Source organism: Oryx dammah, unplaced genomic scaffold (assembly GCF_014754425.2).
Source record: "Oryx dammah isolate SB20612 unplaced genomic scaffold, SCBI_Odam_1.1 HiC_scaffold_21, whole genome shotgun sequence".
In the NCBI taxonomy this organism is placed as follows: domain Eukaryota; kingdom Metazoa; phylum Chordata; class Mammalia; order Artiodactyla; family Bovidae; genus Oryx; species Oryx dammah.
Genome location: NW_024070205.1, coordinates 16930305 through 17032457, shown reverse-complemented (window position 1 = coordinate 17032457; position 102153 = coordinate 16930305). Strand labels below are relative to the sequence as shown.

The following is a 102153-nucleotide window of genomic DNA, read 5'->3' as shown; positions in this document are numbered from 1 at the left end:
GGACCAATCTCCTATGGATACTAAGGGACAATTGCACTTGTATTTGTTATTTATTTCATGTAACAAGTCACCCCTAAATGTAACAGTTTAACATTGGAAATAATAACTCATGTAGTTTCTGAGGGTTAGGAATCTAGGAGCAGCTTAACTGGGTGATTCTGGTACAAAGTCTGAAAAAATTGCAGTCAAGCTATTGGCTAGAGCTTTATTCCTCTCAAGGTTGAACTGGAGCCGAAGAACCCACTTCTGCGTTCACTTACGTAGCTGGGCAGGCCTCTGTTCTTTGCTGGCTATTGGCCGGAGACTTCAGTTTCTCAGGACACTATGGCAGCTTTCTTACTCCAGAAAGATCTGAGAGAGTGATCTGAAAGATAGAGATGGCACACAAGTGAGCCAAAACTCAAAAGAGAAGCCACAGTCCTTTAAAGCAATCTCAGAAGTGGCTTACTATCCCATTCCATGTGCTTTTGTCAAAAAGACCAGTCCTAGTAACAGTGTAGGATGGGACTACACAGGGCTCATATGCCAGGAGGAAAGGATCGTTGTTGGCCATATTGAAGGCTGCCTACTCCAATAATAAAAGAATCAGGATTGAGATCTGAGACTTAGAAAGAAGCCTGGGGGACATTAAGGAGAGAGCTTCACTAAGCATTTACATATGATCTGAAGTTCAAAAGAAAGTTTGGATAGGAGATTGAGGTTTAGAGGGTATTCACACATAGATGGCAGTTGAAAGCATGTAAGATAGTCCAGGCAGAGTGTATACAGAGTGCTGAGAACAGAACCTGGGCATGATGCATTCAGTGTGCTTACAGAGGGAGCTCCATAGGAGTCTGAGATGGAGGGATTGGAGACATGGGAGCAGAGCTGTGCTCAGAGAAACTCCAAAAGCCTCAAATGTGAGGGGTGGTGATGTTCAGAGGAGATCTGCTTCAGAAGTCTCTTTCTCAGAGGAGAATGTTAAAGCTCAGAGGGAAATGGGCAGTTGGCAGATGTCACCAGTCCCCAAAGGACCAGGTTCTCTCAATTACCCCTGGAGTCATCTTGCAAGTGTGGAAAGCCCTGGAACCTCAGAAGCTGTGTACCACGTGAGGTTCCATTCCCAGTCACCTTGTCACTGAGCCCCAGGCTCAGGACACAGGCTCTCTAGGGCAGCTCAGAAGTAGTACAACTCACCATTGGCTGTCTAAGCTGCAGGGCAGGAGGCTGGAGCTGAAAGACCAGCATCTTATTCACCCCTGGTTCAAGGGAAGGGAAGATTAAACCCAGGGCAGCTGAAGGACTTGCCAGGGCCAAGGCCAGTGGTGAGCTGATAAACGGTTAACAATTGACTCTGGCAGAAGATTGGGTGGGGGGGGGGGGGGGGGGTTGGTGAGGAGGGTGGTTCGTGGCTCCGGGGAGGCCCAGACTTGTAGCATTTGCCTAATTCCATAAATATTCTCACCATGGGATGAGGATCAAGATGACAAACTAAGAAGATAACAGAGAATACTTCCCTCCACAAATGTTACCGAGTCCAAGCTCAGTCTGTTTCCTGCACAACAGGCCAATAATCAGGAGACAAGGTGTTGAGGCAAGGCGTAGCGATTTTACTCAGAAAACCAGGCATCCAAGAAGGTGGCAGACTAGAGTCCAAGACATCTTATGGGGTCTGGATGCTAGCTTCTTTTATAGAACAGAGGAGAGAAGGTAAGGAAGTAAAGTAAATAGGCGGTAAGTCTTGCAAAGTATCTCCTGGTTTGGCCAGCCTCCATTAGGGAAAGTGTTAATCCCTTTTTTTTCTGCAGCCATCCACAGCTGGACAGGGTCAGGATGTTTCCCTATGAGCTGAATAAAGGCACTTTAACATTCTGGTAGAGGGGCAGGTGTTCCCCGAGGCCACGATGTATGCTTATAGCTTCAGGCAGCATCTTCTTAGTGATTATAGAAACAAAAGCGATGGAAAACAAAGGTTAGAGTAAAAGAAACAGATCGAACAGGGAATCAGATTTTATTCTTCCCTGTTACTCAAATGAGTCAAAAATACATCTACACGTGGAACTACTGTTATGGAAAACTAACTGTAAAATGGCAGAAAAACTAAACAACTAAGGCTGCAAGAAAGACTCCCATATAATTGGGAAGAAAAGCATGGAGTGGAGACCTGTGACCTTGGGAGGGGAAGAGGGGAATCACACAGGTGGCCCTGGGGAGTGAGCAGGGGAAGCCGCAGACTGGACGCCCCAGTCCTGGGGTCCTGCCCGGAAGAGACAAGCCCCTTTGGCTGCTTGGAGGACCACTGCGACAAAGAAGCCGGGGAAGCCTAGATTCCATTCATGAGGAGTGTGCGGGTACTGGTCTGCCATCGGACAGGGTGGAGAGAGGTCTGCCCTAGTGGTTGCTTCTTTGCTGCTATCCCTAATCTGAGCTGGCTTCCCTGCTGTTTCAGGTGGTAAAGAATCCACCCGCCACTGCAAGAGACCAGGGTTTGATCCATGGGTCGGGAAGATCCCCTGGAGGAGGAAATGCAATTCACTCCAGTATTCTTGCCTGGAGAATTCCATGGACAGAGGAACCTGGCAGGCTACAGTTCATGGGGTTGCAAAGAGTTGGACATGACTGAGCAATTAACACTAGTCTGAGCTAAGAGAATACCCCAGCCCCACATACTCCACAGCACAGCTTGGCAATGAACCTAGTGCCCTGGGACCTTGGAAAGACTTGATCTAAAGATGCAGAGGCAAGCTGGGGGCCTGGGGTGTGGTCTGGGTGGGGCAAGAGTGGCTGTTGTTGGCACTCACTCAAATGGTGCCACTGAAGCCCAACCAGATTTCTGACAGCAGCATGGTCACGTAAACCACCATGACCCCTGGTCACGACCTGGTGAATGCTTTGGCCCCACTCACTCCATGCCACAGCTTTGCATTGATATGGGATGGCTGCAACACGGCATAAGACATGACTCTGGGTTGCTTCTGAGCAGAGCCACAGATGCCTACACAGGCAGCGCACACAAGCCTTTCTTACTTCACCACTCCCCTCCTTTGAGGCAAAGGCTCCAGTATGGGGAGAAGTAAAGATATACACACTTAGGGGCGGTAAAGAATCCATCTGCAATGCAGGAGACCCCGGTTCGATTCCTGGGTCGGGAAGATCCACTGGAGAAGGGAAAGGCTACCCACTCCAGTATTCTGGCCTGGAGAATTCCATGGACTGTAGAGGCCATGGGGTTGCAAAGAGTCGGATGTGACTGAGCGACTTCCACTTCACTTCAATAAAAAACTTCGAAGATATAAACTTAAAGGGAACAATGCCAGCCTGAGTCCAACCTCCAGGGCTTTGGCTCGAGCAACTCAGGAGACCACTGCCAGTGTGATGACAGCCATTGTGCAGAGCAAAAGTCCCACCTCACACCCTGCACAGGCTCTAGCTACTTCAGCACCAGCCATAACTCCCTTTATCAAGGTGATGGTGGCAAGCCCGCCCTGAGAAAAGATGTGGCTGCTGTCACATCAAATCCAGCGCTCACATCAAAGACACTGGGCACACAGTCTATATAGGGATGCTCCCACAAACACCTATTCAACACCACAAGATAACTGTTTCACCTAAATTTATAGACACAGAGAAATGTAAGTAAAATGAAAAGACAAGAACTACTCTCAATTGAAAGAACAAGAGACAGTCTCCAGGAAAATGATGAAACAGATATATGTAATCCATCTATCAGACTATGAGTTCAAAACATTGGTAATAAAAATGCTGTGTTCTTTATCTACAAGAAAACACCTGTAATCCATTTATGCTATTTGGGTTTCCCTTATCATAAAATGAACAAAACAAAACAAAACTCTGGTTTAAGTACTCTTGTAATGGAAGTTCATGTGCCTGACAGTGAGGCCAAACAAACTGAAAAAGAGTTTGCAGCAGAGAAAGGTTTATTGCAAGGCCATTCAAGGAGACAACAAGCTTATGCCTTAAAAGCCCTGAGCTCTGCAAAGCACTTTTTTTTTTTTTTTTTAAATCAGAACTTTAAAAAACCAGATGGGAGGGGGCGATCTGCGATCAGCTTGTCACAATTCTCTGATTGGCTGACGGTGAGGTGGTGTCACAGGGTTTAAAAAAATTGGTCCTTAGGCTCCAACTGACTCATGGTCATAATATCTTCCATTTGCTGGAGAGGGGAGGTTTCTTACATCTGCAAAATAACTCAGGAAATGTGCATCAAACAGTATTGTCTAGGTACTTCAGAGAGGAGCTTTGGGGGAACATTTGGGGGAAAGCCAGTCCCAGGAAGCTCCCATGGCATCCTGCTCGGTTACACCCTGAAAGGGACAAAGAAAAAGATTAAGGTGTTTTCCTGAATGGTTTTGTTTTTAGCTGAAGACAGCAAACCCATGAGGAAAATAAGATTGAGTAAGTGCTGTGTTATTCTAATCATAGGAGAAATACTAAAACAAGGGACAAACCACAGTGAGCTAGAAGAGTTAGGAGAAAAAACTTAGCGAAAGAGTGAAAAATAAGGATGGTAGGTATGATGGGGTCAAATAATTGATTAGTCTGGATTCTCTGGAACAATCCCAACTTGAAATATTCTGTACTATTGACTCTGTGGGAAACACTAGAGTTAAAAAATTTAAGTGACTACTACAATAGTTAACAATACAAATTATTTCAAAGACTGAAGACAAAAGGATATCCAATTTGAGCAAAAACAATCTTACAGTTTTTAATCTATTCATTTTAGTAAGCATGTGATATGTACCCCAGTTGTAGCAGGGAAAAACCAGTTCTGACTCCACTTTGGAACTGACTTGCTTTTAGTTTTTTGTTATTATAATCATACATAATGGTCTGCCTGAGAGAATCTTGCCCCTCTGCCTGTTAAAGTGTCTTTGTTCAGACCCCTGTCCATCTGTAGATAGCAGGAAGGAAGAAATGAACACATCTCTGTTTGAGGCTTCTCTTTCTAGGAGATAGTTGCAAGATTAATGGCCTTTCTATTTTCTTTCTTCACCTCCCCCAATCTTGAGTCATTTGCCATCTTCTTGGCCAGTCAGCTCTCTGAACATAAAGTCATATTCCTTGCTTCAACCCCTCCCCTCTGATTCATTGGCCTGTCCATGTAGCAGGCAGAGTATGCTTGGACTCCGTTAACACAGTGAGTGGCCTGAGCGAGCCAGGCAGAGTTCCTGCCTTCATTGAGATTATTTCTCTCAGGAGACATACCTGTTAAGAGTATTTGAATCACTACAACAGTATCTGTTGAACACCTACTGTGTGTCAGGAACACACAATAAGCCCACTTCACATGGTGTCTAGTTTAACTACCCTAACAAGCCTCTGAGGTCTTCCCTGGTGGCTCACCAGGTAAAGAACTCGCCTGGCAATGCAGGCGACACCGGTTCCATCCCTGGGTCGGGAGAAGGAAATGCAACCCACTCCAGTATTCCGGCCTGGGAAATCCCATGGACAGAGGAGCTTGGCGGGCGGACAAGACTTAGGAACTAAAACAAAAACCCTATAAAGTTAGCACCTAACATCTCAGTTCTGTCTTGGAAGGGCACCTCATCTACCACAGGTCCCCATGACAAAAGCGGGCCCCCCAAGTCCCCCAAACTTTCAAACAGGAGGCGGCTCTGCTACACAAGGAAGCCAGGCCGGGACCGCGGGCGCCATTGGCAGCCCCATCTCCCAGGCGACCAGAAACTAACGGCCGCTACGTAGCCGCAGCCCCGCCCTTCCCTCACGGCGGCCTGGGCCGCCCCCCCCCCACCGCCCCCAGCTCGCTTTCTGCGCGTGCGCAGAGCGCTGGCCCCGCCCCCTGGCGCCGCGATCGCAGCCATTTCGCAGCCGCTTTCTTGCAAGTTGCGGTTCGCTCTTCGGTGTCCGTCGCTAAAAGCCCGTGCTACGGACGGTCCTAAGAGGGCTGTGCTCTCGGGCACCAGGAAAGCAGAAGAGGGTAAGGAGAAAACGGCCTTGTGGTTTTTGTTGGGCCGGTGTGGGCCCCGCGGCTCTGCAGCGAGGCTTTGTTCGCTGGCGCGGGAGGTGGCGGGTTGGGGTGGGGGTGGGGAGCCGCCTCGCCGGGTTCCCGGATTGCGGGCTGCGTGCTGCCCGCCGCGCTGCGCTGCCCGTGGGGTCGGGGGAGCCCCGTTGTTGCCCTGCTTGTTCGCGCAGCCTTTCCCGGCCCGGTCTGCTTAACGGCCAGGCCGCACTTCCTCCTCCGGCCTAGCGCGGCGGCGCGGCTCTCGCCGCAGAGGGAAAGGTGTGTGGGGGCGGGGTGAGTCGTCCTGTGGGGGTGAGCCCGCCGAGGCCCCGCGCTCGCCTTAGGGCCCTTCGGTCGTTCAAGCCGCACAGAACGGGCTGTTGTCTCGGGGGCGCTGTTCTGCGGCCGCTGTAGACAGAGAGTAAAGGGCTGAGGCAGCGTCCCGGCCCTTCCTTTCCAGGGGTTGGGAGCGGGGGGCGGTGGGGAGGCAGTCGGAAAACAGGCGTCTGCAGGTTTCCATCAGGAGATGGCGAGGAATTAGTGTAAAGGGAGAGAGCCACTTGAGATCGGGTGGCGAGGGCAGGCGTCCCGGAGGAGGTAGTAGACCTTTGAACTGTCGGCCGCGGGGCGGAGGATGCGTCAGCGAGGGAGGAGGGGGCAGAACCGCAGAGGCCGAAGGGAGTAGTGAGTGTTAACGGGCAGGCAGGCGTTGGAAACTGAAAGAAGGCCATGTGACTGGAGTGTGGTGAGAATTTAAGGGAAGCAAGGATTCGGGGGTAGCTAGAGTGGAGGAAGTGGGAATCGTTGAGGACGTCATTCCCGCACTCCAGGTGTGCAGAGTGGTAGCAGGGAGATGGGACACCTGCCTTGGAGGCAGAAGTGGGCAGTGGATGAGCAGTGGCCTACCTGGCTGGAAATTCTGGGTCCCTCGGTTAGGAGCTCTGTCTCTTGGGGCAGGTTATTCTTGACTTAGTTTACTCACCTGTAAAAAGGGAATAATAATAATGCTTTTTGCACAGTGTTGTAAAGGTTAAGTAAAATAGTTCACATAGGTGCTCCTTTAAGGATACTGACGGGTACATAATCAGGGATGGCTGTAGAGGATCTTCAGGGACTGGGTAGATCCCACACCGTGAGTAACTTGGTGAATGGTGGTGCCATTTGGGGAGATGGGAAAACTGGGCTTGGGGGGAAGAAGAACAGGTTTGGGGAAGAAATTAAAAGTTCTGTTTGGACTGAGATGCCACGGTAGCATCCAAAAGGGGTCTGTTAGATGAACTTGGTTTTGGAGGTTAAAAAGACTATAAATGTTTAGTATATATTTGGTTATCGTTAGGATATCTAATGATATTATGGAGTTAGATGAGACTACCGAGGGAAGAAGGAATTTGATAGTGTAGTCCTTCATATTCCATGTTAACTAGTTCACCTTGAGGGCTTGTTTTTTAAATTAATTATTCATGGTTGGAATTTGTAGATAGATATCATTAGCTTTCCACAACTTTTCGTTAATAGCGTGTCTCCAGGGTTAACTTAGTTGGCAGACAAAGGTCCGCATCATCAAAGCTTGGTTTTTCCAATAGTCAGTTGCAGACATGAGAGTTGGATCATGAAGGGTGTGGGTGTGTTTGTGGGGTGTGGGTGTGTGTTAGTCACTCAGTCGTGTCCCAACTCTTTGTGACCCCATGGACTGTAGCCCACCAGGCTCCTCTGTCCATGGAATTATTCTCCAGGCAAGAATACTAGAGTGGGTTGCCATTTCCTTCTCCAGGGGATCTTGCCCACCCAGGGCTTGAACCTGGGTCTCCTGCATTACAGGCAGATTGTTTACTGTCAGAGCCCCAAGGAATTGATGCTTTCAGATTGTGGTGCTGGAGAAGACTCTTGAGAGTCCCTAGGAGTGCAAGGAGATTTGCATCCTAAAGGAAATCAAGTATAAATATTTATTGGAAGGGCTGAAGTTGAAGCTCCAGTAGTTTGGCCATCTAAGAGCTGACTCATTGGAAAAGACCCCGATCCTGGGAAAGATTGAAGGCAAAAGGAGAATGGGGCTGCAGAGGATGAGATGGTTAGATGGCATCACTGACTCGATGGATTTGAGTTTGAGCAAACTCCAGGAGATAGTGGAGGACTGTCTGCCTGGTGTGCTGCAGTCCATGGGGTCTAAAAGAGTCCGACATGACTTAGCAACTGAACAACAACAGGGTGACTGTGACTACAAAATAAACTTTATACTAAGTCCAGTTTGATGACACAAGACTTAGGTGCTAACAAAATACACTGAACATCATGAGAAAGACAGACTTAATGGGGTTTCCTCTCACATCACAGCAAATTGAATTTGTAGTATGTTTTCTCTGGTTATAAATTTAGTCTCAGATACTTAGCTAGTAATTTAAATTCAGATTTTAGACTTAGGCTAAATATCTTTTGCTGTCTTACAGAGGGAATAGAGGGAGAATGCTAACAAGTGCAATATGTTGTTCTTCAATTGTAGTATATGTTCTCTGGTTCTAAATTTAGTCTCAGATACTTAGCTAGTAATTTAAATTCAGATTTTAGACTTAGGCTAAATATCTTTTGCTATCTTACAGAGGGAGTAGAGGGAGAAATGCTAACAAGTGCAATATGTTGTTCTTCAAGAAGATGTAATATTTTCAAATTTTAATGAATATCAAGGCCTAAAGATTTGGTATAAAATATTTAGGTTCATTAATTATTTTAAGTACTGATTAATTTATGTATTTGGACTTACTAACAATATATTGCCTGCAGCTTTGAGGACAGTCTGCTAGGAGACAGTGCAAATGAGGGTAAACTATTGGGTTTATATACGAAATAATTGATGACCATTTCTTAATATAGTAGTTTGGGTTTGAACTTGGGCCTCCACGGTGGATAACTTGGAAGTTAACTATCTATGCCAAAGTTTCTTCCCCTGTAAAATGGTGACAATAGTAGGATCTATCGTGTGTATCTCCCACAGTTGTGAGGATTAGATAAAACACATAAAGTACCTCTTGAAAAAAGGAGATTACATAAAATCTCTTTTAAGAAAAGGTGAAAATCACATGTTACCTAAAGATAACCATTTGGGGGGGGGGGATAGTTCTTTTCCAGTATTGATTTAATTATGCATAGTTCTTGTGTAGTACAAATTATCCTTTAGTATTCTGCTTTTTTTCTTTTTAAACAAAATGTGATAGATGGTCCAGTTTCATCATTAACATTTCTTAATAGGCAATGTTAATAGCAGCATGATAGAATATCCTGTGCTTAACATAGATTTTCAGTAAATTTCAGCCATTGGATATTTCCAGATTGGTAATTTCCACTGTTTACTCTTATATAAATAATGCTGTTTTTAACTAACTTGTTTCTTAGGTCTGAAGAAGACACTTGAATCATGGGTGATGTTAAAAATTTTCTGTATGCCTGGTGTGGCAAAAGGAAGATGACCCCATCATATGAAATCAGAGCAGTGGGGAACAAAAACAGACAGAAATTCATGTGCGAGGTATTAAAAAAAAGTTTGCATTTATGTGACTTTAAGGCTTCTTTTATTACTAAAAGAATAATGTTTTCTGTTTGGAAATGTTAATGTGTTGTACATTGGGATATGTCCTTTATTGTGACTTGCCTGCTATTTCTATCTCATTATAAATCATTTTCAAGTGATAGGAAATCAATCATTTAAAAAAAACTTTTGGCTGCACCACACAGCTTTGGGGATCTTAATTCCCTGACCAGGGGTGGACCCAATGCCCCCTGCAGTGATAGCACTGAGTCCTAACCACTGGACAGCCAGGGAATTCCCTGAGTGTTACTTTTAAAACATCGTGGTAGGTAAATTATTCTAATTAGAACAATGTGTCTTTCACACTTTATGCACTACCAGTAATGCAGACTAGAAAAATTGGATTAACTTTGTCTGTAGTTACTAATTCCAGTAGAAAGTAGGTGCGTTCTTAACTGCTTCACGTCAGAGTGCTTTAAAATAAATATAGGTAGTTTATTCTTTGGTCTTGTAAAATCAGATTTTAATGTGGAACTTAATGTTTGTATTAGAAATTATATGAGCCACATAAGTTAACATTCTTGCTTTTGGATTAGTTTATCACTGGACAGTATGAATTAAGCATTTTTTTATAAGACAGCCTGTGAATTCTCTTAGGTATGTTATTTTCACTATGTTTATGAAGTATATCTCCAATAATTAATTGTAATCCCTTAATGGTCTAGTAAAGTATGAATTTTTTAAATCCAAAAATTACCCAGGTCACACTCTCTATTTTTTCTTGAAGGTTCGAGTGGAAGGATATAATTACACTGGCATGGGTAATTCCACCAATAAAAAAGATGCACAGAGCAATGCTGCCAGAGACTTTGTTAACTATTTGGTTCGAATAAATGAACTAAAGAGTGAAGAAGTCCCAGCTATTGGGGTAAGTATGGCCAAGCACTTGAGACATATATTAAATATAAGACTATGCTAATCCAGTATGTATGGAGGCTCAGTGTGATAGTTTTTCAGTGTTGTTTTCAAATAGTATGTTAATGTGTTCCTTAGTGAACCTTGGGGGTGATTTGTTTTCTCAGAGAACTGGGATGATTTCCTAAAGATTTGGATTTCATTTTCATTATGTACCTGACTTGGGGATTCCCTTTAGTATGTATGTCTTAGGGTTTTACATATTGTATTCATTCAAAACTGATTTTTCAGAGTCTGTTGTATTCTGTGTACTTCAAAAATAACATTTTAAACAGAATATAAAAATCAGTAACATTTTAAGATAAATTTGCTCCCATTGACATTTTCTTAGCAGAGTTAAAATAGTATTTGGTACAGTAGAATATCATTCTTGTGTTTTTTATACTATAATTATTTTTAATTATATTGTGTGTATGCAGCAAAAGTTTTGAAAAATAAACTTATTAACTAAAAAGTGAAAGTTTGAATTTTCACAAAAATAGTCGTTTTTAGAAAGTCATATTATGAAAAAAATCACATTATGATTTAAGCAGATGCCTTAGGTATTACATGAAAGATCCAGGTTTTATAAAACCTTTAGGAATAACATTAATTTCAGCACCTTTCAATGGGTTTTTGTATTCTGACTTGCTTATAATGGTAAAAATACATGTTTTTCACCTTTCCATTGCATTTACCCAGGAATTGAGTTCACTTTCTAGTATGGTGTACCACTGTATAATTACAAGATTTTTAAAGTAGTTTGGTTGAGCCATCTGTAAAATGAAAAGATTGGACAAGACGACCTTGATTCTTTTTCAAATATTTGACCCATTGGCCTTTGTTCCATGTGTTATGACCTATTCTAGTTGTGTGTTTTGGTTTTGTTTTTTAAGCCTCTTCCTAGGTCTGTTAGTGGCAAACTCTTTCTTTTATGTGAAAATGTTTTTATTTTACCTTGAACAGAAGATAACACAATTCTGAGGCGCCGGTTTTATTCTAGCACTTCAAAGATCATGTTGCACTGTTGTCTAACTTCCGTTGTTGTCTGACGAGAAGTGGGCAGTAATCAAATCATTTCCGCCTATATCTGTTTTCTTTGGTTGCTTTATTTTTTTCTTTGGTTTCCAGTAACTTGGCTATGATGTTTTCTTTGTACTCATCCTGCTTGGAGTTTGCTGAAATTCTTGAATCTGTAAATTTATATCTTTCATCAAATATGGGAAACTTTTGGCTATTGTGTTTGGTTTTTTCCAAATATTTCTTAATTTTTTCTTCTTTTTCTGGGACTTTCATGTTAACATATATAAGAAACCTTTTGGAACTATTTTGGAGGTTCTGGACTGTCTTTTTCTCCTCTTTTCTCTAATTTTCAGATTGGATGATTTCATACATATGTTAAGTATATGTTAAAGATAATCAGTATCTTCAAGTTCACTGATTGTTTTCTTTGTTGGTTCCGTCAGTTCCCCCCTTTCCCCCCAGATACTATCTTTTTTCCCCCTAAGTTTATTGCCTTGTTTTTTTTTTTTTTTTAAACAAATGCTGTTGTTTATTGACCCAATGGACTGTAGCCCAACAGGTTCCTCTGTCCATGGGGATTCCCCAGGCGCGAATACTGGAGTGGGTTGCCATACCCTCCTCCCGGGGATCTTCCCAACCCAGGGATCAAAATGGTGCCAATAGACTTATTCAACGTAAGCTTGCCACAAACCTTCAATTTATATAATGCACAGTAGCTGCAAAGAGCAATAAAGTGAAACACAATGAAATGGGTATGCTTATAAAGACTTTTTAGACAAACAAAAGCTCAGGCAGTTTATTGCCAGAAGACATGTACTACAAGAAATGATAAAGGAAATTCTTCAGGAAAAAGGAAAATGATACTAAGTGGAAATTTTGATCAACAGAAAAGAATGCAGTGCACCAACACTGTTAAATATGTGGGTAAATATAAAAGACTCTTTCATTTGGAATCTCTTTAGAAAATAATTAATAGTTTAAGTAAAAACTAATAATAATGCACTTTGGAGTTTATAGTACATGTGCAAATAAAATTTATGAAAACAACAAAAAGGACAGGAGGGGAAATACTGTTCTAGGTTCTTATACTATGTGAAATGTACAATATTGCCTGAAGTTTGACTTTAAGAAGTTAAAAATGTCTATATAAATTTTATATCAAGCATTTTAAAAATATAACAAAGAGACATAGCAAATAAGCCAATACTGAGGATTAAACGGAATCATTTTTAAAATTCATTTATAATAAGAGCAAAGAAAGAGGGGGAAATAGCAAAGAACATATGGGCAAATAGAAAAGAAATAGCAAAATGATAGATTTAAACCCAACTATATCAACAATTTTAATTAAATTTAGTGGTCTAAGCAACACAATTAAAAGGCATAGAGTGCCAGATAGGACCCTTCTGTATGCTATCTACAAAAGACCCTCTTTAAATATAAGGACACACATAGGCTGAAAGTTAAAGGATGTTTATAAAATTATGCCATACTAACACTGCTGTTACTGCTGCTAAGTCACATCAGTCGTGTCCGACTCTGTGCGACCCCAGAGACGGCAGCCCACCAGGCTCCCCCGCCCCTGGGATTCTCCAGGCAAGAACACTGGAGTGGGTTGCCATTTCCTTCTCCAGCCTTTTTTTTTTAAAACAGGTTTTGTTTTTCTGGTGGTATTTCATTTCATCCAGTATAAGCATATATTCATAATATGACTGAATTTCTTGTATATCATTGAGCATAGTTACAATAGTTGCGGAAGAAACAAAATCCTGGTCATTTGCAGTGTCTATCAGCTTTCAATTTTGGCTCTCCTGTCCAGAAGTGTTTCATGCAAGAATCCATCTTTCCAGCCCTTTTTCAGAATTTTACTGTCTTCTTTACTTATTTTAAGCTTGTGGTCTTGGAAGCTCTGGAATTTTTTTTACATAATTGATTTCACACTGTTTGACATTTCCTTTGTCTTCTTTTGGATTATCATCTTTTTTCTTAGTTTCTCTTTTGGTGCAGGATCTGATCTTTATCATTTCTTCTGCATTTTACTTTTTGCTTCTATATCACCTGCTTCATTGCATCTAATAAAACAGCTATTGGAGGCCAGTAAAGCCATTTTCCCATCTTGAAAGATGGGTTCCCACTGCTCTCTAGGTCCAATTGCATCTGAACGCCCAATGATTTTGCATTATATTCTGGGCATTCCTGTTATATTTTGGAAACTAAATGATGTTAGTCCTCCGAAGAGTATTTTGTCATTGTGTTGTCAAGCAGTTAATTTAGATGGACTTGGTGCCAGCGCTATCTTTTGAGTGATAGTTCAGATCTCACTTCAGTTTTCTAATCCTGTGCTAGGAGGCTTGAAATCTCTCCTGCGTATATATAGTTTAAAGGTTAGCCAGAGATTTGGGGAAAGTTTATACACAGAGTTTGGGATTCCTCTTTGTTTCCTTTCCAGGGTTTCTTTCTCACTTTCTAGCAGCTTTGGTGTCCCCAAATTCTTATCCTTTGATACTTCTGGCCAGAAAGACTGGGTTTCCTATTGAGTTTTAGCTGTCTGAGATGGTCTTCCCTAGTAATAAAAGGCATAATAAGCTGAAATTGTACTTTCTATTTTTTGCTTTCTCATTTCAAGTTCCTTCTAGAGTTTGCCAGATTTTGTTCACTTTTTAGTGCCTGTGTATAGCTGAGGAGAGTTTAAGGGTTTTTTTTCTGGAGTTCATGTTACCTGCAGGAGTTGGTGTAGTAGGAGCTACTGGGCCATACCCGAAATAGTATCCTTTTCAATTTTTTCTTGTTAGCATTGTAACGCATTCAGATCTTTTCTGTAAGGCTCCAACTATGCGTTTTCTACTTTGTCCCTCACTTCTACACTGGCCTTCTTGCAATTCGTCAAATAGGCTAGCGCCTTTTCCGTCTCAAGACTTTTGTGCTTGACTATTCTTTCTGCCTAGGGTGCTCTTTCCCAGCCATCCTGTTGAAAATTGCAAATCTGCTGTTAGCCTGGTGGCTTGTCTCCTTTCACTGTTTGATTTTTGTCCGTAGCGCTTACTAACTTCTAGCCTGGTGCTTCTCAACTGGGAGTGATCTTGTCCCCCAGGGATGTTTGGCAATATGTTGGAGACATTTGTTACAACTGGAAGGGGATGGTGGCATTATTGACATCTAATGGGGAGAGGCCAAAGCTTCCTGAAACAAAGAAACATCCAACCCAAAATGTCATTTATACTGAGATTGAGGACCCCTCTTTTAATCTATTTTTTACCCCTAGATCCTCATACTATAGTTCATAAGAGCAGAGGATGGGGTCGGGGGGGAGGGGTGGCGGTTTCTGTGTTTAATTCATTGCTATCCCCCTAGCATCTAGAAAAGTTCTGTTCCATACAGTAGGCACTTAATATTTTTTGGTTAGATGAATGAGTGATGAACTTGGAAAAATATTATATCACAAGCAAATCTTTACCATACCATCTATATTTTACCTCCCCATCCTCACCAAACCCTGTTTGTGTCATTTCACTTGCCCTTTCATGCAACAGAATGTACTTGCCAAAAATGACTTATTTCTAAATGCCAAGAATACTTAAACTTTCTTTTATCATGGAAAATGTCAGATGTGTGTCAAAGTAAGATTAGGAATAATATCACAAACCCCTGTGTTGCAATACTTTTCACCATGACCAATCATGATTCATCTCTTAATTTCTATCTACCTTCTTCCTTTTGGATTATTTTGTGGCAAATCCCAAATATCCTGTCATTCATCTGTTACTATTTCAGTTTGTATCTCTAAAAGATAATCTTTTTAGAAAACACAGCAATTCCATTATCAAACCTAAATAGTTTCTTAACATCCCCAAACACCCAGTCAGTACTCAGATTTTCCTGATTGTTCCATGAGTCCATTTTTAGTAGTTTATTTAAATTATGTTCCAGATGTTTTCTGTGTTCTACAGTTAATTGATGTCTGGTGTTCTTATCACTAGATTCTCTCTCCCTCCCCGTGTCTCTAATTTTTCTTTGGAATTTGTTAAAGAAAGCATGTTATTTATTTTTTAGTTTCCCACACTTTAGATCTTGCAGATACAGCCCCCTGGTATCATAAAGTATTTCTCTGTTCCTCTGTTTCTCATAATTGGTGGTTAGAGACTTGATCAGATTTCAATTTGATTGGAGTAGAGGGGCAGGCACAGGAAATCTCCAAAGATTAAGTCTGTACTCCCATCAGGAGGAAGCACCTGATGGGATGTTAGCAGCCATTGATATCACTGTGGATTTAATTCTTCAGTAAATTTCTTTGATTTTTTTTTTTTTTTTTTTTAGTTCAAATACTTTTATAACAAGAAACCACCTTTAAAAAAAACAGAACCTCTCTTTATCAATAATTCAGTTATTCTGGGGTATAATTTATACAGAAAATGTTAAAGATAAATGTTTGATTCTTTCCCTTTAACAGTTAAGTTCATTCCTAGTATCTTTAAAGGTTATCACTTAGGTATTATTCCAGAATTATTATGAACTCATTGATTCAAATATGTAACATGTTAATACATTCATTATTCTTTTTGTTGCTGTTTAAGTTGTCCCATTTTTAGCTGGTAGGACCTTCTTCAGATTGATTTTTTTCAGTTCCTTTAACCTTACCCCTCTCCAGTACTATTGCCTGGAAAATCCCATGGACAGAGGAGCCTGGTAGGCTGCAGTCCATGGGGTCGCTAGGAGTTGGACACGACTGAGCGACTTCACTTTGACTTTTCACTTTCATGCCCTGGAGAAGGAAATGGCAACCCACTCCAGCGTTCTTGCCTAGAGAATCCCAGGGACGGGGGAGCCTGGTGGGCTGCTGTCTGTGGGGTCGCACAGAGTCGGACACGACTGAGGCGACTTAGCAGTAGCAGTAGCAACCTTACCCCTTAGTCTGATCATTTTCTTGCTTTGTGGCATATCATATGTTTGACTCAGCTTGAATTTTACTATTACAGATGTTAAGATCCCTGGCTCTTTTTCCTGGGGGGTAGTGTTTAGAGACTACAAACTGAGTGCCAAGAGTTACTACTAAATTGGTCATTGTTTTAGCCTTTTCAGTGTACAAAGCTTGAGAAAATTTTTTCCAAGACAAGGTATATTTTGAGTTCACCCTGATGCTTCCAGTTTAAACTCAGAATGGCAGAGCTTTTTCTCACCCTTTGTGTACATCTGTTTGTCTGTTACCCCCAAACCAAAACTGTGTTTCCTTGCAGAGCCCTAACATAATTACTCTTGCTTTATTCAATAATATATGTACAGCAGTCTCTTGCTGTAAATTCCAGTGCTGTTATCAATTATGCAATTACTGGAAAATTTAAGTTTTTGCCGTTCTTTTCATATTTAGGGTATATCCTACTTGTTGTTGTTTAGTCACTAAGTCATACCTGACTCTTTGCAACCCCATGGACTGTAGCCCATCAGGTTCCTCTGTCCATGGGATTTCCCAGTCGAGCATACTGGACTGGGTTGCTATTTCCTTCTCCGGGGAATCTTAACAACTCAGGGATCAGACCACATCTCCTGCCTGGCAGGCGGATTCTTTACTGCTGAGCCACCTGGGAAGAAGCCCCCATAACCTACTGCAGACTTAAAATGACTGCACTTACACGTTGAAATAATTCCTCTTTGTGATCATTCTGTTATCTCTATCCTCTGGTTTGTTTTCATTTTGCTTTAATTTTTAAGGATCATTGTAAAACTGGACAATTACATTAAATAGTTTCATAATTTGTTCAATTAATGAAACAAGTGTATTTGGAAAAGTCTGACGTCTGTCCCTGCCTCCTCCATCTGTTTTCCTGTTGGGTTTTTGTTTTTTAGTTATTAGTCAATCTTTTTTCTAACTATAAGCCAAAAAAAATGTATATTAATACTCCTAACCCCAGCTCTTTATTTTACTAACAGTATCTTGTGTACACTTTTCTTTTTCTTTACTTACCTGCTTTTCACTTCAATAGTACCATAGTTTATTCAACTAACCTCTACTGATGGATTTTTGTGGTTTTTACTGTTACTTATAATGCTAAAGTGAGTAGCCTATGTATTATGCATGTGTATACATACAAATTTTTGTATTTTTGCTCATCTGTGTTGGGGAGAGATTTCTTGAAATGGAATTGCTGGATCAAAGGATACTGCATATGTGCTCTTGCAGGCTGTTACCATTTTCTTTCTCTGTAGGATAAGAGTTGAATTATTTTGCATTTCCACAATTTCAGTCATTTCCAGTGGTTCTCAATGGGCAGTTTTGGCATGTCCCCCTGTCCCCATTGCATTTTTGACCAAGACCGGGAGGGTTGGTACTGGCATCTAGTCGGTAGTCCAGGGATATTGCTAGACATCCTGTGATCAAAGCGTCATTCCTGCTTTGGCCCAGCTGGTTCATTCTTACTGGAGCTGTTAGTAATTGCCCTCCACTCTTACCCAGTAGTATATTGGACACCTTCCATCCTGGGGGGCTCATCCTTCAGGGTCATACCTTTTTGCCTTTTCATACTGTTCATGGGATTCTCCAGACAAGAATACTGGAGTGGGTTGCCATTTCCTCCTCTGGTGGATCACGTTTTGTCAGAACTCTTCGCTATGACCTGTCCGTCTTGGGTGGCCTTGCACAGCATGGCTCATAGCTTTATTTAGTTATGCAGAAAGGTAAATGATGTATACAGCATAAAGTGATCCCAGTTTTTGTGTGAAAATTATTTTCATCTATATAATTACGCATGAGGAAAAGAGGGGGTGACACATGGGCCTCCTCTGAGGTTTAGAGAATTTAATGGTCTCTGAAGGCAAAGTTACTGACCTTGCCTTGACTTTTCCTCTTATAGGTAGCACCCCCTCCACCCTCAGCTACTGATTCATCTGATACCACAGCAGATGATGGAGGCTTACCAGGAAACCTGGGAGGACCTCTTCCTCCACATCTGACTCTCCAGGCAGGTAAGGACTTGAATGTGTGCACATGACTGAGAATAAGATACACTGTCTTGTACAGTCATCATCTTTTTCTCGCTTGGACAGATTAGAAATAACTATTCTGAAGTCCTAATGTGGCGAGAACCCAAGATCTTCATAAGTTTGCAGATACTACCAGGTTATTTAATCTCTTAAGAAGTGATACAGCTCAATTACTTACTGTCAATAGATTTTGATCTCTGGATAGATTTGCACAGGCTAGAATATTGTTTTTAACTTGATTTCTACCAAATATTGTAGGCTTGTTTGTTTGCTGTATGGGTCCCAGTCACTGCTGAATTCTGTATATATCAAAACTTTCATTAGTGTGTCCCCTGTGGGGTCAGTTACCTGGAATATTTGTCAAATTACTTATGCCTCAGATCCAGTGTTTATGAAACAAGGATAACAATGTTTACTTCCAAGATTGTTTCAGTAAACTTGTAAAAAGTATTAATAAGCAGTTTTAGGCAATATTAACTACAATTTTTACTCTGCTTTCTCATTAAAATTCATCACTTTTTAATACTTTTTTAACTTCTCCTTATTTCCATCTCTAGCACTAGCATGTAGCTTTCTTTCAGGGTCATATCTAGTGAAGAAACAGTTACCATTTAATCAGTTATTACATATGTAACAACTTAAAACAGAGGTACATGATAATGTATGCCAGGTTATCAGTCACTTAAGATCATTACTAGCAGCACCCTGCTGTGTACCATCTTTACAGTTAGCAATTCAGACCTGTATTCAGTGAGGTAAGACTTTGTTAAGTAAATGAGAGATTTCAGGTCCATTTCCAAATAATTGAAATCTTGGATTTCTAATAATAGAGCTCTGAAATCTAAATTAGGAGTAGTTTAAAAAAATACTAAGGGTGTTTGTACAATTTGATTTGTTAAAAGAACATCATTTTCTTTCCATAATAGAAAATAATTCTGGAGGTGGGGGCTCTGGCTATGTGCCCACCTGGGATCGAGGTGCCAACTTGAAGGATTATTACTCAAGAAAAGAAGAACAGGAAGTCCAAGCGGTAAGGGGACTTGGTTCATGGCACAGTTTAAAATACTTGCAACTTTATAATTTAGTGATTGTTTTAGTTATTTGATACCGATAGTTCATACAAAACACCATAAATCTAAGCTACCTGTTAATTCTGGTCACTAGAATTGCCTGTGAAATAAAACTGTTTTTTCCTGGTATTAATAAAATGTCTCTTCATCTTCTTTGTAGGAAACTTAGTTGCCTCAGTAAACCTCATTTCTTGATCACTTGCAGTAAAAGTGCTTTGATAAGACAGCTTACTTTTCTAACTTGATAGATGCTTTATTTTTTTTGGCCAAATAGATAGATACTTATATTTTTTTGGCTGTGTGCAGCATGCAGAATCTTAATTCCCTAACCAAGGATCAAACCCATGCCCCTAGTAGTGCAGAGTCTTAACCACTGGACCACCAGTGAAATCTTCTCGCTTTATTTGTTTAAAGTTTTAAACCAGCCTAAAAAAGTGGTCAAAGGTTTCTTAGGAACAGTTTAAATGTGTAATACATTAACCACTAGCGTGTTTATACGATAGGACTGTCACATGGAGTAAAAACTAGTTCTGGCTGAGTTTTGACTAGGATTAAAAGCAGTTAAAAAGACAACTTTTGCACTTTTAAAGCATGGTACAAAGAAATTGTTGTTATAGAATTGTGTATCTTAAATATACGTAGCATCATAAGCCAAATTTAATTATCATTGATTCAACAGACCCTTGAATCTGAAGAAGTGGATTTAAACGCTGGACTTCATGGAAACTGGACCTTGGAAAATGCTAAGGCTCGTCTGAACCAGTATTTCCAAAAAGAAAAGATTCAAGGAGAATATAAGTACACCCAAGTGGGTCCTGATCACAACAGGTTTGCTTGTTTCACTCTTTTCCTTCTATAGTAAGTTAGGGGTTTGTAGAGTTATTGTTCTGTTCTTGTACGTGGCATCTGGTTCAGTTTGTGGATGAGTAGAAATGGTGAAAAGATACGTTACTTTGACCGAGAAGAATTGTCACTGATGTGTAATGTGCAGTTTGCGATGGCTTCCACTTAGGAGTGTGATTTTAAGAATAAAATCACAAAAATTTTCTGTGTAAGAATAAAATCTGCAAAAAATCTGCTATTTGTGTTGCTAGACTTCTGGTTCTCGTATGAATCTAAGAGGCAAAAGCCTCAGTAGTAGCCTCAAGTAGTGGTTTGTCCGTGTTTGACTTAAAAGTCAGCCAGAGGTAGTGTTTGTTGTTCTCTGTGGTGTTAGAAGCAGTTATAATGTGTTTTTCTTTAACGTGTCAAGTTAGACAAAGTTTAGAGTCTTCAGAGATAGATGGTGTTACATCTAGAACCAAATTTCCCATCGGCTTTGAAAGTTGCCTGTGTTTGAGTCCTATTAGTGAAGTTTTAAGGGCCTGTTGTGAAGCTGAAGGAGAGCCTCCGTCTTTGTATGTGAGTTAAATTAGCACACTTTTGTTCTGTTAAATTTCATAAAACTGAACATACAGGGAGGAGGAGGTTCTCACAGTGACAGTATGTTTCTCAGCCTGCTTGCTGTTCTTCCTGAGAGCATTCCAGGGTGTAGTAATTATTACTCCCAGGAAGGCTCATATGGATAAGATTCTTCTGGGGGCACTAATATTTTATTGAAAGGGAGGGGGTGTTTGAATGAAAATCTGGATGATTTAATTTGCTGTCCTTATATGAACTAAGTCAAAATGCATCAAAACTGTTTTCCTTAAAAATCAAAGTGTTGCATTCAGCAACCCTAAAATAATTATTACTGAAATAAAACTTTGATCAAAATGATGTTCAGAGCATGGTTCCCCCTGCTTCCCAATGTTTTATTCAGTCCTGAATTCTCAAATACTTAATTTTGACATCTGACTTTATGAAACCATCAGATTATAAAAGAAAGATTCATTTGTTGATGATTTTTTAAAAAATTTTTGTTTTTCTACACTGATTGGGCTTAGTAGCTCTTAATAACTTTAAGGGCAGTTAGATAATTTAAGTATGCCTGAAACTTATTGTAAATTTGTTTTAATATCTTAATTGATTCTGATACAAACAGTTAAAGAATTCAGGCTATGACAAGGAAGGCAGAGGCAGTTGGGGGAGCTTGGACAGCATTGCTCTTTGTATGTCCTTTAAAGGCATAACAGACAGCAACACTAGAGGTCTGTGTTCATACACACATGTGCTGCTGCTTAGGCTGAACTAAGCAATCACATGGGAAACTATTGTAAACTGATTTCTGGTGTTGCTGTTCCCCCCTAGGTGGAGGAGAATGAGATTGAGTGCTGACTTTAAGCCTGGCTGAGAAACATACTGGCATCGGTGTCATTAATGAAAGGGTGGATGTTGTTTCCCTGAAAGCCAGTGGCCTTTGACCCCTGAAGCCGCTGTGCCTGAAGGTCAGTTCACGAGGTATAGGAAGGAATCTTAACTTTTTTTTTTTTTGTAAGTCTCACCTGACCTTTTATTCACAGCACAAAGCCAAGGTTAGAATATGCAATGGAAAGATCAGAAAGCATAGTTTGCAAAGGGCAATTTTCCCCTTTTTAAAGCCCAAATTTATTCCCTAGTATCTGCTAGCTATTTTAGCTGTAGTTTTCAAAAATATTTTGTTCTCCGAAACTTGACTTAAATAAGCTAATTTTTTTGTTGTTATTAAGGGCTACTTCCAACTGCAGGCAGATACCAGATCTCTGTCTCGAGCCACTGACACGGGCTCAGTGTTCGTATACCCATGTGTATGTGTGCATACGAGCCTATTTTTAGCTGATCGTAACAGATTGAAATCATTAGTGGGTGGCCCATGCAAAGAATCTTAAAACAACCACAACTATAGTTTAAGGAGAGCATTGGACTTATTTTATTTCTTGGCCTCAGGCTAAGTGGAAAATTCCTTTTCACTGAATGTTTTCTAGCTATTCAGACTGCAGCCTTGAAATACAGTTTAAAGTAAGTAAATATGGAATCACAACTCCTAACATTTTCTTTCCATGAACAGTTGGCTCATCAAGTTTGATTACAGCTGTCTCATGCCGTGTTGTACATTATTTGACATTTATGTACTTCATTTGTTCTAGGAGTGAACAGAAATGTTTACAGTGGTTTTTTGCTTTGATTTGCCTAAGCAGTTGGAAAGCCTGATTTAAGAATCCTGGATTTAATAATTCTAATGGTGAAATTTCTAACCTTGTTTGTATATGTTGTTACAGGAGCTTTATTGCAGAAATGACCATTTATATCAAGCAGATAGGCAGAAGTAAGTGTTATTGCTTTCCTGCTATTCTGAGTCTTGTACAGCTTAAAGTCTTGAGCCACATATATTATTAATTTGACAGAGTCCATGCTATAAGGTACCATTTAGGGTGTTTTAGAATATTAGTGATTAACAGGCCCAGTTTCCCAATTTGACATGTGAAAAGATTGAGCTAGTTTTGTATTTCAAAGGGTAAGGTGGTAGGCTGCTGAGGAGTGGGCCGGTGTCAAAGAGTTAATCCTTCCGTTGATAGAGAAAAGATACAGCCCCTTCAGGTAAAACTTAGTGACATTTAGAAAGGATTTAATCAGATGATAGGATTGGAGGTCTAAAGGTGGATGTGAGCAGAGTCATAGAGTCAAGACAGAGGTGAGAAAGTTACCCTTGAGGAGGAATTTAAGGAACTGGCTGGGGTTATTCATAAAGGAAGTAAAAAGACAAGCATGAACATGTATTCTTTATTCTTAGTAAGTTTAAAAGCAGGCAGTGTGTCATGCTTGAAAGTATAGAATAGCTCTGTGTACCTGATTTTGTCTCTAACAAGTTTAGTGATTTCAACTAAATCATACCTGTGTTGCTGGGACTCAGTTTACCTCACCACAAGTTGAGGGAAGTGGGTAAAGATTCTTTCCAGCTTGAGAATTATGCACTTATGTGTAGTGTCTAATTCTTATGACTTAAGTGTAGTGTATCAAAGACTTAGAATAAAATCAAGTCTTTGAAAGAAGCGCTAGGAGATGATGTTGAATTTTTTTAATCCTAGACTTTTATGAATACTTTGAGTGGATAGGAGTTTTAAGCTTTTTGGAACATAGCTACAGTCATTTGTTTACATCAGGGAATAGCAAACTTCTGTAGAATTCCAGATAAATATGTTAAGCTTGGTGGGTCAAATATATGACACATTATTATTTCTGTCTTATATTTATGAGCTGTTCATAAACATGATAACATTTCTGGTTCCTGGGCCCATAGTCAAACTCTAGTTGAAGTGTTCTTAGTAAATGGCTTCACTCTTGAGAGACAGAATTGAGTAACTGTGACAGAGACTATATGGCCTTAAAGCCTGAGATATTTTTTGAGCCTTAATAGAAGAAAATTGCTTGACTCCTGGTCTAGGCACTTTGGACCCATTTTCATTCCTTTGATTTGCTTTTTAATCCTTTATTTTTCAGAAGTTAAATTCTTCCCGTTTTAATGCTATATGATGTTAATAATGACAGCTTCGTTAAAATAGTTTATTTGCTTTTAATGTAAAGATTTGTATGTGGTATGTGTCTTGGTGTGTGCCTATAACTGATGGTAAGCTGTTAATGGTATTGGTTTGAGTTAGCAGTTAGAATGAAAAGAGCTTAGAACTCATACTCTGCATTTTAGGTCAGCTTTTGTTCCCTAACCTCCTAGTTTCTTATGATGGGATGTTTCTGTACTTAAGACAATTTATCTTTTTCTCTTTGGTAATTTTGAACTTAAATTATAGGGATTTTTGCACGCGAACATGGATCAAATAAAAAATTGGCAGCACAGTCCTGTGCGCTGTCACTTGTCAGACAACTCTACCACCTTGGAGTGATTGAACCTTACTCTGGACTTACAAAGAAGAAAGAAGGAGAGACAGTGAGTCTTTAGACTTAGTAGCCCAGAGAGATAATATGAGATTCAGTTTTGCTGTTGTTTAGTCACTAAGGTCTGTCCGACTCTTTGTGACCCCATAGACTATAGCCCGTCAGGCTCATCTGTCCATGGGATTTCCCAGGAAAGAATACTAGAGTGGATTGCCATTTCCTTCTCTAGGGGATCTTTCCGACCCAGAGAGCAAACCCTGGTCTCCTGCATTGGCAGGCAGATTCTTTACCACTGAGCCACCAGGGAAGCCCGTGAGATTCAGTTTAGCTTCTGTTTAATATTTGGCTAAAGATGTTTGATCATTCTAGGACTCTTGCCTCAAGAAATGGAAATGGCCTACTCCTTATCATTAAAGTAATTCTTTCACCAAGGAACTGACTTCTTGTTGGCTTTAGGTCTATTGTAGGCCTAGTATCAACTCCATACTCTTAACCCTCCCGTAGTAAATCTGAGTAGTGTTCATATGTATGTTACACGATTCTGATGACTCTCCCTTTTCTGTAGGTGGAGCCTTACAAAGTGAACCTTTCTCAAGATTTGGAGCATCAGCTGCAGAACATTGTTCAAGAGTTAAATCTTGAGATCGTGCCCCTAGTAAGCATACAGCTACTCAGTTCTTCACCTTTGTATTGACCTTCTTTAGTCAGACAAGCAACTGATATTTTTGGTTTTGTTTTTTAATAGCCTGAAGATCCCTCTGTGCCTGTTGCACTCAACCTTGGCAAACTGGCTCAGTTTGAGCCATCTCAGCGGCAAAACCCAGTGGGTGTGGTTCCTTGGTCACCACCACAATCCAACTGGAATCCTTGGACTAGCAGCAACATTGATGAGGGGCCTCTGGCTTATGTGAGTGCAGCACTGTTGTTGAGATTAGACTTCTGTTTTACTTTTGAACATATTTCATTCGGATGACTAGTTTTAAAGAAATGAATCTAAATTATGCTTTTGTGTGACTGTTGCTTTCCCATTTTACAGGCTACTCCCGAACAAATTAGCATGGACCTCAAGAATGAATTAATGTATCAGCTGGAACAGGATCGTGATTTGCAAGCAGTAAGTCTGAAGTATTTAAACAAATTGGGCTTAAGAGCTTCAAAACAGTGAATAATATATTTTTGCCTTCTAGGAAGGCAAATCAAAGATACTAATCTAACTGATTCCTAGTTACCTCTGAGGATAGGAGTAGTGAGTTAAGGGCCTGTGATTCTTAATGTAAATGAAGAGATGGAGTATAATAACTTTCCATGTGTGTGTGTTTTGGTGTTTTCTGAATGAAGCGACTTAAGGCCAAAAGATAGATTATTTTCAGAAATTTAATAGAAAGGAGGCTGTTCAATTAGAGGGGTGTGTGTGTGCGTGCGTGTGCGCCAGTGGGAAGGAGTAACGTGTGTGTGTGCCAGTGGGAAGGAGTAACTTTTCCTAGAGATGGCAGGGTTTTTTTTTTTTTTTTTTTTTCAGAATTAAAATAGTTGCTTCTGATACGTATGTTGGTGGACATGTAAAGTGTAACTTTTCTAATACAGGTCTTACAAGAGAGAGAGTTACTGCCTGTGAAGAAATTTGAAAGTGAAATCCTGGAAGCAATTAGTCAGAATCCAGTTGTCATTATTCGAGGTGCTACTGGATGTGGTAAAACCACACAGGTTCCCCAGTTTATTCTAGATGACTGTATCCAGAATGACCGAGCAGCTGAGTGTAACATTGTAGTAACTCAGGTAAGTAACAAGCCAGTTTATGAGGCATGTGCCTGTTGTGAATAGTGTTTGAGAGGTGGAAACATCTGGAAGCCAGAGCATTCCTAATTCTTTGATCAGCTTCCCTTTGTAGTGACAGAAAATTCTGAAAGTGGTAGAGCATTAGGCCCCTTTAAGTTAAAAACAGAAAAAAGAAAAGGCATGAAAAGAATTTAAGTTTTGTGTTAAGCTCTGGTATCTTTCACTGATAAGGTAAACTGAATCATATGGTAGATTCTTAATGTCTGGGCTTGAAGGGAGTCTTCGAACCTCATTTCAGTTCATTTCAGTTGTGTCTGGCTGTTTGCAACCCCGTGAACTGCAGCATGCCAGGCCTCCCTGTCCATCACCAACTCCTGGAGTTTACTTAAACTCATGTCCATTGAGTCGATGATGCCATCCAACCAGCTCATCCTCTGCCACCCCCTTCTCCTCCCGCTTTCAATCTTTCCCAGCATCAGGGTCTTTTCAAATGAGTCAGCTCTTCGCATGAAGTGGCCAAAGTTTTAAGAGTTTCAGCTTCAGCAGCAGTCCTTCCAATGAATATTCAGGACTGTTCTCCTTTAGGATGGACTGGTTGGATCTCCTTGCAGTCCAAGGGACTCTCAAGGGTCTTCTCCAACACAGTTCAAAAGCACCAATTCTTCGGTGCTCAGCTTTCTTTATAGTCCCAACTCTCACATCCATACATGACTACTGGAAAAACCATAGTTTTGACTAGACAGACCTTTGCTGCCAAAGTATTGTCTCTGTTTTTTAATATGCTGTCTAGGTTGGTCATAATTTTCATTCCAAGGAGAAAGCATCTTTTAGTTTCATGGCTGCAATCACCATCTGCAGTGATTTTGGAGCCCAGAAAAATAAAGTCAGCCACTGTTTCCCCATCTATTTCCCGGGAAGTGATGGGACTGGATGCCATGATCTTCGTTTTCTGAATGTTGAGCTTTAAGCCAACTTTTTCACTTTCCTCTTTCACTTTCATCAAGAGACTTTTTAGTTCCTCTTCACTTTCTGCCATAAGGGTGGTGTCATCTGCATATCTGAGGTTATTGATACTTCTTCAGGCAATCTTGATTCCAGCTTGTGTTTCATCCAGCCCAGCATTTCTCATGATGTACTCTGCATATAAGTTAAAGGGTGACAACATACAGCCTTGACATACTCCTTTTCCTATTTGGAACCAGTCTGTTGTTCCATGTCTAGTTCTAACTGTTGCTTCCTGACCTGCATGCAGGTTTCTCAAGAGGCAGGTCAGGTGGTCTGTTACTCCCATTTCTTTGGGCCTAAAATAAGGTAAAACTGAGAGTACTTTGTCCTTAAGTTTGCATTCAAACCTTGGTTCTCTTTATCTTATCACCTTAAGGTTCAATAAAAACCAATCAGAACAAGAGTAGGCAAGATAGAAAAACAGATAAATGATTGACTTTAGCAGAATGCTTATTATATGCTGAGTTCTATTGTAAACAATTGATATTTTTGTGCTCATTTAAAGTTTATGACTCTTAAGATGTAAGTACTGTATCATTTAGTATTTTTCTTTCAGTAACTTGAGGCACAAAGAGATTTAAAAATCGCCCAAGATTAACACAGGAAGTGGTTGAAACTAGTATTCACAACCAGTCTGCCAGTAGTCCCCATTTTGACTGCCACGTTCGGTTAGCTATAAGCAATGTTGGCAAGTCTGTCGCACAGTTAGGGAAGAGCTAATTACCCTTCCAAGTCTTCTTAGGTAAAGTGGTTCCTGTCAGCTGTAACCCTATACTTCTGGCATTTGGAAGGAGAGCATTGAAGGTAGCCGGATACCACCTCCTAGGCTGACTAGGGGTGACTTAGGGAATCTTAACCTGGAAAGTATAATTAATATTCAGGGGGAGCATCTTGAACCTTGAAATAGCCCCCCCATAAAAAGAAATTGTGCATATACATTTATGTGGACATGTGTAAACCATGCTTTTAATGTGTCTGAAATGAATATATGTCTTAAAATTGCCCTGTATATTTTATAGGAGAGTTGGGTTTGGGGAGGATCTAAAAATGTTGACCAAAGGAATGCATTTAAAATTGATGATAATCCTAAGCTTTTGAAGAGAGAGGATGGATAGGTGTCTATTTTTCTAGGATAGGACCCTTAACTTTATTCTTCTCAAACTATTTCTTGATTGTCCTTCTCACTCCCCAAACTAGCTATGATTTCTTTGCCTCACAGGAGATGTTCTAACTCCCAACTACATCTATCAGTAAAGTACCCTTCCTCTTAATACTTACCTTGAAGTACCCTTCCTCTTAATACTTACCTTTTGGGAGACGTGTTGTTCAGGAGGATGCCGTTTTACAGAACATTTGAGTTCTGTTCTGCCCTCCCTGTGCTACCACTTTCCATTTTACACTCAGAACAATCCAGCAATATAGGCAAAAGTGCAAACTCCAACAAATGAGCTGAACACCTGTATTTTCACTCAGAAGTTGTTTGCATGTCATGAGTAGGAAACAACTAACTCCTGCCCCAGTAGGAAGTGATTTTTCTCACCTCCTATCTGATTCGCCAGATCCAAGTTGGTCAGACAAAAGTGGCTTCTGTTTGTTGTAGACAGAACAGTTTCTGTAATGTGGTCTTCCACTTCATGTGATTTGCTCACTAACTTGTGCCCCTCCCAGACAACTTGGACAGTTCCAGTGGGCTTCATCTGTAAAATGCACAGATTTCTATAAGTAGGCTATAACAAATGGCATCCCACTCCGGTACTCTTGCCTGGAGAATCCCGAGGATGGAGGAGCCTGGTGGGCTGCTGTCCATGGGGTCACTAGGAGTTGGACACGACTGAGCGACTTCACTTTCATGCATTGGAGAAGGAAATGGCGACCCACTCCAGTGTTCTTGCCTGGAGAATCCCAGGGACGGGGGAGCCTGGTGGGCTGCCGTCTATGGGGTCGCACAGTTGGACATGACTGAAGCGACTTAGCAGCAAGAACAAATATAAAAGCAAGGAAACTAGTGTGCAATGGTGGATCAAGGGTTATTCTCTTTCTTTGCATGTAAAACAGCTTTCATTTATTCCCTAGTTTTCCTTTATTGTTATATCTTTCATAAAGTAGTAAGTTTATGGAGTTGAAAAATGCTTCAGAGAATTATTCCATCTTTCTTCTCAGAGTGGCATATTTATAATAGATGGTCACCTAACTTCTGCTTGAAAATTTCCAGTGGTGTGGAGGTGTAGCCTATGTCTTCTGATTCCAGGATAGCCTGGAAACATTTAGTCTAAATCTACATGTACCTTTGTTGCTATACTTACAGGATATCATATTAGCCATATTATCTACCAAGTATAATGCTGTTTTGTATACTTGGATGATAGGGAAATCTTTGGAAGTTTTCAGAAAAGTCAAGGCCCAACACTTAAAACATTAACCCATAGCATCATCCTTATGATTCAGCCTGTTTATTCCTACATTGCAGGAAACAATTACATACATTCAGTTTTCCCAGCTACATAAGCACATCAAAACTAGGAGTGATTTCATTATGGTTTTGGGGGGGTTGGTTTGTTTGTTTTTTAATCTTTTTCTGTTTGTCTAGCACCTTCTGTGGCACCTGATACTAATGTGCTATGACTACTTACCTTATGAATTAATAAATGGGTGAATGGTAGATACAGCAAAGGATGAGATTGTTCGCGTTCTTAATAACTCGTACATCTCAGTTAAATAGTTCTTTAAAGGTGTGCCTTCACTTAAAACAAGTTCTGTACCACGTGTGATCGGTTTCCCTATTGAAAGATCACTTGATACCATTAAGAGATAGGGCCAGTGGTGAAGAAATTTTATTTTCTGTAAAAACCTTGGAATCACTTTGTATACAGAGTGAAAAACAGCATTTTAAACATGTCTGCCTGCCGGGGTTCTGCCCCGGTGGATCCAGGGAATTCGAAGGGGAGACGGAGTGGGTGAGGAAAAATTTACTTAATTAGAAATATACAGAGAGATTAGGAAGAAATAGTGTAGTAGGAAAATTTAGTGGAGAAAAGAGGCTGAATAACTTGGTTTATGTGGAAAGCCAATAAAGTTCCCGACAAGGAGCTTGCACCATCTACGTTAGGCCACCGGCGTCCTCGTGAATAGTGGGGGGTGCCCCACCTTGGGCTCCCTCTCTCGTGGATCTTAGAAGCTGGGGCAAGTAAGTAGACATGGCGAGCCTCCACGCCTCAGATGGGAATTCAGCCAGAAAATAGAGTAAAGACATGGGGGAAACCAGTCCAGTGGTTTCTATTTATTGTCCAGAAAGGCCTTTTATACTTTTTTTGGTACATAGACATCAATGGATAATATAAAATTATGCAGCATCAGCAGCCCTGACTCTTATCAAAACCAGGCTTTCTCTCTGCATACCGAGTTGTATACACAAGTCTTAGGTGATTTACATCATCTTCTGGCCAGAGGGCCAGTTAACATTTTACGGCCTTTTTCTGATAAGGATTTGTCAACCAGAAGACTTATTTGTGTTGTTCTTCCCAAAGTCTGGTGCCACTCTCAGAAAGCACTAAATGAAGTTACATTTTTACATAGCAAGGATACAAGAGGAGTGCAGTGATATATAACAAAGAAAAGTAATTAACTCAAAAGTCTAGTGTTGCTAACATCAAAACTACTATATTTCTATTTCTGTATCCCAATTACATTGATTAATATCCTTCAGGTGCCTAAAAGATAAAGAATATGGAGGCCTGGCAGCAGTCATTGAGTCAACAGTGAAAACCCATCACCAATATAATTTTTAGCTTTTTAGAAAAGGCTCTGTATCTCTAAGATGCTCTAAGCTTCGTGCCTCTCGCGACTGGGGGGCTGTAAACAATTCACAAGTTGTAAAAAGTCCGGGGGAACCTGTTAGGCAAGTTAGAGAGCCATCCAAAGGGGGTTCAGACCAGAGACATTCTTTTTATATGTAATAAGGCAGGCAGACTCTGGTTTTGGGGGGTAGATGTTCAGGAAAACTCAGGGGGAACCCCTGAAGCTAGATCACGCCTTTGCGTTTTGTCTGGCTTCCTTCCTCATGACCATTGCCATGGGCAGGATTCCTCACGCTGGCTCCCAGCATCTGCCGTAGAATTTTTTTTCTTTTTAATTTTGGAACTTTCTAAATATATCACCATTATTCTTTGTATTGATTACTGAGCTGGCAGTGGGTCAGGTTTACTACAGTAATTTAATAACCCTACTAAGTGTAACTAATTTTGTAGCATTTAAATCACTTTTCTTGTTTGTCTGTCTCAGCCCAGGAGAATCAGTGCGGTTTCTGTGGCAGAACGAGTTGCATATGAGAGAGGAGAAGAGCCTGGAAAAAGCTGTGGCTATAGCGTTCGATTTGAGTCCATACTTCCTCGCCCTCATGCGAGTATAATGTTTTGCACTGTAGGTCAGTGACATGTTTTATTTCTGCCTTTCACTTGGGGTGTACATTGTGTTTGTGAAGAAAACTCGATAACAGCACAGAATGACTGGAAATGATGAATCAAGAGCCCAGTCTCAGAATTCTTATTTAAACAGAACTTTTGGCAGTTTTCCTCTTAGAGAGTATGATATACTTTTGGTTGTTGTAGCACAGAGCAAATGAAATCAACTTAGGTTACAAGAGTAACATCTTTTTCATACTCTTCATTAGATAAGTATGTTTCAGACTACAAATCACTTTTTAAATAATTTATACCAGTGATGAAACTAAAATGCTGGGGTTGTAGTAGTTGAAGCATGGATGATTGTCTGGAAATTTGTTTCTTTGCACTTTTCTGTACCTCCCTACTTTACCATAGAAGCTCATCTCCAGTGTTTACTCTGATTTTCTTTTCAAGGTGTGCTCCTAAGAAAATTAGAAGCAGGCATTCGAGGAATCAGTCATGTAATTGTAGATGAAATACATGAAAGAGACATAAATGTAAGTAACTTGAGAATTATAGTAAGGTACTGATACTAATACACTGAATAAAGAGAGCTTACAACTTCTGACAAAATTAGGTACTTTAGTCACTAAGATATTGACCATTCTGTTTTAGCAAAGTCATTAAACCCTTTTTTTGTTGTTAAAGCAGAGTTCTAAAAGTAAAGACCTCTTATTGTAAGTATAATTTCAGTGATTATTAAGCTATACCATAATTCAGCGACTGAATGATTTATCACTGAATATCTGATGGAATTTTAATGATCAGTTTTTCTTTGAGTTGAAAATTTGTGATAAGTTTTACTTTTTTTTTTCTTTTGGCCATGTGACTGGCGGCATCTTAGTTTTCTGACCAGCATTGAACCCATCCCCATAGCAGTGATAGTGCTGAGTCCTAACTGTTGCACCACTAGGGAGTTTTAAAATTTAATACAGTTAACAGTGTTTTTTGGATATTTGTAGTTTTAGTCTTTTTTGATGTTAATGGTAATAATACCAGAATTAAGAAAACTAGATTTTTCACACCTGATCCTCTTGGTTCTTAGCAAAACTTACATAGAATTAACTTTTTATACAGTTGTATAATTCAAAGATTGATCCCATAAAGCAGTGACTGTTTTCTATGACACTGTTTTACGTATCCAAACAAAGACGTTAGTGGATGGACAGTAAGTCATTCAAACTATTGCCAAACTGCTGTATTATCTTTACTAATAGGTAACACACAAATGTTCAAGTTTAAATTATTCCAGATCATACTAGAAACATGGATTATTGTTTCTAATTTCCCCCAAAGTAAGTGGTTTTGGTTAGCTTTTCTTGAAAGCTTGTCAGGTCTATATTAATATATTGTTCATTCAGTAAAAATGGAAAAACAACTTGGCAGAAACTTTGTTCTCTTTCAGATGAACCTAATCTAAACTTGTCACTTTAAGAGGGAAAACCCCAAAGAACTTAAAAGACCAATTAGAAATATTTAGCAATGTGGCTGGATAAAAAGTTAATATACAAAAGTCAGTTGCATTGTATATGTTACCAACAGCTAGAAAACAACTAAAACGATAACACTGCACTAATCAGAATGTCAAACACCTAAGACTGACTCCAACAAAAAGACGCAGAACCTCTATAGGAAAAATAGAACTTCATAACAAAGTACTAGAAAAGAGCAGGTTGTGTTCATGGCTAGAAGGACTTATGTCAGTTCATCTGAAGTTGATCCACATTCGAATGTCTAATCATATTTCCAGTAGGTTGTTTTTTTGATGGAAGTTTTTTTTTTCTTTTGTAAACAGGGAAGATTTATGGCCAGAAATAACCAGGACTCCTATAGACAGGCAGAATGAAAGCTCTTGCTTTACAGATGTTGGGACTTAATTTGAAGCTCTAGTAATTGAGATAGTGTGGCACGAGGGGTGACAGTTTGACTGACGGAGTAACAGTGTAGAAACAGATTGTGTTGCGTGCAGCTTTGGTGTAGTAGAATGAGTGATAGGTGTCACATTAGATAGTGGGAAAGGGAGTGGACTATTCAAGAAATGGAGCTGGAAACAAATGCTCATCTGTAAGGAGATCCTTGAATAGTTTTTGATCCTTACCTCATAACCAAATATAAAGATCAACTGCAGGTAGATAAGGATCTAAGTGCCAAAGTAATTTTAAAACTCTATAAACTAGAATATGTAAGTAGACATCTAAATAGCAGTACCCAGTAAAAATATAATGTGGCCCACACATGTGATTTTTAATTTTCTAGCCTCATATTTTAAAAGGTGAAGGAGAAATATAAAATTAACTTAGTATATCTAAAATTTCCATCATGTGGTCAATATAAAATATATATCAAGGTTTTTTGCATTTTCTTTTTTTCATGTTAGGTCCTCAAAAATCTGTGTACTCTGCTCTTAGAGCACATCTTAGTTTAGATCAGGCATATTTCATGTCCTCAGTAGCCACAACTTTATGGGGCAACAATAGTCCAGTCCTTCTAGAAGAATTTCTTAAAACATGAGATGCGTTAGCCATGATACAAGACTGATGTGTTCATCTAAATTAAGATCAGTTATTCATTCAAAGATACTTGACAGAAAACCACAAGCTTGAAGATTGCAATATAGCCAACAAAGGATTAGTAATATATAAACACCTCCTGCAAAGTAGTAAGAAAAGTACAAATGGCTCAGAGAAATTTGAAAGAGGAGTTATATTTGGCTAGTAGACATGATGTGAGGTGTTGGTCTCATTGGTGAATAGGAAAGTACAGACTAAGACCATAAAATACTTATCTTTTATATCCACTTGATTAATAAAATATAAGTGATGATACCAAGTATTGAAGAATATAAATGTCATCAGCCTCTCTTATTTGAGCATTATCTCCCAAAGTTCAACATTTCATACCCTCTCAGTACAGTTCCACACCTATACTTACTCATGGAAACTTGGATATGTACCACAGGAGGTACACACAAGAATGTTCAGAGGGCAAATGTTTGGACGATTAAGATCCTGAAAACAACATAGATGCCTGCAGAGGGCATCCCCAGAAATCTTCAGGTGAATTAACGGGTATATACACACATTGTGATATTTAAGTAGTCTTGTCAGACTGGTAACACACGTGGGTGAATCTTAGCAGTGCTGTGGTGTGTGAAAAAGGAAATCCCAAAAGATGACATAGAATATTGTACCCTCTCATAAAGTTAAGAATAGGTAAATTTTAAAATTCATGCATATATATGTCTGTGTATATGTATTTAGATACAAATATAGATAAGAGGAAAGGTATATGAAAAGGAATAAAGATTCAGAATGGTGGCTCTCTTTAGCTTGGGGAGGCAGAATGATGGATTTGAAGACCATATTGCCAGAGAAAAGTTTGTCAGAGATCCACCTTTAATGTTGTTTGGTAGGTTGATGGAAACTCTACATTATTAAATAAGTGCCTTGATCATTGTTTGTTTAAATGGACTAAGTACAACCTTTTCAACATTTTTAAGATTAGGTAGGTGATTGGAAAACTGATTAGGCTGAAAAACTGAAAGGCTCATTGTGACTTTCCCCCTTTCTTTAGTTAAAGTTTGTGCAACTGAAAATGTAAATTTCATTGAAAATTTCCTCTCATTAAATTTTTTTCTTCTCCCTTCCCCTACCCTGATAGCACTCATTTCGAATCCCCGCAACGAATAGGCTACAACTGTTGTTAAAAAGTACTGTTACTGCATTCCACTGTAATCCCTCATCTTACAGGCCACCTAAAAAACCAGATTTCATTGATATCTTGTGCTTATATAACTCAGAAGTCTTTTTAGGTGTATCTCATGAGTAAGGACTTCTTAATTCATTTGTTTTTCTTTTGTGTTTATGTTATAATAGACTGACTTCCTTTTGGTAGTGCTGCGTGATGTCGTTCAGGCTTATCCTGAAGTTCGCATTGTTCTCATGTCTGCTACTATTGATACTAGCATGTTCTGTGAATATTTCTTCAATTGCCCAATCATTGAAGTTTATGGGAGGACTTTCCCAGTTCAAGGTAAATATTGTGGGAGTAGGGTGGGAGGGTGAACATATTTTGTGCAGGAGTCTGTAGTTTTCCTTAATCCCAGAGATAAGAGTAATCTCAAGGATATTTAAAATAAAGTCTAAATTAGGGTATCAAATACATCATAACATTCTTGGGGTTTTAGTCAAGCAGTAGCGAATGATCACAACTTGGAGTTTACGTATCCAGTAAATTGTCTGTCCTTAATAGCTAAACTTTTAAGATTCTGTATAGTCAAATGTAAATTACTATGGCCTATATATATTCATGGAAAATGCTGTTAAAAGTTGAAGCTGCCAGGGCCAAATTAACTAGAGAATCAATCTTTTGTAGAGCAGAGCAGGCAGATTTTGAAACAAGGTTAAGGTGAGTGTTTGTCAAGTTCATGCATTTCTGATTGTTAAGAGCTTCTTTATTTGGAAGATTTTTATCATCACCATACTCTATGATAGTCATCTAGTAGCTTGTTTTTAAAAATTAATTACTTGGTACAGTCTAATTTGAAGACATGAAAATAAGCTAAAAAGTTTTCAGTGTACATATGGAATGATGAATAGCTGTGTCAAGCTGCTAACTTTTGAAATTAAAAGGTAAGAGTAGCTCTGAAATAAAAGTCAGTGCACTCATATCTCATGAGGGTACAGTTAGTAATTCCCAAATGGCTTTGCATGCATACTGGGATTCAGAAAATAAGTGGATGGCAGGTGGTGAGAACCAAGTTAACTGCTGTAGTGAGAGGCTATATAGGTGAGTATAAGGGAAGATTTGAATAAACTCTGTGGTATTAGGTTACAGTTGTAGACATCTGTAAGAACTCATGTTCTAATAGAAGTAAATAAATGCAGACAAGTCTGGATCCATGAATTTGTATACATATATTTCCTCACTTTGTCTGCTGAACACGCCTAGAAGTAATGACATTGTAGTATGATACCCAGATCTTGTTTCCAGTACCATTCTCCAATTAAAGGAACCAGATGTCCTTAAAGAAAACTGATTCTGAGGCAGGGAATATACAAGATGAGCCTGAACCATCTTGTAGTACCAGAAAGTAAGGAAGCGCTTAAAAACAGTGAAGGAGTCAGAGGGACATAGGAGTCAACTGTAAGCTCTCAGTGGCCAAAAATGGAATAGGTGGAACAGAAAAATAAAAAACAGTATTGGATTTAACCTGAAGTATAAAAATAGGTATCCATGGGGTCGCAAAGATTCAGGCACGACTGAGCAACTAAACTGAACTGATTAATTTATGCAGTGGTTGAATAAATACATGGATAATAAAGACACAGCTCTCATATGAAGAATTACAGAAAAAATTATGTAGATACTCAAAAAAGTAACTCTTTAACTCTTTATATCTTCAGGGTGCTCTGCTTAATGACTTGCTTCCGAAGAGTAACATAGGGAAATGGGGAAACAAGTAACTGGGCGAACACTGCCTCACCATGATCAAGTTAATATCACAGTGAGGAGTTATGTTGATATGTACCTTTGCTATAATGTGATGAGAATGGTACTCTGGGGCTCTTTGGTGTAGTAGGGAAGTGTTTAGAGTATGAGACATTTCCAGAACACTTCTGGAACACTTCAAAGAACCTCAGGAGCATAATTGATCAGTAGATATTCCAGCCTTTGCACTGAGGTCCTTCTTTAGAGCAGTAACTAGAAGGAACCCATTTTATAAGGATGGACTATGGTTTATTACTAATTTCTGTCCACATGTACCACACCATGGGAGTATACAACATAGAGCACAGTATGCAGTCCATGAATGTTAGTGGACACCCTGACTGGCTTTGTGGGAACATGTATGTATAAGAGATACCTCACCCCCTCCTTCATGGTTTAAGAAATGGGAACACTTAGTTTGGTTGGGAAAACAGGTTATTGCCCCTGAAAATGCCTTGGCAGTTGTGAAAAATCAGATTGAAGGGCATGAAAGTAATTTTGAATTGTGAATTAGAGGATGAGTTTTAAAGACTGCTCATTCTGAAAGTTGCTGTTACTTACCTGACTGTATTGTCCTGGCAGAATACTTTTTGGAAGATTGTATTCAGATGACCCACTTTGTTCCTCCACCAAAGGACAAGAAGAAGAAGGATAAGGATGATGATGGTGGTGAGGATGATGATGTAAGTGAATTTAATGAATTTTCATTGTGGGCAAAATTTTTATTACAGAGAATGATTTCAGTAAAAAGATGGAACGAGTTAGCATTACAAAAAAACCTTTAAAAATTGACTATAATATCTATCTTTGAATTCGCTGATGTATTTGAATTCACTGATGTATTTTACTCCGAAAAATTCCACATTCAGTGAAAAGTTTTTTTCATAACGAGTTTTATCTCTGGCATAAAGGTTCTAAAAAAAAGGAAAGAGGAGGATATTTAGTAACTATTTAGTATGATTTTGCTGCTCTGTTATTCCATGAGCCATAGCACCTGGAAAACTGGTAGGTGCAATCTTGTACCCCATCTCAGATGTACTGAGTCAAAATCCACATTTTAAGAAGATCTCCAGGAGACCCATGTGTACAGTATAAAGTTTTAAGAAGCAGCAGTTGTAGTCCTTGGTTACACAGACTATATGGTGATGACATTAGCACACGGAGAGGGTATGAAAGTGGGGGATAATGAGGGATTGCCTAAGAAGAAACGGGAAAGAAAAGTTGACACTTCATAGTGCTTAAGAGTTGGACCAGTGATATTTTAAAATGCCTCTTAAGTCTGGAAATGTGAGGAGAATGAAGACTACAAGGCAGCCAACAATGTAGAATATACTAAACATAACCTCAGATTTTTTTTTTTTTTTTTTTGAGGATTGATAGTTTTAATCAGACACTTTGAAGATACAAATGAATTATATTATGAATTGCGTTCTCAAATCTTCTGATGAATTAGAAAATTTATGGGGGGGTTGGGAATCATAACAAGTTTGTTTCTCATTACTGAAGGTTTGGGTTATCTTTGTTTCTCAGGCACGCTTTTTGGAAAATACCAACCATAGTATTTCAGATGAAGGTGATCCAATGTCCTGTCTGCAGGACTCATTTTAGAATTAAAGGACTTAATATTTAGGGTGAGATGAGTCTGGAAATTACACAGAGAAGCATTGCATATATATATATATAAAGTAATTATACAGTAATTGATACCAAGAGAGGATCATAGAAGCAGTTCGTTAATTGGTAAGGAAAATATTTTTTGAAAAACCAAGTTTATAGTCAAAAGAGAGAAACTTGGTAGAAAGAGCCATTAGTAACTTCAGTCAAATGAAGAGTTTGTGCCTTGAATTTTAGTCATGTCCTATGGGACATGTTGGTCAGTGAAGAAATTCAATAAGCCAGTATGCAGTGGTTTTACATTTTTAAAAATTAAATTTCTTCTGTATGCTTAATACAACCAAACAGCTAGAGATAATAAGAATATTTAGGTGTCATTTGAACATTGAGAACACATCTATCTAGTTGTGAGTTGTGGTGATTGAGACAGTCCAAAATATGTTTCCCTATTTTTTGCAGGCAAATTGCAACCTGATCTGTGGTGATGAATATGGTGCAGAAACAAGGATAAGCATGGCTCAACTGAATGAAAAGGAAACTCCTTTTGAACTCATTGAAGCTCTACTTCTGTACATTGAGACCCTTAATGTTCCTGGAGCAGTGTTGGTCTTTCTGCCTGGCTGGAATTTGATTTATACTATGCAGAAGCATTTGGAAATGAATCCACATTTTGGTATGAGTCTGTCTTGAATTTTCAACTACTTGAGAGTGGGAAATGAATGATTTTGCTTGTTCCCTAGCCAGTATGTGAAAACAAAGTTTAATGTATTGATTTTTGATTTAAAAGTACATAATGTAGGCAGTTTTAAACTAGGCTCCTTTTTAAGACCTGAACTTTTCCATGTTGTTACAGGAAGCCACCGGTATCAGATTCTACCTCTGCATTCTCAGATTCCGCGAGAGGAGCAGCGCAAAGTATTTGATCCAGTACCAAGTGGAGTAACCAAGGTAACAGGGTTGCAAGTGCCTTAGATATTAAATGAGACAGACCTTCAAAGAGCTATCCAAAAAAGTTGTAAATGATCTAAATTGAGGAAGAAAACACAGGTCTTTTCTTCATGAATTTAGTGGTTTTTCCAGTTATCCAGTCATTGAGTGATTAAAAAAAAAAACTTTTGTAATTCTGTTGTCACTTACTACATAGGCAGATCATTCTTTTTGAGTACATGATAAAATATTTTCCTAAGTGTAATTTTTAAAATTTCATTTCTTCACAGATTATTTTGTCCACAAACATTGCTGAGACAAGCATCACCATAAATGATGTTGTTTATGTCATTGACTCCTGCAAGTAAGTGCTCAAGGATCCCATTGCCTGGGGCATAAGAAGTCAGTTAACAGAATCAGAACACTTGGTTTTAAAACTCTTCTTTTACCATCAAAATTACTGTGCTGTCTCTGTATGTACTGAGTTACAGGCTACTGAGTGATTCTTGGTGTTGATCATTATATCAGTTATGGTAGAAAGTGACAGAGCTTAATGTTAGCTTCTGGCTGCTTCTCATTATTTTTATCTGCTGGTATTTTTCTCATATGCCATTGGGTGTTTCCATTGACCACTGCAGTACAATAGTGAGCTGTTTGGTGTGTAAAGATATCCAATATTTAGCTTGCGACAAATGTCCTACTTGTAGGACACTCACTTAGAATTAAGACTTGTATTTGTATGAGATGGCCTAGGAAACAGCCAGGGAGGCACTGTGTTCCAGGTAAAGTAATACACAGAGAGGACAGAAACGTCAAAGCTTGGTTCTGTCTAGCCAGCTTGTGCTGCTTGTCTTCTCTGTGTAGTTCCTAAGCCTGTCCTGGAAGTTGAAAAAGATTTTCCAGTTCCCATGTCAGGCCAGCCTCAGTCGTTTAGTGACAGCTGCCTGTGTGGGACATTGACAAATTCCGAGTTCGCTACAGGGCTCCAAAAGTACCTTGCTGGCAACGCCTGGTGAGGTCATTAGAAGTACTGCGTAGTCCGGTTTAGCACATAGTCTTTAGATCATAGGTTGCCTAACAGTTATAAACTTTGGAATAGAATTGGCTTGAAATAATTATCACTTAGTTACGTATATGTGCCATATCCTATTTAAATGCTATATGTTCATTAATTCACAAAATTTAAAAACACTGTGAGGTAGGTGCTAGTATAATACACATTTTCAGATGAGGAATATGAGTCACAGAAAGATCAGTAACTTGGCCAAGATCATCCAGCTGGCAAGTGGCACATGTGTGTTATGTCACCTCATAGTAGGTTGGCAGCTTAGAGAGTGCAGAGTCAAATTCTTGCAGGTAGGCCTAACTATCTGGAAGCACCTGCCACTTGGTGGAAATACAATAGCCATGCATTGATAGTCATGTGAGTTTTAGAATTAACGCCTGTTCCTATTTAGGCAAAAAGTGAAGCTGTTCACTGCTCACAACAATATGACCAATTACGCTACAGTATGGGCATCTAAAACAAACCTTGAGCAGCGGAAAGGACGAGCTGGCCGCGTACGCCCTGGATTCTGCTTTCACCTCTGTAGCCGAGCTCGTTTTGAGAGGTAAGACCAATTCTTGAGTGAAGAAGGAAGATTTTCTTTCAGCCTTTTTATGCACACAGCCCCTCCCCACACCTCTGCCCTGACATAACTTAATGAACTCAGTACATAGTGCTTTCAGTTAAGTTCATTGCAGGAAACTTAGCTTAGATATAATTAGAAATTATCAACAGTGGCATATCTGATACTGGTATATTGTTTATTGATAATCTTTTAAAAGCATGACATGTTTCCCCACCCCCAAAAAAAGGATATATGTGCATTATTCAGGCACCACATAGGGAGTACTGTATTTATGAAATGATTAGCTTTCTGAAAAAATATATTAAAATAATAGCACTTTTGTGTTTATAGACCCCACAACCACCCAGCAGCACATCACCCCTGTCATATGATTTGCCTCATGTGTGTGAGAGAGGGCATTGTTCACCTGAGGAAACCAGAGCCTAAGGAGCTTAGCAGACTTCTCCAGTGCTGAAATCCAAGTCTGTCAGTGCCTTGTCCATTTCCATTAATACCACAGAGCCTTTTGGGGAATGTTACTGGGTGAGACCAGTCGCTTTAATTCGCTTCTCTGGGGCAAGTGCACCATCTTCTCAGTTTATGGCTCTCCAAATGAGGTTGTATTCCCTGTGTGCCTCCCCGCAACCCCCCCCCCCCCAATTTTTTTAAATAAAAAATACTGTCCTTGAATTATAGACTTAAGATATCTATTTAGTTGTATGTTTTCTGGAAATCAATGTGGTGTACATTAGCTTTAATAAGTTGATAATAAAGGTAAGTTAGGGGTATGTGTCTGTTTACCACAATGAAGAATTGTGGGCCAGACTAATTTAGGTCTAGATGTATATAACACAGTAAAAATCAGAGCTTTGATTTGTTTTTATACTGGTAGCATGGCTCCCTAGTAATTGTAAATATAGGTTTATTTGAGCGTCAGAAATTATTCCAGGCAACTGGCTGCAACATGATACTTAGTTCTTTTTAAAGGTTGGGTTCTCCCTTGAACTGAAGAAACATCTTGGAGGAAAATCAGCCCATAGCTAGTAACAGCATGAATAGATCTGAGATTTTTGTTCTTTTTTTCTGTAAGGTAAAGTATAGGTATGCTATATGCATTTATGTAAACCTAATTTAAGCTGATCTAAGTCTTGCCAGAAATGTTTGCATTCACCTCCAGATGATCCCGCTGAGTCTTCATTACAAATAGTTCATATAGAATAAGCCTGAGTTGGAAAGTATTGAGAACAGTGGTCGGCACACAGTAAACTCTCAGTAAATACTATTGTTGTTAATTTGTGTAGTTTTTATTAATAAAATTTTAAAAGGTTAGAGAGTCTTGTCCAAGAGAATCTTTGTAGTAAATATAAGTGTTCTTTGGTAATTGTGGAAGGATGAGGGAAGGGCCTGATTAGCTCTCTGCAAGGTTTTTGTTAATTAAACGCGTGTGTACACAAAAGAAGATGGTTATTTTATGCTTATTTTCTCTTAGACTCGAAACCCACATGACACCAGAGATGTTCCGAACACCATTGCATGAAATTGCTTTGAGCATAAAACTTCTGCGTCTGGGAGGAATTGGCCAGTTTCTGGCCAAGGCAATTGAACCTCCGCCTTTGGATGCTGTGATTGAAGCAGAGCACACACTTAGAGGTACCCACAAATACAGATCTGCCTAACTCATGTGAATTACACCATCTGTCTTGTCCTCACAAATAACACTTCACAAAGGAGTCAAGAAGAGGATACAGTCCACAGGACTGTGATAGTAAAACTTCCAATGTTGCTTAATGTACTTAGTATGATCAGTATATAAAATGAGCAACATAAGGTAAGAAAGGGGTAATTTGAGTCTCATTTGGGGGAAAAAAAATGGAGAAAAGGCAGGTGTTATTTGTTAACCAATATTTAAGATCAGACAGTGAATTATTCATGATACCCACAGCATTTTATGTACATCTCTTAGAACCTCTATGTTTTCTAATCACACTTAGAGAAACAGTGTATAGTGGGAAAAAATAAGAACATTGGAGCCAATTTGAATTTTTAATCTCATGCTCATCTGCTATGTGAACTTCAGAAATTTATTCTCCAGATTTCATTTCTTTCTAAAAATTATTAACAGATGGTGTCAGACTTGTTACAGCATGTTTTATGCACCTATTATAGTTATTACTGTACTTACAGACTTCTCCTGGATGGTACTCAGCTTTACAGCCTACATACAGGGCCTAATTCTAGGGCTTTCTTTGTTAATTTTGTTCTGTTTCTGAGTGAAGAGAATTTTTGATATGGCGTGATGCTGGCAGTTGGCTTGACAAATGATGAAAACTTCAGTCAGTATCTGAAACTTAATCTGTAAAATTAAGTCTCATCTTTGCTGGGGCTGAGGGGGTATTCATTACTGTTTCTGCTCACAAAGCAATCTCTCCCCACAGAGCTTGATGCATTAGATGCCAATGATGAGTTGACTCCTCTAGGACGAATCCTGGCTAAACTCCCCATTGAGCCTCGTTTTGGCAAAATGATGATAATGGGATGTATTTTCTAGTAAGTGCTTTATTTTATTGGTTACAGCTAATGGTAAAACAGTTTCAGAATTTTATCCCCCTCCCAGTAAAAACAGGATGGGCCCAAATAGGAAAAAAAAGCTTAAATATTCCTCAGAGAGAAGTGGCATACTTGAGATACTGAGCAAAGTGTGAAATGAGAAGAGACTGTTCTAGTAGATGGATACCTGGGCCTAACTTGTTGAGACGAAGAGCACAGATTTATCAAGAGAAGTGCATTTCCTCTAGGAGGTTAAGCAGCTGTCCAAGAAAGAAAGGTTAGGAAAACAGGTATATTTTGTTCACAAGTTTTGAAGATTAAGAGATTTAGTAAAATGAGGGAGAATGGGAAAGGAAAATATAATACTTGGTCAATTTATGGTAAATAAGCATCCATTAACATCAAAGCTCATTTTGTTTTTTTTTCTTTTCGCATCTGGAGAGCAGCTGTAAAATTCTTTGTTAAACCAATTTCAGTACTAAAAAAGCTAATACCCTGACCCACAATTGACTGTACTGCTGAGTTGCTGGAACAAGAATGTGGTTTGGACCGAGTTTTCCCATCTCTTTCAGTGTGGGAGACGCTATTTGCACCATCTCTGCGGCCACCTGCTTTCCAGAGCCGTTCATCAGTGAAGGGAAGCGACTGGGTTATATCCATCGAAATTTTGCTGGAAACAGATTTTCTGATCATGTGGCCCTTTTATCAGTATTCCAGGCTTGGGATGATGCTAGGTATGGGCTTGAAAGACAAAGATTTGTAAAATTTGAATGAACTGTCTAGTTTGTAATCTGTATCTATCTAGTTCTTTAAGGCTTTGAGCATAACTTCTTAACCTGTTTGTTTAGAATGGGTGGAGAAGAAGCAGAGATACGTTTTTGTGAGCACAAAAGACTCAATATGGCGACACTAAGAATGACCTGGGAAGCCAAAGTTCAGCTCAAAGAGATTCTCATTAATTCTGGATTTCCAGAAGGTAAGATTCTCATATCTAAAGTACCTTAATATTAAACATTCACATTGACAGTCCAGTATATTTTAGCTTTAAACATAAGGAAGGCTTTTGCTTTTTTTGTATTCCTAGCTATTTCTTAGTTTTTTGAACTCTGGTGATAATCAGTTTTTCACATTAATTGAATTTTTTTTAAGGATGCAAAAGGTTATAATGTTCAAATTACAGTTTTGTACACAAATGATGAATAGATGTTTTGAGAATTGTGCTGCTTTGGGAGGTTTTGTTTTTATTGGATTGTAGTTGATTTACAGTGTTGTGTTAGGTTCTGCTGTACAGCAAAATGAATCAGTTACACATCACTGTCTTTTTTTAGGTGGAAAGGTGTGTTTTTATTTCTAATCCATTTACTTTGTAAAAAAACATAGGCCTAACTTTTTGCACTTCTAGAATGAGCAGTTTGTTGAATTAACCTCAGGTAGTGGTTTGTGAAGTGATGTATTAATTTGCTGATCTGTTCATTCTTAGGTGTGAAGTAAACTATCTCGTTAAATTTTAATTGGCTTTGAGTAAGTTTTAATGGACAGCTAATCATAGAGGACTTTGCTATCTGATACTGGAATAGTAATCCAACTGTTCATTTTTCGTGTAAATTTGAACTGTTGTACTTCTCCAACTAGATTGAGACAGAGTTAATTTTCTGAAACATTGAGAGTTGGAACACATAACCAGAAACAGCTAGTTGAGAGACAGAAGGACTACCTTCTGGGCCATATCTAAATAACTAAACATTCTTCTGTTGTAAACTGACTAAATTTGTACTTTCAAAAATCAAAGGAAAATAGGACATTTTTGTATGATAGACTCTACAAAATTCCTGAGATGCAGATATGACCTCCATTTTACAGGTTAGGCAGCTGGCCAGAGGTTTAAATTACTTGTCCACACTCATTCAGTTCAGAAGTTTATAAGACTGGTATACAGGCTTTTTGGAACAAAGTTTATCCACACTGTTGCTATCATACTTTCCATGTGATGGGCTGGGCATAAAGCATTGTTTGGGTGAAAACATCAGCGTTTTTCTAGTGTGTTCCTCTTGGTCATCATTTCATCTTGTGTAGAAGGAGCAGCTTTTTAAGAGCAGCAGGTGGGACACTGGTCATACCAGTCTAGCTCTCATCTGAGAGGAGATGGTTAATTGGGGCATTTGTTTTTAAGTACTTCAAGCTTAGTTGTGTCTACAAAAGAAAACAGATGTTTTAATTTTACTAAAATTGTGAAGACTCAGCAGAATTTCTCCTTGCATTAATCTGAGTGCGAGAATGCTAAGAACAGAGGCAGTTAGATGGGTTATTTGAAAAAGAGAATGAGGGAGGAGTTAATTCTTATAATTGTCATTTAATTTTGGTAAATTCAGTGTTAGAATTAGCCAGATACTTGATTTTTTTTTTTTTTTAATCTCCTTCCTCTTTACAGAGTGTTTACTGACACAAGTGTTTACTAACACTGGACCAGACAATAATCTGGATGTTGTTATCTCTCTCCTGGCCTTTGGTGTATACCCCAATGTGTGTTACCATAAGGAAAAGAGAAAGATTCTCACCACTGAAGGGCGTAATGCACTTATCCACAAGTCATCTGTTAATTGTCCTTTTAGCAGCCAAGACATGAAGTACCCATCTCCCTTCTTTGTATTTGGTGAAAAGGTAAGAAAAGAGGTTTAGAAAACTTCTACATTTAAAATCCAGATTACTTTTTTAATGTGTAGTGGGGACATGGGTTTTAGTTCATTATTATTATATGGTAGTTGATTGACAGTTGGAATGTCAACTTTTTCCTCTTGCCTCTTTATCTTCAGATTCGAACTCGGGCCATCTCTGCTAAAGGCATGACCTTAGTCACCCCCTTGCAGCTGCTTCTCTTTGCCTCCAAGAAAGTTATGTCTGATGGACAGCTTGTGGTTGTAGACGACTGGTATGGATTTTCAGATGTGAACTCACCTGAATTCTTAGAATTGAAATGTAGTGGAATTCAGCTGCTAATCTATTTGTGAAATATGGCAGAATTCGATGGCATAAACAATGTGTTGTATAACACTGTCTTGTCTTAGAGTAGTATATCCTAGGCTTATGATTTGTAGTTGATAGTGAAGTCTTAAATTGATTATACTTGTAGAGGCAGATGCATTAAATCAGGGGTGCCCACCCTCTGGGATCTAATGTCTGATGATCTGAGGTGGAGCTGATGCAGTAATAATAGAAATTCAGTGCACAGTAAATGTAATGCACTTAAATCATCCCAAACCATCCCCACCATCACCCCAGTCTGGAAGAAGTTTCTTCCACAAAAATCGATTCCTGGTGCCAGAAAGGTTGGGGGGCTGCTGCATTACTCATTGGACCCCCATCTACCACCATGAATACCACACTAAGGAGTTAGAATCTAATTGGAATTTGGATGCCTCTTTTTTATGTACACTCCATATTGCTTAGAGACAAGTTGTGTCTGTGTAGTAAGCACTTGGCAGAATTGAACAGAACTTAATGGTTAGTAGGCTCAGTCATATTCATGAAAATTTACAGAACTCTGAGTCTCTTATTTCATTCTTCTATTGGAAGCTGAAGTGATCTGTATTGCTAAGCGTACTTCACTTGGTAGACTTCATGGTTCACAACTCCTGCCAGTAGCTAGCAGTGAAATTTATGAAGTTGGTTTAACTTACTGTTACTCTTCATACCTGTGTTTGCTAAATCTAGGGCCATTACATTTGTTGAAAGTACTGTTACTTGGAAAAGAAGTTAAATTTATCCCATCACTTGCCATGGGTGAAATTGGGAGATAATAGTCTTTTTCTGTATGTACCTCCTCTCATTTTTAATCATTTTTCCCTAATTTAGGATAAGACTGCAAATATCTCACGAAGCTGCTGCCTGTATCACTGCTCTTCGAGCAGCCATGGAGGCTCTGGTTGTTGAAGTGACCAAACAGCCTGGTATCATCAGCCAGTTGGATCCTGTTAATGAACGTATGCTGAACACAATCCGCCAGATCTCTCGGCCCTCAGCTGCTGGTATCAACCTTATGATTGGCACTACACGGTGGGTACCATAGTAACTTTCTTTGAACTGAGCAGAAGAGACAGTAATCTTACTCTACATTGAGTTTATGGAGGCCTTGTTATTTAAGTTAAATTCTATACATATTCTAAATGAAGTTTAGTTCTGGTTAACACATTCAGAGAAAGAGTGTTAATGATGTGTTACACCAGTGCATGCTAGAGATAGACAGAGACCTTGGAAGTACATATAGAGTCCAGGACAGGTCCCATGACAGGAAAAAAAGCAACAGGCCCAGGCAGTCCTCTTCCCACAGAACTGCTCTGCCATCTCTACAGGAAAAATGATGAGGGCTTAAATTGCTGCTCCTTCGAATGAAAAGCGTCAGAGTTTAATCTTTAAAGTGTTTTATTTGCCTCATTTTTTTTCACCTTTAAAAATTTTCTTTGCCCACTGCTTTTTACTCTCAAAATTTTTGATACCTGTAGAAAAGGCAGAACAGTAGTACAGTGAACTCTGTTAACTTAGGTTTCAATGATTGTCAGCATTTTGTGACACTTGCTTTGATATATGTTACACACACTTTGGTTGAATCATTTGTGATTCAGTTGCAGGTGTTATGACATTTTACATTAGTATGCTTCATGTATCTTTTAAGAACATAGCTATAAGTCACACCCCAAAAATGTGTTAAAATAGTATCTTATATACAGTCATTAAAATTTGTCATTCAAAAATATTTTTCAATCTCCCCATCAAAAATCACTTAACTGCATTTGGTTTTAAAGTGTTAACTTACTATCCAGAAATGCTGTGTGCTTTATGGATTCTGGCATTCCATTTTGGTTATAATTGGGTTAACTTTTCCTTTAAATTAATCAAACATAGTACTTAGGTGTGGCACACTGTGCTAAGTGCTTTTCTGATATTTGCTTGTTTTAATACTTAATCCACCTGTGATGTAGGTAGATCATTATCCCTTTTAATATAAATGAATAAACTAAGCACAGGGAAGTTAAAACCCAAGATCTTCCAGCTAGTGAATGGTAGAGTTGAATTCTCAGGCAGACAGGATGGCTCCTGAAATGCTGCTCTCATAACTGCGGTCTGCCCACAAGGTCAGTTGTATAGAATAATTGAGAAAGACTCTTCAGAAAGAAAGATGGAAAATACGTGTCCGAGGCATGGTATAAATGCAGTACTCATAGATGTTTAGGAGATATAACTTTTGTCAGGAAGGGGTGGTGATCAAGAAGGCTTCACATAGAAGCTGCTCTGTGAAGGACAAAACTTGTAAGGATAGGATAGAAATAAGAGGTTAGGTTGTGTGAATAAAATGGTGGTCTGAATTATAGTCAGGGGAATTGAAATGAAAAGTAACTAGATTAGAAAGATTTGCAGTAGAGTCAGTAAGTATTGGTGATGGATTAAAATGGGGAGAGCAGTGTAGTGAGGGAATGAGGACAGATCCTACCATGTTTCTGGCTTGGACAGCAGCTGAATTGGTAATGCTAGTCTCTTAAGGAGAAGGCAATGGCATCCCACTCCAGTACTCTTGGGTGAAAAATCCCATGGACGGAGGAGCCTGGTAGGCTGCAGTCCATGAGGTCACTAAGAGTTGGACACACTGAGCGACTTCACTTTCACTTTTCATTTTCATGCATTGGAGAAGGAAATGGCAACCCACTCCAGTGTCCTTGCCTGGAGAATCCCGGGGACAGGGTGCCTGGTGGGCGGCCGTCTGTGGGGTCCGCACAGAGTCAGACACGACTGAAGTGACTTAGCAGCAGCAGTGTCTAAAAAAAGCTTCACAGGAGGAATGAGCATATTGGGGTATGTTAAATTGACATTTTGGTGAGACATCTTGATTTTCTGCAGTTTTTCATTACCCTCCTTTCTTTGCCATATGAAGCCGATTTAGATGCCTTTTAGCAAAAGGCATTTTGCAAAAACATTTTTCAGAGTTGATACAGGAAAATATTTTGTGGTAAAGGTCAAATAATTTATTGCCAGGTCAAATTATTACTTTCTTAGAATGCCATATATTTGAGATGAGTGAAAGTTGTAAGCACATGCCAAAATTTTAAGATTTTTAGAATGAATCAGTAAGAACTTTAGAAAAACAGATATTTATAGGTATGCCTCCTCTTGTGTCTATCTTGGAGTTTAGCAGATTTATTTCATTTCAGCTTAATTTGTGCATTTGGCTGTATTCCCGTTGTGTACTAAATATTCAAATATGACTAAATGTTACTATTTTGTGACTAGTTGAGAAGTATTCAGGATGCTTTGCTAAAGTGGTGGTTTTGTGCTTTTCCTAGGTATGGAGATGGTCCCCGTCCTCCCAAGATGGCTCGTTACGACAATGGAAGTGGATACAGACGGGGAGGTTCTAGTTACAGCGGTGGGGGCTATGGCCTTGGAGGCTATGGCACTGGAGGCTACGGTGGGGGTGGAGGCTATGGGGGGGGTAGAGGAGGCTACAGTGGCGGTGGCTATGGGGGTGGCTCCAATTCGTTTCGGGGAAGCTATGTTGGAGGTGGTGGTGGCGGCGGCGGCGGCGGTGGCGGTTTTAGAGGGCTTTCCCGAGGTGGCTATAGAGGTATGTCAGGAGGAGACTACAGAGGGGAGAGTGGAGGAGGGTACCGAGGATCTGGAGGATTCCAGCGAGGAGGTGGCAGAGGGGGCTATGGGGGTGGTTACTTTGGACAAGGAAGAGGAGGTGGAGGCTATTAAAGTTTAGTTATGTCAGTGTCTATGCATAGACAGTTTAAAAAAAAAGCATGCTACCCATTTTCTCAAGTTATTTGCTGCCAGTAAGTAAACCCATTTTCCACCTGTTCTGTAGTTCATTGTAGCTTAAACTACTAGACATTTAGTTATATTAGTGATTTTGTTTATATTATGTAAAATATCTATAATAAAGGTACCACAGTTTGTATTTTTTTTCTTTCAGGAGTTGAGAATTGTCTTTAAAATACTTGATATTTTCTTGACTTTAGTTTAATACAATAGAAAATAAAGTATTACATTGAATACTGGCCATGTATAGTTAATTGTTGATCTTACACATTAGAATAATTTTACAATGCCAGTTAATGACATTCATTAGTTTTAAATGTCAGGGGAAAAACTACTTCATTTCATAACTATAGCAACTGATGTCACTACCTACAGTAGTTAGAATAAATAGCCTTGGAATGCTGTTATTCTTGTGTTAAATACTGGCCCGTAACCAATTTACATGAATCTCTGTACCTGAATAAAACTTTTGACCTAGGACTGAGTATTTTTACTTTTTCCCAACCTTTGTCTTTGAAAAATCTAAGACCAAGGTCAGCATTCTCGTTTTTCCTGGTTAGTAGTTTCCAGTATTAAAATTTTAATTAAAATTTAAAAATTAATCCAAACTAAGGTAAGTGAAACTTCACCAGTGCATAATGTTTAGGTGTTTGACAAATAACTACATTAACATGTATTTCAAAGGATATTTGTTAAGCTGGGTTATTTTATTGGAGACATTTATACACTTAGTATATACTTGTTTCCAGTGAATTTTCACATTTCTCATTTCAGTAGCACAGTATAGTAGAGATTACAGAGTTTTTCAATTAGAACCGAATTCATATCTTCATGCTGCTGACATGTGAATGATCTTGGACAACTTATACTTCGTCTTAGTGGCATTTTCAAAATCCTCTTCTCGTGGATTACTTTCAACGGTTAACTGCTGATAAGTCCAGTTTATTGATAGACTCTCAAATCTGTCTCCAGCTGAGATTTTCTTTCTGTGCATCAGGCCTTTGTAAAAAAACTGCTTACTAAACAATAGAGTGCTGTCCAGAAAAAAGCTTTCCAAACTGGAAAAAAAACCCTAATTAACTGCATCTTGTGTGTCTCACAAAGAGTTAGCAACTGCTTGTACCTTGTGCTGCTGAGGAGTCCTTTCAGTCCTTTGGTTTGTAGCCACCTGCCACTTTACTGCTTCTAATAAATTGACAAGAGACTCTCGTATTATGGCTCCCATTCTGTTCTTAATTTAGTTGAGACTACCATAGCTGCTACCGGCATTGCAGTGGAGCAAAGAAAACCCCTTACAAAAAAGGGGTTCTGATTCATCCCTTTTCCTTGTACACCGACACCACTTTTTCATCTTGATTTGTCCAGCCTTCACCTCCAAAATCCTAACATTTCCATCCCCAACAACTATGATGAAATTTCCTTAACAGTCCTGCATTGTTTCTCTGCATAAGCAGAGAATAAAACCATTTCTCTGCATAAGCAGAGACCCATTGGTAGCATTCCTTTAAAACAGTTAACATTATTACTTGCAGTGCACAGTACAGTGTGGAATACAGTGGTTACTAGGACCCAATGCCTGTACTCCAAAATTGGTTGAGTAGGCCAGCCAGGTGTGTGCACAGAAGGGAAAGAGCAGAAAAAACTGAATTAAATCCTATTTGAGAAGAGTAGGATTAGAATTTGTCATCCCTTTACTTAGAAAATTAAGATGGGTGGTAAGCAGAATGGCCCCTCAAAGATGTCCACATCCTAATTCCCAGAGCCTGTGAATGTGTATCCTGCCTGGCAAAAGGGGCTTTGCAGGTGTAACTGAAGTTAAAGACCGGGAGATGGGGACATTACCCTGGATTATCCAGGTGGGCTCAATCTAACCAGGGGTTCTTAAAAGTGGAAGGGAAGGGACAGAAGAGTTGGGTCAGGGAGGCAGAGATACAAAGCAGGAAAGGGACTCATTCCGTTGTTGCTGGCGTTGAAGATGGGGGATAGAAGACAACCCAAATGCAGTTGGTCACTAGAAGCTGGGAGTAGCCCCCAGGTGACTACAGTTATCAATCCTACAACCGCAACAACAGAATTCTGCCAACACTCAAGTGAACAAGGAAACATCCCCGAGAATATCCAGAAACACTGATTTTAAGCCCAGTGGGACCCATGTCAGACCGCAACCTACAGAATATAAATAAAACCTACAGATAATAAATTGGTGATGCTTTGTTTGGTAGGACTGATGTTGAAGCTAAAACTCAATAGTTTGGCCACCTGATGCAGAGAGCTGACTCATTTGAAAAGACGGGTGGGAGAAGGGGACGACAGAGGATAAGATGGCTGGATGGCATCATCCACTCGATGGACATGGGTTTGGGTGGACTCCAGGAGTTGGTGATGGACAGGGAAGCCTGGCGTGCTACGGTTCATGGGGTTGCAAAGAGTTGGACGCAACTGAGCAACTGAACTGAAGCCTCTTAATATGATGGTGAGAAAAAAGTACAGATGGGAAGGCAAAAGAGGGGGAAAACTATCAAAGTTCTTAGAAAATCTTAAAAACGCTTTGTGTATGCTTCGGTGAACTGAGAATGGGGTGCAGGAGGAACTATTCTGAAGAAGGACTGAGAAGTAATTCGTTGGAAACCAATGGAAGCAACCAAAGGGAGGCAGGTGACCAATGATTGAGCAGCTTGTTCATGCAAGGTTGTTGGCTTTCTGTTCACTCTCAAAAGGATCTTATGTCCATCACTCTTTGGAAGAAACAAGGAAGTAGAGAATTGGAAAGGAAAATCCCCACTTTGACAGCTTATTAAATTCATTATAAAGAGGCTTTTTCTTAAGGCCTCCTCAAATTACTTATGTCATTTGGCAAAGACAACCTTGTGTTTAAAAAGCTATTCAGTGAAATACCGAGGAACAACATTTATTAAATTCTCTAAGCCTTAAGAGATTATAGCAACACAGGGTCTCTTATGCTAAATTCAGTTCAGTCCAGTCACTCAGTCGCATCTGACTGCCACCCCATGAACGGCAGCACACCAGGCCTCCCTGTCCATCACCAACTCCCGGAGTTCACTCAGACTCATGTCCATCGAGTCAGTGATGCCATCCAGCCATCTCATCCTGTCGTCCCCTTTTCCTGCCCCCAATCCCTCCCAGCATCAGGGTCTTTTCCAATGAGTCAACTCTTCGCATGAGGTGGTCATAGTATTGGAATTTCAGCTTTAACATCAGTCCTTCAAAGAACACCCAGGACTGATCAAATTACAGATAGTCAATTTGCAGAAGGAAAGATAAAGGGCTGAAGCCTGTGCTTATTTCCTTTTATATCCCGAAATTAATGTAAATTGTGCTTAGTGAAAAAGACCAGTTTCTTAAAAAACCCTGTTGTAGAGCACACATGGCAATCCAATTTAAAGGTTTTCTAGCTTAATTTGCACAGAGCCATGTGATTAGATTCTGGCTAGGGGTGGGGGGCATCAAAGTTGAAATAATGTGTATGACTTAGTAGAGAGGTCTTATCCCTTCTGCTTGGCTCGAGCAACAGTTGCTATCTTAGACCATGTGGTGATTTTGGATGAAAACCATACAAATGGAAGACAAGAAATTTGAAGCACTTTGAACTTCCAGCACTCAACACCTAATACTGAGTATCCATGTGGAACATCTGCTAGTTTTGTAACTGAATACCTCTGGATTTCTTAAACATAAGGAAGAAATACATTTTCTTTGTTTTTTGTCTTATTTTGACTTTTTGTGTTTCCTGTAGTTAATCCTATATAACTTATCTTATTCCAGTTACCTGCACAGATACGTAGGAATGAATCAGGAATTGACCATAAATTGGCCAGAAACTATGTAAAAAACCTAACACCGTTTATTGGACTAAGGCTACAAGAAACAATATTCAGGGACTTCCCTGGTGGTCCAGTGGTTAAGACTCCACTGCTGTCAGTGCAGGGAGCTTGGGTTCAATCCCTGGTCAGGGAACTAAGATTCCTCTTGCCCCATGGTGTGACCAAAAAAATTTAAACCATGTTTGCTTTTGGAATGGGTGGTGATGGTATTACCATTTAGCTTTTAGGTTGTGTGATGTTTCAAAGACATTTTTTAAAAACATTAAAATGACTCTTCAGTGAGAGACCATTAAATACAACCAGGTTAGCTCACCTAGTGGGCGTTAGTCACCCAGGTGTGTGTGACTCTGTGATCCCACGGACTGCTGCCCACCAGGCTCTACTGTCCATGGGATTCTCCAGGCAAGAATACTGGAGTGGGTTGCCATTTCATTCTCCAGGGAATCTTCCTGACCCAGGGATCAAACTAGGGTCTCCTGCGTTGCAGGCAGACGCTTTACCGTCTGAGCCACTAGGGAAGCCCTTAAATATTTAATTTTTGTAATTAAATAAAATTTGAATTTAATTAAAACGACCGTTTCTGTGGGATATGAGATTTATTAAATATCTGAAATATAAAACTTTAAATCCAGATGCTTCAACTTGTTACTATTCTAATATCCCCCTTTAAGTTTGCTTCTATTTTATTATTGTTCATTTCCAAATTCAGATTTTGCATTACTTTGGAGAGCATATTATCATCTCTTTTATCTCCTGAAGCAGCCCCTTTGTTGAGGGCTTCTTCTGCTACAATAAAAAACTGTTCAGTTGGTTGAAGAATGCTTACTCCATAGCCATTGTTGTTGTAAATATGATTATTAGTCATCTTCAATTTGGGTGCTGGAAGAACCTGTTAAATTATTCAAGGAAATTGGGTTTTCAGTAATTTCTATAAAAATATGAACTAATGAACATTTCATAAACTCTAGAACTTAATTCTTGAGCTCACACATTTCCTTAAAACAACTGAATCTCAGTTTTGAACAAGTGTTATTTTCCTCACACTGGATTAATGTAATATTAACTACAAAAATGTTTGAGGAAATAGTATATGAAGTTTTCAAGTTTATCGTTAACTATAAAAGTCGAGAGAGGGACCTAGAAAGGTAGAATTTACATAAGTAGAAAAGAATGGGTAAGCATTTCACTTACAAATTATTGCTATTCATGTTTTAATTGGTTAGGTTAAATTATTTTACAACTTTTGAATGACTTAAATTTTCTTAATACATTTATCCTCTTTATTCACTTAGCCAAATGTATTAATACTACAAGTCTGGCTCAATGAAAACAAAATCTAAAAAGAACTTATCCCTTTCTCATATTCAAAGTTATTTACAAGAATTTAAGTTGAAATTATTATAAGACTAAATTTGTTTCCTGTCAACTACCATCTAAACAGTATTTTAATTGCTTGCACCATACTTAACAGACTAAAATTTAAGGCTGAAGCTAATATTTTGGTATCTTTATAATATTTATAATATGTTAAAAAATATGAGAATACCTTCATATTAACTCCACCTAAGGTACTTTTTGAACTGTCACAGGTTCTGAGGTTATTACAGTGATGAATTTCATTTCTTTCCAGAATGGCTACACTCCCAGGATACAGTTCAACACCAGCACCCTGTAAATTAAAAGCAAATAAAACAATCTACAAAACACATGTACACCTCCAAAATTTTCTTTAGACTTGAAAAATGTAGTTCTATATTAGCCGTCTAAACATATTAAGTTACATGAAAATACAATAGTATAATTTATTGTGGAAATAACATTGAAAACAAACTCTGTGTCAAAGAATCATTAGACCTCTAAGAAGGCTGAAGTTGTATGGACCATTACATTGCTCTCCACCCACCCGAATCATGTCTTAGAAGGGAAGATCTCTTAACAGCAATTATTCTCAGTAGTTATAAAATTGATGTATATGTACTTTAAATCCTTCATAATGCTGCTAAAATCTGTTAACCTGACTCATAATCTGTTTATAACCACTGATTCCTGATTTTTTTAAAAAGCACACATCAACAAAACTAATTTCTTACTTTGGCAGTTCACTTTCCTAAGTATACTAAGTGTATAAAATGACATGCTTGTACTTGTTCTCATTTAATTTACTTTTATCAGTTTCCAAGCTTAATTATAATTCCATTCAAAGATAAAACAATTGGTACCTTCTGTTTACATATTAAGATCACTCAAAGTTATATACAGCCAAATAAAGCCATAAATTTTATAAAATAAAATACCTGGGCACCAGTTATTTCACTGTCCGTAATAGTCAAAGCAGCCCCTGTAAGAACACATACTCCTGTTCCTTCACATTTTAATACACAGTTTTCTAGAGTCATGTGACCAGACTCTACCACCACAATACCATCAACTGTCCCTTGTTGTATCAAAGATAGATGCATTAGTTTCACATTATCAGCTTTGGACACCACAAAACTGTCATGAGAAGGTTCAGAAGTAATCATAATTTCCTCTCTCTTTCCAATTCCTGATTTATAGGGACAAAAATACATAATTAAATACATAATCCAAAGCTTAAAGCCCATTAGTCATTCAGTAATACTCGCTATTACAAGTAACATTTGTAATTATTCAGTCAACCATTTAGACACTTAACTATAATGTAGTCTTGTTTTGATGCCATGATGGAAGAATCTGGGTTTATAATCAACCTAAATGAACCTATGGTACTTAACACACTCATTCCACTACATATTTCCCTGTATTACATGGTGAGCAGTAATCTACAAAATGTGTAAGATACAGAAAGTATCTTACCATAACCTGGTTTCAAAACCATAATAAAAAAGACTGGCAGAGACTCTTGAGTTAGGTTACAAGATTATTGTAATCGTGTCTATAATTTTGCTCTGGTAGTCGTCACAATCATCTAAGTTTAACATCTATCCAAAAATGAGGGGTTGTATATTAAAAACAACAAATTTTTAAAATTAAAAAATATCCTTATTACCCATATAGTTCAGCAAAGTGAACATTACAGTCATCAAAATCTAGTGGAAATTATGCTCAATTTTTGAAATGATAGCAAAGTTTAAGTCATCTGCCTTGACTTTTGGCCAGACAATGAGAATAACCTTAAAGTAAAAGGGCAGAACTAAAGCCACTAAATATGTTCAGAATCTAAAAGAAGTTTAGTAAACTCTGCTTTTTTACTTCTAGTTTAGTAAGTTTCCATAGAATTAAGCTTTTAGAGAAAATCCTGAGTATATTTTAATATAACTTTACATTTGGGTTTTCTACTACAGTAATATGAAATGCTGTGGAGACAGAAGGGAAAAAAGTAGTTTAGGTAAAAAATAGAGATGATGGGAGATGTTGTGAGCAGGTTTTTTTTTGTTTTATTCTGACTTTGGTTGTTTATCGCGGGGAAGCAGTCTCACTGATCTGCTCTGGTACGGTATGTCCAAATGAGGTAACCTGTACAGATGATATACTGCTGGACAGGTGCATCTGCACGTGCATGCTCAGTTGCTCAGTCGTGTCTGACTCTTTGTGACCCCAGGGACTGTAGCCCACCAGGGTCCTCTGTCCGTGGGATTATCCAGCCGAGAATACTGGAGTGGGCAGTATTCTTTCCTCCTCCAGGGCATCTCCCCAACCCAGGGACTGAACCCTCATCTCCTGCATCTTCTGCACTGTAGGCTGAATTTTCTACCACCAAGCCACCTAGAAGCCCACACTGGACAGGTGAGAAAGTATTCATTGGAAAAGGCACATACGGCATTTTCATGAAATGCAAAACTGTTCTAATTTCTAGTTATCTGATTAACCATGTTTATAATATACAGTTTGTCCAGAATACATTGCTATTAAAAGATTCAAAAAGATGCCTTGCTAACCCTTTATAACAATGTCATCAGTCAATAAAGCAAGATTTACAGCTTGATATTCTCCTGGAAAAATAACAACTGTATCTCCACTGTAACAGCTATCCAAAGCCAAATCCAAATCATCATGCTGTTGGAGAAGTGTGTCTGGAGATAAATCCTTTACCTGAAAAGAAGAAACAGAACAGTAGGTCTGTGTCATAATTTATGTTATGATTTTAACTGACATAGGTCATTTAAATCAGTTAACTCCTTGGTAATGTGCTTTTTCACATTATCTTATAGGTAGTGCACTGTTTAAATATTGTGTATATTTATGTTCATTAAATGTTTGAAGAATAATGAAAGACTTTCCTTACAATCCCTAATAATTTTTACAGCTACTAAATACAGCCAGAAGTTACCTCCTAAGCCTCCCAATAGTTCTTTGAGGTAAAGTATACCCTTGTAATGTTAAAAATTTCCAGTAGTCATGTATGGATGTGAGAGTTGGACTTGAAGAAGGCTGAGCACCGAAGAATTGATGCTTTTGAACTGTGGTGTCAGAGAAGACTCTTCAGAGTCCCTTGGACTGCAAGGAGATCCAACCAGTCCATTCTGAAGGAGATCAGCCCTGGGAATTCTTTGGAGGGAATGATGCTAAAGCTGAAACTCCAATACTTTGGCCACCTCATGGGAAGAGTTGACTCATTGGAAAAAACTCTGATGCTGGGAGGGATTGGGGGCAGGAGGAGAAGGGGACGACAGAGGATGCAATGGCTGGATGGCATTACCGACTGGATGGATGTGAGTTTGCGTGAACTCCAGGAGATTGTGATGGACAGGGAGGCCTGCTGTGCTGCGATTCATGGGGTCGCAAAGAGTCGGACATGACTGCGCGACCAAACTGAACTGAACTGAATATTAAAATATTGAAACTCAGTGAGAGTGAATGATTTGCCTATGCACACAGAGTGAGTGAATGGTGAAGCTAAACTTTAGGTCTAGGTTTTGATGACCCCAGATTTCTTTCCTATTGGAAACTGCTACTTTATTTTCTTTAACTCAAACTGACCCTAAAATTTTGGTAAACCATCAAAAATTTATTATAGATTCTAAAACTAAAATGAAAAAGTACCAGGAATTTGCACTGGGAGTAGAAAAGGTGAAAGAACTTCATTATTAGAACCAGTAAGAATGAGAAACTTTAAAAATAAAATTTCAAAACTAAATATATACCATGAAAAAATGTCTATTCTTTTATCCCAATAGAAATGGCATTATCATTCATGTCTCTTTTTTCTTATTATAAAAAATAGAAAATTGAAACAAAGCATAACAAAAATGGAAATTTTAACAAATTTTTACCTAAATAGAATATATGTATGAAGCCATTTTCCCTCTTGTCTTTTTCCTATGCATATACTCACATGCATAATATTGATGTATCGTAAGATGGATGCAGATGATTTTGAATCCTGATTTTCTCATTACATTATATCACATTTCTCCATGTCTTTAAATATTTTTTCAAAACATAACTTTTTAAAGTTATGTAATAATACATCATATAGATGTGTATATATTTATTTATTTGACTGCCTGCCTGAGTCAGATACAGAGAAGGCAATGGCACCCCACTCCAGTACTCTTGCCTGGAAATTCCCATGGATGGAGGAGCCTGGTAGGCTGCAGTCCATGGGGTCTCTAAGAGTCGGACATGACTGAGCGACTTCCCTTTCACTTTTCACTTTCATGCATTGGAGAAGGAAATGGCAACCCACTCCAGTGTTCTTGCCTGGAGAATCCCAGGGATGGGGGAGCCTGGTGGGCTGACGTCTGTGGGGTCACACAGAGTCGGACACAACTGAAGTGACTTAACAGCAGGGTCTTAGATACAGCATGTGGGATCTAGTTCCCTCATTAGGGGTCGAACCTGGGCCCCCTGAGTTGGAAGTGCAGACTCTTAGCCACTGGGCCATCAGGGAAATCTCGATGTGTCATAATTTATGTTATGATTTTCTATCCTTATTTAGATGGCTTATAATTTTTCAATATGGAAATACTACCACAAATAAATTATGCACATCTCTGGTTATTTTTTAGGGAAAATTGCTAGATTGAGAATTACTGTCAAAAGGTATAAAACATTTTAAGCCTCTTGTATACATATTGCTAAACTGCTCTCCAGAAAAGTTTAACCAATTGAAATTTGATCTGAGAACTCACTTTTCTTTCTGCAAGCTCATCAGAATGGGGTATCTTTTAAATGTATAAAAATATTTGCCATTTTAACAATTTTCGCTGCCTAATTTTAATTTTCCTTGATAAACAGGAGTGAACATTTTTCTAGAAATATATATATGAAACTCTTAGAATAATCCTCTCTAAGTCAGCAAACCAAGATAGTCATTTGTGTTTGTATTACATCTTATGTACTCTTATACATCTGTGGCAAACAGTACAAGGATTATCTCTGTAAATAAATGTTTTAGAAAAACTCTAGAATCCATCTCATTTTTTTTCCCTTAAGTTTTTTGTTTCTTTGGGTTTTGTTTTTGTTTTGTTTTGTTTTGCTGCGCCATGCTGGCAGCTTGCAAGATCTTTATTCCCTGACGAGGGATCGAACGCATGTCCTCTGCACTGGGAAGCTTGGAGTCCTATCCACTGGACCACAAGGGAATTCCCATCATTTATATTTTTCTTATTCCTCCTTATCTCAGAAGAGGGAATGGTAAGGAAACTGACCTTTGTTTTACCTCCCTCACTTCATGGCAAATAGATGGGGAAACAGTGGAAACAGTGACTGACTTTATTTTTGAGGGCTTGAAAATCACTGCAGATGGTGATTGCAGCCATGAAATTAAAAGACGTTTAACTTGTTGGAAGGAAAGTTATGACCAACCTAAACAACATGTTAAAAAGCAGAGACATTACTTTGCCAACAAAGGTTCGTCTAGTCAAGGATATGGTTTTTCCAGTGGTCATGTATGGATGTGAGAGTTGGACTGTAAAGAAAGCTGAGACTGAAGAATTGATGCTTTTAAACTGTGGTGTTGGAGAAGACTCTTGAGAGTCCCTTGGACTGCAAGGAGATCCAAGCAGTCCATTCTAAAGGAGGTCAGTCCTAGGTGTTCACTGGATTGACTGATGTTGAAGCTGAAACTCCAGTACTTTGGCCACCTGATGTGAAGAGCTGACTCATTTGAAAAGACCCTGATGCTGGGAAAGATTGAAGGCAGGAGGAGAAGGGGATGACAGAGGATGAAATGGTTGGATGGCATCACCAACTCAATGGACATGGGTTTGGGTAGACTCCGGGAGTTGGTGATGGACAGGGAGGCCTGGCGTGCTGCAGTTCATGGGGTCGCAAAGAATTGGAAATGACTGAGTGACTGAACTGAACTGAACTGAGGATGGAGGTACTTTGCAAGTAGCAGCTGATAAAAGCATTTAAAGACATACTATACCCAAAGCTACCTGGGACAAAGGATGAAGGAAGGGACAAGAAAAAGCCTACAAATGAGGAAGCTGAAGAGGAAGATTCTTGGGGTAATAAGAGCTACCTCTTATCTTGGGAACCTAACATGAAATGCACAATCTCAGGGATGGATGCATACTCAGAAAAGATCTGTAAAGACCTTAGGCTTGTGCTTCTGACTGACCACGGCCCTGTGCAAGCAGAACATGAAAGCAACTGGCAGCTGTAGGCAGCCTGACATAGCTTTGCTGCTGCTGCTGCTAAGTCACTTCAGTCGTGTCCGACTCTGTGTGACCCATAGACGTCAGCCCACCAAGCTCCATCCCTGGGATTCTCCAGGCAAGAACACTGGCGTGGGTTGCCATTTCCTTCTCCAATGCATGAAACTGAAAAGTGAAGTCGCTCAGTTGTGTCCGACTCTTAGTGACTCCATGAACTGCAGCCTACCAGGCTCCTCTGACCATGGGATTTTCCAGGCAATAGTACTGGAGTGGGTTGCCATTGCCTTCTCCAACCTAGACAGCATATTAAAAAGCAGAGACATTACTTGCCGACAAAGGTCTGTCTAGTCAAGGCTATGGTTTTTCCAGTGGTCATGTATGGATGTGAGAGTTGGACTGTGAAGAAGGCTGAGCGCTGAAGAATTGATGCTTTTGTGGTGTTGGAGAAAACTCTTGAGAGTCCCTTGGACTGCAAGGAGATCCAACCAGTCCATTCTAAAGGAGATCAGTCCTCAGTGTTCATTGGAAGGACTGATGCTGAAGCTGAAACTCCAATACTTTGGCCACCTTATGTGAAGAGTTGACTCATTGGAAAAGACTCTGATGCTGGGAGGGATTGGGGGCAGGAGGAAAAGAGGACGACAGAGGATGAGATGGTAGGATGGCATCACCAACTTGATGGACATGAGTTTGGGTGAACTCTGGAAGTTGGTGATGGACAGGGAGGCCTGGTGTCCTGTGATTCATGGGGTCACAAGGAGTCAGACAATACTGAGCGACTGAACTGAACTGAATATTAAAAATACCCAGTTTTCAACAAAAATTATAAGACATACAAAGAAACAGGAAACTATGGCCCATTCATGGGGAAAATTCAAAAGAAAAAAAAAACTGACAAAAACCACCTGAGGAAACCCAGAAAAGTATTTGGACCTTTTCTTTGGAAAGAATATTTGACAAAATAACAGTTGAAACCTTGAATGAATTTTAAAACTTCTGTGCATCATTGAACATTATTAAGAAAGTCAAAGGACAACTACAGAATGAGAGAAAATATATGCAAACATATATCTCAAATGAATATAGTATCTATATAAAGAATTCATAATCAATAACAAAAACACAAACAACCCAACTAAAAATAGGCATAGGACTTGAGTATATCTGTCTCCAAATAAGACATACAAATGGCCAACAAACACATGAAAAGATGAAATGAAAATCAAAACCACAATGAGACACCACTTCATATCTGCTAGGATGACTGTAATGAAAGAGATAAGTGGTGCTAAGGATGTGGAGAAATCAGAACCCTCATGCATTGCTGGTGGGAATATGAAATAGCTCAGCCACTGTGGAAAACATTTTAGTGGCTCTTTAAAAGGTTAAACACAGAATTATGATACTCAAATGAATTGAAAACAGGTAGTCAGACTAATATTTGTATATGCTGCCATTCACAATAGGTGGAAACAACTCAAATGTCTATGAGCTGATGAATGGATAAGCAAATTGTATGTACACACAATGGAATATTATTCAGCCATGAAAAAGAAATGATATACTGATACATGCTCCCATGTGGATGAATCTCAAAAACATTATGCTAAGTGAAAGAAGTCAGACACAAAAGGTCATATGTAGTATGATTCTATCTAAATGAAATATGAAGAATAGGTAAATCTACAGAGACAAGAAATTGGTAGTTGTCAGGGCCTGGGAAGAATGAGATTAACAGTTGAATGGATATAGGGTTATATTTGGGGGTGATGAAAATGTTTTGGGACTAGACAGAGATGACAGTTGCACAATAGAGTGAAATAATATTACTAAATGTCAGTGAACTGTTCACTTTAAAATAGCTCATTTTTTAATGTGAACTTCATCTCAATTTCAAAAAAAAGGGAAAAAATATACAAGAAAGAGAAAGAATAACCAAAAGCACAGTCTCTCTGAGGAGTCAGGTAGCAACAGACTCAGTAGTGCAGATGGAAGGGAACTGATTATTACTCTTTGCACCTGGTATATTTTCAGACACACTTTACCACACAAGTTACCACACTTTCTGAAACATTACAGGGAAACTAATTCTACCAATGATAGATATATGACTGAGATCTGAATGGCAAAATATTAATAATATTAGGAGTTCACATTTTTGTGGTAGGCACTTTGCTAAAAGATTTATGTAAATTATTTTACTTAAGCCTTCCAATCCCAAAGAAAGGCAATGCCAAAGAATGCTCAAACTACCACACAATTGCACTCATCTCACATGCTAGTAAAGTAATGCTCAAAATTCTCCAAGCCAGGCTTCAGCAATATGTGAACCATGAACTTCCAGATGTTCAAGCTGGTTTTAGAAAAGGCAGAGGAACCAGAGATCAAATTGCCAACATCTGCTGGATCATCGAAAAACCAAGAGAGTGCCAGAGAAACATCTACTACTGCTTTATTGACTATACCAAAGCCTTTGACTGTGTGGATCACAATAAACTGTGGAAAATTCTGAAAGAGATGGGATTCCCAGACCACCTGACCTGCCTCTTGAGAAACCTGTATGCAGGTCAGGAAGCAACAGTTCGAACTGGACATGGAACAACAGACTGGTTCCAAATAGGAAAAGGAGTACGTCAAGGCTGTATATTGTCACCCTGCTTATTTAACTTCTATGCAGAGTACATCATGGGAAATGCTGGGCTGGAAGAAGCACAAGCTGGAATCAAGATTGCCAGGAAAAATATCAATAACCTCAGATATGCAGATGACACCACCCTTATGGCAGAAAGTGAAGAGGAACTCAAAAGCCTCTTGATGAAAGTGAAAGAGGAGAGCAAACAAGTTGGCTTAAAGCTCAACATTCAGAAAACTAAGATCATGGCATCTGGTCCCATCACTTCCTGGGAAATAGATGGGGAAACAGTGTCAGACTTTATTTTTTTGGGCTCCAAAATCACTGCAAATGATGACTGCAGCCATGAAATTAAAAGACGCTTACTCCTTGGAAGGAAAGTTATGACCAACCTATATAGCGTATTGAAAAAGAGATATTACTTTGCCAACAAAGGTCTGTCTAGTCAAGGCTATGGTTTTTCCTGCGGTCATGTACAGATGTGAGAGTTGGACTGGGAAGAAAGCTGAGCACCGAAGAATTGATGCTTTTGAACTGTGGTGTTGGAGAAGACTCTTGAGAGTCCCTTGGACTGCAAGGAGATCCAACCAGTCCATTCTAAAGGAGATCAGTCATGGGTGTTCTTTGGAAGGAATGATGCTAAAGCTGAAACTCCAATACTTTGGCCACCTCATGCGAAAAGTTGACTCATTGGAAAAGACTCTGATGCTGAGAGGGATTGGGGGCCGGAGAAGGGGACGATGGAGGATGAGATGACTGGATGGCATCACCGACTTGATGGACGTTAGTTTGAGTGAACTCTGGGAGTTGGTGATGGACAGGGAGGCCTGGTGTGCTGCAGTTCACGGGGTTGCAAAGAGTCGGACATGACTGAGTTACTGAACTGAACTGAATGACTCTATAGGATAGACTTGATTACTCCTTTTTATAGATAAGGAAATGAGAAACTATGTAATTTTAAAAAATCCAACCCAATCATTATGAAGAAAAACTATGAATCAAACCTAGATTTCTATTACTGTAAAGCTTATATTCTTCACCACCACACTATTCTGCCTTCTAGACAAAGAAGGAACATGATAGAGTCCTATGATGAACAATGGGGACATTGATATTTCTCCTAAATATAGGAGAAAAACTAATGTTGAACTTTAAGCACTGAAACAAATACTGCTTATCTCTGTTAGGAATGATTCAGAAGTCAGACTGAGTCTAAACCTAAAGACAGAATTTAGGTCTCTCATCACAATTTGAGAGACTAAGGAAGTAAAGACATATTTAGTTCAATTGACTGGAAGGATATCTAGGACATTAATTCAATAGAGAATACAGGAGGACTAAGGACAGGCTGTGTACAAAAGAACAGTAAGTTCAAATTTAGGGTCATTGTCTGTTAGTGAGACATAAGGTAAAGATGCTGAGAAGAACTTGTAGTGATGTCCATCAGCAAAAAATGCAAGAGGGGATAAATTTACTGAAAAGCCACTGCATGCCAGGCACTGCTAGGTATTTTATACATAGGATTTAATTTCATCCTCAAAAAAAACAAAAAAATAAAGTTTAGTGGTGGTATTGGTGATGATGGTTGTGACGGTGGTGGTGGCGGCAGTAGCCATCATCCTAGTGGGAAACGATTATCGAGTACTTACTATGTGCTGGCCAGTATTCTAAGCACATCACAAATGTGAATTCATATAGTCTCTATAAAGAAAGAACACACATTATCCCTGTTTTACAGATGAGGAACTAAAGCGCAAATGGGAAAATAGCTTGTTGAAAATCACATGATTAATAAGCGCCAAAGCCAGACTCTGCATGCAGGCAGTTTGGCTCCAGAGATCATCCTCTTAATCAGCACAGTTTTTTTTCTCTTTTTAAAGCACTCTGAAAATAAAGAAATTGGGGTTCGGAGTTAGGCAGCTTGCCCAAAACAGGCTGTTGAAACACTGGGCTACCTGACTACAAAGTCCATGCCTTTTCACTACACTACTTGTAAAGATCACCCGCATGATGATAATGGGCACGGATTAAAGCTGTTTAAGGAGACTATAGAGCAGGAAAAAGACTGAAGAATCTTCAAGGTTGAGAACCTGTTAAAGCCTTATATACACAGCTGTGACTAGGTGCACCAAATTAAATATTCTGTCCACCTCAAAGGTAAGTCTAAAATCAAAGATCTGAGCAAAGTAGAAACTGATGATTGATGCTGCCTTCTCAGAGCAGTCTTCCTCTCATTGTCCTGTTGTCTGAAGTTTGTGGATATTTACTTACACAAATGAAGAAAGGGTTGCAAAGCACTGAATAAAAATCACAGAAACATTTTACTGTTATATAGGAAAATAAAGCCAAAAACAGATTTAAAAACAAACAAAAAGATAGGTAAAAATAACAATATTTTAAAAGGCTGGAGATAAAATCTATACCTTAGTTTACAATGATGTTTCAAAAGATGTTTACAAATATAATTGGTGGAATAATTAATGTTATTGAAAATCTGATCCAGCAAGCAAATCAAAGGAAAATTAAATTTTGTTTAAAATAATAAAAATTGGTAGGATAACAAATAAGACCAGTCTAATAGGCCAGGCTTTATCTCTATTCACTCTCCTACTAGGTATTAAATACCATCCTTTCTGGACTTCTTTTAGTTACTCATATATACCCCATACTCTATCAAACATGTACTCATTTACTATTCAATGAAAAATGCTCAGCATCCACCTTATGCCAATCATCATGTTCAGTGACTAGATGAATGATAAACATACTCCCCTTGCTCTTAAAAGCTAGTATATTAATAATAAAAGAGACAGACATTCAATAGGTAGCCACAGAAAATATTTAACATAGTTAAGATGAGGAAGAGCGACAGTAAGGGAACATGCAGAGTGCACAGTATGTAGTCTGTGTATTCTGGAACGTTGAGCACGTTTTTTCCTATGGAAACGACATTTAAATTGAGGCCTAAAGGACATACAGTAGCTCTCTGAAACAACGTGTACGCCAAGATGTGGTTTAGTGAGGGAGGAAGGGGTATATGAAGGTGATGAGGGGACGATAAACTCTCAGAAGATGGTAATTAACAACTGGGTAGACTGTGGTGCCGTTTACTGAAACAGAGAACTCTAGAATATAAACTAGGTACTGGATAAGATCATGAATTTAATTGTGGACACTGAGTTGAAGTACTCAGAAGATAATTAAGGGGTGATGAGCAATAGGTAGCTAGACATACCGGTTTGGGGCTCAGAACAAAAAATGTGGGCTGTGGATACACATTTTAGATTATCAGTGTATATAACTGAAGTTATGGGAAAAGATCACATAAATCACTTAGGCACATTATAGTGCAGAAAAAAAGTAAGTTCCAAGCATTTAGAGTACAGAAGGAGAAAAAATACAACAACTAGAGAGACTGAACCAGCAAAGTATGGTAACAGAAGACAATGAAAGACTATTCAAGGAGAGAGCTGTGAAATACTACTGAGAGAACAAGTGAGATGACTTAGAGCATTTCCCCACTTGGGCTAGTTCAATTTACACTCATCCTTTAGGTTCCATCTGCATTATCTCTTTCAGCCAGTGCTGCCAGAATTCCTAACTCTGCTTATGTGCCCATCCTTAGTGCCTCCTGTACACACCCCTATCATACTCCTATTCTGTGTGGCTATTGCAATAGCCTATTCAGTTGTCCCTGTCTCCTCCATAGGGCTTCCCAGGGGGCCCAGTGGTAAAGAATCCACCTGCCAATGCAGGAGATGTGGGTTTGATCCTTGGGTTGGGAAGATCCCCTGAAGAAGGAAATGGCAACCCACTCCAGTATACTTGCTGGGAAATCCCATGGGCAGAAGAGCATGGCAGGCTACAGTCCACGGAGTCACAAAAAGAGTCAGACACGACTCAGCTTCCACTAAACAACATCTCCACCATCATTCAAACTGCTCAGATGTATGGAAGAAGCAGGACTGTGGGTCTGGTTCAAAAGTGTATCTCCCTCAAATGCAGTATTTCTCATATTTCTCTCCCATAGGTGCTAGCATAGCATCTGGCAACAGGATTCAGCTCAGTTCAGTCGCTCAGTCATATCCGACTGTTTGCGACCCCATGAATCGCAGCACACCAGGCCTCCCTGTCCTCCCTGTCCAACTCCCAGAGTTCACTCAGACTCACGCCCATAGAGTCAGTGATGCCACCCAACCATCTCATCCTCTGTCGTCCCCTTCTCCTCCTGCCCCCAATCCCTCCCAGCATCAGAGTCTTTTCCAATGAGTCAACTCTTCGCATGAGGTGGCCAAAGTATTGGAGTTTCAGCTTTAGCATCATTTCTTCCAAAGAAATCCCAGGACTGATCTCCTTCAGAATGGACTGGTTGGATCTCCTTGCAGTCCAAGGGACTCTCAAGAGTCTTCTCCAATACCACAATTCAAAAGCATCAATTCTTCGGCGCTCAGCCTTCTTCACAGTCCAACTCTCACATTCATACATGACCACTGGAAAAACCATAGCCTTGACTAGATGGACCTTAGTCGGCAAAGTAATGTCTCTGCTTTTGAATATGCTATCTAGGTTGGTCATAACTTTTCTTCCAAGGAGTAAGCATCTTTTAATTTCATGGCTGCAATCACCATCTGCAGTGATTTTGGAGCCCCCAAAAATAAAGTCTGACACTGTTTCCACTGTTTCCCCATCTATTTCCCATGAAGTGAAAATTAGTACTCTGTAAATAGTTGTGGACATTTATTTATTTAGTACCTATTATATGTCAATCATTGAGCTGGGTGTAATGGAGGAAATAAGACATTAACATCAGACAAGAATCCAACCTTCAAAGAGCTTGTTTTCTAATTATATGCAGCTAAAATTTAAATGAACAAATAAGAATAAAATGTATTTCTTACCATGTCAGTAGTCATCACTTTTGCTACGATATGTGTTATAGTCTTTCCAAAGTTTCTTTTTCCTTTCCTACGCCTCAGAATTCTTGGAAAGAAAGGTCCATGAACTCTGAAGTTGAAAACATTTATTTTTAATTAAATCAATATGAAAAATATTCAAGGTACATCTACTTAAAACTTGGTACTAAGCATCTTTGAGAAATAGGTTCCATTCATTTTGAGCTTCTTGAGAGCAATGAGCAACTTGAGAGTGATGGAATAATTGAGATCTTTTAGATAACTGAGTGTTTAAACCATTGAACTCTGAAATCTTTTGAACTCTGAAAATCTGCATGCAACTCACTACAATCAATACCTCAATAATCTTTTCAGTACAGTAGAAAATTTTCTGATTATACTTTCATAATACATTGAATTGTAGACACTCAAAGCAGAGATAGGTTATACCTGTGCTACTGAGGTATAAGAATATTTGGGGACCTGCCTAATTTGAGAGACTATGTTTAATTAAGATTGTTTTTGTATCTATGGAGAACTTATCCTTTGAAACAGGATAAGTTGGCTGTTGGCCTCCATCAAACAATTCTAGCTTCTTTCTTCATTGTTTTTAACTGATTGCCATTCAGCACTTTTAGATAATTCCATTCTTTGTCTTCTTTCTGCTTTCCTTTACAGTTCCTGTTTCCTATTAATCATTTAAGTGTTATCAAAAGAAAGAAAAAAAAACTGAGTATAACTTTTATCATTACTGTCAGCCATATTTACCTTATGTGTAATCTTTCGGGTTCTCTGCAGCACTCTGATTATCGCTTGATGCAGCATTAATACCAATATGTTTCAATTATCAATATTTAAAAGTTTATTGATATATAATTAATTTATAAGGTTGTGTTAGTTTCAGGTGTACAGCAAAGTCAATCAGTTGTGCACATACATATAGCCACCCTTTTTTTAGATTCTTTTCCCATATAGGTCATTACAGAGTATACAGTAGAGTTCCTTGTGTTATAACAGTAGGTCCTTATTAATTATCTATCTTATATACACTTTGTAGTGTGTATATGTCAATCCCAATTTATTTCTCTCCCCTCCCCCTTATACCATGGTAACCATGAGTTTGTTTTCACATTTGTGATTCTACTTTTGTATTGTAACTAAGTTCATTTGCACCCTTCTTTTTAGGTTCCACATATAAACAATATCTCAGTTACCAATATTTTTGTGAAGCTTAAACTTTCAGAGAACTGTTCCTAAGTATTTATCATTCTAATGATTAAATTTTGAACTCTAAGATATTAGCAATGTCCTCCAAAGGAAAAGTTTCATCTAACATTTCAACATCAAACCCATTTAGCACTTTTATACCTATTTAAGCAAATTTTGATTTGAGAAAGAGAACTACTCATACATTTTTTTTTTTTACCATATATCTAATTATTAGTTGCTCAAAGAGTAAAGCATCTTACATGCAGGAAATAGTTTACCCTACAATCCTAGCTTTAAAATTAAAGGTATATGTCAGTGATTTTCAAAATTATACTTTTATAAGGTATAATTTACATAACACTCATTTTAAGTGAACCAGTCTATGAGATTTCACAAATGTATACACCCATTTAACTCAATCATAACACTCAATATATAGAACATTCCCATCGTACAAGTTCATACATCTTTGCAGTCAGTCCTCAACATGGACTTTCAGAAACCCACTAGTCTTTTTATCATAGATTTTCCTTTCTTGTAATTTTAATTGGAGGATAATTGCTTTGCAAATTGTGTTGGCTTCTGTTACATAGCCATGTGAATCAGCCATAAGTATACATGTGTCCCCTCCCTATTGAGCCTCCCTCCCACCCCTCACCCCGTTCCATCCCTCTAGGTTGTCACAGAGCACTGGGTTGAGCTCCCTGTATTATACAGCAACTTCCCAATAGCTCCCTATTTCATATATGGTAATGTATATGTTTCAGTGCTACTCTCTCAATTCCTCTCTTTCCCCAGCTATGTATGCAAGTCTGTTCTCTATGTCGGCATCTCTGTTCCTGCCCTGCAAATAGGTTCATCAGTATGATTACCTTTTTTGTAATTTTAAAATGGAATTTTAAAGTAGAATATGCTATGTACTCTCTTGTGTCTGGAGTTTTCCGGTCAGACTATTTTGAGGTCCACCATGTTATTTTGTATATCAGCAATTTCTTTACATCACAGAAAAATATTTCATTATTCAGTTCAGTCACTCAGTTGTGTCGACTCTTTGCGACCCCATGAACTGCAGCATGCCAGGCCTCCCTGTCCATCACCAACTCCTGGAGTCCACCCAAACCCATGTGTCCAATGTGTCAGTGATGCCATCCAACCATCTCATCCTCTGTCATCCCCTTCTCCTCCTGCCCTCAAACTTTCCCAGCATCAAGGTCTTTTCAAATGAGTCAGCTCTCTGTATCAGGTGGCCAAAGTATTGGAGCTTCAGCTTCAACATCAGTCCCTCCAATGAACACCTAGGACTGATCTCCTTTAGGATGGACTGGTTGGATCTCCTTGCAGTCCAAGGGCCTCTCAAGAGTCTTCTGCAAAACCACAGTTCAAAAGCATCAATTCATTACGATTTTCTATATACAAGATTATATCATCTGCAAGTAGAGATAATTTTCATTTTCCTTTTTGGATCTGCATGAATTTATTTCCTTTTCTTTCCTATTGTTCCGGCTAGAACCTCCAGCACAACTGAATACAAGAGTGGACATCATTGTCTTGTTCCTGATCTTAGGCGGGGAAACATCCATTCTTTCATTGGTAAATATGACGTTATAGGATTTTCACAGATAGCCTTAAACAGGTTGAGGAAGATCCATTCTACTCTAAGTTTTTTTAGGATTTTTATCATGAAAGAGGAATTTTGTCAAATGATTTTTCTGTAACTTTTGAGATGATAATGTGGCTTTATTGTGTATTATATTGATTTATTTTCATATGTTAAACCAACCTTGCATTCCTGGGATAAATTCCACTTGTCATAGTGTCTAATCTTTTTCATATGTTGCTAGACCCAGTTTGTTAAAGTATTATTGAAGATTTTGTATCTATATTTATTTATTATTTAAGTCTTTTGGCTGTGTCCTGCAGCATGTGGGAATTAGTTCCCTGACCAGGGATTGCACCCACATTCTGTGCATTGAATGCTCTGAGTCTTAACCACTGGACCACCAAGGAAGTCCCAGCATCTATATTTATACAGGATATTTTCTGCAGTTTTCTTGTGATATCTTTCTATAGTTTTGGCATCAAGGTGATAATGTCCTCATAGAATGAGTTGGGGAAGTAGTCCCTTCTCTTTTTATTTTTTGGAAGACTTTGCAAAAAAAAAAAAAGGTGTTGGCTTCCCTGGTGGCTCAGTGGCAAAGAATCCACCTGCCAACACAGGAGACACAAAAGACACAGGTACAATCCCTGGTTTGGGAAGATCCCCTGGAGTAGGAAATGCAAACCCACTCCAGTATTCTTTCTGGGAAAATCCAGTGGACAGAGGAGCACGGCAAGCTACAGTTCATGTGATTGCAAAGAGTTGGACATGACTGAACAACTAAACACACACACAGGTAGAGTTTCTTTACTCTCTTGGCTTCTTTCAAGATTTTTTCTTATCTGTGATTTTCTTCATTTTAAATATAATATGCCTATTTGCACATTTTGGGAGTGTCTGTCCTACTTGGTGTTCTCTAAGCTTCTTGGATCTGTGGTTTGGTGTCTTCATTTAATTTTGGAAATTTTTCACCATTATGAATTTGAATTTTTTTTTCAGCTGCATTTGCTTTCTTCTTTTCTGGTATTCCAATTGCACATATGCTACATTCTTTGAAACTATTCCACAATTCTTAGATTTTTTTTTCGTTATCTTTTCTCTTTGTACTTCAGTTTGAGACAATTTGATTGACATATCTTCAAGCTTTCTGATTCCTTCCTCAGTTGTGTCCCATCTATTCATGAGCCTTTCAAAGGAAGTCTTCATTTCTATTTACAGTGTCTTTGATTTTTAGAATGATCTTTTAATTCATTCTTACAGTTTCCATGTTTTGCTTGAACATTATCCATTTTTTTCTTCCATGTTGTATACTTTTTTCCATTAAAGTCCTTAACATATCAATCATAGCTACTTTTTTTTTTTTTTTTGGTTGCACTGCATGGCGTGTGGGATCTTAGTTCCCTGACCAGGGATCGAACCTGTGCCCCCTGCAGTGGAAGTGCAGAGTCTTAACCACTGAACTGCCAGGGAAGTCCCAATCATTTTAAATTTCCTGTCTGGTAATTTCCGAAATCATAATTGAGTCTGTTATTGATGCTTGCTTTCCCTCCTCAGACTTGGTTTATTTCCTTGCCTTTTAGCATATCATAATTTTTTTGAAACCCACACATGGCCAACAGGAAGTGAGGTAGATTAATTATTAATCCAACCAGGAGGTAGCCTATGTTTATTGCTGTAGCTTTGTGTGTCAAAGACTTCAAATTCCTGTGATTTCCAATTTTCAGTCTCCTCTATATACCTTCAGGCGTCCTTTAGAAGCCCCAAACTACTCTTTAGAAGAGTCTGTGTCTTACAGCTCTTTTAAATATAATCCAGTTATTATCCTGGAATCTTGTTGGTATGGTTTTAAGATTTAGCAGAGAGGAAGTGTCTATACTCTTGTGATTACTTATTGGTCTTTTACTGAGTCTATGTCCCTGGACTGTGACCTTCACAACTGTTTCTTAATCTTCTCTTTCCCCAGACAGGAAGGCTAGAAGGGACCAGAGTCAGAAATGCCTTTCCTCTAGGTGGCAAAAAGCTCTGGTAAAGACTTTTCTTCTGGAGAACAGCAGATCTTTATTATGGAGAATGCTCTGGGTATATTTCATAATGGGTACTTTTCCCTTCACCCTTCCAGAGTCATAACAGAATCTTTCTTGGCTCTTCACTGAGAACCTAGTGAGACTCCTAGAGGTAAAACCCCACAAAGGTATGGGATCTCACTAATAACTGAGTTTCTTTCATACTAGTTATCATTCAGCATCCAGCAATCTATCAAAATTACCATTTAAATGTTCTTATAATTTATGGATCTGGCTGGTTCTGTTCAAGATAAGCAGATCTTAGCTGTGACTCTCTGAATTTACCTTTCTCCAAATTTTAGGGTGGCAGTTTGTCCTGTGATCTCAGTTCTCTGATGGTTCCAAGAAAGTAATTTTCAAGTTTGTTTAGCTTTTTTCTTCTTGTAAGGATAGGGATGATAACTCACAAGCTCTTTGCATGTCAGAGCTAAATCCAGAAATTCTTGGTTCTTTTTTATTATAGTTTTCATTTCTCTGTTGAGATTCTCTGTTGCTCAAATTTTAGGTCTCACTCCTTTTGCAGCTCTCTCACTTTCAGAATATCCCAACTAAATTTCCAGCTACTCTGTCAGCCTTGGACTCTGTCTTTTGTGTCACCTTGAAACAGGAAGATGGCACTTTTTTGCTACCTGAGCTATAACAGCTGGTGATGACCCTCAAACCAAAATGCCACAAATTCTCACTCTCTACTTGCATTTTATATGTGGACAATGTCTCCTGACTCTTTTCTTATGCTTTGGCCAAAATTAAGGAGGTAAAGAAGAAAGGTAAGGAAAGGACTAGATTTATGAGATCTTTTTTAAAATAAAGAACCCCAAAACATTGATTTCAGTGAATTTGGCTCATATAAAAATAATTTTCCAATATTGGTAGTTCTGCCTGTGCTTATCTCATAAATTCAGTTCAGCTCAGTTCAGTCGCTCAGTCGTGTCTGACTCTGTGACCCCAAGGACTGCAGCACACCAGGCTTCCCTGTCCATCACCAACTCCCAGAGCTTGCTCAAACTCATGTCCATTGTGTCAGTGATGCCATCCAACCATCTCATCCTCTGTCGTCCTCTTCTCCTCCTGCCTTCAACCTTTCCCAGCATCAGGGTCTTTTCCAATGAGTCAGTTCTTCGTATCAGGGGGCCAAAGTATTGGAGATTCAGCTTCAGCATCAGTCCTTCCAATGAATATTCAGGACTGATTTCCTTTAGGACTGACTGGTTTGATCTCCTTGCAGTCCAAGGGACTCCCAAGAGTGTTCTCCAAAACCACAGTTCAAAAGCATAAATTAGATGTCTATTTTTATAACCTATTTCAATTGGGGTGATATATGACAAGTGATATGATAAAAGAATGACCATGGAAGATGGAGGAATAGGACAGGGAGACCACTTTCTCCCCAATGAGTTCATCAAAAGATCATTTGAATGCTGAAAAACTTCCACAAAACAACTTCTGAACGCTGGTGGAGGACACCAGGCATCCAGAAAGGCAGCTCATTCTCTTTGAAAGAGGGTAGAACAACAATAAAAGCCAAAAAAAGAGACAAAAGAGATAGGGATGGAGACCTGCCCCGGGAAGGGAGTCATGAAGGAGGAGAAGTTTCCAAATAGCGGGAAATCCTCTCACCGGTGGGTCTGTGGGGAGTTTTGGAATCTCAGAGGGCAACATAACCAGGAGGAAAAAAAAAAAAAAAAACCAACCCACAGAACACATGCCTAACTGCAGCTCCCAGCAGAGAAGTAGCCCAGACGCTGAGTCCACCACCAGCGAGCGGGGGCTGGACAGCGAGGTGCGGATTGAATACTTAGGGTAAGGACCAGGTTTGAATGCCCTGAAGACAATCTGAGGGAGCTAATGTGAGACAGCAACCCAAACTGTGGGATAGCCAGAGAGAGAAAAGAAAGAGAGAGAGAGAGAACTTTCCTGCGAAAAGCTCTAACCTAAGGCACAGCCTGGCCCGCTCACAGAACAAAGGATTGCATAAATACCAAAGGAGAGCCAGAGCCAGAAGATGAGAGGCAGTCTTGGCCCCAGAGACAGCATCCTCCACCAAACTGTGAGCAGGCTCCGAGTTGCTAACCAAGTCTTCCTGGGATCCTGGACAGCTGACATCTGCCAGGAGGGTTGCAGCCAGAGATCAGCTCCCCAGAGGAGACACATGGCACACTTGAGACAGTGCTCTCCTGGTGCACCTAGGAAACCAAGCAGCTGGGACCGGGGAGGTGATTAAGATGCACAGCCCACTTGGGACAGTGTGCTCGCCAAACACCTGGTCACCTGAGCTGCTCGGACCTGGGAAGGGCACAAAATGCACGCCCAACCAAGTCTGTGCCTTTGTGGAGTATCTGAGAACCTGAACCTGAGCATCTTAGACCTGGGAAGTATATGAAACGCAGGGCCTGCTTTGGACAGTTCTCCTGCAGAGCCTGAGCACTGTAGACCAGGAAAGCACATGCCACCATGAGCTGGGGCAAACCCAGTGTGGTCCATAACAGAGCACTCCCCACACACACCAGTGATATTTGTTTGCAGTGTTCCTCCCTTCCCATAGCACAACTGAACAAGTGAGCCTAAATAAGTGACCACCTTTGCCCTCTTGTGTCAGGGTGGAAATTAGACACTGAAGAGACTTGCAAACAGAGGAAGCCAAAATAAACAAAGAAGAGGGAACGGCTCTAGAAGTGACAGGTGCAACAGATTAAAACCCTGTAGTTAGCACTGACTAAGCATTGGAAGGGGCCTATAGACCTTGAGAAGAAGTATAAGCTGGAACAAGGAACCATCTGAAACTGAACTGACCCCACACTGCCCTAAACAGCTCCAGAGAAATTCCTAGATATATTTTTACTGTTATCATTTTTTATTTTTATTTTTTTTACTTTTAAAATTTTTAGGTTCATTACTCCTCTAATTTTCATTTTTATAACCTATTACTACCTTGCCAAAAAACCCCCCTATTTTTAAAGCAAATTTCAAATATGTATATTTTATAATTTTTGTGTTTGATTTTGTTTTGTATTTTTAATATTGTAGTTTTGAGAGTCTAGCCTCTACTCTAGATTTTTAATCTTTGCTTTTTGGTATTTGTTATCAATTTTGTACCTTTAAGAATCAAATCTTCAGTACCCATTTTTACTTAGGGGTATGATTACTGGCTTAATTGCTCTCTCTCCTTTTGACTCTCCCTTTCCTCCCCCAGATCACCTCTGTCTCCTCCTTTCCCCTTCTCTTCTCTACTTAACTCTGTGACTCTCTCTGGGTGTTCTGGGCTGTGAGGAACACTTAGGGAACTGATTACTGGCTAGATTGGTCTCTCCCCTTTGACTCCCTCTCTTTTCCTCCTGGTCACTTCTATCTCCCTCTTCCATTTTCTCTTCTCTATGTAACTCCATGAACCTCTCTGAGTGTTCCAGACTGTGGAGGGCACACAAGGAATTGATTACTGGCTAGACTGCTCTCTCCCCTTTTGATTTCCCCTCTTCTCCTCCTGGTCACCTCTATCTCCCTCCTCCCTCTTCTCTTCTCCATGTAACTCTGTGAACCTCTCTTGGTGTCCCTCACTGTGGAGAATCTTTTCACCATTAACCTAGATGTTTTATCATCTGTACCGTATGGATGGATAAGTCTTGAGGTTACTGTAAGAATAAGACTGAAAGCCAGAGGCAGGAGGCTTAAATCTAAAACTTGAGAACACCAGAAAACTCCTGACTCCAGGGAACATTAATCAACAAGAGCTCATCCAAAAGCCTCCATACCTACATTGAAATCAAGCTCCACCCAGGAGCGAACAAGTTCCAGAGCAAGACATACCATGCTAATTCTCCAGCAATGCAGGAACACAGCCCTGAGCACTAAAATTCAGGCTGCCCAAAGTCACACCAAACCCATAGACACCTCAAAACTTACTACTGGACACTTCATTGCACTCCAGAGAGAAGAAATCCAGCTCCATCCACCCGAAGACAGACGCAAGCTTCCCTAACCAGGAAACCTTGACAAGCCACTAGTCCAACCCCACCCACAGGGAGCAACCTCCACAATAAAGAGGAACCACAAACTTCCAGCCTACAGAAAGGCCACCCCAAACACAGCAACCTAAACAAAATGAAAACGCAGAGAAATATTCAGCAGGTAAAGGAACATGATAAATGACCACCAAACCAAACAAAAGAGGAGGAGATAGGGAGTCTACCTGAAAAACAATTCAGAATAATGATAGTAAAAATGATCCAAAATCTTGAAAACAAAATGGAGTTACAGATAAATAGATTGAGAAGATGCAAGAAATGTTTAACAAGGACCTAGAAGAAATAAAAATGAGTAAATCAATAATGAATAATGCAATAACTGACATCAAAAGCATTCTGGAGGGAACCAACAGTAGAATAACTGAGGCAGAAGACAGGATAAGTGAGGTGGAAGATAGAATGGTGGAAATAAATGATGCAGAGAGGAAAAAAGAAAAAAGAATTAAAAGGAATGAGGACAACCTCAGAGACCTCCGGGACAATGTTAAACTCCCCAACATTCAAATCATAGGAGTCCAAAAGAAGACTAAAAGAAAGGCTATGAGAAAATACTTGAGGAGATAATAGTTGAAAACTTCCCTAAAATAGGGAAGGAAATAGCCACCCAAATCCAAGAAACCCAGAGAGTCCCAAACAGGATAAACCCAAGGTGAAGCACCCCAAGACACATTAATCAAATTAACAAAGATCAAACACAAACAGCAAATATTAAAAGCAGCAAGGGAAAAGCAACAAATAACACACAAGGGGATACCCATAAGGATAACAGCTAATCTTTCAATAGAAACTCTTCAGGCCAGAAGGGAATGGCAGGACATACTTAAAGTGATGAAAGAGAAAAACATACAACCCAGATTACTATACCTAGTAAGGATCTCATTCAAATATGAGGGAGAAATCAAAAGCTTTACAGACAAGCAAAAGCTGAGAGAATTCAGCACCACCAAACCAGCTCGTCAACAAATGCTAAAGGATCTTCTCTAGACAGGAAACACAGAAAAGGTTTATAAACTCGAACCCAAAACAACAAAGTAATTGGCAATGGGATCATACTTATCAATGTGAAGTGAAGTGAAGTGAAATCACTCAGTCATGTCCAACTCTTTGCGACCCCATAGGCTGTAGCCTACCAGGCTCCTCTGTCCATGGGATTTTCCAGGCAATACTCCTGGAGTGGATTGCCATTTCCTTCTCCAGGGGATCTTCCCAACCCAGGGATCGAACCCGGGTCTCCGCATTGTAAACAGACGCTTTACCATCTGAGCCACCAGGAAAGTCCTTAAATGTAAATGGGTTGAATGCCCCAACAAAAAAACAAAGACTAGCTGAATGGATACAAAAACAAGACCCCTGTACATGCTGTCTACAAGAGATCCACTTCAAAACAAGGGACACATACAGACTGAAAGTGAAGGGTTGGAAAAAGATATTTCATGCAAATGGAGACCAAAAGAAAGCAGGATTAGCAATACTCATATCAGATAAAATAGACTTTGAAATAAAGGCCGTGAAAAGAGACAAAGGACACTACATAATGATCAAAGGATCAATCCAAGAAGAAGATATAACAATTATAAATATATATGCATCCAACATAGGAGCACTGCAATATGTAAGGCAAATGCTAACAAATATGAAGGGGAAATTAACAGTAACACAGTAAGAGTGGGAGACTTTAATACCACACTTGCACCTATGGATAGATCAACTAAACAGAAAATTAGGAAGGAAACACAAACTTTAAATGATACAATGAACCAGTTAGACCTAATTGATGTCTATAGGACATTTCACCCCCAAACTGTGAATTTCACCTTTTTCTCAAGTGCACACGGAACATTCTCCAGGATAGATCACATCCTGGGCCATAAATCTAGCCTTGGTAAATTCAAGAAATTTGAAATCATTTTGAGCGTGTTTTCTGATAACAATGAGGTAAGATTAGATATCAACTACAGGAAAAAAAACTGTTAAAAATACAAACATATGGAAGCTAAACAACACGCTTCTGAACAACCAACAAATCACAGAAGAAATGGAAATATGCCTAGAAACAAATGAAAATGAAAACATGACAACCCAAAACCTATGGGATTCAGTAAAAGCAGTGCTAAGGGGAAGGTTCATAGCAATACAAGCTTACCGCAAGAAACAACAGAAAAATCAAATAAATAACCTAACTTTACACCTAAAGCAACTAGAAAAAGAAGAAATGAAGAACCCCAGGGTTAGTAGACGGAAAGAAATCATAAAAATTAGGGCAGAAATAAATGAAAAAGAAACAAAGAAGACTATAGAAAAAAATCAACATAACTAAAAGCTGGTTCTTTGAGAAGATAGACAAACCATTAGCCAGACTCATCAAGAAAAAAAGGGAGAAGAATCAAATCAGCAAAATTAGAAATGAAAATGGAGAAATCACAACAGACAACACAGAAATACAAAGAATCATAAGAAACTACTATCAGTAACTATAAGACAATAAAATGGACAACTTGGAAGAAATGGATGAATTCTTAGAAAAGTATAACCTTCAAAAACTGAACCAGGAAGAAACAGAAAATCTTAACAGACCCATCACAAGCATGGAAATTAAAAGTGTAATAAAAAAATCCTCCAACAAACAAAAGCCCAGGACCAGATGGCTTCACAGGTGAATTCTACCAAAAAATTTAGAGAAGAGCTAACACCTATCCTACTCAAACTCTTCTAGAGAATTGCAGAGGAAGGTAAACTGCCAAACTCATTCTATGAGGCCACCATCACCCTAATACCAAAACCAGACAAAGATGCCACAAAAAAAGGAAACTATAGGCCAATATCACAGATGAACATAGATGCAAAAATCCTCAACAAAATTCTAGCCAACAGAATCCCACAACATATTAAAAAGATCATACATCATGACCAAGTGGGCTTTATCCCAGGGATGCAAGAATTCTTCAATATCCTCAAATCAATCAATGTGATACACCACATTAACAAATTGAAAGATAAAAACCATGATTATCTCAATAGATGCAGAGAAAGCCTTTGACAAAATTCAACATCCGTTTATGATAATAACCCTCCAGAAAGCAGGCATAGAAGGAACATACCTCAACATAATAAAAGTCACATATGATAAACCCATAGCAAACATTATCCTTAATGGTGAAAAATTGAAAGCATTTCCCCTAAAGTCAGGAATAAGACAAGGGTGCCCACTCTCACCACTGCTATTCAACATAGTTTTGGAAGTTTTGGCCACAGCAATCAGAGAAGAAGAAGAAATAAAAAGGAATCCAGACTGGAAAAGAAGTAAAACTCTCATTGTTTGCAGATGACGTGATCCTCTACATAGAAAACCCTAAAGACACCACCTGGAAGAAGCACAAGCTGGAATCAAGATTGCCAGGAGAAATATCAATAACTTCAGATACGCAGATGACACCACCCTTATGGCAGAAAGTGAAGAGGAACTAAAAATGCCCCTTGATGAAAGTGAAAGAAGAGAGTGAAAAAGGTGGCTTAAAGCTCAACATTCAGAAAATGAAGATCATGGTATCTGGTCCCATCACTTCATGGGAAATAGATGGGCAAACAGTGGAAACAGTGTCAGACTCTATTTTTGGGGGGCTCCAAGATCATTGCAGATAGTGACTGCAGCCATGAAATTAAAAAATGCTTACTCAGTGGAAGGAAAGTTATGACCAACCTAGATAGCATATTGAAAAGCAGAGACATTATTTTGCCAACAAAGGTCCGTCTAGTCAAGGCTACGGTTTTTCCAGTGGTCATGTGTGGATGTGAGAGTTGGACTGGGAAGAAAGCTGAGCGCTGAAGAATTGATGCTTTTGAACTGTGGTGTTGGAGAAGACTCTTGAGAGGCCCTTGGACTGCAAGGAGATCCAACCAGTCCATTCTGAAGGAGATCAGCCCTGGGATTTCTTTGGAAGGAATGATGCTAAAGCTGAAACTCCAATACTTTGGCCACCTCATGCGAAGAGTTGACTCATTGGAAAAGATTCTGATGCTGGGAGGGATTGGGGGCAGGAGGAGAAGGGGACGACAGAGGATGAGATGGTTGGATGGCATCACTGACTCGAGGGATGTGAGTTTGAGTGAACTCCAGGAGTTGGTGATGGACAGGGAGGCCTGGCGTGCTGCGATTCATGGGGTCGCAAAGAGTCGGACACGACTGAGCTACTGAACTGAACTGAACTGAACTGACAGACACCACCAGAAAATTACTAGAGCTAAGCAATGAATATAGTAAAGGGGCAGGATATAAAATTAACACACAGAAATCCCTTGCATTCCTATACAGTAACAATGAGAAAATAGAGAAATTAAGGAAAAAATTCTATTCACCTTTGCAATGAAAAGAATAAAATACTTAGAAATAAATCTACCTAAAGAAACAAAAGACCTATTTATGTAGAAAACTATAAAACACTGATGAAACAAATCAAAGATGACACAAATAGATGGAGAAATATACCATGTTCATGGATCGGAAGAATCAATATAATGAAAATGAGTATACTACCCAAAGCAATCTATAGATTCAATGTAATCCCTATCAAGCTACCAATGGTATTTTTCAGAGAACTAGAACAAATAATTTCACAATTTGTATGGAAATACAAAAAAAAAACCTCAAATAGCCAAAGCAATCTTGAGAAAGAAGAATGGAACTGGAGGAATCAACCTACCTGACTTCAGACTATACTACAAAGCTACAGTCATTGAGACAGTATGGTACTGGCACAAAGACAGAAATATAGATCAATGGAACAAAACAGAAAGCCCAGAGATAAATCCACACACCTATGGACACCTTATCTTTGACAAAGGAGTCAAGAATATACAATAGAGAAAAGACAATCTCTTTAACAAGTGGTGCTAAGGAAACTGGTCAACCACTTGTAAAAGAATGAAACTAGAACACTTTCTGACACCATACACAAAAATAAACTCAAAATGGATTAAAGATCTAAATGTAAGACCAGAAACTATAAAACTCCTAGAGGAAAACATAGGCAAAACACTCTCTGACATAAATCACAGCAGGATCCTCTATGACCCACCTCCCAGAGTAATGGAAATAAAAGCAAAAATAAACAAATGGGACCTAATTAAACTTAAAAGCTTTTGCACAAGGAAGGAAACTATAAGCAAGATGAAAAGACAGCCTTCAGAATGGGAGAAAATAATAGGAAACGAAGCAACTGACAAAAAATTAATCTCAAAGATATACAAGCAGCGCACACAGCTCAATTCCAGAAAAATAAACGACCTAATCAAAAAATAGGCCAAAGAACTAAACAGACATTTCTCCAAAGAAGACATACAGATGGCTAACAAACACACGAAAAGATGCTCAACATCACTCATTATCAGAGAAAGGCAAATCAAAACCAGAATGAGATACCATCTCATGCCAGTCAGAATGGCTGCTATCAAGAAGTCCACAAAGAATAAATGCTGGAGAGGGTGTGGAGAAAAGGGAACCCTCTTACACTGTTGGTGAGAATGCAAACTAGTACAGCCACTATGGAGAACAGTGTGGAGATTCCTTAAAAAAACTAGAAATAGAACTGCCATATGGCCCAGCAATCCCACTACTGGGCATACACATTGAGGAAACCAGAATTGAAAGAGACACATGTACCCCAGTGTTCACCGCAGCACTATTTACAATAGCTAGGACATGGAAGCAAGCAACCTAGATGCCCATCGGCAGATGAATGGATAAGAAAGCTGTGGTACATATACACAATGGAATGTTACTCAGCTATTAAAAAGAATGCATTTGAATCAGTTCTAATGAGGTGGATGAAACTGGAGCCTATTATATAGACTGAAGTAAGTCAGAAAGAAAAACACCAATACAGTATATTAACACATATATATGGAATTTAGAAAGATGGTAACAATGACCCTATATGCAAGACGAAGCAACTGACAAAAAATTAATCTCAAAGATATACAAGCAGCTCATGCAGCTCAATTCCAGAAAAATAAATGACCCAATTAAAAAATAGGCCAAAGAACTAAAGAGACACAGATGTAAAGAACAGACTTTTGGACTCTGTGGGAGAAGGCAAGGGTGGGATGATTTGAGAGAATAGCATTGACACATGTATATTACCATATGTGAAACAGATTGCTAGTCCAGGTTCGATGCTTGAGACAGGGTGCTCAGGACCAGTGCACTGGGACAACCCTGAGGGATGGGATGGGGAGGGAGGTGAAAGGGGGATTCAAGATGCAGGACGGGGGACACATGTACACCACCCATGGCTGATTCATGTCAATGTATGGCAAAAACCACTACAATATTGTAAATTAATTAGCCTCCAATTAAAATAAATAAATTAAAAAAAAGAAAAGAATGACCATGCAATCTTTTTGTTTCCATTTAAAATAGGGCAGGGCTTCCTTGGTAGCCCAGTGGTTAAGAATTTGCCTTGCAATACAGGGGACACTGGTTTGATCCCTGGTCTGGGAGGATCCCACATGCTCTGAAGTGGCTGGGCCTGTGTGCCACAACTGCTGAGCCAGTGTACCCAGAGCCTGAGCTCTGTAACAGAGAGACCACCATGGTGGGAAGCCCTCACACTGCATCAAAGAGTGGCGTCTGCTCGCTGCATCTGGAAATGGCCAGCGCACAGCGATGAGGACCCACACCTACGGCAACCAAAAAAATGAATAGATAAACAAATAAATAAATCTTTTTTTAAAAAAAAATAGAGCAAATTATTACCGAAGGCGTAAATCTTCCCACATTTTCAGTAGTCCACAGAGCATTACTATCTCATAGTATTTTTTCCAACATTCAACAGCTTCTGCCGCAGATGGATCTTCTTTAATATTGCTCTGATACTCAATGAGTTCAACTCGCTTGTTTTTATACTTCTCCAAAGTTTTTTTGAAACGTTGTGCAATAGGGCCAGGTATAGTTCCATCTTGTATATCACACCACCTGAAAAGTATCAGTACAGTGACAATGTTTATCTTACATAATGTGATGAGTAAGTTTTTAACTATACTTACAAATTAATTCTTTCTTCAATCAAAGCAGTATAATTCTCACAACTTTCTTCATCATCCCAGTCTCTCCAAAGAAAGTCATAAAAAAACCTATGACAAATCAAATTGAGATGACAGTGGTCAAAATCAGCCAGTACCATGTTTATAATTAAAAAGATATCCTGATGTCAGAAATCTTTATATGAATATTAATTGTTTTAAAAAATCAGTCAGTTCAGTTCAGTCGCTCAGTCGTGTCTGACTCTTTGTGACCCCATGGACTGCAGCACGCCAGGCTTCCCTGTCCATCACCAATATTTCAAAATAAACTTTCAGTGAACTAATATTAAAAGTAAAACTCCAAACATTAGATGCTCTGCATTATATTTCAAGTTACTACAGATAATGTTTCTTGAAGTGGGATTATAAAATTCATGTTCCACATTTCATAGACTATGGCTGATTTTGTTTACCAAAGAAATAATATCTGAGATAGAATCATATTTTATATTGGAGGAGTATTAGGAAAACAAAGACATGCCCCCCCCCAATATTCTGTATGATGCTTATATATAGCTTCTCTCAAACTGCATCAATGTGTAAGAAGCAATCATAATGGGGATGATGACATCTGGTACTTGTAATGCTTTTAAATGTGAAAAATGAAATCTAATATATTTAAGATGCTTAAATATGAGCAGAATATGGTGGTTTTGTTTTTGGGGTAATTTTTTTGCCACCCCTTGCAGCCTTCCAGATCTTAGTTTCCTGACCAGGAATTGAACCTGGGTTCCATCAGTGAAAGCCAAGGAATACCCCAGAATTTAGTGTGACTTATCTCTAAAAGTTTTTAAAATTCAATTTTTGTAAAATGTAAGATCAAAACCCAGCAAACTTATTGCCCACATAAAATACTTCCACAAGAGAGAATATTTTAGGTACAAATATGTACATTAAAAATAGAAAAATTGATTTCAGCTGTGAGTAAAAGTTAAATAAAGTACCTATATGAATAAGACTTACATATTAAATCAACTTTTTAAATGTGAGAACTTTCAGAAGTAAAAAGCTCTAATACCTTACAACTTCCAAGGCCAAAGCAATATCATGTAAATCAGAATCTTGTCCTTCAACAGGGTACACTTCCAAGAGAGACACACTATGCTCTAGTTCTTCCAAAATCTCATCAACCAAATCTCTTGGAATATTTGCAATGTTAGAAGAAAAGGGCTCAGCAACAGAAACAGTAACCCTGAAACAAGACGATGAGCTCTGGCTTGGTTTACAAGTTACCTAAGATAAATATAAAGTTTGTAGTTGTGAATGAAAGTAAATCACAAAGATTCTTCTTCAAGTATGAGCTACGTATAACATTTCTTCTTTTAAATTTTTATGACTTCTCTAATAGTCAACGTACATAATAACAATAGATAAATACAGAAAAAAAACAACACAAATTTTCAAACTACTTCTTAAGCAATTATTAGTTTTTAAGGTTCATGAGAGGAACTGTCTCCTACATAATTTCTAAGTTTGAGTTGCCACACTTTTGGATTTTATAAAACAGTAGTATTAAAAAAATTTTGGACTAATTTTGCCATGAAAGTATGTCTTAAAATATCCTATTGTCTTTATTGGACATGGAAGCCTGGCCTGCTGCAGTCCACGTGGTCACAAAGAGTCCAACACTACTGAGCAGCTGAACTCACTATCTGTATTACAGTATTAGTAGAAGAAAGGATTATAAAATACCAAAAAAGTAGAATGGACATAATAAAAAAGTTAAGTCCTAAAAAGAAAAGTAAAAGGTAAAGTCCTTAGGTTGAATAAATTTAGCTTCATAAACAACACACTTGTGTTTTCTTGTCTTATAACCTCTGCTAAGCCACTTCAGTCGTGTCCGACTCTGTGCAACCCCATAGACGGCAGCCCACCAGGCTCCCCCGTCCCTGGGATTCTATAACCTCTAGCATGTCTGAAAATAAGTGCATGAAATCAGAGTTGAAAGAAGCTTTATTTCTTTTTAAAGTCTTTATTGCCATTGTTACAATACTGTTTCTGTTTTATGTTTTGGTTTTTGGCGGGGAGTCCTAAGTCCTAAGTCCTAAGTCCCCGGGTCTTAGCTGTCTGACCAAGGATCAAACCAGCACACCCTGCATTGAAAGGAGAAATCTTAACCAATGCACAGTAGCTTTAAAAATTAATAAATTACACTAAGTATTAGCACAAAATATAGAATTACAGAAGTTGGTACAAATTTTCAGCTGTAAGATGAAAAAGGTTTAAGGGTCTAACATATAACATAGTTACTACAGTTGATAATTTGTTATTCAGTCACCAACTCATTTTCAACTCTTTGTGACCCCATGGACTGCAGCATGCCAGGCCTCTCTGTCCCTCACCATCTCCCAGAGTTTGCTCAAACTCATGTCCAGTGAGTCTGTGATGCCATCCAACCATCTCATCTTCTGTTGCCCCTTTTTCCTCCCGCCTTCAATCTTTCCCAGCATCAGGGTCTTTTCAAATGAGTTGGCTGTTTGCATCAGGGGGCCAAAAGATTAGAGCTTCAGCTTCAGCATCAGTCCTTCCACTGAAAATTCAGGCTTGATTCTCTTTAGGATTGATTGGTTTGATCCCCTTGCTATCTAAGGGACTCTCAAGTGTCTTCTCCAACACCATAGTTCAAAAGCATCAGTTCTTCAGCGCTCAGCTTTTTTTATGGTCCAACTCTCACATCCATACATAGGAAAACCTTAACTTGGACTATACAGACCTTTGTTAGTGAAGTGATGCCCCTGGTTTTTAATATGCTGTCTAGGTTTGTCATAGCTTTTCTTCCAAGGAGCAAGTGTTTTTTAATTTCATGACTGCAGTCACTGTTCACAGTGATTCTGAAGCCCAAGAAAATAAAACCTGCCACCTTTTCCATTTTTCCCCCATCTATTTGCCATGAAGTATATGTATATATGACTTCCCTGGTAGCTCAGACAGTAAAGCGTCTGCCTACAGTGTGGGAGACCCAGGTTCGACCCCTGGGTTGGGAAGATCCCCTGGAGAAGGAAATGGCAACCCACTCGAGGACTCTTGCCTGGAAAATCCTATGGACGGAGGAGCTTGGTAGGCTACCATCCACAGGGTCGCAAAGAGTCAGACATGACTGAGTGACTTCACTTTCACTTTTTCATATGTATGTATAAAATCATCAGGTTATACACCCTATCTTACAATCTTGTCAATTATAACACAATAAAACTGAAAAAATAAACACTACTAATAATACATTTTGAACATTTTCAAATACATGTCCAATAAAAGTATTACTTCTTTTTTTTTAATATACAGCATTTTGGTGCTTAATTTATTAAAAGGAATCAAGTTATGGTCAATTGACTGTTTGGTTTTCTTACCTAATCATGCTTTCTTTCCTTCTCTCTTTTAAACTTTCTATTTTGTATTGGGCATAGCCAATTAACAAACAATGTTCTGACAGTTTCAGGTGAACAGCAAAGTGACTCAACCATACATATACATGTATCCATAACTTACCTTCTATATAACACAGAATTGAATTGTTTTCTGATAATATGTAATGTAATGAGTTTCAAACACAATTTTTTTCTTGTCACCAGAACCACAGATTTGAAGTATCTATCTGAAGTAGGAGTACCATTTGTGATTGCAAATATTAATTTCTACACAGGATAATTGACCTTTAAGGCAATCAGATTTACGACGTCAAATATGCTACAATATTTAACCTATAGACCTATAAAAGCAAAATCTTAGATAAAAGCTTGGAAGTAGATGTATTATACTAAAAAGTCACTTTTCATAGGAAAAAATTTCAAATTTTACCAATAATTTTACCAATAATTTTCTGATCTAGTTTATTCTTTCCTAATATAACTAAACCTCATAATTCAGATAAATGAAGATTAAAGATAAATAATGAGAAAATTTACTAATTTTTAAGAAGTGTACTTTTGTTATTTTTACATTATTTGAGCAATTGAAAGTAGGCTAATAAGTATTATCTAATACTATGAAATTTGATTTAATGATAATTGTTTACAGGAAAATATGTGCAAATACCCCTCCTTACCCTCTTTTACATTGTTAACTTGTTAAGAAACTTAAATAGATGTAAACTTTTGCCAACCTTTGTTTAAGTATCCAAACCTCAAATTTATAAAGTTACATTTTGGTCTTAAAAAGAACTGATAATTTCACGCAAAGAAAAAGGATCAGGTGAAAATTATTTACCTCAACCAATATACCAACAAAAGGGATAGAAGATTCTTCATATTTCACAAAGAATAACTCAGGATTAGCTTTCCAGACTCCAAGCCATTTGTCTTTCAACTTTAATTTTTCTGATAGATATTTATTCATAGCATCATCAGCATCTTCTGCCTAGCAAAACAAAAATATGTATACATATATATAATTTCATATGTATTTTTATATGTAATTTTATATGTATTTTTACTGATTTCTATTTAAGTATGCAGCCCATATGCCCTAAAATAATGAAAAAAACTCAGAAATAATAGATTTCAACTGAATCTATATTTAATGAAAAATAGAAACATTAAAAAATTAGAATAAATTGAAAAGATATCTACTCAATAGAGTAATTCAGAGATGAGACATCTACTTATTATTTTTTAAATGTTTTATTGATCTTCTGAGCAATTTCAGTTCAGCCACTCAGTTGTGTCTGACTCTTTGCAACCTCATGAACTACAGCATACTAGATCTCTCTGTCCATCACCAACTTCCGGAGCTTGCTAAAACTCATGTCCATTGAGTCGGTGATGTCATCCAAACATCTCATCTTCTGTCATCCCCTTCTCCTCCCACCTTCAATCTGTCCCAGCATCAGGGTCTTCTCAAATGAGTCAGTTCTTTGCATCAGGTGGTCTAAGAATTGGAGTTTCAGCTTCTGCATCAGTCCTTCCAATGAATATTCAGGACTAATTTCTTATACGATTGACTGGTTTGATCTCCTTGCAGTCCAAGGGACTCCCAAGAGTCTTCTCCAACACCACAGTTCAAAAGCATCAGTTCTTCAGCACTCAGTTTTCTTTATGGTCCAACTCTCACATCCATACATGACTACTGGAAAAACCATAGCTTTGACTAGTCAGACCTTTGTCGGCAAAATAATGTCTCTGCTTTTTAATATGCTGTCTAGGTTGGTCACAGTTTTTCTTCCAAGGAGCAAGTGTCTTTTAATTTTGTGGATGCAGTCACCATCTGCAGTGATTTTAGAGCCCAAGAAAACAAAGTTTGTCACTGTTTGCATTGCCTCCCCATCTATTTGCCACGAAGTCATGGGACTGGATGCTATGATCTTAGTTTTTCGAATGTTGAGTTTTAAGTCAGTTTTTTCACTCTCCTCTTTCACCTTCATCAAGAGGCTCTTTAGTTCCTCTTCACTTTCTGCCATAAGGGTGGTGTCATCTGCATGTCTGAGGTTATTGGTAATTCTCCCAGCAACCTTGATTCCAATTCGTGCTTCATCCAGCCCAGCATTTTGCATAATGAACTCTACATATAAGTACATAACCAGGGAGACAATATACAGCCTTGATGTACTCCTTTCCCGATTTGGAACCAGTCTGTGGTTCCACGTTCAGTTCTGACTGTTGCCTCTTGACCTGCATACAGATTTCTCAGGACGCAGGTCAGGTGGTCTGGCATTCACATCTCTAAGAATTTTCCAAAGTTTGTTGTGAGCCACACAGTCAAAGGCTTTGGCATAGTCAATAAAGCAGAAGTAGATGTTCTTCTGGAACTCTCTTGCTTTTTCTATGATCCAACAGATGTTGGCAATTTGATCTCTGGTTCCTCTGCCTTTTCTGAATCCAGCTTGAACATCTGGAAGTTCTTGGTTCACATACCACTGAAGCCTGGCTTGGAGAATTTTGAGCATTACTTTGCTAATGTGTGAGAATGACGGCAATTTTGAACATTCTTTGGTATTGCCTTTCTTTGAGACTGAAATGAAAAATGACCTTTCCCAGTCCTGTGGCCACTGCTGAGTTTTCCAAATTTGCTGGCATTTTGAGTGCAGCACTTTAACAGGATCATCTTTTAGGATTTGAAATAACAACTGGGATTCCATCACCTCCAATAGCTTTGTTTGTGGTAATGCTTAAGGCCCACTTGACTTCATATTGCTAGATGTCTAGGTGAGTGATCACACCATCATGGTTATCTGAGTCATTAATATCTTTTTTGTATAGTTCTTCTGTGTATTCTTGCCACCTCTTCTTAATATTTTCTGTTTCTGTTAGGTCCATACCATTTCTGTCCTTCATTGCGCCCATCTTTGCATGAAATGTTCCCTTAGTATCTCTAATTTTCTTGAAGAGATCTCTAGTCTTTTCCATTCTATTGTTTTCTCTATTTCTTTGATCACATAGGAAGGCTTTCTTATCTCTCTTTGCTATTCTTTGGAACTCTGCATTCAAATGGATATATCTTCCCTTTTCTCCTTTGCCTTTCACTTCTCTTTTTTTCTCAGCTATTTGTAAGGCTTTCTCAGACAATCATTTTGCCTTTTTGCATTTCTTTTTATTGGGGATGGTCTCGGTCACCGTCTCCCATACGATGTCATGAATCTCCGTCCATAGTTCTTCAGGCATTCCATCAGATCTAATCCTTTGAATCTATTTTTCACTTCCACTGTATAATCGTAAAGAATTTGACTTAGGTCATACCTGAGTGGCCTAGTTGCTTTCCCTACTTTCTTGAATTTAAGTCTAAATTTTGCAATAAGGGGTTCATGATCTGAGCCAGTCAGCTTCTGGTCTTGTTTGGCACCCCACTCCAGTACTCTTGCCTGGAGAGTCCCATGGACGGAGGAGCCTGGTAGGCTGCAGTCCATGAAGTCACTAAGAGTCGGAAACGACTGAGCGACTTCCCTTTCACTTTTCACTTTCATGCATTGGAGAAGGAAATGGCAACCCACTCCAGTGTTCTTGCCTGGAGAATCCCAGGGACGGGGGAGCCTGGTGGGCTGCCGCCTATGGGGTCGCACAGAGTCAGACACGACTGAAGCGACTTAGCAATAGCAATAGCAATACAGCTTCTCCATCTTTGGCTGCAAAGAATATAATCAATATGATTTTGGTGTTGACCATCTGGTGATATCCATGTGTAGAGTCGTCTCTTGTGTTGTTGGAAGAGGGTGTTTGCTATGACCAGTGCATTCTCTTGGCAAAACTCTGATAGCCTTTGCCCTGCTTCATTTTGTACTCCAAGGCCAAACTTGCCTGTTACTCCAGGTAGCTCTACTGTAATTATACATACAAAAACATGGTTATTATCATGTTTAAAAACCTAGTCATGAATTTTTTCTGAACTTTAAAGATTTAATGACCTATTTAGAATTTACTCAGCACATAAAATTTTAAAATAGAAATCCATTCTATAAAACAAATGAGCATACTAAGAATTTTTGCCCATTTGGTTTTCTGCATTTCAATTCACCTACCTCAGGATGATAATCTAAACTAGTATGAAACTCAGACATTAAACCCTGACTGATTAATGACACAGTAAAACAGGAAAAGGAGTACGTCAAGGCTGTATATTGTCACCCTGCTTATTTAACTTATACTCAGAGTACATCATGAGAAACGCTGGGCTGGATGAAGCACAAGCTGGAATCAAGATTGCCAGGAGAAATATCAATAACCTCAGATATGCAGATGACACCACCCTTATGGCAGAAAGTGAAGAGGAACTAAAAAGCCTCTTGATGAAAGTGAAAGAGGAGAGTGAAAGAGTTGGCTTAAAGCTCAACATTCAGAAAACTAAGATCATGGCATCTGATCCCATCACTTCATGGCAAATAGATGGGGAAACAGTGGAAACAGTGTCAGACTTTATTTTGGGGGGCTCCAAAATCACTGCAGATGGTGACTGCAGCCATAAAATTAAAAGACGCTTAATCCTGGGAAGAAAAGTTAAGACCAGGGCACTGATAAGGCCTATCTTCCTTCAGCTCTCAAAAAAACTGGAAAACGCTATGTGATCTGTTTGAAGGAAAAATCGAATTGGAATTCCTTTAACAGGGCCTGGGAATCTCTATCCAGGTGGAAGTCCTGTAAGCGTGGAGTAAATTTGCTTTTGTGACATGCAGGTTCTTTGTGCGCTCGGTGCCCACATCCGCACGGAAGGTGGCCCCGAGTCCCCCGGGGCCCGCTGTCTTCTTGTCCTCACCTTGTAGCCCTGCAGCACTTCGTCGCAGTACAGCGCCACCTTCTCCTCCCGCCACATCCCCCTCATGGGGAACACGCACACCGGGGGCAGCGGCTGCGCCTCCTCGTCTTCCTCGGGCACCGAGAGCAGGGGCTCCTCTTCCTCCTCTGGCCCCTGGCCCGGGCCCTCGGCCTGAGAGCCCGGCAGGAGCTGGAGCCGCCGCCGCGCCGCCTCCCGGCCCGCCTTCCCCTTCAGCGGGCGAGGGGAGGCCAGCACCGACCGCACCGGGGACGCGGCGCTCTTCAGGGCCGCAGCCATCACCAAGTCCTCGGTGAGCGCCGGGACAATCTCGTCTCGCCGGCCGGGGCTGACGGTTCGGACCGCGTCCTCAGGCACCCGGGACCCCGACGCCATCCCCTCAGCACCCTGCGCGCCAGCGGCAGCCGTTAGTCACCTTTCCGGCCCGGGCCGCGCGGCTCAGTGGGCGAGCGCGGCGGCTCGAGGGGATGCCGCCCGGAGTGGCTTGGGGATGAGGTTGTTGGCCGCGGGTCCGAATCTGGGGGTTGCCGGCGGGTAGGATGCCGTGGGGCGCGACGGGGCGGGGCGGGATGGAAGGAAGGTTCTGGGCGAGCTGTTGGCGGGCGGGGGAGGGGCGCCACAAGATGACGGCCCGCTTGGCGCCTGCTGGGTTTGGGGATGGTGGTGGTGGTTTAGTTGCTCAGTCTTGTCCGACTGTTTGGGACCCCATAGTCTGCAGCCCACCAGGCTCCTCTGTCCATGAGATTTTTCAGGCAAGAATACTGGAGTGAGGGGCCATTTCCTTCGCCAGCGGATCTTCCCCACCCAGGGATCGAACCTGGGTCTCTTGCATTGCAGGCAGAGTCCTTACCAACTGAGATATCAGACGCTGGGTCTAACCTCACCTTGCCCTCTTTAGAACCGTCTCTTTAGAGATGGAATTCTCTCCCAAAAGAAGATTTTCGTAGGGTCCTCATACGTTTTCAGGATGACTGTGGGACACCCTCCACGTCCTCATAACCTAATATAGGTAGGTGCTACCTAACCCTCCATGCACACGTGTCTGCTCAAATACAGCCTGAAAGTTTATTTTTATACTGAGTGGCAATGGTAGCTGGACCTTTCTGGTTATTACTAGAGGAAAATCTAGTGACAAATCCAGCGACCTAGGTTTTCCCCCCAATTTTTCACAAGTTTCCCAAAGTAAGATTTTCTTTACATACAAGAAGACACTGTCTGCCAAGAAGGATAGGTTTGGTCTATTTTCATGTCCCTTTTGTGCTGCTCAAAATTCTCACGTGAAAGAATGTGTTTTTTAACAGTTCAACTGGACCCAAATTTCCAGCTGGGAGTAATGTGTGCAAATGAGGAACGCTTTCACAATAAAAGTCTGCTCAAGATGATAGTTTTGTTTCTGTTACTTTTGCTATTGAAAGTACTGTTGAGCCAATTGGAATAACTTTTGTTTACAGTCTAGCTGTGAAATACTGCGCTGGGGCTGACAGCTCTCACAGAGAGGAACAGCATTGGGAAAACACCTGCCTGCCTTCCCGCTCATCTGGAAGGACACTGTGTTAAATTTGCAGTTTATTTTGAGGAAAATATTAGTATTAATATTGTGTAACTATAGTTCAGGGAATAATTACAACATTTATCATATTTGACTCTTAAGTTTATTCCTTTTGTCAGAAGTCCTGGATTTTTAAAAAATTATCCCTAACTATAGATTTTACTCATCAAAAGAAAAATAAATTACACTAGCATTTCTTTAAAAAGTTTGCTTTTAATAAAATTTGGGCTTTTTACTCTTTAGGTTCAGAGTAACAGAGACCTTAGTCAAAAGTTCTTAGTCAAAAGTTCAAAGAAAACAACAACAACCTCCCACCAAAGAAAAAGAAAGAAAACAATTTGTGAGGAAGCTGCTATTTGCCAGGCAGTGCATAGACGCCTAAGTTATAGAAATAAATGACAAGATTCTTATCTTCATAATCCTAGTGAAAGGTGTGGATGGGTGAATATGTGGTTGTCTTTGGTAAGGACAATGAATTTATATATATATATATATATATATATATATATATATATATATACATATATATATACACACACACACATATATTCTCCACACTGTGAGAAAAAAGGTCTTTTATTTCCAGAAGTGATACTTAAGCTGAATCTTGATTCTGAAAGCAGTATCTGTTCCCTGAGCCAATTTGGCAATATGGAAAAGCATAAGGAAAAAGGAAATTTAGGTAAATTTACTTTCAGTTCAGTTCAGTTCAGTTGCTCAGTTGTGTCCAACTCTTTGCGACCCCATGAATTGCAGGACGCCAGGCCTCCCTGTCCATCACCAACTCCCGGAGTTCACCCAAACCCACATCCATCGAGTCATCTCATCCTCTGTTGTCCCCTTCTCCTCCTGCCCCCAATCCTTCCCAGCATCAGAGTCTTTTCCAATGAGTCAACTCTTCGCATGAGGTGGCCAAAGCGCTGGAGTTTCAGCTTCAGCGTCATTCCTTCCAAAGAACACCCAGGACTGATCTCCTTCAGAATGGACTGGTTGGATCTCCTTGCAGTCCAAGGGACTCTCAAGAGTCTTCTCCAACACCACAGTTCAAAAGCATCAATTCTTCGGCGCTCAGCTTTCTTCACAGTCCAACTCTCTTCCCAGTCCAACTCTCACATCCATACATGACCACTGGAAAAACCGTAGCCTTGACTAGACGGACCTTTGTTGGCAAAGTAATGTCTCTGCTTTTCAATATGCTATCTAGGTTGGTCATAACTTTCCTTTCAAGGAGTAAGCCTCTTTTAATTTCATGGCTGCAGTCACCATCTGCAGTGATCTTGGAGCCCAAAAAAATAGAGTCTGACACTGTTTCCACTGTTTCCCCATCTATTTCCCATGAAGTGATGGGACCAGATGCCATGATCTTAGTTTTCTGAATGTTGAGCTTTAAGCCAACTATTTTACTCTCCTCTTTCACTTTCATCTCAGGCAATAACAATTGTTAAATTTTGTAGTATTTTTTCAATATTTTTTCCTATCACATTATTGCAAAGTTTTGGTCCTAATAATTTCATTTTTTATTTAGTGTATCATAAACATTTTCTTATCATTGCAAATTATTTAAACACATCATTTTCAATAACTACACTCAATTGTTTGGTATGGATATAATGTCCATAAACCTATGCTTTCAGATATTGGTTACATTGATTTTCATAATAATAAATATGCCATTTTTAACATCTTTGTGCATAAATTTTTGAAAATTTCAGATCCCCACCCACCAGAAAAGTGGGGTTCCTGAACCATTTTAAGGCTGTCAGTATTGCAAAATTGTTTCCCAAAAAGGATGTATTAATTTCTACTTCCATTATCAGATAAGATTCCCAGATTGGCTGTGTGAAATAGAAGTAGGCTATAGGTGTCTAAGGCAGGGGTAGAATGGGGGTGGAGTAGGGTAAACATTCTAGATGGAGGGAGTTGTTAATGGTTTTACAGAGGAGTGAAATAACTTGGCCAAGTAACTTGGTATTATTGCAACAGAGGGGGCAAATTAAGACAAAACCTCCGATTTGAAAGACATGCAAAAGTCATATCACAAAGAGTCACATATATGATGTATTAAAGAGTTGAATTCCAACCATATTGATAAACTATCCCTTGCTGTGCTTAGTTGCTCCATCGTGTCCAGCTCTTTGCAACCCCATGGACAGGCTACAGTCCATGGGGATTCTCCAGGTAAGAATACTGGAGTGGGTTACCATGCCCTCCTCCAGGGGATCTTCAAAACCAAGGATCAAGCCCAGGTCTCCCTTATTGCAGGCAGATTCTTTACCATATGAGTCATGAGGACTGTCCCTTAACCAGCTTTATATTCCACCCTCTGATCCAGCACCTTCAGTATCCATTTCCAGATAAACTTTCCCACTACCTGCCAGTACATATGGGCCATTCTTTCAGTGTCCCTGTCTTCCCTTGGCAGACCCAGTACTTCTCTGGCTGGGTTATGTTGTATCTTAATCTTATTTATTAGACTGGTGGCCAGGAGGAAATATGGGTGGATCATCAGAAATGGCGTAAGACACTTACGTAAGACATCATCTCCAATAGGGGAGCAGGATTTAATGGGTTGCTGTACACCCAGAAAGTTCAAGGGAATCTGGGGATTCAATATTTTCAAATGTGTCAACCAAGACATCCCCAAGTCTGAGGATCTTTCCCTCCCAATCAGAGCCTCACTTTGGTTTAGCAGTCTTGCTCTGACTGAGAACTCAACCTACTCTGAAACTTCATTACTCTTACAAAAACTTGGAGCTATGTTTTTTCTGTCCTTCAACAGTAAGTGAGTATTTTTATTTGCTGTACTGGAGGCCTCTGGCCTCAAACCTTAAACTGGCAATTAATTACCTCAGCCTTTCTTTGTCTTATGCCTGTGAAGAGAATAAATAAGACTTAGCAAGAGCCATTTGATTCTATTGTCATTGTTCAGTCATTTAGTTGTATCCAACTCTTTGTGATCCCATGGATTGCTTCACTATCTCCCAGACTTTGTTCAGACTCACGTCCGTCGAGTTTGTGATGCCATCCAACCATCTCATCCTCTGTAGCCCCCTTCTCCTCCTGCCCTCAATCTTTCCCAGCATCAGTATCTTTTCCAGTGAGTCAGCTCTTCACATCAGATGGCCACAGTATTGCAGTTTCAGCTTCAGCATTAGCCCTTCCAATGAATATTCAGGGTTGATTTCTTTTAGGATTGACTGGTTTGATCTTGCAGTCCAAAGGGCTCTCAAGAGTCTTCTCCAACACCACAGTTCAAAAGCATCAGTTCTTCAGTGTTCAGACTTCTTTATGGTCTAAATCTCACATCCATACATGACTGCTGAAAAAACCATAGCTTTGATTATTCGCACCTTTGTCAGCTAAGTGATGTATCTGCTTTTAAAATAAAGCATAAAGAAGGTTGAGTGCCGAGGAATTGATGTTTTTGAACTGTGGTGCTGGAGAAGTCTCTTGAGAGTCCCTTGGATGTGAAAGAGATCAAATTAGTCAACCCTAAAGGACATCAACCCTGAATATTCATTGGAAGGACTGATGCTGAGGCTGAAGCTCCAATATTTTGGCCACCTGATGCGAAGAACCGACTCATTAGAAAATATCCTGATGCCGGGAAAGATTGAGGGCAGGAGGAGAAGGGTGCGATAGACGATGAGATGGTTGGGTGACATCATCGACTCAGTGGACATGAATTTTAGCAAACTGTGGAAGATAGTGAAGGACAGGGAAGCGTAAAGTGCTGGGATCCATGGAGTCACAAAGTGTCAGGCACAACTGAGCAATTAAACAACAACAACTAGGTTTTGTCATAGCTTTTCTTCCAAGAAGCAAACATCTTTTAATCTCATGGCTGCAGCCACCATCTGCAGTGATTTTGGAGCCCAAGAAAATAAAACCTGTCACTTTCCACTTTTCCCCCATCTATTTGCCGTGAAGTGATGGGACTGGTTGCCATGATCTTAGTGTTTTTGAATGTTGAGATTCTATAGTGCTTATAATTACCTCTTTCCCTAACTTCTCAAACTCCCAATGTTGTACCACCAGTGAAGCCCTTCCCTTTCACCCGCAATGAAAGTTTTAACAATCGTACCTCCATATCATGCTAGGAACTATCAGTGTTCCACCTACCACCAATGACAGGGTCCTCATTGACAGTTGGTGATCCAGTTCCAAAATATTATCTTATAATCTACTTCCATTGGAGAAGGAAATAGCAACCCACTCCAATAATCTTGCCTGGAGAATCCCATGGACAGAGGAACCTGGAGGGTTTGCAAAGAGTTGGACACGACTGAGCGACTAACACACAATCTGCTTTCATACCAACTGTTTTAGGTTAGGTCTCCTGGGAATCAGATGATGATTTGCATAAAGAGAATTCGAGGGAGTCTTTTTGAAAACTACATCTGTAAGGGAATGAAGGAAGTGGAAATGGCAAAGAGGGCTATTGAATTCTGATACTTTTAAAATGAGTCCTCAGCCATTCCTCCTGGCAGCTCGAGACTGGGATGGCCCTTTAGTTGAATGGGCCTCTGTACCTCTGGATCTTCTAGTCATTGAATGTGAGCTGTTCAAAAAGAGAGAGCATTAGCTGGATGTGGCAGCTCTATTTATAAGAAACTGCCAAACTGTTCTCCAAAGTGGGCTGTACCATTTCGCATTCCTTACAGCAGTGAATGAGAATTCCTGCATATCCTCTCCAGCATGCTGTGTCATTAGTATTTTGAATCTTGTCCATTCTAAGGGATGTGCGGTGGTGGCAGCTCCATGTGGCTGAGGCTAACTCCCACAGAGGGATATAGATGTGAGTCTTCAGTGGGCAGCATTCTCAGCAGCTGGGAAAATGACTGTCTTGGTTCTAAAAGAGGGGTGGGGGCAGCTCACCCCAGCATTCACTACTTGCAGTTATCCGAACTGGGATGTAAGATAGAATCAGTTCAGTTCAATTCAGTTGCTCAGTCGTGTCCAACTCTTTGCGACCCCATGAATTGCAGCACTCCAGGCCTCCCTGTCCATCACCAACTCCCGGAGTTCACTCAGACTCACAGAACTCTACAAAATTGGACTCAGTGCTGATTCATCTGAGCTATAGGTCTAACAGAGTGTTAGTTGCAGCACCTGAGATTATTAAGTCAATCAATTTTAGCTTTGGGAACTGATGGGGAATTAGGCACCCTCCCTGGACTTGAGTATTAGTCATCCTTTCCCTAAGGCTGGGAGTCAAGGGTTTTAAGGGATGGAGACATGCAAAGGATTTGAAAAGTCTGAATGCCCATAAAGCTGATCTCACTGGACTCCTGTCTTTGAGCTTTCTTCCCCTCTAGCACTTTTTCTCAATTCACTTCTTTGCTTAAGTTAATTTCTATAATGAATGATGAAGAGCACGGACTCTGGCAGACTGCCTGGTTTTAGTGGCTTGGCTGTGATATAAAGGTAAGTTTCTCCTCCTCTCTATGGCCTTAATTTCCTTACCAGTAAAATGAGACTCAAATAAGTTTGTGGTTAAAAAAAAAAAAAAAGGTACAAATGAACTTACTTACAAAACAGAAATAGAGTCACAGATGTAGAATACAAATCTATGGTTACCAGGGAGGGAACGGGAGTGGGAGGGATAAATTGGGAGGTTGGGATTGCCACATACATTCTATTACAAAAAGTAGGTAGGTAATAAGAACCTACCATTTAGCACAGGGAACTCTACTCAATGCTCTGTAATGACCAAATGGAAAAAGAATCTGAAAAAGAGTAGATATATGTATAACTGATTCACTTTATAGCAGAAACTAACACTGTAAATCAACTATACTCCAATTAAAATTTAAAACTAAATAAAAATAAATAAGTTTGTGGTAATTAGGTAATATGTTTATTTATTTAGCTAGTCTTTGAGGTACATCCTATCAGTGTTAAATCAGTCTGTACTTTTTCACAGCACTTAGAACAATTCTCATGTTTGATTAGTAATTCTAACTAGCAAGGCCTTGGGTGCTAAATGAGGCCAGTTCCACTCTATACCCTGCAAAGAGGAGGGTGGGGGTGGAGTGGGTAGGGTAGGGTGTGTGTGAGAGAGAGGGGTACATATTTCCTTGATTTGGTTTTCCTTGCCATTGTAGGAGAAGGCAATGGCACCCCACTCTGGTACTCTTGCCTGGAAAATCCCATGGGCGGAGGAGCCTGGTAGGCTGCAGTCCATGGGGTTGCTAACAGTCAGACACAACTGAGCAACTTCACTTTCACTTTTTACAATTGGACACGACTGAGCGACTTCACTTTCACTTTTTACTTTCATGCATTGGAGAAGGAAATGGCAACCCACTCCAGTGTTCTTGCCTGGAGAATCCCAGGGACGGGGGAGCCTGGTGGGCTGCCGTCTATGGGGTCGCACAGAGTCGGACACGACTGAAGTGACTTAGCAGCAGCAGCAGCCGCCATTGTAGCAGTAAAATGCATGATTTTGATAGCTGAGTAGTGCCCCAAAGTGAAAAGAGCAGGATGCTGTCAGGCCTGTGTGGACATTAGAGCTCCAGTCAGCCAAAAATGAGGAGTCTGTGGGTTCTGTATACATGGCTAGTTTCCACATTGGGGTTTTGTTGAAAAAACCTTCAGATTTGTCTTGTTTCTCACAAGGATCTTGAAGGGGATGCCTGGCTATCAGTTCAGTTCAGTCTCTCAGTCGCGTCCGACTCTTTGCGACCCCATAGACTGCAGCATGACAGGCTTCCCCGTCCGTCACCAACTCCCAGAGCTTGCTCAAACTCATGTCCGTCGGGTCCACGATGGCATCCAACCATCTGATCCTCTGTACTCCCCTTCTCCTCTTGCCTTCAGTCTTTCCCAGCATCAGGGTCTTTTCAAATGAGTCAGTTCTTCACATCAGGTGGCCAAAGTATTGGAGTTTCAGCTTTAGCATTAGTCCTTCCAATGAATATTCAGGGATGATTTCCTTTAGGATGGACTGGTTGGATCTCCTTGCAGTCCAAGGGACTCTGAAGAGTC

General features: G+C 39.4%; 2 protein-coding genes and 1 non-coding gene across 5 annotated transcripts; 1 reads left to right on the top strand and 2 right to left on the bottom strand.

Annotated features, from left to right (window-relative positions):
• Positions 1-5787: 5787 nt before the first annotated feature.
• Positions 5788-51716, top strand: DHX9 (DExH-box helicase 9). Of its 3 annotated transcripts, XM_040263840.1 has the most exons (29): positions 5806-5941; positions 9350-9482; positions 10270-10410; positions 18302-18413; positions 19358-19461; positions 20181-20329; positions 21731-21867; positions 22678-22724; positions 24202-24338; positions 24852-24941; positions 25032-25193; positions 25323-25400; positions 25871-26062; positions 31346-31487; positions 31921-32003; positions 35382-35538; positions 37579-37679; positions 39070-39283; positions 39464-39558; positions 39828-39901; positions 40995-41147; positions 42637-42797; positions 43583-43694; positions 44267-44428; positions 44543-44670; positions 46123-46352; positions 46505-46620; positions 47544-47744; positions 50024-51716. In XM_040263840.1, the coding sequence occupies exons 8-29, from the start codon at positions 22694-22696 to the stop codon at positions 50436-50438; spliced, it is 3234 nt and encodes a 1077-aa protein (XP_040119774.1). In that variant the 5' UTR covers positions 5806-5941; positions 9350-9482; positions 10270-10410; positions 18302-18413; positions 19358-19461; positions 20181-20329; positions 21731-21867; positions 22678-22693; the 3' UTR covers positions 50439-51716. The 3 variants fall into 3 exon arrangements, with proteins under 3 accessions (XP_040119773.1, XP_040119774.1, XP_040119776.1); XM_040263839.1 differs by lacking the exon at positions 21731-21867 and having other exon boundaries at positions 5788-5941; XM_040263842.1 differs by having other exon boundaries at positions 20181-21867.
• Positions 51717-54221: 2505 nt separating this feature from the next.
• SHCBP1L (SHC binding and spindle associated 1 like) lies at positions 54222-93989 on the bottom strand. Its single transcript, XM_040263843.1, has 10 exons — positions 93597-93989; positions 89625-89774; positions 86440-86654; positions 85386-85472; positions 85096-85314; positions 69463-69568; positions 58264-58417; positions 56641-56891; positions 55893-56015; positions 54222-55235 (listed from the first exon to the last, which is right to left on the bottom strand). Exons 1-10 carry the CDS (start codon positions 93987-93989, stop codon positions 54984-54986), a joined length of 1950 nt encoding a protein of 649 aa, XP_040119777.1. The 3' UTR covers positions 54222-54983.
• TRNAG-UCC lies at positions 73660-73732 on the bottom strand. Its single transcript has one exon. It is a non-coding gene; the product is annotated as a tRNA-Gly (tRNA).
• Positions 93990-102153: the final 8164 nt, after the last annotated feature.

What these genes read in the sequence shown, in the direction of transcription:
- DHX9 (XM_040263839.1), top strand. Translation starts at nt 9,372, where the DNA reads ATGGGTGATGTTAAAAATTTTCTGTATGCCTGGTGTGGCAAAAGGAAG. An exon ending in AGCCGAGCTCGTTTTGAGAG is followed by an intron (nt 41,148 to 42,636) that starts GTAAGACCAATT and finishes ATTTTCTCTTAG; the next exon opens with ACTCGAAACCCACATGACAC. An exon ending in TAATTCTGGATTTCCAGAAG is followed by an intron (nt 44,671 to 46,122) that starts GTAAGATTCTCA and finishes TCCTCTTTACAG; the next exon opens with AGTGTTTACTGACACAAGTG.
- SHCBP1L (XM_040263843.1), bottom strand. Translation starts at nt 93,989, where the DNA reads ATGGCGTCGGGGTCCCGGGTGCCTGAGGACGCGGTCCGAACCGTCAGC. An exon ending in TTGGCCTTGGAAGTTGTAAG is followed by an intron (nt 85,473 to 86,439) that starts GTATTAGAGCTT and finishes GATTTGTCATAG; the next exon opens with GTTTTTTTATGACTTTCTTT. An exon ending in TGGGAAGATTTACGCCTTCG is followed by an intron (nt 69,569 to 85,095) that starts GTAATAATTTGC and finishes TTTCAACTTCAG; the next exon opens with AGTTCATGGACCTTTCTTTC.